The 144,179-nt window shown below is 37.1% G+C and overlaps 1 protein-coding gene across 1 annotated transcript; it reads right to left on the bottom strand.

The window, feature by feature from the left end:
* Window positions 1-28,267: 28,267 nt before the first annotated feature.
* On the bottom strand, window positions 28,268-136,777 carry DKK2 (dickkopf WNT signaling pathway inhibitor 2). The gene is made up of 4 exons (XM_084872947.1): window positions 135,759-136,777; window positions 34,671-34,821; window positions 33,019-33,174; window positions 28,268-30,181 (listed from the first exon to the last, which is right to left on the bottom strand). Exons 1-4 carry the CDS (start codon window positions 135,978-135,980, stop codon window positions 29,931-29,933), a joined length of 780 nt encoding a protein of 259 aa, XP_084729073.1. The 5' UTR covers window positions 135,981-136,777; the 3' UTR covers window positions 28,268-29,930.
* Between the last annotated feature and the right edge of the window lie 7,402 nt (window positions 136,778-144,179).

The following is a 144,179-nucleotide window of genomic DNA, read 5'->3' as shown; positions in this document are numbered from 1 at the left end:
CCACGGTGTGGGAGAACATATGTGCAAATAACACCACCGATAAAGGTTTAATCTCCAACATCTACAGACAGCTGATACAACTAAATAAAAGGAAGATGAATGATCCAATTAAGAAATGGGCAATGGACCTAAATAGAATATTTTCAAAAGAAGACAGAAGGAAGGCCAAAAGGCACATGAAAACATGCTCAAAGTCACTAATTGTCCGAGAGATGCAAATCAAAACAACAATGCGGTACCATCTCACACCTGTCAGAATGGCCAACATCAACAAATCGACAAACGACAAGTGTTGGCGAGGTTGCGGAGAAAAAGGAACCCTAGTGCACTGCTGGTGGGAATGCAGACTGGTGCACCACCGTGGAGAACAGTGTGGAGTTTCCTCAAAAAACTGAAAATGGAACTCCCATTTGAACCAGTAATCCCACTTCTAGGAATATACCCCAAGAAACTAGAAACACCAATCAGAAAGGATATATGCACCCCTATGTTCATAGCAGCACAATCTACAAAAGCCAGAATTTGGAAACAGCCTAGGTGCCCGTCAGCAGATGATTGGATCCAAAAACAATGGTACATCTACACAATGGATTATTATGCTGCCATAAAAAAGAAGGAATTCTCATCATTTGCAGCAACCTGGATAGAATTGGAGAACATCATGCTGAGTGAAATAAGCCAATCAATGAAAGAGAAACACCACATGACCCCACTCATTTGTGGATAATAAAGATCATTATAAACTGATGAACCAAAAGATAGATATAGAGACAGTAAAGCAACAAGCAGATTGTCAAATTACAGCAGGGAGGGGAGGAGGATCTGGGGGAGATAATAGATCAACCGAAGGACTTGTATACATGCATATAAGTACAACCAATGGACATAAAACTCTGGGGAGGGAGGGGGGCAAAAAAAATCAATAAAATATGTAAAAATAAATAAATAAAGGACTAATTATGTTAAAAAATTAAAATTTTCTGTTTTTCTAAAGACATTGTTAAAATAAATGTCAAGATACAAATTGACATTTGCAAATACATGTAAAAAACACTGTATGCAGACTATATAAGGAATACTCAAGACTTGTAATTAAAAGAACAATCTAATAAAAAGCCAGAGGCAGTTTTAAGACACTTCACACAAAAAAAGATATAAGGAGAGCAAGACATGTGAGAAAATGCATAAGATATTAGTAATAATGGAAAAGTAAATTAAAATCACAATCAGAACTAGTACACACCTACTGAAATGACAAAGAAAAGAAAAAGTAAAGAAAAGAAAAGAAAAAGCCTGGCTGGTGTTGCTGAGTTGGTTGAGCAACATCCTATGCAGCAAGAGGTCACCAGTTCAATTCCTAGTTAAGGCACATGCCCAGGTTGCAAACTTGATCCCTAGTCGAGGCGTGCAGGAGGCAACCGATCAATGATTCTCTCTTATCGTCAATGTTTCTACCTCTCCCTCTCCCTCTCCCTTCCTCTCTCTAAAATCAACAAAAACATATTTTAAACAAGGAATAAAAAGGAAATATGAGAGGGATAGTACAGATAAAGGGAGAGGAAGAGAAGAAAAGAATAGTATCAGTTGTTGGAGATGGTACAGAGCTCTCTATAGATAGATAGATAGATAGATAGATAGATAGATAGATAGATAGATAGATAGATGTGTGTATAGATAGATAGATAGATAGATAGATAGATAGATAGATAGATAGATGATAGATAGATAGATAGATTTCAGAGAGTTTCAGAGAGGAAGGGAGAGGTAGAGATAGAAACATCAATGATGAGAATCATTGATTGGATGCCTCCTCCACACCACCTACTGGAGATCGAGACCTACAACCTGGGCATATGCCTTTGACCAGGATGGAATCGACCTTTCAATAAGCAAGCCAAGGATCTGTCCACTGAACCAAACCAATTAGGGCAGTTTGTCACTTTCTTAAACTTTTAGGCACATAACCCGACATTTTTTTTTCATGTCAGTATTTATAATAGTTTTATTCATAATCATCAAAATGTAATATAGTGCAATTTTTTTAACCAGTGAACATATAAACAAGTCATGGTATATGCAAAGGATGGCTTACTACTCAGCTATAAAAAGGAATAAACTACTGATATATAAAACATGGATTGTCTCAAGTAAATTATGCTAAGTGAAAGAAACCATTCTCAGAACGCTAAAGGCTATATGCTTACATTTGTATGACATTCTGGGAAAGAAAAATCTGGAGGAACAAGAAAACAAGCCAGTGGTTGCTAGAAGCTGGGTTTGAGCTATGTATTGACTAAAAAGGAGTATAGGTGTATTTTGCAGGGGAGGCATGGAATTCTTTTTTGTATCTTGGTTATGATGGTAGTTACATTAATTTTATGTCAAAATCATAGAACTTTACCGAAAAAAAGAATTTCAATTTTGTAAATGCTACCCGAATACACCTGACAGAATTCCAATAAAGCCATAGTAATAAAGATATTATGAAACTATCATCTATAATAATAAAAGGCCAGGCATCACGACCAGAATGACCAATCGACCAATTGATATGAGATGCATTGACCACCTCTTGGTCTCTCCCCACAACTCGCAGGCTCCCATCACTGGGTGGCCAATGGGAAACCATAGGAACTGGGCTGGTGGCAGTGGAGCAGGACGAGGGACTGGACTCGTGGGGCAGCGTCAGCGTCGTGGAAGGTGGCGGAGTAGCAGCAGAGTCTTGGAGCATCCCAGGGTGGCGAACATGGCTCTGATCACAAGCTAGGCCTAGGGACCCTGCACACACACAATTTTGTGTGCTGGGCCTCTAGTAAAAATATAAAATTAGACCAGTATAATTTAGAAAGATATGTATGTGAAAGAACTTATTTGATAAATTGTCACTACAAAACAATTGGAAAATTGTCCATCTTATGGAGAAAAATACATCTCAATTCTTATTATACTACACCAAAGTGGATTTCATGTGTTTTAAGACCTAAATATGAAAGGTATCAATAGAATACCATTGGCTAATAGAAGACAATATTAAATTATATCTTTGAGATCCAAGGTTAGATTCCAAAAAGAAAACAAAGCAAAAACTGAATTTAATGACATAAAATTATTTTGGAGTGATACATGGAGCATCCAAATGGTCAACAATTTTATTTAGAAAAATGAAATATTTAAAGGGTAGATATTTATTAATGCAAATGCGGGAAGCCAATAATTCTCTCTGTAACCAGTTGCAGTTATTAGTGAAAATAAGTATTGATATACTTTAGACCAAATAGTTAGACATTTTCATAGTGTGGACAGGAGGGATGTTTGAGTGGATTACTGCAGTAGAATTTGCCATAATGAGTAGTTGGAGACAATCTATGCCTCTACAGTACAATAAAATATAAGTAGACTGTGATGTAGGAAACACTCTAAAATACATTTCACTAGTGGGGAGTAACAAGCTAACTAAAAAACTTTACTAAAGATTTCTCACCTTTAAAAAGGAAATAATAACAATGCATATACAGTCTGGTTGGTGTGGCTCAGTTGGTTAGAGTTTAATTCTGAGTTCTGAAGTGTCTTGGGTCTGATTCCTGATCAGGACAATTACCAGGTTATGGATTTCATCCCCAGTCAGGCACATAGGGGAGGCAATAGATCAATGTTTTCTCTCACATCAATGTTTCCCTTTTCTCTCTCTCCTTCCCCTTCCTCTTTCTTTAAAAATCAATAAACACATATTCTCAGGTGAGGATTAAAAAAATAAGAATCTATATCTATAAAAGCCTAGTGACCATTGCAACCAAAACAACCAAATGGTTGACCAAACAGGCTGCATGGGGCAACCAGGCCTTCAGGGGGGTTAGTGAAGGCTGACCAAATGACTGAGCAGCAGGCTGCATGGGGTGACCAGACCAGCAGGGGGACACAGTGAGGGGCGACCAAACTGGCAGGGAGGGGCAGTGAGGGGTGACCAGGTCATCAGGGGGAGGTAGTTAGGGGAGACCAGGCAGGCAGGCAGGCAGGTGAGTAGTTAGAAACCAGTGGTCCCGGATTGTGAGAGGGATTTCCAATTGCTGGTTTAGGCCTGATACTACAGGGATTAAGATTAAACTGGCAGTCGGACATCCCCCAAGGGGTCCTGGATTGGAGAGGGTGCAGGCTTTTTTGAGGGGACCACCCACCCCATGCATTAATTTTGTGCACTGGACTTTGAGTCCTATATAATAAAAGGTTAATATGCAAATTAATCTAACAATGGAAAAATTGGTTGTTATAATCAGCACTGACCACCAGGGGGCAGATGCTCAACATAGGAGCTGCCCCCTGGTGGTCAGTGTGCTCCCACAGAGGAAGCTCTACTCAGTCAGAAGCTCTGAGCTGGCTCATTCCTGGCAAGTGCCATCGATGGTGGCTGGAGCCTCTTCTGCCTCTGCGGCAGTGTTAAGGAGTCTGACTGCTGGCTTATCAGTCGGACATCCTTAACACTGCCACAGAGAGAGAGATAGATTTTATAAATATAGATTCTTATTTTTTTAATCCCAAGCAGACCTAAGCCATCAGTCGGACATCCACTAATGGCTCCTGGACTGTGAGAGGACACAGAGCGAGCTGAGGGACCCTCCTGAGTGCACAGATTTGTGTACCAGGCCTCTAGTATATATACAATAAAATTACTGAGTAGTTAAATTAATTACTATAGCATCTTAGTCCTTTCAGGCTATTGCAGCAAAATACCACATACTAGGTTGCTTATAAATGACATTTATTTCTCACAGTTTTGGAGGGTCCAAGTCCAAGATCAGGTTGCTACTAGCATGGTCAGGTTCTGTTGAGGGCCTTCTTTTGGGTTTCAGACTGCCACTTCTTGTATCCTCATGTGAGATTATAGAGAGGAAGCACACTCTTTCATGACTCTTGTGAGAGCCCTAATTCCACTGATGGCATCTCTCCCCTCATAGTCTCATCTACTCCTAATCTCCTCCCAAAGGCCACCTCCTATACCCTCCCTTTGGGGATAGATAGGACTTTAACCTATGAATTTTGGAAGTACATAAACATTCAGTCATAACATACTGAATATGTGTATAGTCTTTAATACAGTACCTGACAAAATGATAAATACCCAATAAATATTAGTTACCACTCTTTTTTATTGTCGTAAACAAGGTAATTAAAAAGATATATATTAAGTTAGAGGGAGATGCATAATTCCCACCCTTAAATTGGCTGATTTGAGATAGAGTACTTCAGAAGCTGATTTTCCTCTTTTCTTGGCTTTTTCTACCAACCTTTCAATAAACCTTAAAGATCTGAAATGCCTTATCTCCTTTTAGTTTGCAGCCCTGAAACTGTTTGTAATAAGTTCTTGCTATCCTGTGCTTTGCCTGTGTACTGCCCAAGGGTTCCTCTGCAGGGCTTCTTCCCTTTCCCATTCAGAGATGAACTATAAACATTCACCACCGCCCTCTGCTGGACGAGCGTTCAGTGTCCTTCAAGGTGGAGCCTCCTTTTCCTCAGCTTTCAAGTTATACTTCGTGTGTTATATATAGGTCAGAAAATACTGCTGGGGTTACTTTATAAAGAATTTGGGCGCTGGGTTACACATTGATATCCTTTTCTTTCTTTATTTTAATTCAAACTATGGACTATAATCACTTTCTGTCTGTTTCAGTTGTCCATGCATATACTTAGGGAATCTCACTTTGTTCGATGACCCTTTGGAATGCTGATTTTTTTCCTCTTTGATTTAGTAGAAAGGTTGGAAATTGCCCTTTCAAAATAACAAGGCTGCATTGATTGATTCCAACTTTGAAACCTGAATCGTATGCTTCTCATCTCATATGGTTCATTTGTGAGAGTACTATGCTCTGGATTTATCCTCTTCTTAAGTCAGTTTCTGACATGGAAACTTGTCCAAGGATGGCAATTGGTCTCTGAAAACAAGTGAATTACAGGGAATGATGTCTTCATTACTCTCTATAACTATTTCGATCTTAAATTTTTTTTTTGGTTTGTGTCAGCTACTTAGTTACGACAGTCAAATTCTCTTAATATAATCACATTGATATCAAGCAACAGTTCACAAACCATTAAAATAAAAAGTACTGCAAGTTTTAAAAGAGGAAGATATGTCTCATAAATTTAGATGTTCCTTTTGATAACAGTGAAAATTCTTAATCTTTTTCCTTGAATAATTTCTGAATTTAATTCCCTAGAAATAGTTAAGTATATAATTTTTCTTGAAGCTATTTGTTAGCTTGTGAACTTATTTTATTGTAGCTTTAAGAACTTCATGTCATGAGCTTTTCTAGTGTCTGCATTGTTTTAGAGGCAAGCACTCCTCCCCTACACAACTGAAATCCATGTGCCAATGACATTTTCCAACATACTTGTTTGAGTTCTATTAAAAATTAATTGTAATTAAAATAAACAGTTCTAAATTTCCAGTCTTGTTGATGAGTCAGAAGATGAGTCATGATCTGCAGTTGGGAAGTTCCTTCTCCGCAGAATCTTCTGCTCTGACTCTACAATATGAAGTGCCCCGGAAGAAAAATCTTAACATAGTTAAGTAGGCAGATGTAGAAATGTCAAGAAGGGCCCTGAAAGGGAATGAAATAACAGTAGTGGAACATTTATTTACAAGAATGAACTATGTGTGAAATAAGCACCTCTCTTGGGGGTGAGATGTGAAGGAAATGCTCATGGTAATGAACTGGATGAAACATGAAATGTCAGGCACTGGCTTTGAAAACAAGTAACAAAGGCGGACTTCAAATCTTTTTGGCAGATATATCTCTACGGTAGTTTATATGACATTTTATTTATCAAAACAGGGGAAATCCATATTGAATTCCACTATGGGAATAACATTTGAAGTTTACCATTTACCTGTATGAGTGTACTGAGACTTCACCTCAATGTATCTGAATTTCGTTGACAGACTGCCAGGACACAGTGACTGTGCTAGACTGGCCAGAAATGGACTTTATATAGCGTTAAAGAGGGACAGGAGGAGTTATATTTTATATGATCTTTTTGCTATTGATTTGGTGAGCCTCTTTGCCAACTTGCTCGACATTGTTTGTGTTTTGGGAACAGCATGCAAATGCAAATGCTTCAGGCTGGCATGTTAGATAGTCTACTTGATAACTGAAAAGGCTGTATCATTGATGAAAGTAACCACCTTTGCAGAGAAAGTATTTTGACATCAATTTTTTTTTTCACAGTATCCTTTGGCAAGAAGCTCTAAGGACAGGGAATGGACTTTTTGGTAGGAGAAACTAAGATCTTATTAGAAATTAGTCAAACAGCCGGGACCGGTTTGGCTCAATGGATAGAGCGTCAGCTTGGGGACTGAAGGGTCCCGGGTTCAATTCCGGTCAAGGGCATGTACCTTGGTTGCGGGCATATCCCCAGTAGGGGGTGTGCAAGAGGCAACTGATCGATGACTCTCTCTCATCGATGTTTCTAACTCTCTATCTCTCCCCTTCCTCTCTGTATAAAATCAATAAAATATATTTTTAAAAAAAGAAATTGGGCAAACAGCTTAAGGAGAAAGGTGGCCACAGAAAATTCCAGAGTCTATCCTCAGATATGCAGAGTATATGAGCAATAGAGACACCTAGTACTAAATTTTACCGACTCACATGATACCTTCTATTGGACATTTAATTATTTTTGCTTCCCAAGTCCACAAGATAAATACAATGTATTTACATTTTCTAAATGTAATTGAAACCCAGTCAAAACAATTTTGTACTTTATTTCTTGGCAGTATGTTTTCAAAACCATATAATTAAGACTAGATCTCCTTCTTTCTCTCATATGCCATTAATTTATTTGATCTTCAAGATTATTTGCTATACATCCTTAGGCTTCTTGACATTTCCAACCATTTTACACTATAGCTGCTCAATGCAGAGTTAAGAGTCTGGGCCAACCTGCTCTACAGGACAACTCAACATCTAAATCTCTACTTTTTCCAGAATCAAATTAGGTAAGAATGTAAAGCCACAAGTGTTTCTAACATTTGAAGAAAGCCTCTAGCATTCAGTGGTGTATGCTGGTCAAATTTGTTAAGCTGGAAAAAATGTTTTCCAGAATCTCCTTCCCTGTTTGGGTCCAGGTTAGAAATTTGAATAAAATCTAGGAAGCAGAGATGAAACAGTTCTCTTTGCAGACACATGTCTCCAAAGACAGAATTAGAGATGCCCATCAGATCTGGTTTATCCTCTTTGTCCTCTGTTCTAGAGATAGGTCTTCCTTACTTCAGGTCTTGCTGACCAACAGTGCTGCAGGACCACCACCAGACACTTGACCATGACCCCAGGGAGGTGGTAGCTACCCTGAGAGAAGTGCTTCCCAGAGAACTCACCACAAGATCCCAGTGCATAGACTAGTTTAGCAGCTGGATGTACTTGGCTTCTGCAGTAACTGGCCTGCAACTCCCTCTTTTATCCTCTAAGTCTAGTTCTAAACCTTCATTTCCCAACTTCTCCCACAGTTGAAAAACATATAATCACTATAATAAATTTTCCATAACACTTATTATGTGTCTGCTACCACCACTGATCCCTAACCCATAAAATGGGAACTTCACTACCTTAATTTTTTGAAAAATTGCCTCATGCTGTAATAACTCTTTCCTTATTCCCTCTTCTCTTGCTTCAGTATTTCATGTTAGTCTTTGTTATGGTTCTTACATAATAAACTTTTCCAATACTTAACTCTGTAATACTAAAACAACAACAGAATATTATTTTAGAAATATATGCTTATAAATTTATGTGGTGATTAAAATTTTATTTACAAAAATGTTTAAAGTCACAGTTCTTCCATTCATTGATTCTTATGATACTTTGGCTGACTAGTATGAACCAATCATTAAGAGAGAAAATAGTGACCAAGACAAAATCAAGTGATGATTAATTACTGCAAATAGTCAATAAAATGCAATGTAAAAAGTGGCATGATAAGGAAGATATAGAGGAAGAGTAGCATCCAAGACCAGTGAAAGGAAGGGTTAAAAATATTTCTTATCCCTGGCTGGCATGGCTCCGTTGAGCATCATCTCTTGTGCACCAAAAGGTCACCTGTTTCATTCCCAATCAGGGTGTATGCACAGGTTTCTGGTTGGGTCCCAGTCAGGGTGTGTGCAGGAGGCAACCAATGGAAGTTTCCAGCTCTTTCTTCCTCTCTCTATAAAATAAATAAAAACATATTTTAAAACATATAGATTTTCTAAAGGAAATTATAGATACCACCCCCCAGGGAAATGAACAGAATAATCAGTAGCCCAAGATGAGAGAAAAATGGTGAGTTCCTTAGAGGAAATAATGTGCTTACTGTGCTGAGAATACAATCTGAATGGCAAAAAGTAACAGAACAGAAAACTTTAGAGGTAAAAGGGTCCTTTAGGCTGTATTAGTCTAAGAGTAATTTGGACTTATTATTAGTCAAGGAAATAATATAATTGCACTTTGTTATAGCAATATCACTATCTGCAAAATAAAAAAAAAATGAACTAGTAGAAAGGATGGATTAACTAGGGATGAGAACACAGACAAAGCGATCAATCAGAGAGCTGCCTGGATAATCCTGTGGATGGTGGCCCCGGCTGCTAGATATTTAGAATAAAGAATTTACAGGGCCTCATGATTCACTGAATGGAGGGGAAAGTAGAAATGAATGATGGCTTCCAGGTTCCTTGCTTGGGCAAATAGAGGATGGTCGTAGGCTACCTTTAATTCTTTAGTAAATCATCTTGGCTTTACTTTTAAAAAATAGAGAGTTCAATTGCCTATTTAAATATATATATATATGTGTGTGTGTGTGTGTGTGTGTGTGTGTGTGTGTGTATGTGTGTATATATATATATATATATATATATATATATATATGTGTGTGTGTGTGTGTGTGTGTGTGTATATGTGTATATATATATATATATATATATATATATATATATATATATATATATATATTTTCTGTGGTGGATCATTGGCCTCCCAGCATACCTTTTGCAACATGATTGTGCTGCTTTTCTCATAACCTGATAGAATTACTTCCCTGCCCCTTGGATCTTGACTGACCTTTTAACTTGCTTTGGCCAACAAAATGTGGCAAGGTAGCCATGCCAGTTCTGTGGTCAGGTTACAAAGGCTTTGCGTGCTCCTGCTCTGTATCTTGAAGCCCTGCCACCACCACATGAACAAACCCATGCCAGCCTGCTGGAGGATGAGACAACATGAAGAGGAGATGCCAGACATCCCAGCTGAGAATATCTGAGGCCAGCCTGCATTCATCAAGTCTTTCAAAATGTGGGAGGGCAGAGAGCCACAGAGCTACCCTACAGCCAACCACAGATCCATGGACCCAATGGAGGCCAAGGAAAACATCCACACTACCTAAAGACACATGAGTGAGACGTAATGAGTACAGTTTTTAACCCATGAATTTCAGGTAATATATCAATGGTTTTTCCTGACTCCAACTTAACTTGCCTTATTCTTGCCGCTAGAATAATCTCATCAACACATAAATTAGATCATAACATTCTCCTCAATATACAGCAGTGGTTCAGATTCCAATCACAGTTCAGAGCTAGGGTCCTTAAAAAAAGCTTGTCATTTGGGTCTCAAAAGAACTGTTGGCCCAAAAAGAAACTCACTACACTCATTCATTTGCCTCTCAGCATAACCATTATTGCTTGTCTCATTTTCTGTTCTTGTAAGTGTATTTCTAGTAGCATATGATCTCACTCATCTAGGGGAAATGATGAACAACATAGACTGATGAACAAGAACAGACCCAGAGACAAGGAGACATGGATCAGACTGTCGGACCTCGGAGGGAGGGCAGGGGAGGGCGAGGATAAAGGGGAGACATCAACCAAAGGACTTGTGTGCATACGTATGAGCTTAACCAGTGGTCACAGACAACAGGGAGGTGGGGGAATTCGTGGGGAGGGGTTTGGGATGGGAATAGAGGGATGAGGACAAATATGTGATACTTTAACCAATAAAGAAATTTAAAAAAAACAAACAAAAAAGGCTTGCTGTGACCTGCCCACTGTCTACCTCTCTGCTTCCCTCTATAACTATCTCCTCACTCACTTTTCTGGATTTTCCCTGTACTCCTCAGAGTTTGCACACTCCCTCAGCAAGGTGCACTTGCTGTTTCTTCTGCCCAGCATGCTCTTTCTCTAGCTATCCTCCTCGCTTACTCCTCCAGCTCCTTTAGATCTTAACTCAAATGTTACCTTCTCACTGAGGTTTTCCCTGACTAACTGAAATAGCAGCTCCACTCTACCCAGGCTCCCTATTGCATGTCTCATCTTTACTCCCTATTTCTGACCAGCATCTAACATACAATGTGTTTAATGTGTGTGCTTTTCTTAAAATATATATTTTACTGATTTTTTACAGAGAGGAAGAGAGAGGGATAGGGAGCTAGAAACATCGATGAGAGAAACATCAACCAGCTGCCTCCTGCACACCACCTACTGGGGATGTGCCCACAGCTAATGTACATGCCCTTGACCAGAATCGAACCTGAGACCTTTCAGTTCACAGGCTGATGCTCTATCCACTGAGCCAAACCGGTTTTGGCATAATGTGTGTGCTTTTAAAATTCTTTCTTTCTTTCTTATTTAAACTTCATGGCTTTAGAGATTGTTGTCTATTTAATTCACCCTTCTATCCCTAATCCTTAAATTAAGCTTGGGTTATAGTAAATTTCAATTAAAAATGTTAAATGAATGAATACATTGAGCACCTTTATAGTAACTTTGCCTCAATGTTTCAGATTTGTAAGTTAATAAAAACCCTATTTTAAAATTTATTTGATTTCATTTTAATTTCTCTTCCTGACTTCTGAATGAGCCCTGACCAAATGAGGAGTGTGCAAGGACAAAATCTAATGCTACAAAATAAGACAGGATATTTCTGGGGAGTCTATTGAATATGAAGGAAAGAGGATCTAGGTCCCTAAAAAAATGTCACATTTTCCAGGCAGAAAGATACAACAGTAGAAGTTTGAATAGACTTGTATTATGAGAGTCCAGAGAACAAAATGTTTCAAGATAAAGGGCATAAAAAACAGTGTTATATTTTATAAAGGAGCCAAATAAAACTTGAAAGACATGACTAAATTTTTTATCTTGCATCATCTTGCTTCAATTGTGATTTTTTTTTGTGTGTGTGTGTGAATGTTGTTTAGGAATTCTCTGTATTACATAATGAATTTTGTAATTTGTTTTATGATTGACTGCATTTTTTTACACTAGAATTGAACTCCAAGAACTTCTAAATTTTGCACCATTTTCTTGTAGATAACCCATTGGATAGAATAGTACAATTATAGACACTAGAAATACTTCATCATAAGCTAGTCTGCATATTTTTTCATATACCTTTGGAGCTTTTTCCATAAACGAGAATCATTCACCTCAGCCACTTAACTTTGGGAAGAGTATCTTCCCTTAGTAATTGTAGAAGCCGTAGGGACCATGGAAGGGCTCTATTAGGTGAATACCATGAATTAAAAATAGACGGACACCATGAATTAAAAGAAAGATAAAACCAGCACAAAATAAACACTTTATAATGGGGAGTGTTAGTGTTTAAAGATTAGCAGCTGGGATTTCTATATCAGGCAATCAGAGTTAACCCCTGTGTATTAATGCACTAATGCATTCTAAAGATTTTTAAAAAGTGTTTTCAGTCAGGTTATGCATGTTCTTTCACTCTGTCTGGAAGCCCTCAGGTGCAAAATTTCTAATAAAGATGACCTCTGCTCACTCTCCCCCACCCCCCAGGGAATGGTTCTGCTGAATAACATTTCCCAGATTATTCATCACTCTCCTTGAGGACTCGGATAAGAAGGCTGCACATGAAATCATTACCGGTATATCTTTTCAAGTGATACATTTTACGTTCCCTTTTGTTCCCCAAAGATAGCATTAGGCTCTGAGAAGGACTCCTTCAAACCCTGAGTCCACTGCAGTCACAGGTCAGACTAAAAAGAGGGTGTTGGCCATTACTTTACCAGAGGTGACCACCAGTGTTCCTTCCACTCATCCAGAGATGAAGCCTGTCAGTAAAAAGGAGAAAAAGTGTCCCCATGGTCCATTTCCACCCCGAGTCTTTTTTTTTGACAGAACAAAGACTGCCAGTTGGACCAAAGTTGAGGTCCTTTAGTTATTTGCTGGGAACTTGAGTTCTCTGGGAATAGAGCCAAGACCACCAGACTCATTGAACTCACAACTTTTACCATCACATCATCAGAATGAATTCCAGTCCCTCTGGTCACTATTGGATTCCAACCAATGTGAGGCAGGTGAAAGGTTACTAACTTAAAAATCACTTTGATTTTCCCCCCTCCCTCCCTCTGACCGCTTTCCACTGTCCTGGTAATTAACCTGTGTTTATCACTTCTTTAGACGAGTTTTTATGTCACCATTCTCTGGACTCCAGACTGCCGGCTAATAAATGTTCCTTTATCTCTATATGGTTATAATTAATTAATTAAAAAAATTTAAACCTTATTTAAGTGGAGTTGGTTTATATAAAAAGTTTACAAATAAGAATAAGAAGTAATTTAAAATCTGACTCTTCCGTTACATGAATATAAAGAAATATTTCTGACTCTTAGGTATTGCCTTTCTAAAAAATAAATAAATAAAACTTAAATGGACATAATAACCTACTTCCCTTGTCTAATTAAAGTAATGACAATGAAAAATAATTATGCAGGACCAGAAAGTAAGATCAAGTTTAATTCAATGTATGGCATTTTTGTCTACATGAGCTTTTGCAGTCAAATAAGTTTTAGTATTCATAACCACGCCCTTCTCTTTCTAAATGAACTCCCTCCCCTAAAATGGGCATAAGAAATGGCCATTATCCACAGGCACAGGTTTTTATAATATTTTCATTATTATAGAGAATAAATACTTATTGAGAACCTGTTTTGAGCCTCAAATACAGATAAAAACAAATTATGTTTTTCTTTTAACAGGATATTTATCCCCTAGTGATGCTGAGCTAGACCCTGCTGGTGGATTGAAGACATAGGGGTAGTATGTGTATGGGCGGGGAGGGGAGAGGTAAGGGGGATTGCTGCTCTGAAGCTTTCAGATCCTAAATTCTGAATTTGTTCAAAATTTTCCATTTTTAACAGTACCAAAGTAATTGCCTAAAATAACTACTTCAACTCAGAGCAACATGAATTTGTTAATTTCCAAAAAGAAGTGAATATATATTTTGGTGCTTATAGAGGTTCAGAATGATTTTTTGTTGTTGTTCACTTGCTTACTTTGAATTATTTTTTAAGTCAAGGAATTTGTTAGAGTTTCTCCAGACAGAGTGGCACTTCTCTTTTAGCCTTTGCTATCAAACATGGAGCTGAATCATCTTTGTGATATTAGAAATAGTTACTCAGCAAAGTCACCCCCTGTAAGAACCACTGTGAAAATATCTAGAAGGGTTCAAGTTCAGGGCTGAGGCAGCCCTGACCCATCCTTCTCTTAGCGAGGCCTTCATCCTGCTAAGAGTGTACTTCATTCCCCAAAGAGACAGGATGAGTGCTTTCTAGATGCAACACTTCACAGGGAGCCAGGACTTCTGGCTTCTATTCCCAGCGGCACCATCAGCTCATGGAGTGACCTTCTCCAATCATATGGAGATGGTTACCCATGTGCAGGGAAGAGGTAGGGTGCATGTTTAATGTTAGCTCTGAGCATCTTGCCTGAAAGGTGTTGCATGCTCTCTGAGAGGAAGGTTAGTGCATGATGTCATTGCTTCCAACATATGCTCATATGGAGAGAGAGAGAGAGAGAGAGAGAGAGAGAGAGAGAGAGAGAGAGAGAGAGAGAGAGAGAGAGAGAGAGAAACTAAAGCAATATTATTTTCTTGGAGGATATTGTCAGAGATTGAAGGAGGGGTGCACAGTTAAGTAGGTGGCAGGTTGTTTTCCTACCATAAAACACAACTTTTGTATCATGTCACTCTGACAAGTGGAATTTAAGAGATATTTCCAGCAAGGTGTAATGTACACTGGAAACGTTTGATGAAAGAACACAGGGAAGCGACCGGGGACGTGGAAATATGGACTTGATTTGAACCCTTGGATGAAAATCCCCATTTCTGGGTTGTTTCCATGACTTATAATGTTACAGTGATGACATTTGCATTTTCCAGCCCAGGATTAGTTATAGAGGAAGTAAGGGCTCTCAGTTCAGTTTCTTCAGTGAGCACATAAACCATGACATCTCCTGGAAGATAATTCTAATTAAAGGATAGTAAACTCTCTCAACGTGGGTAACAGAATTACCCACAATTGTGACATTTGCCTGAATCAAAAGGTGAAGATTTCCTGTATCGTTATCTGCATCCTGGTTTGGGGTTGACAAAAATCATAATTTTCATATGGTGATGTCAGATCCATTTCCACAACAGAGATGAGACAATACCACAAACACAGATTTATGGTTTCATGGGAGAAATCTTCTGTTTTCAAACATTTATCTTCAGCAATGGGCTACTGGCAGGCAGGGGAAGTCACCAGCCGCTCAGAGAAGACGTGGTATTTTACTGTCAATGAGGAACACTACGCAGACCCAGACACCGGCTGCTTCTGTTGCACCGGCTCCCACTCAGAACCTTCGCTTTTCAGCCACGTTTAACATTAGCTATACACACTGAGTGCACATAAACAGCTCGTTTGTGTAAGAAAAGTATGAAATGTTCATGGAGGTAATAAAAATATGATAAAACACCTTGTATTTCTATCAAGGTAATTTCTATATTCAATCTATTTTTTTTTAATCTACATTTACTAAGTTGAGAAAACTGAAGCAAAAAACAAACATGACTTCACTGTTCTTCTCTGAAGAAGAATGAAATTTGAGGACCACACCAACACTTCTTCTAACTTTAAAACTACCCTATTAAACAATGTTAACTTGCTGAAAGTTGCAGATTTTCTTATGGTATCATGACAATGCACTTAGTAATTTCAGAATCAAGTACTTAAAAAAAACAACATTGTCCTCATTTCATCATTTCATGATTTAGTGTTTTTGTGGTTATGTTTGTTTCTTTAAATAAATATTGCCCGAAAAAGACATATTTGTGAATATGTACACAGTGTAGTAAGGTGCAATAAATTATGATAAAAGTAAGGCAGAGAGAAAATAAGGGAATTAGAATGGGGGTAGCATTAATACTTACTAGTACATGACTTTCCCTCTGTTTCTGAGAAATGAGGCCCACAGTTGGATCTCCTGTTTACAAAAGCCAAAATGAAAGGGGAAAACAGAACCAATGACAAGATTTTAGATTCTGTAAAACAGTAGTTCTCAAAATGTCGTCTTGAGTATTCCCGAGCTTTCAAGGGATCGCAAAATGGAAATTAATTTCATAGTGAAACAAATATATTGTTTGCCTTTTCAATCTCTCATGATCTCATGGGGGAATTTCCCAGAGGCTGCGAGACCATCACTGAGACGGTGCTGTCCCTCTGAAGGCTGCCCAATGGGTGCCTGCATACAGGGTGGACAAAAGCAGGCTTACAGGGGTTGATTGGAAAATAATGCAGTAATTAATAAATAATAATTCAAGAATGAATTGTGTTTCCTATACTAACAACCCTAAACCTGCTTTTGTCCCACTCTGAATGCTAGAATTTTAAAACTTTTTGTTTCAATGTCTAATACTGTAACTATCAAGAGATATAGCCCCCATAAACAACAGTACTTTGAGGGGTCCTTAACCATTTTTAAGGTTAAAGTTCCCTGGTAACAGTTGTTCTAAAATAATAAAGGGACAACTTTGTTCACTTTCTCTTTCTTTGTATTAAAACCTGAAAATTTTCTTTCATGGAAGTTTCATATTTATCATTCTATTTGACTGTGGGCAAATGAACAACTTTTAGGTTACTAATAATGTATTATAATCATCAGGAAAGCAGTTGATATTTTTATTATTTTTAATTAAATTCTTTATTGTTTAAAATATTATATAAGTCTCCCTTTTTCTCCATTGACTTCTCTCCAGCCACTCCCACCCTCAGGAGAGCAGCAGATAGTATTGTTCTTTTATTTTGAGGTTTTTGGTCAAGGCTCCTCTGAGGAACTGATAAAAGCTGTGCACCATCTTAACTAAACATAACAGCAGATGCATAGAACTTTTCAAAGTATTTCGTATTCTCTTGAACATCCTGAAGTTTGTTTGTTGATACCATGGGGCAATAAGAACTCCTGCACAAGGACCCAAAAAGTGACCCGTATGTCCTAGTCCCTTATAATTGATGAAGTGGCTTTAAAATGCAGTTTTAAAGTAAATTTAAGAAATAAAATAAAGAGACATTTAATAAATAGTAGTTCTTTCTTCTCTCTTTCTCATCTGTTTCTTCCCCTAGCATAAATTAAGGAGAAGTATAGTTATACTGTAATTCATTTTACACGAGGAAGAAATATCATTTCTGGTCACGTTGGTGTAGGGGAGGTTTTTCAGTTTCAGCTCTTCTCCCTTAGATCATAAAAATAATAACCTCAGTTACATAGCATAAGCCCACTTCCTTAGAATTTTCTGATGATCTCAAAAATAGAAAGTCTGAAGTCTCATCGATTATAAAAACTTGACTACATGCAGCTGGGTGAGCTGATGTAGAACTGTAGAGACTGTTCAGTTCAAACTAAAGCTTCTGAATTCACTACAATGTGTGAATTCCTCCCATAATGCAGACCTCAGCATGATAGGGACTGTTTCATTCAGTACAGTATGACATTCAGCTGAGACTCAACTAACTTATGGTATGGGGCATAATTCATAAATAAATAGACATTACATACATGGGAGAGAGTCTAACATGTTCAAGCAGAATGATTAAAAAGAATGTTTCATTTACTGGCTGTTTGGCTTGGGCAAATATTTTAATGCAGTCTATTGAATTGGAATAAGGACAGTACCTGATGCATAGGGTTATTGTGAGTATTACATTTAATAATGCATATAAAATACAGAGAAGAGTGTGTGCTATATAACAAGTGCTCACTAAGTATTACTACAGCCAAGAGCCGTGGGATGTGATGCAATGAAAAATACAATATAAATTTGGAGAGGAAAAAAAAAGGGATCACCAGGGCTCAGAAGGGTCTAGGGGAGAGTTCACGAAGAAGGTAAGACTTCAGCTGTGGGCTAGTCAGTGGAGTGGGGAGTTATAAAGTTCTTGGTGTGCTGTAAATTTAAAATCTAATGGAGGAGAGAGGATCAGCCCCCGTCCATATAAGCACAAGTGTCAGAAACATGGAAAGAATGCTCAGGCCTCTGGAGATCCACAGAGAAGTGCTAAAACACAAGCAAGTGAAAAGGATAAAGAGTGGGTGTGAGTTATTAAAATGATTGGAATGGAGCTAAGTATATTGTACTACTTATGGGACCAGACTTTTCCATTCATCCCTCCCAAATTAAATTTCACTTTTCTCATAGAAATCTTCTGGGTTAATGGTCCCACAGGGAGGATTTGTCTTTCATTTTATTTATTTCTGAGGAAAACACACCTTATGAATGCAAGAAGTGCACACACATACGAACTCACATCCCCAAACCGTAGCACTAAAACTCTATGTTTACATGCCTTTCATGACACTTATGATTTTGCCTCTTCATTGTAAGAATTAAATTTTTAAAAAAAAGGATTAGGAAGGAATTTGGGGAAATGCTTACAAGTACATGTTAATGGAAACATATTTCTACAGAAAAATTTCAAGGATATTCTAAAGTATAATGGCTTTACAATTCTTCGCTGATTTTTTTTAATGGACATGATGATATATCCTGGCATTGTTAGTGCACTTTCTCTGATTAAGAACCCCCATTACTCTAATTAAAATAACACCATCTGGTTTTAATACTGCACAATAACTCTTTTACCCCTTAATCCCAGGGCTGAAGCCACATTCACAGTCTGGATCGTGCAGAGATCATGTGGTATTAGTTCACTTGCTGCTACAATTTATGGATTTACAATTTACAGAGGAGGAGGCTGAGAGGTAATGGTGCTGGAGATAAAAAGAAATAGAGGCTCCAGAAGAAAAAACAAGACACTAGAGTTGTCTGCATACATGCTAGATCTCAAAATAGAGTCCTGCTGATTTTAGAGAGAAGGTTTTTTCGAAGTGACAGTCTTGGAGGACCTCTATGAATTAAGGAAGCAAGCCCTGTGAACTTCAGGCAAGGATATGCCTATGGGAACTGGACTAGGCATAAGGACTGAAGAAAAGCTGAATTTGATGGGAACAACTTTGGTGAGTTTGAAGAACAGAGAGAAAACAAATTTGGCTGAATTGGAGTGAGAGGGGGGAAGGGAAATAGGAGATGAGGTCAAGAAGGTAAGCAGAGGCCAAGGCCAGGTTGTTGCATTTATAGGTTATTCTGAAGATAATGGGATACTGGTGTATTTGTGTGACATTTTATTTCTTCATAAATGTGCAATAAGAAAACAACACAATACCCAATCTCAATTTAAGTGGGCGGAGGGGGAGGGTGGGGCAGCTGACTCTCAGAGACCTCAAGGCATGGTGGGAACCTAAAAGAGTGGAAAACCCCAACCCTCTTGGCTCTAGCCAATTGATAGTCTGAAAGGAAGACCCAGGAACTTTCAATAGTTCAGGATGTTTTGTTTGTTTGTTTGTTTGTTTGTTTGTTGTTGTTGCTTTCTTCAGGAGAATCTAGAAACCCAGATTTTTATATAAGAATTTTCAATTTTCTAAATATTATCAAATAATACAAATTTTTCCTAAAATCAGTATACAAGCTAGCGTTCTGTCAACAACACTAAACGTGCTTGGAACCCAGATCAAGCCCTGATTTTGATAATTTACCATCTTTATTAAGTCACATTTGATTGTGAGGAAGAAGAGTGACAAGGAAAAGCACACTAACATTTATACCTAGGTAAGGTGTTAGTCAGGGTCCTGTCAGGAAACAGATGGTAGACAGAAACAGGACATTGAGGAAAGATTGATATTTATAAGGGTGTAGGCAATATTAGGAAAAATCAGCATGGGATATTGATGAACTCTGCGATGGGGCCTTTGTTGAACAGTATAGCCCCTAATAGACTATGCCATATCAGAACAAGAGCTGAGAGGACATACCCCCTAAGCACTTTAATCTCCTTGTATGATCTTCCTTGGGTATCTTTCTTTGGCCAAACCCAGCAAGGAGCTACGGACTTTGAAAGCCTATTAAAGCAATTGACATCAATCTCCTGGGTACAGGAGGGCAAAGGAAGATCATTCAGGCAAGTCAAATACATTTTTCAAAAGTTCAAGGATATTCTAAAGTAAAGATTTCAAATATATTACAAATTAATAGTTACTATATTAATTCAATAAATAAAGATCTTTCCAAGTTAGGGCATTTTAGTGGAAACCAATTATACACTAAATGTTGTGGCTTTTTTTTTTTTAAAGATCAACAATTTATGTACATTATACAAAATATTTCTCCCTTCTTCCATTTCCATATATTTGACTCCCTTTACCATATTTATCCTTCTCCCTATGTTCATTGCAGCATTAGTCACAGGAGCCAAGACATGGAAACAACCTAAGTCCTTTAATGATGATTAGATAAAGATGTGACACATATATACAATGGAATACTACTCAGCCATAAAAAAGTGAAATATTGTCATCTGCAACAACATGGATGGATCTTGAGAGCATCATGAGAAATTAAATAAGACTGGAAACAACAAAACCATATGATTTCACAAAGTCTTTTCTTACCTGGCTCTGATTCTTTAAGTTGTGGTTTTTCTTCAAGGATAGAAAGTCTTTTCAAGAGTGCCTTTCATAATCTGATGGAAATTACTCACCAAACCCAGAGTTTGTAAGAAAACAAAGTTTGAACTCACAATCAACCTTTTTTTTTCTATAAGGAGCCATATAATAGATGGATAGATGGATGGATGGATGAGTGGATGGATGAATTGATGGATAGACAGATGCCATCAGAGGAGCACTGTTTATAATACAATAAGTTACTATTCTTTTAGAAACTGATAAATTCTTTAGACTACAGAAGACAAATAAACAAAAATATAGTAATACCTTGAATAACTTTCACAAGTAAAGCACTGGTATATTCCTCAAAGTTTTAGAGGAATTACCTCTACTTCTTCTAGCCCCCAACCCAGTGACATTGGCAAGTCATTTTGTTCAGTCTGTATTTCCATTTTCTTGACAGAATGATTGGACATGTTTTTAAATGTTTGTAGTCAAAGAAAGATTTACACATTTCCATCATGTTTAATAACTCTTTGTATCATCTAAATGGATGTTAATATTTTGGTAAGGGACACTGAACAGAGTACAAGTTCAATGGAATCTTAAACTGACTCTAAAAAATAACAATAATTTTCAAAGAAATGATGATTAATTTTCTGCTCTGAGCTATGTCATCACAGCAGAATGTGAGATGGGGTGGGATGGAAATTCAATTGCTATTTTAGTATGTTAGTCATAGCAAAACTAATTCCAGCCATATACTCCCCAAATCCTGCTTTTTGCCTGCTTTTCATTCTTGTAAAATGTTGGACTTTTACATTACATTTCAATTGTCCCCATAACAGATGATATAGTGCTCATTTGTAAGCTTTATAATCTGTAAAATGTAAAATACCCCAAAGCTTCTCTTGTTAACATTGTCTACTCATTGGGCAAGATTGTCCCCTGAAAAGAAAGCAGCAGGACGAGATGACATATTGTTAGCCCTAATTCCAGCACTAACTATTGTGATTTCAGGGGAAGTTAGGAAACTGCTTTAGGAAAGACTCAGCAAATCTTGGAGTTATGAAAGATAGCCTTTAGCCTCAGCTCTGATACTAATGAGCTCTGCCATTGCAGACTCTCCCACAATCCTAAAAGGGGTGGTTCTTTCCAATGGAGACCACATGCCTTAAAGGGGAAGAGGGCAAACTCTGGCCACAGAGAGTCAGTCTTCAGTCATGGCTCCACCCTTTTTGGCTGTAGAAGGGTTATGTGACCAATGACTTGAGAGACATAGAGACACCACTTAGCCAGCCCCTGGACCATTCAAAGAGACAAGAGTTTTGAGCATATTGTAAAGAATAAAGTGCAGTAACACACCTGATGGCATTCTGAGCCAAGTAAATGTGCTGTAGAAATAGTAATGACTATTTTTTTTGTCTTTATTGATTAAGGTATTACATATGTATCCTTATTCCCCATTGCCTCCTCCCCCCATCCCACTCTCATTCATGCCCTCACCCCCCTTTGTGTCTGTGTCCATTAGTTATGCTTATATGCATGCATACAAGTCCTTTGGTTGATTACTCTAATGTCACATCCTGTGAGAGAGTCCTTATGAACCATCTTTGCCAGTTAATCATGAGATAAGATCTGGAATCTCAGTAAGATAACTTGAAGTTTCAGAAAATGTTGGACTAGCACAATATTCTATTTGGTCAGTTCCTAAATCATTGGTTTTTCTGTGAAGCCCCACTCCTAACAGCTAGTTTACACCCAATCAATCCTTTCTTTTAAGTACTCCCTTTGAATTATTTCAAGATTACCCAAACAAACGTGTTTTTCCAAGGAAAGTTCACATATTCCCTTCTCCCTGAGCATTTTCTTGAATTGCCTCTGTCTGTCCCTTTCTTCCAGATGGTCAATCTTTTAAGCCTACTCCACTCTTGACACTGAGTAGGTTTTCCTAAAGTGTTTTTCTCTGTTCAATAACAGATAGTTATTCTCTTTAGTAAGCTTAAGACTTTGTTTTGAGCAATATTATACTCATTAAAGAAAAGCAAAATCCTAACTGTTTTAAAGTTGTCTTTACCTCTTTTGTTGTAAGGAAAGTTTTGCATAGCATCTTGCATTTTCCCACAGCTGACATCGATTTTTAACAGCCCCAAAACAAAGCCCAAAGTGTACTGGGAGGGTGTACTCCCCATAGAGAATCCAAGATCCCTTGAAACATGTGAAATAGTTTTGCTGTGTATTCCTCTCAGGCATTGTAAAAGGTAGCATCGCTATATTTGGATCTTGGAAATTTATAAGACGTGGACATGTGTTAAATAGCTTAAATGTTACATTAACATTTCTACAGACAACACTCGGTCTTAGTGTTATCTAAATAAGCTTTAAGTCATACAATGGGGCACAGAATAAATGGTTATTGGAACAGACAAGATGACAGCTGTAAAGAGCAATAAGCCAGGTAGGAAAAGAAATGGAAAATTAAATTATCTCAATTTCAAAGTCTCCTTGAAAAGCTTAAGTGGGACTTAGAATATTTTACATGCACTAGCTATCTGATGTTCTCCATCTGTTAGTAGGCCCTGGAGGCTGACTGGCCATTAAAAACAGAATAATGACTGAGGTAGCAGGTGCTGTGAAGGGGGAAGGTGTGGAGCAAATAAAACAAGTCCATGGCATCTATAAGAAATGTGGACCCCTAGGAAACTTTAAAAGGTTGTGCACTGTGGTATTCATGACGTATGTGTTAGAGGTATGACGGCAAGTGTATTTCTCATGAAATGACTTCAATTACTTGCATATTGTTATTTCTTTAGAATTCCACATACTGTGCTATACAATCACTTCAGACTGAAATACTTGCCTTGACAAATTGCCCTTTAATGCAATTCATTGGCCCATTGTCAATGGGAGTGTTGCCTGAGCTACATCCTTTGGTAAAATTATTTTCTAAACCTACTGCTGTGAGTCAACTATTCTCCTCCCATGAGTTTTTCTTGACATCTGTATTAAATTGAAGCATCTTATTAACACCTTTTAGGATTTCTAGCATTCCACTTGATGCATCTCTTTCTTATACCCTCACTTGAATCTCTGCTCTATCTCTGTGTCCTAAACCCTGTTTATTTCCTTTTCTATATATTCCTGCCACCGCCATATTCATCTACTTGTCTGCAACTGCTTTTCTTAGTACATTAAACAAGTTCTCTCTTTTGGTCGATGCAAACCCTTTTCATAGATTTTTTTTCTTAAGTCCTCAAGTTGGATGATGAGAAACTTACAAAGGGCAAATTTTTAAAGAATTGTCAAGATTCTACTGAAGACAATTCTTTCTTTATATATTTAACACAAAGCCACTGAATAGTAAATATTTGTTAACTTTTTTAAAAAAATCAACCACTTCTCTTTGTTCCTGATCCTCATGCTAAGCTAGAGAGATTCTACTTTTCCTCCAAACCTCATCCAGTCCAGCAGCAAATCCAGTTGTCTTTATCTCTAATAGATTTCAAATTCAGTTATTTCTCATGACTTGCATTTTACCTTGCTAATCTAAGCCACCAGTAGTTCTTGCCTTGAATACACTAAAGTCTCTTCTTCACACAGCAACCTGAATGATCCTTTGAAAACATATTAGCTCATGTTCCTCCCATGCTCACAAGCTCTTGCCAGCTCCAAATCCTTTTCATAATAGAAGTACTCATGATGGTCAATAACGTTCTATACAATTGGACCCACCATCTTCTATGATCTCATCTCATACCTCTCCCTCTTTCGCATCCCACTTCACTCCCCCCTTCTACTTCAGATTGTCAAATACTTGTCTTGCTCTTCGTCTTCCTGTGCTACTGTTTCCCCAGACCTTATATTGCCAAACCCTCATTCACTCAATTTCCTGCTCATGTTTTTCTCCTCTAAGAGATATTCCCTGACCATTGAATTAAAAATAGCACTACTCATCTTTCTCTGTTTCTAAAGTGCTCCTCTATGACTCTTATAGTATTTATCAGTTATCTAGTTATTTTATGCCTCCTCGCTATTGCTCTAAAAAAGTAACTAGAATGTAAAAACAGTGAGGAAGTGAACTTTATTGCTATGGTACTCTGCTTTTACTGTGCCTACAAAGCTGTCTAGCACATAGAAGGTGCTCTCAGTGAGTCTGTGTTGAGTGAAGAAAAGTTGGAAGTGTCTTCTGTGCCCCTTTCTTAAAATAGTTTTTGTAAGTATCAATAGAAATTTTATTTCAGAAATCTGCTGATGTGCTTCTAGAACAAAAGCAGGAAACAATTCTATAGCATGAAGCAGTAGAAGTAGCCACTGTGGCACACCCCTAAAAAAAATTAGCTTGCAAGATATTGTGGAGGTCATATCACCAAACCATACCTGTTCTCAGTTAAGCACTGGTGTTGCTTTGACTATATTAGATACATAAGAAAGAAGCCCCAATAAGTCTAATACCATGGTGAATTTCTAAACTTGACCAGTTTTGCAAGAAGGCATCAATGCCTCAAATACTACACACTCTCTAAAACTAGGTAGAACACACAAGTGGAGTCTCCTCCCACCCCACTATTTGGTAAAATTTAGTGCCATAGCTGACTTCTTGGTGTAACATTTTTCTCAAGTAAGTTTAAGTGCATAGGTCATGGTTTTCAGCCAGCTTATTGGGATGGTTTGAAATTTTTAGCATTGCCAAAACAAAGATTTTTCTCCATCTAGCTTCCTTCACTCAGTTGTCAAACATCTCAGCTATGGTTTTTGACAACACCATGTCCTAGCACATTTTCTAAGATACCTACTCTAAGAGCTAGAGATTGGCATGTTTTCTAAATGTGGTGAAATCTTTGGCTTATTATTGTCTATGCTAAAAATTCATTGGACATTTTTAAAAAACAAAGTCTGTCATTCCAGTGAGACACTGTCCAGGCCAGAGCTCCCAGATAGCAAGAATCCCTCTGGTGAAAACAGAGCAGAGTATGGAATAAAAGCAGAAAACTCTAGCCATTAACTTGAGGATTTTGAATTTCATTTTTTTGGAAACATTCTAAAGAGAAAGATAACAATATAGACTTTAATTTTTTTTATTTCAACTCACTTATTTTTAACATGCAAGTTAAAATTTAAATTTTGCACCTTAATTTCTTCTAGGAATTTTAAAGAGAATTGATATCCAAAATTGGGGCATATCTGTATTGTTGCAATTTTATGATTAAAGCATGTTTATACATTTTATTATTAGATACCCAATGTGTAATTTAATCTCACTGTAGAACCTCTGATAGACTGTTAGAGAATATGGTGAACACAATTTTGGATGATAAAAAGAAAGAGGAGTTATTTTCCAGTTTTGCATATAGCGTGATCTTTGAGTCAATGGAATTAATGAAGTATTTGCATCCAGTTTGCAATTTTGGAGAGATAAAATAATTCCCTACCATTGATCCTAAGAGGAGCCATATAGAAAGTGATTGGCATTGGTACCACCTTAGGAGATAATTGATCAGATTGGGTTAAAATTTTCACCGTAGATAAATGGTTATGTATAATGGGTTAAAATATAGAGAGCTGGGAATGATATCGGGGGTCATTTTCAATTCTTAATGTTAGCTTAATGTAGAGTGTATCTCCATCTCTCACTCCTTATTATCATGAGGTATAAATTATCAATTTTGTAGAATTTTAAATGAAATTCTTGAATGAGAAATACAGAGTTCCATGCCTTCCCCACCCTTCTTCCTTTGGCACTAACTGCCAGAAGAAAGTGTGTCATTCTGCTCTGCCTATCCATGTTGTAAATTTTATAGGGGCCCCTCCCACAGGTAGAACTTATGTTGTCCGGTCTTGCTTGAGGATGGGCACAGAACCAGTCTCTTTTTGGTGTCCTTCTGCCCACAGTTACAGCCCACATTCTCCAATATTAATTTTATCAGGATAATCTGTCATCATCTGCTTTTCTGTCTTAACCTTTTTCTCAAACGGCCTTAGTTTGGGAACAGAGAAAGGTGTGATTGATTATTTCCTCAAATCCGAAGGCTACAATAGACATTTCATTTCTTGGTTAAAAAAGAAGTTAGAACAATTTGCCACTTCTCAGAGCATCTCACTGAGCTCAGTGGAAAAGAAAAAAAATACACATATATGATTGTTATAGTATAAAATACACTGCATCTGGGAAATATAAATATTCTGAATTTGAGGAAACAGATTAACTATTTATAAATATACTTAAGTGACTAATTAGTAATGTGGGAATTACTTCAGCAGTGCTTGAGGGATCTTCAACTCTGACCCGTAGCTCTGGGACTGTTTCAGCTTCCTCAAGCTGCCATGGCTATACTTAATCTGTCCCACTATGTCACAGAATGTTTATTTTCCCACATTTTCAGCCCATTACCATCTCCGGTATAACATGGGCTCTTACAACTACTCCTGGTCTCATAATTGGTGAGTACTGTTTGTCACACACTCCTGACATCTCTGTGCTCAGGAAGCAGAGGAAAGACCTTTCCAGGAGGTAGGTTGGAGCTCACTCAGGGCCAGGTAACTCAGTGTAGCCATAGAGGGACAAATATATTTTGTATTTTTTTTGGTGCCACAGGAGAATGAATCAATATTCTAAACATGTTGGCATTTCTACTTTGAAAAAAATTTAATCTGGAGAGATGATTATAAGAAACATGCTAGGGGGCTTCAAGAGTTTTGAAGAAGTGTGTAGGGAGTCCAGGTTTTAAGATGTTCCAAAAAGTAAAATAAGAATAAATGGGTGGAAAACATAAGCTGGAATACATTTATGAAAAAATAACTAACAATTACAGCTGTAATGCCATGAAATAAGCTACCTTCAATAAGAGCAAACGGCCTCAACCATCTTATGGTGATGCTGCCCAAAAGATTTCTACTCAGACTGAAAAATCAGACCCAGTCCAGTTGAACTTTGAAAATCTATGATTGTATGAAAACTTTTCCCATAAGAAAAACAAAAAAGAAATTTAAATTCGATTTTTGAAGGAGAAAAATTTAATATATTTTATCTTATTTATACATTCCCCCTAAATTACAAAGTCAATTGCTGCAAATATATTCTGCTACAAAGCTTTCTGTAAGAAAAATCTCTATAAGAACATACATCTCATTAACATTTCCTGTAAATAAATTACTTCAAATAATAATTTTTGAAGGGATGTACAGGAGGGAAATAATGCAGAAACCATATTATAAATGTAATTGTTGCATAGGAAACGTTTGACAGAAATGCTCAATTTTTATGTTGCCAAGCATGTAGAATCCTGTTTGTACAGACTTTGGTTATTGAATAGGTTAGTTGAAAATTTTTGTTCTCACAGACATATGGAGGAAACGTAAATCTTAATTATCCTAGTAAATGTGTGTGAGAAGCTGAAGGTTTTAATAGACATGGAGGCTCAGGTTCAATTACTCTTGGGAGAACTTGAATTTGAGACTAAAGATGAAGGTTAAGTAAAAAAAAAAAAATTAAGGAGTGACTTTAAGTTTATAAAAGAAAAGGTCAAAAGTAACTACTATACATTTTTACCTTCTGCTTTAGACATAATGTTTGAAAGTGAGTAAAGAAAAAAAAAAGATAAAATGGTTTCAAAGAATGAAGAACCTGTGGTTTTTATAGGTTAGCAATATGTAGATCCTACAAGTTTTTCCATCATATATATTTTTTATCTCAATGGATGCAGAAAACAGAAACTGTATCTTTGTAGGAGGAAAGAAGTTGTAGGGAAGGTTGATGCAGAAAAATCAGATGTTGCTACCAGCCATTTAGGAGCTTATCGAGGGCAATGGAATCTTACTATGCACTCCCTGTCTTGAGAGTTCATGTTGTGAGAACTCCTCATATTATTTTAGGACCTCAAATGTATAAAATATATACTCTGAGGTCAAGTAGTGACCTCACACTGTTCTAATCTGTGTGGTGAGTATTTTGAGATCTCAGATCCCATATAAAACTCCATTTAAGTTGTGCAGCCTTGGGTTCAAAGATGAAAAGTCATGTTATGCTTCAGGCATGTCTATGCATTGCCCAAACCTGGATACTGGACAGTTTTCCCCATTTTTTTGCTGACTCCAGTGCAGGAGAGACACAGCTCCAGTCCGCACTCTCAGCTGTACCCCACCATACCGCAGAGTAGGTAAGGAATAAGTGTGCTTACCAGTCTAATGCTATCAACAATAGGGAATGCCAACGCCTTAAAAAGTACTGATCTCTCTAGTAGCCTGGTTTCCCATATATTCTGGATATCTTAAAAAAATTTGTAATCTGTGAAAATTCTTCTCTGTGCTTTACACAACTACTGGGGTTAGGTTGGAAAATATCATGTATTCATGGTAGGAATCACATACAATCTAGAAAGATGAAACAATATCCTTTGAGAATCTGAATGGACTACTTTTGTCTTGTTAGGCTGGTTCTTATTAAGTATAGATGAAAGTAAATATTGAAAACAGAAATAAGCAGTTTGAGGAAAAACAAGTTGTGTGTGTTTTTTTTCTGGTTTTTTTTTTCTTTTATAAAAGCCTTGATGGAAGACCTGCAATAATTTTGAAGTTATTTGGAAAATATCAACTGCTTTTTTTGGGGGTGTGTGTCTACCAAGGCCTTTGATGGAACAGTAAAAGCATGTTCCAAATTAAAAGGTGATCCGTGCTACAAATGAACTGCTTCATTTCCTATTTAACAATTATTTTTCATGTTTTACATTCTATGTATACCAAGATACACTGGGAGTGTATTAAACTATAACTTGGAGTAGAAAAATGGCTTTTAGGTTGTTTTATAGACAATCTCCTATCTGGAGGAAACTGATCCTCCAGCCCAGCCTAAACTCCTCAAAAGTCACATGGTCAGTAATTTTCACTGTACTTTCTTTTTTCCAGTAATTGCATTTTCATACGTGTGTACATTATTTACATAAACAAGCTGAATAATGGAAACACACTCGTTGTACTACATTTGTCACCCTTTGCGATAGACTTAGTTCTCTTTTTCTTTCTCTCGCTCTGTGATTCATATTCTTATCACACGCCTTGCATTAACCATTCTTCTGAGATCCAAATCCTCTGTGCTACGATGCACATAAATGCACAGATTCAGTCTGCTTGTGCTGCATGTTCTCCGAAGTGATCATATTTTTTGACACACGTGGAGTCTGGCTTTGGAGGAGTAGGTAGCATCTTTCCATACTTTACAAGACAGGCCCTTGGCGCAGTCACACCGCTGGAAAATTTCCAGCCCATGAGAGCCCTTCTTGCGCTGTTTGGTACAGACTTCCCCCTGATGGAGCACGGGCTTGCAGATTTTGGTCCAGAAGTGACGAGCACAGCAAAACCCTTCCATGCAGTCTGATGATCGCAGGCAGGGGTCTCCTTCGTGCCCTGCAGGATGATGACCAACATATGTCACCTCAACACTTCAGAACAGTTCTACTTTGCAATCAGAGCACATAAAGTAGTTTACTTATGCTATCTTCATAATGCCTTGGGTTCACAGCAATGGGCTCTTCCTCTAATCTGACCAATCCATTAGTGTTTATATTCATGTTTCCGGTCTGAATATCAAATTTAACAAACAGCTAGACTGTACTTTATCTTCTCTTTATTTTTTCATCTGCCACTTCTAGATAGTTCCCTGACCATTATTCTTTCTCTTTTTACTTGTTGAGTGAAAATAAGAAAATAAAAAGAATTGCTTTCAAATTAATTAATTTTATACCTTTCTTGAGAAATGTAAATAAATTAAAGGAGGCAGCTAAAATTCTCAGGAATGCCTAAGATCATACATCAGTGTCTAGCCAGGAAAATGGGAACTGATTCTTCAAACTATAAGGAATTTAATGCAGAGAGCTGGTCACATGGGTAGTGGTAGGGCTAAAAAGTACCAAGGGGTGCTAAAGCAGAAAACCCTACCACATTCAGGCTGAAGAATCCAGAGGAACAAAGGATAGCAGAATAGAGGGCTGGGCTCACTAGCTGGCATGAGAACTCATCAGTCCCAAGTGAAGGGACTGAAACTCCAAGAATATACAGCTCTGCCAGAAGCACTACTGGAGGCAGGGAGAACATGTTGACTTTTTCTTTATTCTTCCTCTCAGTGTCCAACCACAGCAAAACCCATGTGGCCAGAGCCACTGACAGGGAGCCTAGGAAATGCAGTCTAGAAAAGGTTGTGATACAGAGAAAGGGTGGAAAGCCCCAGGGCCAACCAAGAAGCCATCATAAAAACCATGTGGAGCTCTCGCTGTTATAGCTCAGTTAGCTGGGAATCATACTATGCATCAAGAGATTGCCTGTTTGATTCCTGGTCAACGGACATGCCTGGGTTGCAGGCTCAATCCCTGATAGGGGGCGTGGAGGAAGCAGTTGATCTGTTTGACTCTCACACATCAATGTTTCTCTCTCTCTCCCTCCTCCTCTCTCTCTAAAAAAACAAACAAACAAACAAACACACACACACACACGCGCACACACACACACACACACACAAACACAAAACATGTGGAAGCACAAATCTGTGTATTTAATTCATAAAAAAATGATTAAGTCAGCAAAGAGCCTCCAAACATCACTGTTGGGTTGATGTGTAACCTGTCTAAAGAAGGGGTCAGCAAACTTCACTGTTACATACAAATTGGAAATAATGTTTATTTTTTAGATCATATGTATCACAACTCTTCAATTCTGCTGCTGTCTTACAAAAACAGCCGTTGATGATGCCTAAATGAGTAAGTCTGTGATACAATAAGAGATTATTGAGAGAAACAGGGAGCAGGACAGATTCAGTTCCTAGGCCATAGTGTGAAAATCCTGGTCAAAAGCGTTTTCTGTCATCCCAAATGTAACCAATCCAACTATATAATATGGACACAACTCACTAGCCATCAGCATAAGATTTCTTCCTTTTACCCATTATAAAATTACATATATAAATACTTAGCAAATTTGAAAGTACACAATGACATAGACATCTTTGAATAAAGAGAAATACTCATGTATTAACAATTGCATGTGAATTTGGTGGAATAGTAATAGGAGACATGGGTAAAGGATTTAGGCCTTTAGGAGTGTCCACAAAGGATAATTGAAAAAGAATTGTCAATCTCTAGTCCTATCCACATGACCATTTGTATTCCAGGTCAGACTAATAGGTCAGTATCCTGTAAAATACTCTCCCTGAAGAACATGAGAATATGGGGAAATAGTTTTAGTGCTCAAGCAAGTTGGGGAAATATAGTATTTTAAGAAGTTAATCAGTTTTCCTCATTGCTGGACTTCTCAGAGCCATCAATAGAGCAATGTTTATTATAAAGTTCCAAAAATGGTGAGATATATTATTACAAAACTCTTGAACACAGAATACTGATTCACAGAATATTTTGAAAGAGTCATTCTCCACATGACTTGCAAAAAGGTTCCTTTAAAAATGGATATGTTTCATACTTTCAAAATTTTACTACTGGTAATACGGTTCATATTTTCCAATTTAATGATCAGGGATTAGACTTATGAAAAAATTTTAATATATTTTTTATTGATTTTTTTACCAAAAAAAGGGAGAGGGATAGAGAGTTAAAAACATCTATGAGAGAGAAACTTCAATCAGCTGCCTCCTGCATACCCCTTACTGGGGATGTGCCCACAACTAAGGTACATGCCCCTGACCAGAATTGAACCTGGGACCCTTCAGTCCAAAGGCTGACACTCTATCCACTGAGGATTTATGGCTATACATAATTGCACTAGAAACCAATTATTCTTGGTAAATTATTTTATGAATAGTATGGTAGCTGGTTGTCTACTGAAATAAAATTTCTAAATCTACAAAGGTGAGAAAAACTCAAAAACATAGGGATTTAATCATATGGAAGCAAACACTTTCCTATTTATTTTTCAGAATGCTTTATCCTTTGACATGTGACAAATGCTTGCATAGAAAATATCTTCTAAATCCCATGTAAAAAGACAGGGTTGTTAAGAAAATGACATAGTTGACCAGGCTATTGCAATTCTTGTAACACATATTTTCTAATAATTTAAGATCTCTAAGAAAGCTCTAACCATCCTCAAAATTAAGAATTAATAAATCCAGTTAAAATCTTGCCTTTAAACTATCTTCTTTGTATATTTCTAAAACCAATGTTATTGATTAACTATATTTTCTGTACTTTTTATAAAACAATAAATAAAAGCAAACATAGAACTACAGTTATCCCTACCTTTTATGTGTGACATCTTAGTGTGTGGTCTTCCTAGATTCTGCCACCCCAAGTCGTGATTTGAGTAATGGCCATGGTTTCGATCTCTGTGTCGAGTGCCATCCAGAGCTGGGATGTGAGGGGTCAAGATGCTCTCAGTGACTGGGATGCAGATACCTGGAGATGGTCAGGTAAGCAGTTAGTCATTCAATTCTTCACAACGTGGTTGTTATCCATGTATTCTCCTGATTTAAGCCATGAAGCCATCTATCTATCTTCTATCTATCTTCTATCTATCTTCTATCTATCTATCTATCTATCTATCTATCTATCTATCTATCTACCATCTATAATCTATCTATCTATCTATCTCTCTAACTATCTATCTATTATCATCATCTATCTATCCATCTATCCACCTAACTATCATCTATCTCTTCATTTATCCATTTGTTCATTTACCATCTTACTAGAACTGAGTATTCAATAGTTTGGCTCCGAGTCCAAACTTGATTGGCATCCTGTCTCTTTTTGACCTTGGGCAAAAATAGGAATAAAAACAGAAATTCATTTTACAAAGTTATTGTGAATACATGTGCAGGCTCATAATAGTGATATAGTGAAGTATTAAATTAAAATTACTTATTCATACTTTAAAAATGTCTGTCCAGACATGCATATTTGGGACTCATATCCCTTTGTTCAATCATCAGTACAATCCTAATCTACACTGTAAACCTCTCTAGAGTATGAGGTCCTCTTGCCTTTACCTCATTTGTAAGGAATTTCCAGTAGGACCATGTCTAGAGGTGAGGAGCAAGTATAGTAACGTGAGCCTGCTTATGTTGTTTGTATGACTAAGTGTATATTTCTGATCACCTTCTGCAATTATTTAGTGTTTTCAATACATGTTTGTCTATGGTTTTTCATTTTATTATTGCTGAATTTGTGCCTATAAATTAATTGAGATTGAGTGAAGTCACACATATGGAATGGCTGGGTAATAGACTCCTGTATCTCCTTTCATAGAAACCAATCACTTCATCACCATCTGAGTGTGCCAATCATCAAAAGAAGACAATGAGTATATGAATCAAGGTATGAAATGTATGAAATTGAGAGACAGACTCACAATTGCATTGCTAAATCACAGCAGGCTATTTTCTTTAGTTCTGTTGGAAGTCTTTGCTCATGCACTTAGTGGAATAGAGCATCTACCCTGTTTCCCCGAAAATAAGACAGTGTCTTATATTAATTTTTTTTCCCAAAGTTGCGCTAAGTCTTATTTTCAGGGGATGTCTTATTTTTCCATGCACTAGGCCTTATTTTTGGAGGATGTCTTATTTTCAGGAAAACACGGTAGCTATTTACAAACAACTCTTCAACAGGGTAAATCCAACTCAGCATAGATTATTAAACACAGAAGGTGATTAAAACCTAAGAACACTAAGATTTAGAGGTAATACAGCTAATCTTATAATCAATTTAATCTTATTAAATACAGAAGGTGATTAAAGCTTAAGAACACTAACATTTTAGAGGTAATTCAGCCAATCTTAATTTAATGTTCCAATTTTTGCCTATTTGGAAAGACTCTTTACATGTCAGTTATCTAAAGAGAAGTAGCCTAACATGAAAGCCAAAAAACCATCAACACTAAGCGCTATCTTTACCATTATTGCAGCGGTTACCAGGACAACACATGCCATCTCTATGGCAACGCTTCTTTTTCCTTCGGCACACCATGCAGGCTGAAGATCCTTGGTGGGGACTGTGGCAGTATCTCCCAACTTCACATTCCTTATCACTGGTGCAAGGGTAGGCCTGTCAGGAAGTGGAAAACACCAAAAGCAAAGTAGATTAGATCTTTTAACACTTATGAAAAGTTGTTGTCACAAATTATGATGGAAAATAATTCACAATATTAACATTGTATTTTGTTCTGAGCACAGATCCTACACTTACTTAATTGAGAACCTTAGAAATATTGATTATTGATGGTGAAAAACATAAAGTTGATGATTTATTTTATTGACACAATTTTGGATTAAAAATTAGACTTTGGCCGAGACCCGTTTGACTCAATGGATAGAACGTCGGCTTGGGGACTGAAGGGTCCCAGGTTCGATTCCGGTCAAGGGCATGTACTACCTTGGTTGCGGGCATATCCCCAGTAGGGGGTGTGCAAGAGGCAGCTGATTGATGACTCTCTCTCATCGATGTTTCTAACTCTCTATCTCTCTCCCTTCCTCTCTGTACAAAATCAATAAAAAAAATATTTAAAAAAAATTAGACTTTGTACCCTGGCCAATGTGGTTCAATTGCTTGGGTATCATCTGGTACACCCAAGGGTTGACAGGTTCAATTCCCCATCAGGGCAAGTGCCTGGTTTGCAGGCTTGATAACCAGTGTGGAACATGCAGGGGCAGCCAGTCAATGTCCCTCTCACATTGATGTTTCTCTTTCTCCCTCTTCTTCTTCTTCTTCTTCTTCTCTCTCTCTCTCTCTCTCTCTCTCTCTCTCTCTCTCTCTCTCTCTCTTAAAAAAAATTCTTAAAAAAAATAACACCACTAACAATGTTTTTGCATTAATTCATAGCATAGAGCCATTAACAGTGACGTTGGGGGCTTGAAAACAGTTATAATTCTTATATCACCACTGATTTTAAGATTGACAGTAACAGTCAGGGTAGCCATTCCACTTTCATCTGCTAGGCTAGGATGAGTGGAGGGTTAAATAAAATAACAAAGGGCTGTGTTAGAACCTAAAACACATCTGCCTAATTATGGAACACATATTTTAAGAGTGATAGCGCCGAGGCCAGTTTGGCTCAGTGGATAAAGCGTCAGCCTGGGGACTGAAAGGTCCCGGGTTCGATTTCGGTTAAGGGCATATACCTTGGTTGCAGGCACATTCCCAGTAGGGGGCGTGCAAGAGGCTGCTGATCAATTGCTCTCTCTCATTGAGGTTTCTCTCTACTCTGTATCTCTCTCCCTTCCTCTCTGCAAAAAATCAATAAAATATACTAAAAAAAAAAAAAAAAAAAAAAAAAAAAAGAGTGATAGCTCATGCCCTACCTGTTTTGGCTCAGTGGATAGAGCGTCAAACTGAGAACTGAAGAGTCCCAGGTTTGATTCTGGTCAAGGGCACATGCCCAGGTTGTGGGCTCAGTCCCCAGTAGGGGATGTGCAAGAGGGAGCCAATCAATGATTCTTTCTCACCATTGATGTTTCTATCTCTTTCTCCCTCTCCCTTCCTCTCTGAAATCAATAAAATATATTTTTTAAAAAGCAGAGTGACAGCTCACACTATCTGCCTGTGAGGAGCACGGAGCTGGAGCACTTCCAGAGAGGAGGTGAGCAGCAGCAGTGTCCTGAGTGCTCAGAGAGACGTTAGGCTGCAATCACATCGTCATGTTCTCAGGAAACAAACAAGCAGGCTCCTTACACTCAAGAGCCCTATAAGCTACTGCACCTTTATTTACACAGAAAGGACTTCTGTTTCTACTTCCCTAACAGGTTATGTGTATAGAAGACTACTTAAGCAGTGTCATTTTATAAAACAAACAAAGAAACCAACCAACAAACAAACAAACAAGCATATCCTTGTCTCTTGAAAATTATTGGAAGACTTAAAATGCCTGTTTTCAGAGAGTGGGAGTTGATATGTCACACCACACATCAAATTACTCATATTTTAAGATATATTGATAATTAACAGGGGAGACTTATTTTCTGTCTTTTTTTTTTTTTTGGTAGTTCATTCCCCCCATCCTGTATTTCACATTAATGTATTTATTTTTTAAGCAAGCATAAACGATATTAATATAAAACAGATACCATTATAATAATATTATTATTATTTAACAGGAAAAGGGAAAACTAGATAATATAGGCATGCCATTTATACAGCTTTGCCAAGGAAGTTGCAGTTAACATTCTCCAAGTCTGTCCCACAGATTGCTGGGGGAAAGAATGAAAAATAGATGCATGCCCATTAAGGTCCGGGGGAGGTGGGGAGATGCCCACTTGTCAGTCACACCTGGGAACAAGTCAGTGGCCAGAATTGGCCTGGCCATTGCAAAATCTCAATACTTAACTCCTGAACAAAGGAGCCCGATCTCTCTCTCTCTTGCTGCTCCCTCCTGACCCCTGGCTTGCAGGGCTCTCATGGACTAAAGGACTTTAATTAGCCCGACGCTACATTGGACCCGGGTCCAACATGGAATGGAAACCTTGGATACTGTGGTCCTATTTTTGGCTTTGCTGGAGCCCTAGCTACATATTTTCCAGGACTGGTTTAAGGACAATGGATCTTTGCAACTCAAGAAATAGAATTCTGCCCTAGCCAGTTTGGCTCAGTGGATAGAGTGTGGGCCTGAAAACAGAAAGGTCCCAGGTTTGATTCCGGTCAAGGGCATATGTGAATCCATCCCCAGTATGGAGTGTGCAGAAGACAGCTGATTAATGATTCTCTCTCATCACTGATGTTTCTATCTCTACCTCTTCCTTCCTCTTTGAAATCAATAAAAATATATTTAAAAATCACACACACAAATGTGTTACAGAAAGAAATATAATTCCATGCCAATGAAAACCATTTAGTCTCCCATGAGAGTCTTAGAAAGTTAATTTTCTAAAAATATGATAAGAGCCACCCCACTCCCATTAGCAGTAGGGGAATTCCACCCACCGATTCCTCCAACAACAAAACTATGGGATACATGTTTTGTTTTTGTTTTGTTTGTTTGTTTGTTTGTTTTGAATTACCCCTTTATTAGACAGGAGTCTGGAGAGATTACAGGCCAAACCAACATTCTCAGCTCCTAAGATATCTGATCATATTTCCCATGCAGAATCTCGGAAGCTAAGAAGGGTCGGGCCTGGTTAGTACTTGGGATACATTTTTTGTGATTCAAATAATGAATGTGATCTGAGTGCTTTATGAAATGAGGTTTAATGGCCTAACTCTGAATATTTGTTTATTCCTTTCCCCTTCTCTGTCCTTCTCAATCTCTTTCATTCTCCCTGTTTCTACCATCGCCCTTTCTGCTCTATCCTACTCCTACTCATATGTGTATACACTGGGAGTATACATGAAACCCCCACATGTTTTTCATTTAGATTGGATAGTCTTCAGTTAGAGGAAAGAAATACTAAGTTGCTGTATGAGCCTGAAAACGTTACATGTGGTTCTATGAAAAAAAAACAAAGTACTTTTAGCTTCATTACAATGTACGGTTCACTCTCAAAAGAAAATAAAACATAGAAAAACCACTAACTTTAAATTGAGAATGCTTTTGAAGAACTGCACAGTAGCAATATCTGATGCCTGTATTAGTATAATTGAGCCAGATCAAGCTATAAAATGCATTTGCATATTATTATCCCATTCTGGAACTGCATTAGGCTTAAGGGAAATTTTGAATGAAGTTGAATTTGGAGCACTAGGCCATTTTTTTCAAGACTCCAAAACTGATGAAAACAAAACAAATGTCACTTCCTGACTTGCTACACTCTTTCCCCCAAGCATTTTACTCCCTTCATATTTAGACCCATTCATTTTAATTGAAATACAATTCACATGGATCTGATTCATTTACGTCTATTTCATCAAATTGTTTTGCAAGAAACATTTGATGTCTTACAAGTTTTTTCCCTTCCTCAAAAATAGGACATGTTCTTTCAACAGAAATAAGCACGTGCTACCTAAAACATCATGTGCAATTTACAACTCAAACAACAAATCTTGAAGAGAATCAGAATATAAAATAATACTTAGTTCCAGTCCTAAAAAAAAATAATCTACATGGTTACAAAAACAAGTTGTTTGCTGAAATTAGTTATTTATTCAAAAATTGTGAAAAACACATTATCATCTTCTTATGCTTAGTTGATAAGAAATGAAAAACATTTGCTACAGATGATACTACACAAAGTAATATGCAAAGTATTCTTCATTTGAATTGGAGCACAGTAAAATTCTTCAGAAAAAAAGCTCATTTTGTCTGAGACAGTCTTTTAGAGGGTAGGTAGTTTCATTATGTTTCAATATATCTTTTAAACAACTTGAACCAGAAATGACACAGGCAGAAAAGGTATGCAGGATTTTTTAATGAAAGACTATTGGTAATGTGAACTTATAATTGTAATGAAATCCAGATTATAATATTGAGAGGAATTCTTTGACAATTAAAAAATAAAATTGAATAATTAAAATGCAAGTCTATGCAACACAACTTCTATTTTACTTATGAAAATCTTGGTTCCAATAAATAATTTTAATTTATGAATTAAATCAAGAAAGGATGAGACAAATTAATTGAAGCAGGTTTTTGAAAAAGCAGGTGATATTTGGGGGCCTGCTTGGCCTTCTGAAATCAGTGTCCTGCAGCCCAAATTCACTCAGCTATAGTTTCCCTTTCCCTTGCCATAGTCATTAGCAAGACAATGCAGAACATGAAAACATACTATGAATCTGACACATTAATAGCAAAGCTTGTGTTTTCAATCCAATGAACTATCTGTTAATAAAGAGTTTTAAACAAATAATTTTCAACTCAAGTAATGAGGACTATGCAGCCTGCTATTGAGTCCCCCCTACCAGATTAACCCATTTAGAATGTCTGAAGATGGTATCATAGTAGGCAAGAGAGGGGGAAGGGAAGGAAAAAGGGAGGGATGGTGAAAGAAGAACTTGGTAAAATATTTGTGAAGGATCCTGAAGAAGTGGTGACTGTGGTGATTAACAGAGCACTGAAGGGAATTATATACATTAATAAATGTGGCATTCAGAAATTTTCTCATGAAAAATAATATTTATTTTCCATTTACTTTGGCTCCAAAAATCTGTTCCTGATCTGATTTGATGATGGGTTTATGACTAACAAAAAGTAAATTTGAGTGTCTTATTTTAAGTTTCCATTTAACAAACATAATAATATGCTTCCCTAGTATGTGTGTTATAAATGAATAGGAAGGCTGATTTATTTTACCTGCTGTGAAATGTTCATAGTGAAGTTTTATGATTCTTTGATATAGGCTAGTAAGCTAAGACAAGCAGAAAAGGAAACAGGCTGATAAAAAGCAGTTTGCAGCTATCTATTAAATCCCATCTTCCCTAATAGAAGGATAATTAAGATTAAATGATTCGCACTGCTCCTTAACCAGAGGGTAAATAACTTAAGTCACCCTACTCAGAGAGGTAGATAGCAGAAATCTAATTAGTGCCACTTGCCAACTGCCAAGAACAGATGAAGTTAAGAAAATAAATCTCATTTTGATACATCAGCATAAAGCTGATGAATATTTTATTGATCCCCCCTAAACCGTCCCCTAGATGCCGAGTCTTTAAAACCCCTGAAAACCAAACCTAAGGTCCCAGGACACACTCTCCCTTCCAGGGACACAGGAACTCACCAGCTCTTCTCCCCTCTTCCCTACTTCTTCACCTCACAGGTAAATGTCTCCTTAACAAACGGGACCCCAAGAAGCTTGCCTCCAGGGCAGCAATGGGCAGCAGCAGTTCATCCCAGACAATCTGTCCCCAAGACCCCCTTTTTTATGACTTCTTAGTGAGCCAAGGAAGACCAGCCCAGACTCATGTCCCCAGCCCTTCCTTTTTTTCACTGTCCCCAGCTTTAAGAACTGTACTCTAAAATTCACCTGCACAAAGTCAAGAACCCACACTACCGGCGGTCCCTGGGCAGACTCACCGAGGGGCAGGGCCCTTTCTTGGTAACATTTTCATTTACTTGACTTTAGATGAACAGTCTGAGAAACAGCGATAGTCTGTGTCACTGTAAATCAAGTGATAGACTAAGGGAGAGACTTTAGTACACTTGTTTTATACTAAAATACTCCAAAACTGAATCAGAAATTGGGCTGTGTGAGCATCCAAGAATCATCACCTTCATGCAGAATCATTCTTGATTTAGGCTTGGTCACAATTAGGAGATGAATTAATTTTAGACACCTAATAATAGCAAGACGATGACGGATCATAAATTAAGAATGTCTGAGAGTTGTCCATGATCAGGCCAAAACCAAAGAAAATTTGCCCAATCCTCTTTCTAGGGGGGAAAAAAAAAACACAACAACACAAAAACAAAACAAAACAAAAAAAAACCACAACAACAATGACAAAAAAACAGTGTCTTTCATAAATAGCAGTGCTAGTTATCATTAAACCAAGACATGGACTAAAAAAAGAGAAAACACATTGGACACAACTGGAAAAAAAAATCCATTAGAAATGAGCATTTCTTTTTAGTACCAGGGTTTGTTTTCAGTCATTTACTCTGTGCTAATTTGGAATCATTATTTAACATTTTAGCAATGAAGTGAAGAGACTTCTGCAAGAAAGTCATCTGTGTGTGCTCAGCAGCAGGAACCTGGGGACTACAAGCCTCTCTGCGAGGTGTCATGGCTAAGCCTTCAGCAGTGATGGTTTAATGCACATGTAGAGAAGGTGTTGGAGTGGTGACCTGGGAGCTGAATGTAGAGATTAGAAAAGTAAACTTGGCCCCTTCTCTTTCTAGAAGCTTCCAAATACCAACAGTATGTCCTGCTGCAGCTGTTGGAAAGACAGAATACTGGCAGGAAACACTGAGGAGACTGTAAACAACATTTTCTAACTTCCTTTCTTTTTATTTTTTTTAAATCCTCACCTTAGGATACGTTTTAATTGATTTTTTAGATAGCAAGGCAGTGAGAAACATAAATGTCATAGAGAAAGAGCTATCATTACCTCCCTATACAGTCAGACTGGGGATTGAACCTGCAACCTAAGTATGTACCCTGATGAGGAATTTTGGTGTATGGGATGATGCTCCAACCATAAGGTCTCATTCCCATTTCTTGACTTGACAACAGTTTTTGTCCAGATAAGCTCAATGTAATCAAAATTATAAGCAAAAGCCCTTCATGCAAATAATAACCCTATATAATAAAGAGGTGATATGAAAATTAACCATCACATCCTCACAAGATGGCTGCCTGTGACCAGTCTGGCAGGACGGTTAGTGAAGGACAACCAAATGACTAAACAAGCAGGCTGCATGGGGCGACCAGGCCAGCGAGGGGACAGTTGGGAACAACCAGGCCAGCACAAGGAGCAGTTGGGGTGACCAGGACAGCAGAGGGGGATAGTTGGGGGCTACCTGGCCAGTAGGGGGGGCAGTTAGGGGCAACCAGGAAGGCAGGCAGGTGAGTGATTAGGAGCCACCAGTGCAGGATTGTGAAAGGGATGTCCTACTGCTGGTTTAGGCCCAATCTCTGGGATCCAGTCTAAACCAGCAGTCGGACATCCCCTGAGGGGTCCCGGATTGGAGAGAGTGCAGGCTGGGCTGAGGAGACCCTCTCCCATGCATGAATTTCATGCATCAGGCCTCTAATAATTACATTATATTCTAATAAACAAAATAAAATGAAATGTTACTACATCTTATTTGAACTAATTGAGCCTTTTATTTTCAATTAATCTCAAAACTGCAGAGAGAAAAGCCCTATTAACTCCAGACTTAGATTTAGGGTTGAATTTATTCTTATTTTTCTATTGCTGCCATTCCTTGGAATATTCAAATACAACGATGAAGTAATCAGTCCGCTAAAAACAATAAAATAAGAAAAAGTGTCTCAGCTATCTCAGCATCACTGGCTGTGGAATAAACATTTGGCCATAACTAAACCTTAGTTTAACTCCCAAGTTTTCAAAATAATGACATTGTTCCTGTTTAATCGTGAGGGCTAGGGTGGGGAAAGGAAGGGAGAAACATCACAAGTTGTTCATGTGGGATGACCACCCATCCGGATTTTTGCAAGACTGTCCTAGTTTTGTTGTTGCTTTAATCGGGACAATCCTTTGTCCCCACAAGCACTCTTTGTAACTACCTCGGAAGTTCTCTGAAGCCAGAAAAACATCATCAGCTGGGCAGGCAGAAAAAAGCCTGCAAGGGGTGGGGGTGGGGGAGTGGGAGTGTGGGCCGTGGGGGTGGAGGATTGTGGAGGGTAGAGACCCAGCTGTGGCAATGAGAAACATTCAGGGTGAGTGTGAAGGTAGCAGCAAAGGGCTGGGGTCCCAAAGAAACAACAGAATGTTGACAATTAATGTTTGGGAAACTAGATCAGACTGCTTCCCCTCGGTCCTTAGAGTAAAGATTCATTTCCCTTCACAGACATTTCTTAGGAGAGATCTATATTTCAATGAACAAGCAAGGCATGCTTCTCCTTTGGTCATTTCCAAATCAAACCCAGCAATCCTTATTGCAACTGAGGAGATCCAGTGGCATAGAGATCACCTGGCTCCTGTGCAGTTGAATCCTGCAAACCACAGGCTGCACAATTGGATCTTTTCCATCATCCACAATAGGATAAGGGTGCACTTGATGCATCTTTGAGGATTTCTGAACAGAAAGCCAGAGGATCGAGCTATATTAAATTTTAGGGGAGAAGCTCAGATATTTCATGACGTTCTGGAGTTATGCCATAGGTTCATTAAGGCAGCTGCTTGGTATTCATTCAATATTCAGTAATTACTTATTCAGTATTTATTTATTGAACACCAATTATGATCCAGACACAACTGGCTCAGGGATGTACAAATATTTTGCCTGTGTTACCCATAAAATAACTTTGAAAAACAAATATCTCAGCATAAGTTTATGTTTATTATTAAACATTTTATAAAAAGAAGTTTGCAGTAATTTGACATGATTCAATTGATCAATGCATATCGATCCTAAAATACATCACAAGATATTTACCAATAGATTTTAAAAATTAAATTGTCTTAAAAACATTCAGTTAAGTTTTAAGATATACAAGCAATCACAACTAATTTGAATGTTCTGTATCCAGAATTTTCCAACTGGTGGGGCCAGGTCTTACTTTTTTTAAAAGAATATTTGTTGGTTGTTTGTTGTAATATGCACATTAAGGGAGAGGGAGAGAGAGAAACCCCCATGTGAGAGCAAAACATCCATTGGTTGCCTCCTGCACATCCCAGACTGGGGATTGAGCCCAGCACCCAGGCATCTGATGGAACTAGCAACCTTTCAGTATGTGGGACAATGCCCAACCAACTGAGCCACCCCAGCCAGGGCCATGCTTCACTTTTTAAAAAAATAATGGTAAAACACAGAAAGTGCCTTTGTGCAATTAGGATGCCCCAATCAACCATTAAAAGTATATTTGTTAAACTGATATTCCAAATTCTACTTTAGTTTGTCATCCAAAAGAGGTTTTCATACCTCTGGCTAATGCAGTATATTATAATAAGATTTGGAATGTGTGATTGTTTAAGGTTTTTTTCCCTTCCCCTAAAATGGCAAAACTTACTTTAAACACAGGTGTACTCCTAGACAAATTTAAGCAAAAGAACAATGGAAGTTGAAGATCTGGAAATTAATTCCCTTAAGGTTGTTAGACCTTTGCTTTTGATATAAAAGTTCAGAACTGATAGAATTTCTAATAATGCTACATGGATTATAAGTTAAGAATGATGGATTGCTGCCTGTGGTCCATTAACTTCCCCAATATATTCAGAAAACCTCACTTAAACAATAATTCCATGGAATAAAGGCAAGGTCTTTTCTAATTTCAGTTGTTCCACCCTGTGTGTCATTAAGCAGAAAGAGATTCCAGAGAATTCTCTACTTTGAACACAGACCACCTTCTCAACTGTAACATGCACATTATGTCTATGGATCGCGAGGTAAATGGGAGGGTTAATCCATCCCATATGGTCTCAGTGCCTAGAGAAATCTAAACCAGGCAGTTTATATGGCTAACATTTTTGCCTGTTTTTGACCCATTGCCCCGTCATTTGGCATGGATAGGGCAACCAACAATTATATCCCATACTCAAAAAGCAGCTTCTCAGGAGTGCTTTTACACTCCTTATACTCCATATCCTATATAATCAGAGAGGAATATGCTAATTATCCATTATGCCATAATGTCACAACCAATCTACAAGTGGTAGAGAGCTACAGGAGGGCAGCGCAGTGAGTTACTAGCAGTGAAGTGCTACCAGTGGCAGTGGGTGGGTGGCCAGCTGAGGCAAGCCACAGCGAGCTACTCGCACACAGATTCGAGTTCAGGGCTACTAGTACAATTATAAAACTCTTCAGCATCCTGTCATTGGTTGAGTGTAATTGTTCTAACCAAAACAAAGGAAGAAACTGCGCAGCTTCAAGTTTCCTTCCAAATCCAGGATTGCATGTCTGTAATATAATCCTTCCATTGTAGCCTTGCAAATTTCCCTGACCTCCTGGCCTTCAGAAAAGTTTTATGGAAGGAAGAATTTTGGAGTTTTACTGCAATTTGAATTATGCCTCCACAATGAATTCATTGTTACAAGTGACTGAACTGAGTCTCAGTTTCCTCCTTGATAAGATGGATATAATTCATACCCTCAGCAATGTTTCCCTACTTATGTAATCATAAAAATCTTATGGGTTTCTGTAAAAATTATTTGTTCACAGACCCCATAGAGACTCTAGTTTTGTAGAAGTGGATATGGTCTGAGTATCCGTATTTTTTTTTAAAAAAATACTGTTCTGGTGACCATATGATCAGGAAATATAAGAAAACACTGCTTTATAGAATTGTTGCAAAGATTAAAGATGTCATATATATGACATATTTAATATATATAGATTAATCTAATATATATATTTCTGATAATATCTGGTCTACATGGATTCAGTTCTATCTCTCACACAGACATAGGTCTAAGGGAGGGATTGGTTCCGACATCAATGTGAGTTTAAGAGACTCACTGACAACAACTATTCCCAGGCATGTTCATCTTCACTGTTAATATTTACCCATGGTTCTTAGGGGTGGGCTTGAAACTTTCTAAAACTATATGAAAAATAAAATAAAAGAACACATGACAAACATGTCAGTTCACTTTTTAGCAGAATCTATCAGTGAAACACTCAAATTATAATATATATAACAATGCATTTGTCCAACAATTATTTGTTTGAGCTAGTGTTTGTTGTTTTGGCTAAATTCATTTAGTATAGAAAATGCAAGCTTTACACTTCTCTAATCTTGCTTAATTCTCTTTCATTTCCTCTAGGAATTAGGCTAGACATATTAAAAGGCCACTCACTATATTCTATACTGTTATTCTGATTTTGAGGAAACAGTTGATGGAAGCTAATAAAATTGAAAGATTGCTTTCTTTTATGGTTGGGAAGATGAAAAATCAGCACAGCAAAATATAATCCTCAATATCCCTTTTCAATGGAAATATTCTTAATTTCTATTTAAGAGCTACTCTAAGCCCTAAACTACTTTTAAACCAGTGTTTAAAAATATAAAATTGTTACTGCTCAAATTTAAAGTCATAAGCATGAAGGCAGGCATCATTTTATTTCCCCCAAGAGTGCTGGGAAGATAGGCAATTATTTGAGAAGAAGTACATCAAACATGATTATCTAGATCAGTGTTTCCCAAAATGTGGTACGCGTACCCGCAGGGATACGGGAAAAGTTTGGTGGGGGTACGCGTTGCACCGGAGTTTGGTGGGGATATGCACTGCACCGTGCTTAGCTGCACCTGATTCTATGTTCTCATGAGTACGAGGGGTACTCAGCCTTACAAAAATTATAGAAGGGGTACACATATGTCAAAAGTTTGGGAAACACTTATCTAGATGGTCAGAGCAAGAGGATTACCTAACACGGATAGCACAAGAATCAAATCAGCTAAGAAATCCTTTGATTAAAAAAGTAAGATGAAGCCCTGGCCTTTGTGGCTCAGTGGTCGAGAGTATTCTCATGCACCAAGAGATCAGGGTTCGATTCCCAGTCAGTGCACATGCCTGGGTTTCAGGCTAGATCCCTAGTGGGTGTGTGGGAGCAGTTGATAGATATCTATTTCTCATTGATGTTTCTATCTTTCTCTCCCTCTCCCTCTTCTTTCTCTAAAATCAACAAAAACATATTTTAAGAAAATAAAATAGGATGAAGAGGTGGTTCATAGTTCTAACACAGAACTCTGCCTAAGCAAATCATCTATTTTTGCCTCTGCCATTTAGAAGAGAATACTACTAAATAGCATGTCTGAGAAGAGTCTTGGACTGGGATCATAATCCTATAAAATAAAAGCCTAATATGCAGGTTGTTCCCTAGGATCATCGCTCAACTGGGAGTTTGATCAGGAAACTGGGAGTTTGACCTCTCACTATGACCTGTGCTGACCACCAAGGGGCGTGGCGCAGAACATGGTGAGCATCAGCTAAGCGCTGTGACCTCTTACCAGCTACCTGGAGCCAGGGTGACGGGAACAGAGGTGCAGTGAGAATGTGGAGTGTCCAGTGAGCTCACTCTCACTGCCCCTGCTACCCTCCTTCAGGACACCAGGGCTAGGCACTGGGGAAACCCCGCACTTATTTGTCCAGCACAATGAGGAGTCCGCCCCACATCTGTCTGGTCTCTTCCAGGTGAGCCAGGCGGCAGCCACCCAAACTGCAGGGGCTGGTTGGGCTTCCCATTGTTCTTGCAGGAGCTGGTCTGTGTGGCTGGCTGGGAGAGCGCTCTGCCCGCCTGGCTTCCAAGAGGCCCATGCTATGCCCTGGCCCACAGCTTCCAGCTGCACTCACTGCATCTCTGTGTGGGAACTCAGGCGCTGTGACTCAGGCAGAGGTGGGGCACGGGGTCCTGGAGGCCACGTACTACCCAGGGCCCAGAGGTCAGCTGGGACTTGCCCTTCTATCCCAGGCTTCTATCCCAGGCCAGGCCAAGGTACTGCACCTGTGTGCAAATTTTGTGTGCCAGGCCTCTAGTGATATTAAATACTTCTAGGAAATGGAGGGACAAAGATGCAAGTTATAAGTGCATCTCAGGACTTAATCTCCCGAGCTTTGAATAAGCCAGTTTGTTATCAAGAGAAAGGAGTGGATGTTATCTCATGGAAATGGTTATTTTGTCATCTTTTTTTCTCCATTTCCCAACTTGATTTCTTCTCTGGGTATTTCAAGCCAATATTGTTATAGCCTGTAACAGTTAAGGATCTGTACTTTGTGCTATGTTTCATTTTTATGTATTTGGAATGTTCAGTTGGTAAGGCAGATAGATCCCACATAAAAATGCATGCAAGGAGCACTCTAAATATATTTATATAATCGTGTATGGGTTGCAAAGATCAGGACCAGCTATGTTTGAGAGAGTTTGAACCAGTCTCAGAGTTTCTAACATAATGACAGAGCTAAAGCATCCAGGTGAAACAGTTGTATGACTTCCTGACAGAGGAAATTACAATACCCAAGGCCACTCATTTATTTCAGACACTCACAACATGATTGTGTTGAAAAGCCCCAGCTTGGAGAGTACTTTTATTTTTAGTGTCTAATAATAGCAATTATATGACCACATGTTATTTATTAAAATAAAATACTTTTTTTCTAAAAATAATCAATATCTCAATGCACACATGGTCTTACTTCTCAGCCTCCTACCCCCAGGAACCAACTTAAATTCTTATTGGTGGAAGAAGGGATGGAAGGAAGGGCAGCAAACACAAGGACAAAGAAAATATATGTCTAGTGAAAACATTGCATAGAGAAGGATGTCATTCATTGGCTTATTATCTACTTCTATAAAAAATATTTAAATATTTTGCTAGAGGGTTGGAAAGGGGGGAAATTCTGAGACAAATGACAGACCCTTTGGTTTATGTGACCCTAGAGTTCAAATCTCAGCCTCAGAAAGATACTCAATGTGTTAATAATCACAAAGCAAACTCATTGAAGATATTGGTACCCACAGCACCCTTATCCCAGTACATCTGTTTGAGTGGTAACCAGCACATTCTTAATAGTGCAAGAGTAGCTAGGTGACTTGTTCTTAGATGGGGGGGGAAATTAAATAATGTATCTGGACTTAATCACTTCCCCTCCCCACCTCAATGGCCCTTCCAGCCTGTTCAAAGAGTATGCTCCTCATTATGCCTACTGCTTCTTTTGTTGGCTCTTGTTCATTAATAAAAATCTCCAGATGTATTGGCATTGGAGTCTTCTTAACACCTCTGTGTCTTCCCTGATATTCCAGCAGACTTTGAAGCAAATATGGACTTTAGAATCTGAGATTGGGGAGGGAGAGTAGGAAAGAGAAACAGAGTGCAGCTCAGGTAGCAAGGATCCCCCAGGGAGTGGGTAGATATGTCCTGACTCACACAACTATTTTGGTTAACAAGGAGTCTAGGCAAAAAAATTGAACAAAGTTATTCAGCCAAAGAGTTAATAGACTTTTTATACAACTTTGCTAGGGCCCATTTGTAATTCTATACATTTTTCATTTCCCCCTCACATCTAGTAGTAAAGTGTTTCTAGTACTCTGTTTGCAATCCTATCTAAAGTCTGTCCTGTTTGTTTGTTTGTTTGTTTGTTTGTTTCAATCAGGGAGGCAGCTATGTTACAATAAAGATGACCAGAAAACTGTTTTGATCTCAGCACTGCATATGATTCCTATGTAACACCAGCATTTGAATTATACACTCCATAAGACTGTATAATTTCACATGATGAAGTCAGCCACACTCTCTCATGACTGCATTTGCAAACATTTTCCTCTGCCGAGAACACCTTTTCTCCACGTAATTCGTCATCATAATAATTCCAATTTTTCATTCAGAGATTGTATCAAGTAACTTCACTTTTGGGAAGCCTTCCAGGCTGGCTCCTCACGTCCAGCCTGATGTGAGGACTCCTTTTAACCTGTACCCTGCTTACACTGCATGCTCATCTGTACCATGATATAGATCACATTCTGTTGAGTTATTCTTCTGCCTTCTTATACTCTTTGATTACAGAAATCACATTTCATCTCTGTATCCCAAGTGGTCAGATAAGTTAGAATAAGTTAGGGTAGGATGAAGCTGGACTGTTAGCATTCCATGTTTTGTCTAGTAATGCATTAGCAAATGAGATTTTGTTGAAAGAATGGTTAGGAATTTATACCATTGAATTGACAAGAATGTTCACATTTGTACCCATTGGGAGATGCTAAAAAAGAAAGAATTTGGTGACTTTATAGATATTTTGAAATAGTTTTTTTAAAAATCACCTAAGAACTACATAAACCATTCATATAGCTAAGGGAGTCATATCTGTTTTTTAAAATTAATTTTTTTATTGATTAAGGTATCACATATTTGTCCTCAACCCCCCATTTCAATCCCCCACCCCACCCCAACTCATGCCCCCATCCCCCTATTGTCCTTAACCACTGGTTAGGCTCATATATATGCATATAAGTCCTTTGGTTGATCTCTCCCTTTTATCTTCACCCTCCCTTTGAGGTCCAACAGTCTGACCCATGGCTCCTAATCTCTGGGTCTGTTCTTGTTCATCAGTCTATGTTGTTCACCATTTCCCTTAGAAGAGTGAGATCATATCCTACTGGAATTATACTTATATGAATCAAAAATGAGACAAGCAATAATTGTTATGCTGAAAAGCATATGAATCAGTTTTTAGAAAGGAGATCGGATGATGAGTACTTTTCTAGCCAGCAACTTGATTACAACTGTTTCATGTTGACCTCAAATGCAGTTTCAAGTGCTATCATCAGTTATTTTACATTGCATTCTTATAGCTTGTGGCATTTTTCACATATAAATTATCTAAAGTAAAAAAGCAAACTCTTGGCCTTGACTGATATGGCTCAATTGGTTGAGAGTCATCTCCTATACCAAAAGATTGCTGGTTCAATTCAATTTCCAATCAGGGCACTTGCCCAGGTTGTGAGCTTGATCTTTGATCCCCAATAAGGGCCTACAGGAAGCCACCAACGAATGTCTCACATTGATATATATATATATTTAAAAGTAAGCTCTTTTATTTCTAAGTTATATATCTATCAGTGATCTCTACCACAGCAATAATACTATGCTACACACCATTTACAGCAGTGACTCTGTATTGCACCTCTTTCCTAATTGTCCCCATAAAATTGTTTAAGAATCTTGGTGGGTGGCTATAACACTGTATTTCTGAGAGTCGGATGAAGCTGATGACACTCCATACAAAATGCTTCTTTATAACTTTTATTTACCTTTTTCTATACTAATATATATTTTTCTCATTCATGGATCATATCTGATAGTGTTCATAGTTAACCTCCACCACCATGAGGTACCTTGGCAAAGAAACAAGAAGGTGAGCAACTCATGGTGGCTTCCTTCAACATCTTGGATATATGTAGATGGAATACTAAAGTGATTCAATTTCTTGATGCACCTTAGCCACAGCAAAATAAAACCAGAGCATAAAAACTACTTTTTTCAAATGCTTGCCCCACATTCATTTGATGTCTAACTTGTTTATGATCCTAAACAAATTGAGTTAAACAAGGTTCTCCCCAACCAGGTTAAATTAATGGTAAATACCATTGGCATATCAATATTTACCATGAAAATGTGGTCAATGCTTCTAGGTTTTGAGCCACATATTTTTAAAATCATGTCTATGATTATTATATATGCCTAAACAATTCTTTTCATTATGCTCCCATGTTAAAAATTTAAAACACCTATACATTTTTCAGAGCTTACTCCTAAATTGAAGAATTTGCAAAAGACTTTTTTAAGCCCAATTTAAGTTTGTATATGATATTCTCTTCCTTCTAGGCCAAGTTTTCTAAGTTACATGTTTAGTACTTTTGAGTCTAGGCAGGAATGTCACTTTGTGTTTGAAAGGTTAAGTCTCTGTGGGACTCCTGTACAGTCTAGCTGCACAGTTTATAGACGGGAGCGATTGCATTTCCTGATTGGAGGAGGAAAGACAAAGACAGCCCCACCTGAGCACAGCAGGCACAGGCAGGATGAATTATCTTCTGACTGTAAAATTTCCTGGGTTTGAATGCGATCACCAGAGCTTTATGCACATAAGCAAGTTAAGTTGTTTCCATGTTAATGTTAGATGAAGTGATTTTTATTACAAAACACAGCCCTCGCCAGGCTCTTTTCAGAAGGCAGATCAAAAGCACAAGGATCTGTTCATGTGCTGCTTTTAATCTCCCATGCTTGAGCACACTCCTAATACATGCTGATCAAATTCTGCCTGGGATTTTAAGCAGGGGAGATTGGAAAAGCTAAGACTGATCTCTTGAAATAAGTCTGCTCATTCCATAGAAACAAGAATTGGAGCCGAACTTTTATAAATAGTATATCACAAGTTTTTTACAACATACAAATGACGTTTCCAAGGCAGATTGCAATGCTTTTGTTGTATGTAAAATATTGATAAGTAATAGCAAATTTACTAAAGAGTCTAATCTTGTTTTCTGAGAGCCTTCCAAAAACAAATCAGAGATCTTTAAAATTCAGTTTCACAGAAAGGATCAGACAGTTACTGTTATATAATATTACATAGAGCTATTTGTCTTCAAAGTAGTGAATGTCTTAAGTATTAGCAAATTAACTCTCTGTTACAACTGCCAACATGTGTTTGGAGCGCTCTGGAGAGAACTTTAATATCCAGTGGTCTGGTCATGGTTGCAGGGAAATCTTTCCATTGTTTATTCAATATTTGGATGTACAGAGATGAGCTTATAATACACCCCCATGTTCCACTGTCTGACTGGTTCACTGCTGAGTCTTCAACTAATACTTAACCAAAGGGAAAATGTGTTTCCAGTGATAGAGCAGTATGGTTTTCATTGAGGACAGACTGCCGGAAATAATACAAAAATTGTCTGGGAATTTGGGTGCATAACCTGGGTGTGGTGAAGATGAGCTTTTCACATTTATCACTACAGTTCAGCAATTCTTCACATAACCTCAGTCCTGCTGTGGATCTTTAGATTCACCCTCACCAGCCAACAAAACTCCTCCTGCTAATAGATGCCATAGTTACTAGTGCTTCTCTACAAACTACATATTTTCATGAGACCCTAAAAATAGCAAGATTCTGGAAACTACAGATATTTTGCAGATGTGTTCCTTACAAAATGATTTCACAATTTTCCTAGGTATTTAATCAATGTGTCACCTTACAGAGTAATAGAGACTAACCATTGGTGTTTATTACTAATCCCAATTTTTAATTTTAATCAATTTTCTTTAATAATTTCCAAAATTGTAAGCATTCAAGAATTTTACTGAATGGAAATTTAATGATATTAAGGTATGATTGTTAACTCTAACTTTTGTGATTCTATTTTTAAAGTTCATGTCTCTAAAGACACAACTGAAATATTTGTAAATGAAATATAGATGTGTAGAACTTATTTTTAAATGCTCTGGTAAATCAGGTTAGCAATGAATTAAAAATTGTTGAACTTACAAGACGTGCACATGGGGGTTAATCCATACTCTTCTCTCTTCCTTTGTGCATATTTGAAATTTTAGAAAAAGACGAAAGAACCCCTGCAGCATAGATAGAAATCTAAAACTCTAATCTTCAAGGTGCAGCCCACTCCAGACATAATCTGACATAACTTGGTTTCACACATAGAGTACAGGCAGCATCATGACAACGTGGAATCACAATTGCCTGCTGATTCCATCCTCACCTTGAGAGGATGAAAAGCAACCTTTGATAAGGTTGCATCACGTTGACAAGACCTCTGATCATCTGAGTAACCTTCTGAGCTTCTACAAACTGGAGTATTTAACAACCCCCACATGGAGGTAGCCATGAGTTCAATGGTTTATAAATTAGTCCTCCAGACTCTTATCCTCAAGTTTCTAAAGTGAAAATGATGCCAAGAGCCCACAACAAAGAACCCATTCAGAACCATTGCCATCCATTGACTATTTATGCAAGGGCTAGTAATATAGGCTTATTAAGGATAGTAAAGGTGAATATGATGAGATCTTGCCCTCAAGAGACTTATGTCATATAAGGCAGAAACAAGCCCTTGCTTTTGTGAGCAGTCACAACATAGGTGGTAATGACACTGTCAACTGTCCTTTCAGGGAACACACAGGAACTCCTCCATCTTGGATTGAGCCAACCAGGGAAAGAGAATTGAAATCAGAATTAAGTGAAAGATTTCTAAGGACATGGAGTCTCTTTGTTTTTGTTTTTTTCTGGGTGGGGGCGAAATAACTGGGATGTAAGATTATACCTCTTGATATTAACCACATTAGCTGCAGCTGGTGTTCACCTCATCCTACCCCAAATTCATCCATGAAGCTGCTAGAAAGATACTGCAAAAATAATTTTTTTCTTTAGGATGCCACATTTTTTTTTCACAACATTTGCTAACTGTCTAATGGAAATGACAGAACTCTTTGTTTTTCAAGAAAAATAGAAGCAATTAAGGATACTTACTCTCTGAAGAGCCTTCTCATAAACTCACCTATCTTTATAGCACCTCTGGCTAGCAAAGAGACACACACATTTTCTCATTCTTCAACAAATTGGGCAGGCATCTTTTAAAGTGAATATTTTAGAGAGACAGAGGAAGGGAGAAAGAAAGAGAAGAAGGGAGGGAGGAAGGGAGAGAGGGAAAGAGGAAAAGAGGGAGAAAGGGAGATACATATGACCTGTTGTTTCACATGTTTATGTATTCATTGGTTGATTTTTGTATGTGCCCTGAGGATGTATGAGATGACACTAACCAACTGAACTATTCAGCCAAGGCTGGGCAGGCATTTAAAAAATTTATTGATGTGAAATTCAAGTAACATAAAACAAACCATTTTAAAGTGAATAATTCAGTGACATTTAGTACCTTCACAATGTTGTGCAACTACAACTTCTATTTTTTCAAAATATTTCCAATATTGCAAAATGGGTAGGCATTGCTGGCTTCAGTTTTATAGGTTAGGATGCCTACTCAGTGACTCTTAGGTGACCTGTGGTCAGTAAGTGCTGGAGCCAGAAACAGAACCCAGGTTTTCTATCCCTGGATTCTTTACCAGATCAGTGTTGTCAAACATTAGCCTGATTCAGAATCCCCAGGAGGACGTGTTAAAGCAGAGACTGCAGGGCTCTAGCCATAAAGTTTCAGGTCCAGTGAAGTCTCCAGTGGGGCCGGAAGGTCTGCATGTCTAATAAGTTCCAAGGTGATGCTGATGTTGCTGGTCTGGAGACCAGGCTTTGAGAACCATCTTGCAATAATGAGTTTATTACTTCCCCATCTATAATTACAGGTTTTGCCAATTCAATCAGAATGTTATATATTTGCACAGAGTAGGCTGTCGGAGGTGTCTACCTCACAGGTTTATTGGTTCCATCAACATCAAGATAAAAACATGGAGGTGAAAGCCCTTTGTCAGCTTAACTATCACCATGTACATTAGAATCTTATTAATCGCTGAAGGTCAGTCCTTTCACTTCACTATCTAAATACATTATGTCTTCCAGCATACCTGAGGAAATTGCCAAACTATAAATTCGTGCTTCCAAAGCAACAGAAATCTCATGGGTCTGACACAGTGCCTGGTATAGTCATTAAATGTTGAATTAACAGGTTTACTTAACAATCAATGGTCAGAGGGTTTCTTTTAGAATTAATTAAGGCACTTCTAAATATATGGCTATGAAGCAACTTATATCATGCACATTATGGATGGAGTTTTATTACATAGGTTAATCCTTAACCAAGGTAGATGTCATGCCAGTTTCCTAGTCCAACTGCACGAAAAGATCTTAAAAGCACTGATTAGCAATCCCCTCCTCCCCTGGATCCCTGCATGAGTTGATACCAGTGTTTTAGCATCAAGCCCAAACCACTGTGTTTGCCCCTGCCCATGTGTGTACATGTGTATAGATGCATCTTGTAATACAGCCAACATATAGTCCAACATCTGCCTGCCAGATCCCTGTGCACTGCCCTGGTTACTTAACTTGAGGTTGGGTAAGGAGGAGCATTGCAAGAGAGAAACCGGTGCGGCTGACAATGTCATGTTTCTAAAGTGCTGGGGTCCTTTAATCTTTCTTCCTTTGATGTCTGAGATTTCCTTTTTTATGCAGTGACACTGGGACTAAATGAAACACCAGAAAACCATTTACCACTAAAGGGAGTGTGTTATCAACACCTGCAGAGCCCATGGTACCAGGTGACTTGAATTACTCACACATTTCTAGATCTCTGCTCTGTGGGTGGGAGGCTATTTTGACTCATTTTATTTTATCTTTTACTTTGGTTAAAAGATGATGGCTCAGCTTACACTAATATGACTTCTATCCCCAGGCATCAAATGAAGGCACAATTGGGGAGATTAAACACACACACACACACACACACACACACACACACAACACAATTTTAAAGCTCTGATAAATATAAAATCAGTTTCTTAAAAACACCTAGAATCACCATACAAATGGTTTGTGCATTCAAACAAAAGGGAAATATCGTGGTCCACATAGCTGAACACTGGGAGACTGGATTCTGGGTATCAGTTCTGACTCTTCCATCAATTAGCATGTATTATATTCATCTGTGGGTTGAAAACCTGAAAAGTTTCATTTTGGTTTTTAATGAGCTATCTGTGGCAATTAGAAAAAATAATTATTAGCAATTTCCCAGTGGTTAATCTGCTTCCTTTTGCATTACAGAAATAATATATTTAATTGTTTCCATCTAGTAGAAAAAAACAAATATCTAGGGAAAATATTAATTAATATTTGATAAATAACATCAACATTGTTAACACAGGCTGGTATTACCAAAAAAGTTCTAATCATAGCTAATATTTATTGACTGTTTACTAGTACCCTGCTCTGTGATAAGCATTTTATAAGCAATAACTTATGTGTAAGTCTCCTCCTGCACAGTATAAAACATGTCTTGAACTGCAAAACTGTAACAATTCAGTTCGAAACTGGAATCTTGAAAAAGGTCCCAGATACAGTTCTCTATGTTGAAGATACAGTCAAAAACAAAATAAATTTTAAAAATCCATATAGGTTGAAATGATCCTTCAACAAATATTACAAATGTTATTGTGTTTCTTTTTCACAGCAGTCTTCCCCATCTCAGTAAATTGTAAGTCTATAATGGCAATTGTCAGGCCAAAAATTCTTGCAGCCATCCTGAATTCCTCTCTTTCCTTACTAATTTCAAACCCATCACCAAATCCAGTCAGCTCTACCTTCAAAGTGTTTTCAGAATCCAACCTCCTCTCGCCATCTGCTTGCTCTGCTCTGCTGCACGCCTCCCATCCTTGCCCCTGCATCCCAGCAATCTCCTAACCCATTTTATTATCAACACAGCAGCCCTTGTGAGCCTGTCAGTTGCAAAAAAACTGTCTACTTGCTTTGCATCTCACTCAGCATGAAAGCCTGAGCCCCCTCTGCTTGATCTGAGCTGATACCACTCTTCTTTCCTACTCCTGTCCACTTGCCTCGCCCCACTCAGCTCTAGCTCTGCTGATCTTGCTGTTATTCCTACACACCAGGCATCCTCGAACTGAGAGCCCAGCACAGGTTGCTCTGTGCCTGGAAGGCTCTTTCCCAAGAGGCACATGGTCCCCTTCCCTCTTCTTCTTCAATTCTTTGCTGAAATGCTACCTTACCCCTGATGCCTCCCTGATACTGCCTCTACTGCCCCCTAGTTTCCACTACTTATTGCTCTCTATTTATAACAATTCTCACCATTGGACATGCTATCTATTTTAACTGTTTATGTGTTAATTGTCTATCCCCTCACTGAAGTATAAGCACCATGAGGGCAGGTATTTTTATTTTATTTTGTTTTGTTTCTGACTGTATCTTCAACATTGAGGACTGTATCTGGCTAAATGAACAAATGGTTATATTTTATAAACATAGTTTTACCAAGCTATCCTTAAAGAGGTCCTTTTTCTCCTTCTTTTCCTCCTTTTTTGTTTGTTTGTTTGTTTGTTTGTTTGTTTTGCTTGTTTTTAGTAAATGCTTGTCCCACTACCTAAAGAAATGGTTTTTGTGTATTTAACTAATGAGGGTTTAGTTAGAATGAAATAGTGCATTTATTTTCCCCACCTAATAGCAATTTGTGAAAATATTTTGTATTGATTTCAGAGAGGAAAGGTGAAGGAGAGAAATAGAAACATCAATGATGAGAGAGTCATTGATTGGCTGCCTTCAGTATGCCTCACACTGGGAATAGAGCCTGCAACCTGGACAAGTGCTGACAGGGAATTGAACTGCGATCTCCCAGCTCATAAAAATATCATAATATGACATCTAACTATGCTGATTCTCACTTTAATTGGTAAATTTCTTTAAAGAGTAGTTTACGCCTGTAGTCTCCTCTTTTTTTTCTGGCCACTCATTTATTCCTTAATTCAACATTTAATCTCAGATCTGATGCTACCATTGTGCAGAAATTCATTATCACTCCTGGCCATCCTTAACCACCTAGGAGCTCAGTTCAAAGGGTTATCCTTGCTCATCTCATTCTCTACTTTTTTCTGATGACATTGGTTTTCCAGAAAGGACAGTCGCTTTCTCCTTAGCTTCTAGCACACATCACCCTTGTTCTTCACCTTGTCTTAAATGAGTTCTCTTCATCCTCTCACCTTTCTATCCAAACACCTTTGGCCTAAATTTATTTTTATTTTTGTAGAATTTTGCACTCCAGAATTCTATCCACCTCTATGGTTTTGATTATCTTGTGAAGATAGTCATTCTAAACAGTTATGACTAAAACTTGTCACTGGAAACTCCAGACATTTCCCACTCCATGCCTTACACCCCTGGATTTCTCCAGCTTCTTACATGTTGCATATTTATATCTGCACTCACTAAGAGTCAATCAAAACCATATCTTTCTCACGACTTTGCTATTTATCCTTGAACATCATCCAAAAATGTGAAAATTTGAGGGATTCAAAAGATTTAAAAATAGACCAACAAAACCTTGTGACTAAAGAGGAGGGGAAGAAATTGTTGAGGGAGGAAAGAGAAGGAGTAATCAGAGCATTCTTAATAATAAAGTTAAACATGTTAAACTCTAACATTTATTTTTTAATCAACTATGAAAAACATTAAAAGCTTTTGATTCTGGTTGGTGGAAGTAAGGAACTTTATTCTTTTACATTTTTTTATTGTTTAAACATTTTCTCTAAAATATGTTTTTTAAGAAAATAATAATAATATGTCTTACCATTTGGGAAAACATTTGCATTAAGTGGAAAATAATGCACTCAATTATTTGCTTATCTTTTTCTAAATGCTATCAAACAAAAATGCTGTTTGAAAGTAACTGCATGTTTGGTGTGGCATTGACTAAATCAGAAAACTAAATCTTAAATTTGGATATGAGCTTATCAGCTATTTAACTCAACATCATTTTTTTTATTTAGAGTTTTTGACAATCCAGCCTTGACTGCAATGAGGAAATTATGACCTCAAGGGGCTGTTCATTCCAGTTGGAAACAAATTTTTAAGCTGCTCTTTCCCTATGTTAAATAAAAGTCTAATATCCTGTTCATTCATATCTAGTTTTTCTGATTCTGCATGTTAAATCTACTCAAAACAAGTTTTATACTCTTTTATTTAGTAGAAAGTTTCTGTTAAAGTAACCTCTGCTTAACTTTGATCAATTTCCTTATAAAAATAGGACTTATTTCTATTTAGATATTCTGATATTACCTAGTATAAAAAAGGTATAACATGAACATTTTTTATCTATAGGAATTGGGAATTTAATAAACTTTCTAACTTAAGAGATGAAGGTGAAGAATTATTACTATGACTCTCTGTTAATACCTTTTTGGAAATAATCAGACCCTGTGATGCTAAAATTCTTTATTTGTATTAAGGTTATGATTTAAATTGAACACTACTTTAATTTCTATATATATTCAGTGACTCCATAAAGTAAAAGCAAAAACTCAAAAATGAAAAATACCCCTGACTGGGCTGCTCAGCATCAGCCCTCACACCTAAGGGTCTAGGCTTCAATTTCCAATTAATAGTGAATCCCTGGCTCCTATTAGGATGCAATTGGGAAGCAACCAATTGTTGTGTGTCTCTCACTTCCATATTCCTCTCTCTCTGTCTCTGTTCTTTCTCCCACACCTTCCTCCCTTCCACTCTCTCTCTAAAAAAAAAAAAAAAAAAAAAAAAAAAAAATCAATGGAAAAAACACCCTCTGTTGAGAATTATTCAAGTAGAATAACAATATGTTTAATTCAATGAAGTTAAAAATTATTGGTTAACTACTCCTAGCTAGGCAAAGGTTTGAGCACTTTCTAATCTTCAAACACCTTACCATGAATTTTCAAAAAAAAAAAAGGCTTAAATAAAATGATAATTGTGGTTTCCACTTCTGTTAGGATCTGTATGGACTCCAAAATTTAATTTTTAATATATTTTTATTAATTTTATAGAGAGAGAGAAAGGAAGATGGAGAGAGAAAATCCTTAATAAGAGAGAAACATAAACTGGCTGACTCCTGCATGGATGCTCAACCAACTGAATGAGCCACACCGGCCAGGGCTCCAAACATTAATTTTGGTCTTACTTCTTCCCAACATTTTGGTAAATTTGCTGATAAAAGTATTGAAAAATGTAAACTCACAATCTTCAGTTTAGTTTTTAGGGACAGCATTATCTTTTACCATTTTTAAAATCCCTGATATATTTCTTTCTGTCTTTGTGAACTACATCTAATTTCCTACTTTTGCTTGTTTATTTCTTGGTATTCCTCCTAAGAAGCCATTTTTATTGTGTGGTATTCCCATTTGTACATCAACTCCTTGTTCATTTTTCTCTAGATGACCATCTGTTAAGCTTAAAATATATTAGTGTAATATTTGAGATGATGTTACCATGGCAGCCAGCACTGAATGCCCCATTACTGTGTTTACTACTCCAAAGGGCATTGAGCTTCATCTATCTCTATGGAACTAAGACAGACAAAACCCATTTGTAGCATAAACTTAAAGAGGTGGCTAATAGTGGCTAATACAACCTTTTGGGTGTAAACTCTGTTCATGCCTTCCCAGTGGTTCTGGTCTTGAGTAAAACAAATAACAAATGTTTACTAAAGAAAAATGTGCAACAAAGAAGACTTTCTCCATCACCACTTGGAGGTGATTTTACACTTTGATGATTTTCAAGGTTACAGATGAGTTGTCTCATTCGGTGGATAAAAAGAAAAAAACTTCAAGACTCTCCATCCTTCTTTCTCTTCCTTCAAAAGCTCGGGGGTTACTTAGATCTGCTCCCCACCCCAACCCAAATCCATATGAGGCAATTTTTCACACGAAAAGATAAATCCTACATTTAAATGATAACATAGCCCAGTGAGAAAGTAAGCGAGAGATTCCTGATGTTTATTGGAGGGAAATACTTTAGCCTTCTTCTGACATTCCAGAATCACAGCATCATAGGAAATAGAATTTGTAATAATGTAGCAAAACCCTATCACTTTCAGATTTTAAAAAATCAAATATTTTAGACATGAAATCTCTACTCATTTACTTTATGATTCTGGTCAATTTATCTTAAGCTTCTGACATCTAGTTTTCTTACAAAGCCAAAATCCCACTGTGTAGCGTGGTGAGTAAATTGCAAGTCATGGGCAGAGTATGAATGCCCTTGCAGATTGTCAGCTAAGCCTCAGCTTTCACAAGTACAGTGAGTAGAAGAATGACTCCTATTCTACTTATCACACCATTCATTGCGTGGCCAAATGACATAACATGCTATTTTACATTGTAAGGATAGTAAAAGTGCTATTGTCATTGATTTACCTAAAAATCTTAAAATAGGAAATAACTTGTGTGATGGAAAGTTGTCCTCTCTCCCACATGTAGTTAAAGTCACCACTGTGCCAGCTATAGTCTCACAGACAAAAGATTTATTAACAGAAGGTAAACTCTTAATCTAAAAGTCCTAGGATGTGCATATACATTTTGAAGTTTTGAGTTATTGTTTTGTTTGCTTATTCATTTTGCCTGATGTAATGTTATCATCAATTTCTTATACTAGTACTTTCCACTTGGACTACCTAAAAGTTTTTTTTTTTTTATCATAACATAATAAGAAAGGAAGAATAAATGGCTGTTGCGATTGCATTTAAATTAAGATGCGTAACATTATTTAATATATCATTCCACTATTTCAAACTGCAGCCTAAATCAGACTTAGAAATGCTAATTTCCCCAGTTCTATTCAGAAATAATAGGTGTATGTCACTGTATAAATTCAAGGTATATGGCATGATGGTTTGATCTACATATATTGTGAAATGATTACCACAACATATTCAACTAACACCCAATTTCTCATAAAGATACAAAAAAAGAAATGAAAACAGTAAAAAATTCTTCTTGTTATTAGAACTATTTGTATTTTTTATCTTATAACTGAAAGAGTGCAACTTTTGATCACCTCCCTTCAATTTTCCTTCCCTCTACCTTCCACCTCTTGTCTGATCTCATTCTCTCCATGAGTTTAGACTTTTTGTTTTAGTTTTTGTTTTGTTATTGTTTTAGATACCAATTTAAATGAGATCATATAACATTTGTCTGTATGATTTATAACACTTACTAGTAGCATAAGCTTTCAAGGTCAAGCCATGTTGTTACAAACAGTAGATTTGTATGTCTTTCCTATTGTAAATAGTGCTGCTATGAACATGGGGTGCAGAGATCTTTTGAGTTAGCATTTTTATTTCCTTTGGACATATACCCAAAAGTGAAATTACTGGGTCATATGGAAGTGCTATTTTTAATTTTTTGAGGAACTTCCCCAATGTTTTCCATAGTGGCAGCACCAATTCACAATCCCACCAGCAGTGCCCAAGGATTCCTTTACTCCATGTCCACATCAGCATTTGTTCTCTATGTCTTTCTGATGATGGCCTTTCTAACAGGTGTAAGGTGATATCTCAATGTTGTTTTGATTTTAATTTATTTAATGACTAGTGATTTTGAGCATCTTTTTGTGTACTTGTTGGCCTTTCATAAATCTTCTTTGGAGAAAGGTCTACTTAGGTCATTTATCCTCTTTTCACTGCATTTGTCTGTCTTTTGTTGTGTTTGCTATTGAGTTTTATGGTGAACCACGTCTAGCACTGCCAGGAGTGAACCTGAGGAGAGGTGGTGAAGGATTAAAGAAGGCAGACAAGAAAATACAGTTGGGGCTAGGTAGGTTCACTTGTGCCTGGATGAGGACACAGTGACACAGCCTGTAAGCTGAATCTTTTTATAGTCAGAGCACACAAAGCAAAACAAAGGGAGTGGTCAACATGTTTACAATGTTCTTACAAGTTTTAAATCTATCTCCTTACTCAAGCCTTGTTTTGGCAACACTTGCTGCACCTCCCACAGCCCATTAGCTACCTTGGAAGGAACAAGGGAGGGCTATAAGGTCAAACTTAGTTATGCTAGGAGGGCTCTGCCCTCCAGCTAGGACTTCTTTGTGGTCCTGCCACAGGTCAGTCCAAGGCTTAACACCATAGCCACTCCCTACATTATGGTTTATATAGTTTTTGGTTATTAACCCTTTATGAGATAATGGTTTGTAAATATTTTCTCCATTTCATCACTTTTCACTTTGCTGATGGTTTCTTTTGCTGTACAGAGCTTTTTAGTTTAATGCAGTTTACTTTGTATTTTGTTGCTTGTGCTTTAGATGTCATATCCAAAAAATTAGTGTCAATACCCATGTCAAAGAGCTTTGTTTCTATGCTTTCTTCTAAGAGTTTCATGTCTTACATTTAAATATTTAATTTATTTCATGTTGAGTATCGATGGTGTAAGATATGAATCCAGTTTCATTTCATTCTTTTTTTATGTGGATGTCCTATTATCCCAGCACCATTTATTAAAGAGACTTATCTTTTCTCCATTGAGTATTTTTGACTCCCCTGTGAAATATTAGTTCACAATATAGATGTGAGTTGATTTCCGAGCTCTTAATTCTGTCACATTCATCTATCTGTCTGTATTGATGCTATCATCACACTATTTTGATGATTATAGCTTTATAATACAGCAGGAAGTGTTAAGCCTCCTGCTTTGTTCTTCTTTTTTAGTATTTCTTTGGCTATTTTGGGGTCTTTGTTTTTCCATCTAATTTTAGAATTGTTTGTTTCTAATTCTGTAAAAAAATACTATTGAAATCTTAATGGGGTTTGCATTAAATCTATAGATGGCTTTTGGTAATATTTATACTTTAACAATATGAAGTATTCCAATCCATGAACATAGGCTGTTTTTCCATTTATTTGAATCTGAGAAAGGCCCATTGTCGTGTGACAGAGAAAAACAGATCTTTGGGAGTTAGTTCGTGGTACACAGACACCATCATCTGTATCAAACAGAAGGCCATGCCATAGAGACTGGAGTGGAAATATTTCTGAATGTTGTGGAGGAGTATTTCTATTGTGGAATATAACCTCATATGTTTATAATTAATAACACTGCTGTTTTCCAGTTGTAAACCTTGAGAAATTGCACAGTGAGGCAACTTTACATGTCTTCTCAATGGAAATTTATCATTCATAAATCAGATAATAATTTGATTTATGAATGATAAAAATCTAGCAACAAGACAGTGTACTAGATTTTAATGTTAATTGTTTTTAAAGCAGCAACTTAACTGAAGATGTAATAGGTCCTCTTATTTTCTCTTTTAATGTGATATTTAACCCTTCCAAATACAAAAGGTGCAGTGACTTTTTTATTCCTCTTCCTTACTCATAGGGGTGGACAAAAGTAGGTTTCAGTTGTAATACAAATAAATAATGCAACAATTGATAAATAATAATATAAGAAAAAAGTCTGTGTTTCATGTACTCACAACTGTACTTCCCTACCTATCCTTCTAAAGTCAGAAAGGTAAAGTATCTCTAGGACTAAAACTCTCTGAAAGTAAATGTTAGATGAACACATTTGAAAAATAAACTTGTGTGTTTTCACTTTTTATAATAGAGTATGACATTTGGGAAGTGTTAAGTCCCCTGCTGAGCTGGGAAAGCAAGCACTGCATAACAGTGTGTTTGTTTGACAATTGTTTTCTCTCTTATGGAATCCCATCCAACACAAATCAACACATCACCCGTGAATTTGCAACAAATCATCTTGTCTCACTTTACAATATAAAGGGAGAAGCAAACTATTACTTTTTTTTCCAATAAAGGTAAACAAATATCTGACATACTATGGAAATCTTTGGTGAAATTGCAGCTAACCCAAGGTATGTCAAATGGCTTTATTTGCCATAATCAGATTAATGAAGAGAACAAATGAAAAACACTACTCGGTAGTAAAATATTGCTATTAACTACAAAAAACTGATAGAGAAATCCTACATTTAAGTTAGGACATAGCTCAGCAAAGAGTGAGGTAAACATTACTCCTCTGTGGAGTCCTCTCTTCCTGCACCCCAGTCCCAGAAACAAAACTCCAACCCCTGCTCCCAATTGAACTCATTTATCTCTGTTGCAGCATGGATCAAAATGTACTACGTTTTTCTTAAATTTCCCTAAGGGCAAGTAAGGTGTTTAGTGCCTCTCTGTATGCAAGTTAATGATTCAGTTTCTGGCTTACAAAAGAGAATCAATGAAATCTCATAAAATACAGGAATGCTGAACTCTGAAGACAATTTTATTAACAAGTAAGAGAATATAGTCCACATTTGTTAAGATGATTGTCCACCAACATTTTTTAAAGATAGCAAGAACTCTTCAAATTTTTAGCTGACCACTACTATTGAAATAAAAATATTAAAAATTTATTCAGAACCATGTACATTGTAAAACTTCTCTCTTTTTTGCATTTTTATGGCCTAGGATAGAAATGTATGATAATGTGATTATATATATCAAAAGCTATATTCGAACCCTGGCTGGTTGCTCAGTGGTTATGGTGTTGGCTAGTAAACGGAGGGTCATGGGTTAGATCCCTGATCAAGGGCACATACCTCAGTTGCAAGTTTGATCCCTGGCCCTAGTTGGGGCACCTGCAGGGGGACAACCAAGCGATATGTCTCTCTCACATTAATGTTTCTTTTCCTTGGTCTCTCTCTTGGTCTCACACTTGTGCTCGTGCTCGCTCTCTCTCACTCCTCTCCCTCTCTTCCACTATCTCTAAAAAATCGATGGAAAAGATATCCTCGCATGAGGATTAACAACAAAAAGTTATATTAGATATATACATTATATGTAGATTATACATGTTCTTTGCAATGGAAGTATTACCTCTTAATTTTGCTAGAGAATCTCAATTAAAAAAATTAGTGGAAAAACAGATGTGAATTGGCACTTAAGAAAATACATATGAATTAAAAAATACCTATAATTTACAAGATTTGCACCTGTATTCAAGAACAAGGGTCATGTTGTCACTCTTAATCTTTCCTTTATGTTATACCTTCCCCAAAATCATACACATAAACTAAAAAAAAGTCCTACTATATTGAATATATGTCAGGCACTGTGAAGGAAGTATAAATTCATGTATGCATACCTACCATCATTTACTTTGGTAAAATTTTTCATTAACCATGGAGGGCAAAATATTATGCACTTGAGCACAGCTGCTTCTAATTTTTGATATTCAATTCAACCAATTGCCTTTTTGCCTCATAGAGTCCATTTTCCTCATGTTCTCTCCACTTCTTAAATTAAAAAAAAAAAAAATTGACCAGAAAGGTTGTGACTAAGAAGTTAAGAGATGAAAAAATTACATTAAAACGAAGACATCTGTGTATATTTCCTTTCTTAATAGTTGATATCAAGCAGACAATATTTTGGGAGGCCAAAAATATATGTTCCATTGCTGTATTTGACTTTCTAAATTTACAAGATGTTTAAAATAAGATTTTATTTGCCTGTGGGAAAATATTTCAAACATATTAAAGGGTTTTTCTGGTGAATTAGAAATGAAATATTCTAAGTCTCCACATTAAAAAAAATCATTACCTTAAGCTGTTTTTATGAGTGCCTGACATACGTTTATGTTCTTGATTGATCTCATTCTTCTTTTTCAGGGGCTCTAGAAAATTGGTTTTCCATGCCATTAAGAAATGGTTGGCTTTAAGTACTCAATGCTAGGAAATCAGCCCTTTCCCTTTCATGTATATCTCTTCATTTATCTGGGAAGCCTTCCTGATTCTTTATGCCTACTTTTTTCAACTGTTCGTTAAGAGGAGACAAAATTTGTAAAATTCCCATTAGAACAGAATCATCAGATTTAACGGGAGTTTTAAAAATTAATATGACTATGCTTGTACAAAAGTATACAATAAATTCAAAATATGGGCAAATCCTTGACAATAGTAGTTTATAACACTGAAAGATTTTGAAACAGTTATGGTTGGCAGAAGTTCACTCCTCTTTCTCGTTCTGATTTTTCATTCACTCATTCAACAAAAATTTGCCACTTGTGAAACCAATTTGCCCTTCCTACCATAGACTGCATAAATATTTATTAAGCTCAGACAATTTTTAAAAAATGATTTCTGAGTTTGCTCAACATATCATTAATTTATGAAACAACTTGCTCATTGGCATGAAAACTGAGCTGAGGGGGTAAAAATTTAGACAAAAATGAAAAAAAAAGTTTATATGTAGAAAAAAGAACGTGGGTATTTAGATATCTATTGTAAATTTATTTTATAAGCAGAGGTTTGTGTCTTATTAAATAAATGGTCAACTACCCCTAAGAAACACTGCCAAATATAGTAGAACACAAAATTAACACCCAGAAATATATGTCCTTTTTAATAATGAACTCACAGAAAGAGAAATAATAAAAAAAAAAATCCCATTTACCATTGCACCCAAAAAAACTATGATACCTAATAATAAACTTAACTAAGGAAATAAAAGACCTGTACTCAGAAGAAGAAAAAAAGGACATTGAAAAAAGAGATAGACAAATGGAAGAACACACCATGTTCATTGATTGGTAGAATCAATAGCATTAAAATGTCCATACTACCCAAAGCAATATATAGATTCAATGCAATCCCCATTAAAATACAACAGTGTATTTAAAAGATCTAGAAGAAACTCTCCAAAAATTCACCTGGAATAAAAAAAGACCCCAAATAGCCACATCAATCCTGAGAAAAAAGAACAAAGTTGGAGGGATCACAATACCAGATATCAAGCTATATTACCAAGCCATTGTCCTCAAAACTGCCTGGTACTGGCACAAGAACAGACATATAAACCGATGGAAGAGAAAAGAGAACCCAGAAATTGATCCAAGCCATTATGATCAATTAATATTTGACAAAGGAGGCAAGAGCATACAATGGTATCAAAACAATCTCTTTAATATATGGTGCTGGGAAATTTGGACAAATACATGTAAAAAAATGAAACTAGATCACCAACTTTCACCATACACAAAAACAAACTCAAAATGGCTAAAGGACTTGAATATAAAGTGGGAAATCATAAAAATCCTATAAGACTCCAAAGGCAGCAAAATAGCAGATATATGTTATAGTAATGAAACTAGATCACCAACTTTCACCATACACAAAAACAAACTCAAAATGGCTAAAGGACTTGAATATAAAGTGAGAAATCATAAAAATCCTATAAGACTCCAAAGGCAGCAAAATAGCAGATATATGTTATAGTAATATCTTTACTGACACAGCTCCTAGGGCAATGAAGACTAAAGAGAAAATAAACAAATGGGATTACATCAAAATAAAAAGCTTCTGCACAGCAAAAGAAACCATCAACAAAACAACAAGAAAGCCAACTGCATAGGAGAACATATTTGCCAATGATATTTCTGGTAACAGTTTAATCTCCAAATTTTACAGAGAACTCATACAATTTAACAAAAGGAAGATAAACAATCCAATAAAAAATGGGCAAAGGATCTAAGTAGACACTTTTTAAAAGAGGATATACAGAAGGCCCAGAGACATCTGAAAACATGCTAAAAGTCACCAATCATCTGAGATATGCAAATCAAAACGAGATATCATATCATACCCGTCAGAATAGCTATCATCAAAAAAAATCAACAAATAATAAGTGCTGGTGAGGATGCTGAGATAAAGGAACTCTTATGCATTGCTGGTGGGGATGCAGAATGGTGCAGCCACTGTGGAGAATAGTATGGACTTTCCTCAAAAAAAACAAAACAAAACAAACAAAAAAATAAAACTAAAAAATGGAACTCCCATTTGACCCAATAATTCCACGTCTAGGAATATATCCCAAGAAACCAGAAACCCCAATCAGAAAGGATATATGAACCCTTATGCTCATAACAGCATAATTTACAATAGCTAAGATTTGAAAACAGCCTACATGTCTATCAGCAGATGTGTGGATTAAAAAACAGTGGTACATCTACACAATGAAATACATCCATGTAACAGCGTGGATGGAACTGGAGAGCATTATGCTAAGCAAAATAAGCCAGTGGAGAAAGATAAATTTCACTCATATGTGGGATATGATGATTAACATAATTTGATGAACAAGAGTAGATCTAGAGACCAATGGTAAGGGAGAGGATGGGTTGGAGAGCAAACAAAGGACTTGTATGTATGTATATTAGCATAACCAATGGACACAGACACTGGGGTGGTGGGGGCTTGCCCAGGGTGGGAATGGCTGGGGTGGAGGGTCAATTGGGGAAAGAGAAGACATATGTAAAACTTTAGGGGAAAAAAAAAAAAAACACTGCGTAAAAATTCAGGGTTTTATATTGACATTCATATTGTTAAAAAATGTGTAAAATTTCCTCATGCCATCTCACCTTCTCCTTCTCTGGAAAATCAAGGGTTGGGTAGATATGAATATATTCTAAAACAGTTATTCTAAAACTTATTAAAACTTTCAGGGGGGAAATGGTGATTTAACTCTCTTGAAAAGTTAATACATGTTGTGGATTGTCTCTTTTGCATTTTTAGAAGTGAAAGTATTTAATATTTAAACATAGTAGCAATATTTTAACAAGATGTTAATTTTCCTAAATTTCAATCTTCACAAATTCTAAGACCTTGACATTTTTACAACTGTTCTAGATTTCCAACAGAGTCAAATAGCCATATAACAATAAATTTTAATTTTTTTAATCTTATAAAGAAATTTAAAACTTTTATATTTGCAACCATCAACAGCTTGTACTAAATGAAAAATTTTTAAATCTGGTAATAGTTAACAGTCACAGACTTTCTTTGTAAGCATGCGTTTTTCTCTTTTTTATGCTTTTGACATTAAAAATTTAGTTGCAATTTGTAAATTACATAGATAATAATAAATGCTTTATACAAATTTATGGATATTCAAGTTCTATTTCATAATGTTTGACTGAAAAAGATTTCTCACATAATCTTGCCTTTCCATCATTTACTACAAAACTCAGGTGAATAGAAAGAAACCAGTTGTTAATTATATAGCACAGTAGATTAAAAGACCATAATGAACCTAGTTTCATCACTTATAAAAAAACAGTATGACTCTAAAAAGTTACTCCAACTCTCTGTGCATCTGTCAAATCCTACCTCATGGAGGTTTTCTATGAATTATGTGATGTGACATGTATAAAACACTTAGAATAATGTCTGATGTCTGCCACTTACTAGCTGCTCTGTTAGCTATTTCTATCATTATTCTTGTCATCAAGCAATGTTTGAGAAATTAAATCAACAGATAGTCTCCAAGTTTCAGTTAAACCATCATTCTTTTTTTATTTTTTTATTTTTTATCCTCACCAAATGATACTTTTTCCATTGATTTTTTTAGGTAGAGTGTCTGGAGTAGAGGAAGGAGAGAGAGAAAGAGAGAGACATCTATGTGAGAGAGACACATAGATTGGTTGCCTCTCACACTTGGCCCTGCAGGGGCCTGGGATGAATCTACAACCTAGGCATATGCCTTTGGCCAAAATCGAACTGGAAACTCTTTGGTCTATGGGCCAACGTTATAACTGTTGAACAAAACTAGCCAGAGCCAAACCATCATTCTATTTTTTTCATCAGTGAACTGGTTCTTAACCATAGGTCTCTGAAGTTGATTGGGAAAACATATCTTCTTTTCACTGACCTCTAACTACATATCCTTCTATATACAAATCACAGTGGTATTGGCAGTGCAGAAATGCAGAAATAGACTTACTTCTGAAGCTCAAAATACTGTTTCCACTCATCACCAATTTGAAATTATGGTAGTTATTAAATCTAGAGCTACATCTTGTTAATTAATATATAAAATACATATATGTTGCCATATCGCACACTTGTTTAGTCATATTTCAATATAAATAATGTTTCTTTCAATATATTATTTCATTTAAATGTTACTTTGAAAAGGGGTTCTAAGTTTTACTGTACTTGACCTGCTGATCAAGTACATGGATGGAGTGAGCTTTATACATTCTTTTTTATGATTCTCAGATGAATGTACCAATATACAACAAAACACTAAAAGTGAGCAACTAAAGAAAGAAAAGACAATTATTAAAAATACCAGAGTTTTCAAAATGCTATATTTTGAAATTTAAATTAACAATATGAATTGAATTGCCAGCAAGAGAAAGTTGGAGACTAATAAGTACTTTGGTGCTTGTGATGGTTTGTTTTGTGTCAACTTTGGTAGATTAATATACCCAAACATTTAATCAAACACAGATCTAGTCAGTGGTTCTCAACCTTTCTAATGCCACGATCCTTTAATACAGGTCCTCATGTTGTGGTGACCCCCAACCATAAAATTATTTTCGTTGCTACTTCATAACTGTAATTTTGCTACTGCTAATGAACTGTAATGTAAATATCTGTATTTTCCAATGGTCTTAGGCTCTACCGCTAGCAGGGAAGTCAAACATCCCTCTCACAAACCAGGACTGCTGGCTCCCAACTGATCACTTGCCTTCTTGCCTTCCTGATTGCCCCTAACCACTTCTGCCTGCCAGCCTGATCACCACCTAACCACTTTCCTGCCAGCCTGATTGATGATTAACTGCTCCCCTGCCAGTCTATTTGCCCCAAACTGCCCTCCCCTACAGGCCTAGTCACCCCTAATTGCCCTCTACTACAGGCCTAGTCCCACTCAACTGCTTTCCCCTGCAGGCCTGGGTTCCCCCCAACTGCCCTTTCCTACAGGTCTAGTCATCCCCAACTTCCCTCTTTTGCAGGCCTGGTCCCTCCCAACTGCCCTCCCTTATTGGCCTGATAGCCCACAACTGCCCTCCCTTGAAGGCCTGATCTCTTCCAACTGCTCTCCCCTGCTGGCCATCTTGTGGTGACCATCTTGTTTCCACATGGGGGCAACCATCTTGTGTGCTGGAATGATGGGTCAATCTACATATTACTCTTTTAGTAGGTAAGATAGAGGCCTGGTGCTTGGATGTGGGCCATGTGGTTTGCCCTGAATGGTGTCCCAGATCAGAGTGGGGGTTCCCTTGAGATGTGGAGCAGCCTGGGCAAGGGGCCTGTGGTGGTTTGCAGACCAGCCATGCCCCCCAGAAACCCAAGTGAAGGCCCTGGTATCTGGGATTTATTTATCTTCCACAATTGAAACTTTCTAGCCTGGAGTGGAGGCCTGGACCAGCAAGAGCGGGCAGAAAGCTTGTCTTCCTCCATCACCAGGGAAACACAAACCTCCCTTCTGCTCTCCATGACCTCAGCCATCTTGGTTGAGTTTATTTGCATATTTGATCCGAATTGGCTTGCAGGCATGGCTTGTGGTTATAGCAGAGATATGGTCAATTTGCACACTACTCTTTTATTAGATAGGATTATATAGGATAATAATAGAGGGCCCAATCCAATCAGTTGAAAGGCCTTAAAAGCAAAACCTGAGATTCCCAGAAGAAATTCTGTCTGAGATAATAGTGTCAACTATTTTTGAGATTCTAGCTTATTGATTTCAGACTTGCCAGTCCCACAATCATTTGAGCCAATTTATTTTAAAATATAGACAGGTAGAGAGATAGATGAAAATATAGACTATAGACATATGTATTTATACAGTCCTCTGCCCTCCCACAAACACACCTCTCCCTCACACACACATTGATTCTGTTTCTTTGGAAAAGATAGACTGATACAGTATTCATTAACACTCAACCTACTTGATTTCACATAAAGGTAAAAGAAGAGACATTCATTTTCCAAGTTTTTTATACAACCACTTCATTTTTACATTATATACATCTTATAAATTTTATTTCTTGACATTTAAATATCACCTAAGAATCAGTTTTGAAGAAAAATAAATAAAAGTATACCTTTATCTTATTTTGTTAATGTCCAGATAATTAATATTTCTTATTTCTTGGACTAGTTAATATCAACTAGTATGTTAAACTTATGGCAACACATATTTTTGTGAAACTAATGAGTTATTTCTAAAACTGTGAAATGAATATGTTTCCCAAGAATGTCAAAGCTAAGAGGTCTACAGGTCTTCCAAATAAGTATTTGGACCATCCTACCAAAAATAATATTTAATAGGTGTAACCTACTTCACTTGCTTTTAATATTTTACATAACTCTTTCCATTTTCTTCCAAATTATATGAACACTACTGAGAAATTCTCAGTTGTACTAAAATTCCAGTGGAAAATCCAATAATAGATATAGTAATTTAAGATTTAAAAACAATTTGGGAAAATTTAAAGGGTTATAAGCACAATGAACTTAGGTTTGGATGCTTGTAGTAAGTCATGGATAACTTATAAGCACAATGAACTTAGGTTTGGATGCTTGCAGTAAGTCATGAATAACCAAAATTTACTCATAAAATGACTGAAATTCTGAGATGATGACCAAGTGGTAATTTCAAAATAATTTGCCCCCAAACAGTAGCTGATATATTAGCTCTAGTAAAACAATGGCTTTCATGCCCTGGTCAGTGTGCCTTAGTTGGTTGAACATCATCCTGTACACTGAAAGATTGCTTGTTCTATTCCCAATGGCAAGCCAATTGATGCTGTACTCTCACACTTATGTTTCTCTCCCTTCCTTTCTCTCAACCAATCAATAAAATAAAGCTGGCTTTTGTAACATACTATTCTATTCCTTCACTGAAGAATAAAAATTTCCAAAATTTAGAATCAGACTCTTGAGTTTAAAGAAAAGCATGCAATTCATTCACTATTTTCATGCAACTTCTACACAGTGGAATTTTTGTAGCAATCTTCATTATAAGCCAAAAATTATGTTGCATTATTTTCAACTGGACTCACAAAAGCTGCGACTGAATACCAACCTAATCAATTTCCTGGGGGTTTTCTCATTAGTGGCCAACTCTTCAGCCCTTCTAAATTTTCAACCACTCTAATTTTCCCAAGAATGCATGCATGTTTTTTTATTTTATTTAAATCTTATGTTAGAAAGTGAAGTAAATGTCTTGTCTATTGTTCTCAAATAGTCATATTTGAAAGAGCATATTGTCAGCCTCTGTTTTTATTTATTTTTTCTTTCTTTAGACAGTATGCATCTTAATGAAGAGCCTGGCACTCATAATTCTCTGGAGGCTGTCTCAGAACTACCAGGCTTTTCAGCCATAGATTTCTTGTTTAATAATAGACTACAAGTATGAGAAAGCTCCCAATAAGAAACTGTCTTCAAAGGATTATCTTCATTATTATAGTTCATTTTTGTATTACCAAAGGGCACAAATTTTTATTTCTTAGTTTTAAAGGAGAGAAAGCATTTTAAAAGCTTTATAATTACAGATATGGATAAGAATTGATGACAATTTCACCAAGTTCCCTGGTGAATCTACTCATTCATTCATTCATTCATACATTCATTCCTTTACTCATTCATTCAACTAATAAGTAGAGATCGCTTTTCAAAGGCCAGGCACTATGAGAGGCACTGGCTTCACAATGGTGGAAGAAGAGAAACACAATTTGTGCTCATATGGAGTTTGTTGTTTGGTGGAATAGAGATTAATAAATAAATGTAATAAGCTTAGATAATACTCTGAATAAATGTGCACTGTGCTGTGGAAGCAAATAGCAAAAGAAAAGGGTCAGAGAAAGTTTTCCAATGAAGTGATATTTGAGCTGAGATCTGAAGGATGCCTAGGAGTTAACTAGTTGAAGGGAAAGCTGGCTGAAGAAGTTTCATAAAGTGGAAATGGTTTGTGTTATGTTCCTGCAGCAGAAAACAACATAGTGAAAAAGAAATACAGGAGGGTGAGAGCAAAGTGGCAGTGAAATGAAAGGAGGCTGGCTCAGCCATGACATAGATATTGGCTATTGTAAAAGAAATAGCAAAGCATAAAAGGATTTAAGGAAGGTGATGATGTTACTCTAGGGAACAGAGCTTTCTTTCCCACTGGGGATTTTGTTAAACACCTAGAATACAATGCCTGTCATTTAATAGAGTTGATAAGTACTTGTTAAAATAGAAAAAGAAAGAAGGAAATAAAGGAGGGAAGAAAATATCAGAGTGAGACATAGTAGAGATACAAAATTTGCAGACATTGAAGATGGTGGAATAGGTAAAAATAAAACTAAATTATAGAACAACTGTCACTGAGAACCACCTGAAGACCATTGAAAACTAAGGATATGAAGAAGAAACCACGACAAGACTTGTAGGAGGGGAGGTTATGCAGACCAGGCGGGTCCCACACAAAAGTGTGGTGGTTAAAAATGGGAGGGATATCTCTGCTGTGAAAGTAGCCCCTAAGAAGCATTGAGTCCCAGCTCCCCACCAGGATCCCCAGCTCAGGCACCACTTCCTGGAAGAGGAGGCCTTATAACACCCGGCAATAAAAACCAGCAGGTATTGTGTTTTAAATATTTTTAAATTGATTTCAGAGAGGAAGGGATAGGGAGAGAGGGAGAGGAACATCAATGATGAGAATCATTGATTGGCTGTCTCCTTCACACACACACACACAGACACCCGCCACTAGGGATCAAAACTGCAACCCAGGCATGTGCCTTGATTGGACTCAAACTGTGACCTCCTGGTTCATAGATCAACACTCAATCACTGAGCCACACCCGGCTGGGCAGAGATTACATTTTAATGATAAAAATAAAGGTTTTCTAGAGACCAAGATGCCACTGCTCTTAAAGGGCTTAAACACACTCACTTGCTCACAAACTCACTTGCTTTGGGCTCCAGTGCAAGGGACCGAAGTGCAAAATGTGCCAGAGCAAAATGACAAATGTCAGGATGAGGGCGGGATAAGAGCAACTCTCTCCAGGGACAGAAGCACTGGCAAGTGCTCTTGTTCCTTTGTAGAGATTTCCTCCCACCCACCTGGTCATGTGCAGGCAAGCACCAAATCTGTGCTTTCTGTTAAGCCTGTCTGATACTGTCCCACCCTGATGATTCCCTGAGATGCCACTGTACCTAAATCCTGATCCTTTTATAGTGTTTCCTCCACAGGAGTGCCCTGCCTCAGCTCATGCTTCAGACTCACTCAAAGGACCTCCAATCCCACGGGAGTGTTAGCTATCCCAAGCTTTCACTACTGACTTTTTCAAAGTCCACAAATCTCATGCTAGTGGTAGCTACCCTCAGGTTATGCTGAAGACCCTCTCAGAGGTTCACAAACACTACAAAAACAGCAGCCAGTCTTGGTTTGTATTATAGCTCGTTCCAAGTGGACCTAAGCCCAGCAGAAGCAACTGATCTCAAATTGCATTGCAACACCCATCAGGTGGCCCCAAGCCCAGTATAAACTACAGCCAGTTCTGGCCTCTGACATAGCTCCCACAAGCATCCACAAGCCCTGAACATACAGTGCTTCCCTCAGCTCATATAAAAGTGCCCACCAAAGGAACCCAAGCCCATCACACGTGGAAGCTGGTTTCAGTTTGCAGTATAGCCTCTTCCCTCCCTCTCTATCTGCCTCCCTCTCCCTTCCCCCTTTTCTCACTCTCTCTAAAATCAATTGATCATTAATTTTTATTTTAAAAGAATCAGTCTTAATAAGAGGGCAACACAAACTACACAGGGGAGACCTACCTGGATCAGGTGTCCACAGAGATTATACCACTGAGACCCACTGGACACTGTCTATACAAGGCTACTCTATCAAGGATTAGAGACATAGCAAATTCACCCAATACATGGTACAAACAAATGGAGGCAGCCAAATAAGGAGACAAACATGTTGCAAGTGAAATAACAGGATAACAATTCAAAAAATAAATGGAGACAAGCAATCTCTAGAAGATGCAGAGCTCAAAACACTGGCTATAAGGATGCTCAACAAACTTGGGAGAAAAATAAATGAAGCCAATGAGAGCTTCAATAAATATAAAACATGAAAAAGGAGATATATAAAAAATCAGAACTGAAGAATACAATAATTGAAATGACGATTAGATGAAGCAGAGGATGGTATCTGATCTGGGAGACAAGGTTGCAGAAAACACCCAATTGCAAAAGCTAAATGAAAAATGAATTTTAAAAATAGGGAAGTTTAAGGGACTTCTGGGACAACTTCAAGTATACCAACATTTGCATAGTGATTAAAGAAGGAGAAAAGAGAAAGAAAAGATTGAAAACTATTTGAAAAAAAATAATGACTGAAAGCTTTCCTAACCTGAGGAAGAAAATAAATATACTTTCCAGGAAGTGGGAAGAGTTCCTAACCAGATGAATCTAAAGAGGCCCACACCAAGACACATCATAAAATAATGTCAAAATTTGAAGATAAAAGACAGTTGTATATGTAACAAGAGAACACAGTTCCATACAAGGGAGCTTTCATAAGACTATGAGCTGATTTTCAAAACATTTCAGGTTGTAAGGGAACTGCATGAAATATTAAAAAAGATGAAGGGCATAAACTGACAATTAAAATTATTCTACCCATCAAGACTATCATTTAGAATTGAATGAGAGATAAATAGTTTCCTAAACAAGAATAAAATCCATATGAATAAATTTAACCAAGAACATAAATGATTTGTACTTAAAAATTGTAAGACATTAAAGAAAGAAACTGATAAAAACATAAGTGGGAAAGATACACTGTGCTCATGGATAGAGAGAATTAATGTCATTAAAATGTCTATGGCAATATATAGATTCAATGCAATCAAAATATCTAGTAAGACATTTTTCACAGAACTGGAATAGATAATCTTAAAATTTATATGACACCACAAAGAAGCCCAAATAACCAAAAGCAATAGGAGAAAAAAAAAGAACAAAGTTGGAGGTATCATGCTACCTAATATCAAACAATACTACAAGGTTATAATAATCAGAACAGCACAGTATTGACATAAAACAAACACAGGGGCTAACAGAACAGAATAGAGAGCCCAGAAAAGAAACTATGTCAGTTAATATATGACAAAAAAGGCAAGGTAAAAAATAAATGGCATTGGGAAAACTAGACAGATACATGCAAAAAGTGAAAGTAATTCACCTTTTTAAACCATATACAATAATATAGTCAAAATGGATTAAGACTTAAATGTAAGACCTGAAACCATAAAATTCCTAGAGGAAACTTAGTCAATAAACTCTTTGACATTGATCTTAGTAATATTTTTTGAATATGTCTCCTAGAGCAAATACAACAAAAACAAAAATAAGCAAATGCTACTACACCAAACAAAAAAGCTTTTGTACTATAAAGGAAGCAAGTAACAAGACAAAAGGCAACCTAATGAATGGGAGAAGATATTTGCAAATAACATATCTCATAAGGGATTGATATAAAAATATGTAAAGGCTGGCCAGTGTTGCTTAGTGGTTGAACATAGAACCAAGAGGTCACTGGTTTGGTTCCCAGATAGATAGGGTGCATGCCCGAGTTGTGGACTTGATTCCTATAGGGGGCATGCAGGAGGCAGCTGATCAATGTTTCTCATTGATATTTCTATTTCTCTATCCCTTGCCCTTCCTTTCACTCTAAAAATTCAATAATAAAAACACATTTAAAATACAGAGAACTCATACAGCTCAACATAAAAAAAAATCCACTTAAAAATGTAGAGGTCCTGGCTGGTATTCCTCAGTGGTTAGAATGTTGACCCAAGCACCAAAAGATTGCAGATTTGATCCCTAGCCCTGGTTGGGGAACATGCAGGAGGCAATCAATCTCTGTCTCTCACTCTTTCTCTCTCTTTCTCCCCCCCCCCCCATTTCGCCTTCCCTTCCACTCTCTTTAAAATAATAATAATAATAATAATAATAATAATAATAATAATAGGAAAATATATACAGGGGTAAGGATTAATGAGACAAATGTGCAGAATGAACATTTCTAAAGAGAGGACATGCAGATGGCCAACAGTCATATGAAATGATGCTCAATATCTCTGGTTATCAGGGAATGAAAATAAAAACCACAACGAGCTATGATCTCACACCTATCAGAATGGCTTTTGTCAATAAATCAACAATAACTTTTAGTATGCATGTGGAGAAAGGGAAACCTCATGGTCTGTTGGTGAAACTGAAAATTGGTGCAGCCACTCTGGAAAACAGTATCAAGATTTCTCAAAAAGTTAAAAATGGAATTACCATTTTTTTTTAATCCAAAGTAATATAAATCACTAATTCAAAAAGATATATGCATTCCTGTGTTTGCTGCAGCATTATTTACAATTGCCAAGATATGGGAGCAATCTAATGTCCATCAATAGAAGAATGGATAAAAAAGACATGCATATCTACAATGGAATATGACTCAGGCATGAAAAGGAATGCAATTTTGCCATTTGCAACAACATGAATAGAGCTAGAGGGTATTGTGCTGAGTAAAATGAATCAGAGAAAGACAAATGCCATAATATTTCACTTATATGTGGAATCTAAAAACCAAAATAAATGAACAAACAAAACAGAAACAAACTCATAGACACAGCAAAGATTGTGATGGTTGCCAGATTGGGAAAGACTGGGGGGCTGGGTGAAAAGGGAGAAAGAAGAACAAATTGGTAGTTACAAAATAGTTCCAGGATTTAAAGTACAGTGCAGCAGATATAGTCAATAATATTGTCATAACTATATGGTGTCAGCCATATTGTAATAACTATATGGTAATAACCATATAATTAATATGGTATCAGATGGTTATTAGATTTATCAATGATCAGTTAGTAAGCTATATCAATGTCTAATCACTGTGTTGTACAGCTGAAACTAATATAATGTTGCATGTCAACCATAATAAATATTTTTAAAAATTGCAGAAACTCAAGTCAGAGTCCCTATGCACTGCTGTGTTTTCCCAACTTTTTTCCAAAGTTGCTTCATTTCGGTGGTTGTTGTAATTTTTATAAATGAGAATAATAAAGCTAGAATATTTGAGCAACTTGCTTAAAGTGATACAAGAAATTATTTAATCATTCCTTTCTCCAGCATTTTAGTATTTTATTTGTGTACACACACACACATATACACACATATCTTTTTTCTCTCTTTCTCTTGTGGAGGTCTTGATTATGATTAATATTTAAAGAAAAAAGTCTAAATAATGGGGCCATGCTTCATATTCTTAAAATGTAACTCTTCTCCTCTTAACATGAGATTAACTTAAATGTATTAACCAAATAATACATTTACTTTTAGTTAAAGTTGCTATAAAGTACAGTGTGCCCAAGAGATAGCAGAAATACATAATGCATACATTGGATTGCATAATGAGGTCACTAAGTCTTCATTTTCCAAATGGCTTTCTGGGCACTTGGCTTTGAATGTGCTGGAAAGATCCCTGACCTGTTGTCACACATGGAGTATACCGAGAATTCAAGAGCTGGCTCTGATTCCAGTTTCTCATGTTAAGAGGAGAAGAGTTACTAGTATTGACTTTCTCACTGAAGAGAATATAGCAAGACACTTCCTCAAGATTTACATACATATTCTTCTTTCCTTTCCCATGTGTCCAGTTTGGATTTCACAGAAGCATTGCTGGTCAACTTAGAGATATTCCCAGAGTGAAACAAAAGTACTCAAGCATAAATTTCAGCATTTGACCCAAAGCAAATCCCAGTTGAGTGGTAGGTTCCTGGAGGATTAGGCTGATTTATGCTTTTTTAAATTGTTTAATGTAGGAGTCAATTACCCCAAGAAACAGTTTCATGATCTTTGCTTAGAATTGAAACCTGGCTTTCCTTACTCTGCCTTTGCTCAATCTAATAGGCTCAATGTTGGGACCTCTCTCTCCCCTTTCTTCTCTCGCCTGGCCCAAGGTCATCACAGGTGCTCCACTTCTCTCTCTCCAGGGCTTTTTTCCTGGGCTCCCTCCCTCTCAGGACCTACCTTCTCCATAGTACTAATGCCCTTTTCCTCACTCCCAGCATCCCCTCAGAACCTCAGGCCCATGCTAAGTCCAAAATGACACAACAATATATTACACTGAAAATCAGTTGCATAACTTACACCCTTGCACTGTGTGTACAGTTAAAATGTGGGTGGGGGTAGGTGGCAGTGGGGGGAGAAGGGTAGGTTTTTGTGTGTGTGTTGTTTTTTTTAAACAAAATTAAAGGAATATGTTTTCCCTTCTGATATACTTTCACCCTCTCTTTCTTTCTGGACCCTGGCAGCTTTTGACATTTAATTTGAGTGCTTGCTTCAGTGTGAAAAATATGAAGGCAGTCAAATATATGAGGTTGAAGGAAGATCTGACTTTGGGTCATGGCACACAATGCAATATACAGATGACGTACACTTGAAACATATGTAATTGTATGTAAACGTATTTCAATTGTACAATTGAAACCTAGGTAATTTTATTAACCAATGTCACCTCAATGAATTTAATTTAAAAAAAGGAATGCAGGTAGAAAAACAACTTGAAATTGACTTGTGGTAGCAAAGAAAAAGAGGTAACAAAGGGAGACATGAAATTCCCCAGAACTCAGAAATATCCCATCTTTATCTAAATGAACAAACCAGTTCACAGAAGCAAAATGTATTAAGGTTTTTTACAAATCCAGAAAACTCTTGAGTTTTCACTTACAATATAGTCAGATCTTCACTACTAGAGCTTCTTGATTAAACCTTGGATCAGAGAATCAGAATCTCTATAATGTCATCTTTCTGGGTTTACAATAAAATGCTTCAAGAAAAAAAAATCAACTAATACTCCTTGACTATTTTTTAAAATATATTTTATTGATTTTTTTTACAGAGAGGAAGGGATAGAACCGGAATAGAACCTGGGACCCTTCAGTCCACAGGCTGATGCTCTATCAACTGAGCCAAACCGGTTTTGGCTACTCCTTGACTATTAACTGCAAAATGGTCATTGGTGATCATTGGAGAAACCTTTAAGCTAGAGAATGTGGTTCCAAAATTATAGGTCAATTTCTAATATCCATATGGCTACCTTGTACCTAAAGAGGGGGAAACTGGTAGCCACAATTTACAATGTTTCTTAGGTAATTTTGCTATTAAATGCAATTGATCAACTCTTGCCATTTGCAATAATATGGATAGATCTGGAGAGCATTATGCTAAGCAAAATAAGCCAGTCAGAGAAAGATAAATATCACATGATCTCACTCATTTGTGGAATATAATGAGCAACATAAACTGATGAGCAAAAATAGAGCCAGAGTCATAAAAGCATTAAACAGACCATCCAATCTAAGAGGGAAGATAGGAGCGGAGGGGGTTAAGAGATCAACCAAAGGACTTGTAGGACTTGTATGCAAGTATAAGAGCATAACCAATGGACACAGACAGTAGGAGGGTGAGGGCATGTTCTGGGAGGTGGGAAAGGCTGGGGAGAGGTCAAAGGGGAGAAAAGGAGACTTGTGTAATACTATAAACAATAAATAATTTAAATAAATAAAAAATAAATGCAATTGACCATTTCTTTGTGAAAGACCAGAAAGGTAAAGTTTACAAATTGTTAACACAACTATTTGGAAACAGAAAAAAGGAATGAAACAACTGTTGTTGTTAGGTTTCAAACTTTCAAAATATCAAATTGGGTTTTGTTTTGCTTTGCTTTGCTTAAAAAGTAAACATTTGTTTGGGTGGCCATCTTAGAATCTGTTCTAGCACTGACTTTTGTCACAAACATTTTCTTGCACAAACATTTTGTACAAACATTATCTTGCCTTGTGTTTTCTCTGAGTAAATATATAGAGGATGTGATTTTTCATATGTGTCCTTTCATTTGCATTGTTTTGGAGGATTTGATTAGTGAGATATAAAGACCCCTGAGTCAGGATAAACCCAACCACTAACTTCCTAAATGATACTGAGCTAATTATTAAACAACTTGTATATATGCTTTGCTCAATTCTGCAGGAAGAAAGAACTAGAAGATTCATGGCACACTGATAAGATAGAAGAAATTCCTGCCCTCACAGTCATCAAACCAAAGACACATAAACAACTACCTATAATATAGGCCAGACCACATATATGCTAAACAATGCTTTAAAATGTTCTGGAAAATAATGCCGTAACAAAATCACCCTAAATCCAGAGTACAGATGATGCTGTTATTACTTATTCCTACTGTCTTCCATCTATTTCTTAGTGTCCTTTGATCCATTCTTTGCATTCTTCTTGTCTGTAATATTCTTGATATGTTTAATAAGGAGACCCCTTCTTTGTTCCTGGATGTTTGGCTGCTGATCAACAAAAGCCATTGAAAGACTTAATCCTCTAAGCTTGGCACCACATCAGTCTGGAAGTAGTTTACATGCAGAGTCTTTTGGAGTAAATACTCATTAGAGGTTCTGTTGGCTCATTTGGTCACCCACATTTTGCAGTGGGTGGCCCAGTTGGTATCCTCATTATTTTCTTTTCCATCCCTGAAAATATTCCAGATGTAGCAACCTGACACTACTTTCTTTGCCACCCTAAATCCATTAAATGGAGCATCCATTTATTTGTGATGCTAGTTAATAGGTCCAGAGAAGTAAGGGCCTCAAGCTGGTAATACTGTAATATATATTTTCCCCCGAACACAGCATGCCTTTTTTGTTGCAACCTATCGAAATGCAATCTGAGCACTTCAAGGATAATTCACTAGCAATTTCTCACACCTGAGCATTTAGAAAAAATGTGGCATCTCCCTTCCTCTTTCCCTCCTTCCACCTCTCTTCTTCATTCCCCCTCTCCCTCCACCCCATCTTTATCTAAATGAACAAACCAGTTCACAGAAGCAAAATGTATTAAGGTTTTTTTACAAATCCAGAAAACTCTTGAGTTTTCACTTACAATATAGACAGATCTTCACTACTAGAGCTTCTTGATTAAAACTTGGATCAGAGAATCTGAATCTCTATAATGTCGTCTTTCTAGGTTTACAATAAATGCTTCAAGAAAAAAAAATGAACTAATACTCCTTGACTATTTTTTAAAATATATTTTATTGATTTTTTTTACAGAGAGGAAGAGAGAGAGGTAGAAACATCGATGAGAGAGAAACATCGATCAGCTGCCTCCTGCACACCCCCCACTAGGGATGTTCCCCCCAACAAGAGTATGTGCCCTTGACTGGAATAGAACCTGGGACCCTTCAGTCCATAGGCGACGCTGCTGAGCCAAACCGGTTTTGACTACTCCTTGGCTATTAACTGCAAAGCAAAGTACTGTTAAAATATAGGGGAGGTAAACATTTCTTCTTCTTGTGGTGCTTGTTATTCTTGTTCTAAAGCTAATATAAGTAGGTTGGCACTTTTTCCTCATGATTATTGTGGTAAGCATTTGCAAAATTGTTATAATAATATCTAACAGATTCCCATCTGTTATGATTGCTGTGTAGATTCAAATCATAATATAAAGTTCTTAGGACAGTTGCTAACATTTTCTTATAAACACCAATATATGGAAAGCTATTACATTCTTCTTATATGAATTAGCATGAAATTTCTTTAGGAAAACATTAAATGTTTTTAATATTAAAATTTGTAAAACTTTAAGATTATTTTCCCTATGGATGATAGAAAATGGAGAGCAGATGCAATGTGAGAGGATAAGATAGTATCTAATAGATATTGGCCATTATATTGTATATTTGATTCCGTTATCCAAATATAATCATGCAGGTACACATGTTTTTTTTTCAATTGTGCAAAAAAAGTGAAATGTGGGCCAAAAAAATTTCAATAAAAAACTAAGATTTGAAGGCAAGTTCATATGGCTCGAACATTCACATTTCCCCCATTCCTTGAGTTCAGATCAGACTACCTAATTTCATTTTCTTAAAGATAGGAAGCATGTAGGAAGCATCCTGTCATCTTGTGCAAAGTCATATAATATCTTGGATTTTAACTGCTGCTAAGATTTAATAGCTGTGGGAAAAACAACCAGCAAAGTATCCTCCTGTGTATCATAAACAGGCCACTCTTTGGTAAATCATGTACTCCTGACTTATCCTAGGAGGAAGCCACATTACTGTTGGACAGTGTTGCTGACCAAAACCATGAGGGTTTGCAAGTGTTCAAGATCTGCTCTGTTGAGTTATGCACCACACTCAGCAGATGCTGAGCTACTCCCAGCATTACTACCAACTTACTCGTTATACTCATGCACAGATGGAGTTTCTATCTTTCCTCCCACATCACAGTATCCAGGTATTTGTTTGTTTGTAACACTTTGATATTTAACCACATAAGACTTTTATAAATGGTTAACTAGATTCATAGAGGACAATTCATAAAAATGGTCACTTCAATTTACTATTGTAAATTTTAAAGTATTCATCCAAAAACCTAAACATTAAATTTTTATTTGATGTATGTATTATAGTTTCTGTTATACCAATCTATATTACAGAAAGTTTCTCCCATAAAAGAGCTCTGAAATAATAAAAAAAAAAAATTTAATAAGACAACATAATATAGCTATTGCTGTATAGCTATACATGTTTATTTTGATTCACTATCAATGTGATTTGAAACTCAAAACATTCTGAGGCACTAGTATTATTAATTTCAACTTAGATTAAGTCTATAATATCTATATATATTTACATACATAGATAGCTATACCGCTACACTCGCCAGTCATGAGAGCCATGAGCCCAGCTTCTAGCTGAGCCTTGCTCCCCCTGTGGGAGTACACTGACTATGAGGATACAGCTCCTGCATTGAGCATCTGCCCCCTGTTGGTCAGTGTGTTTCATACTGACATGTCATTCCACAGTTCGGTCGATTTGCATATTAGGTTGTTGTTTTTTTATATAGGATTTTATATAGGATTATATAGGATTTGTCTGCTTAAATATGAAGGGACACTAATAAAAGACATATAATTTTACTTTTATTCAGCATTACACTAGATATATTAACCCAGAGCTATAAAAAATAAAAATTCTGTGAGTTTTGGTTTTAGGGTTTGTTTGTTTTTCTTGGACACAAGTAATATGACTTTTCTATTCTGGCTGATTTACTATGATCCCATGCTAATTTTTTTGTAAATAAATTCCTAAAACATCCATTTACTCATCAATAAACATATTAAATAGTTTTCATGCGTAAAGTCAAACAAATTACTATGGTGGTGGTGTGATTTTCAACAGTGCTACCAATAATAACTAGGTGCTATGTTACAGGTACTGCAGGAGGCCCTTGGTGAATGCAGGTATCTGAGGGTAGATCAAGTCAAAACGAAGTATATTTAACCAAAAATATTAGATTAGCACTCTACCAACACTTTAATAACTCATGAACATGGCCTCATGTTATTCTTGAGACAATAATATGAAATAAACATTATTATTATCCCCCCCACTCAAAGAGGGCAAGTGACATGAACAAGGATTCAATATAAGTCAGGACTCTAACTCTTAAAAAAAAATACCCTATATAAAAAAAAAAAGAGGTAGATGAAAGGGATCTGCTCATAATTTTGTTTCTTTGTTTTGTTAATCCTGACCCTAGGCTATTTTTCTACTGCATTTTAGAGAGAAGGAAAGACAGGGAGGGAGGGAGGGAGGGAGGGAGGAGGGAGGGAGGGAGGGAGGGAGGGAGGGAGGAAGGGAGGAGGGAGGGAGGAAGAGAGAGAGAGAGAGAGAGAGAGAGAGAGAGAGAGAGAGAGGCAGAGAGAGAGAGGCCATTGATTGGGTTGCCTCCTGTACTCAGACCGATCAGGGCCGGGAATTAAACCTGCAACCCAGGTATATGCCCTTGATCAGAAATCTACCCATGACCTTCAGTGGGTGTGCCGACACTCTCACCACTGAACTACACCTGCCAGGGAGATCTGATCAATATTTTGTCTATGCACCATGTATTTTTTAAAGTATTCACTGACAGCTATTATCAAAAGGGTAAAAAATGGATTGAATCAGAGTAGAACAAAATTGTACCCTGTGAATACAAGAAAGAGAGGTCTGACTTTTTAAAACAATGAAATGAATTAACAATCACTATTGTGATTTTATGTTGACACACTATGCAAAAAAAAAAATATATATATATATATATAATATATATATATATATATATATATATATATATATATATATATATATATATATATATAAAAACCTTACTTGGGAATCATGCTTTCTCTCCATGCTAAGCCTTTCTTGGGGCTATTGTCTTCACTGTCCTTTGCTTCCACTATGGCTTTTGACTGAAATCTAATTTTGTTTTTTACAAAGCCCATTATTATGATCTTACTCAGTGAAGCTTTCCCGTGATCATCCCCAAGGGCAGAGACTTTTTCTCTTTATCCATTTTCTTTTAAATCTTTATCATTCCTTCCCTTTGAATGACACATTTAATATATTTGTGTGTTTATGTATATTCCTATTTCTTCAGCTAAATTATAAATTCTTAGAGATCAAAACTTATACAATATTTTATCTTTGGGGTTATAGAAGCAACTAAGAAAATATTGGCATACTTAATAAATATTACAGAAATCAATAAAATATTATAAAAGAATTCAACCTCTATATCACTCTAATGATATATTTATATTCCTATCTCTTCAGCTAAATTGTAAATTCTTAGAGATCAAAACTTATGCAATATTTTACCTTTGGGGTTATAGAAGCAACTAAGAAATGTTGGCATACTCAATAAATATTACATAAATATTAAAATACTAGAAATGAATTCAACCTCTATATCACTCTAATGACATATTTTATAATCCCAATAGTACAATCAAAATAACTAATATGCAAAGATTTGGAGTATTTCAAAGTATAATGATGATAAACCTTATGAAATGACATTTATTCCAATCTGAGATTATTCCATTGTTTATTTACTCATTTCTTTCTTCACTAAGATAAAACCTACTTGAAAGCAAAGTCCTATCTACCTTGTACAACATTTAATTCTCAAATATTTAATAAATATTTATAAAAGGAAGAAGTGAAGGAGGTAGAAAAGAAGGAAAGTACAGGATCTGTTTGCATAAGTTACTGCTCTCATCACCATTTTTGCTAACTAGAAAGTCACCTATGCCTCATTCCCTAGTCCTGTAGTGCTCTAATATTTCAGGACTAAAACATACCCAGATGGATTTGGGCTGCTGAAACTGAGTATCCTATATAATAAAAGAGTAATATGCAAATTGACCATACCTCTGCTACATCCACAAGCCACTCAGGAACAAGTATGCAAATTAACCCAACCAACATGGCATGGCCACGGAGCAAACAGGAGGCTTGGGTTTCCCCAGCAATGGAAGAAGCCAAGATTTCCACACAGCCTAGACAGCCATGGACTCCACTCAAGGCTACAAAGTTTCAATTATAGAAGATAAATAAATCCCAGTAAAAATGGCGGCAGCCATGGAGCTGGAGAGAGCAGGAGACTTGAGTTGCCACCAGCAATGGAGAAAGCCAGGCTTCTGCAACCCTGTCCTGCCTTGGTCTCTGCTCATGGCTACAAAGTTTCAATTATAGAAGATAAATAAATCCCATATACCACGGGCTCTGCTTAGGCCGTCGAGGGGGGTGGCCAGCCTGCAAACCACCACAGGCTTCTCTCCCAGGCCACTCCACACCTCAAGGAAACCCCCACCATGATACAGGACACCCTTCAATGCAAACCAGCTGGCCCCCACCCGAGCACCAGGCCTCTATCCTCCTATCTAAGAAAAGAGTAATATGCAAATTGACCATCACTCCAACACACAAGATGGCTGCCCCCATGTGGTCAAATATGGTTGTCCTCATGGGGACACAAGATGGCCACCACAAGATGGCCAGCAAGGGAAGAAAGTTGGGAGGGACCAGACCTGCAAGGGAGGGCAGTTGTGGTGACCAGACCTGCAAGGGAGGGCAGTTGTGGGCAATCAAGCCTGCAGTGGAGGGCAATTAGGGGTGACCAGGCCAGCAGAGGAAGGAAGTTGGGGCCAACTGGGCCTACAATGAAGAGAAGTTGTGGAGGGGGGGGGGGGGGAGGCCCAGGACTGTAGGGGAGAGCAGTTGTGGGGACCAGGCCTGCAGGGGAGGGCAGTTAGGGACAAACGGGCTGGCAGGGGAGTGGTTAGGTGGTGATCAGGTGGCAGGCAGAAATGGTTAGGGGCAATCAGGAAGGCAGGCAGGCGAGCAGTTGGGAGCTAGCAGTCCTGGATTGTGAGAGGGCTGTCCGACTGCCCATTTTGGCCCAATCCCAGTATTGATTCTTCTTTTTTTAGAGAGAGAGAGAGGAAGAGAGGTATTAATTTGTTGTTCTAGTTACTTATGCTTTCATTTGTTTACTCTTATATGTGTTCTGACCATGGATCGAACTTGTAACCTTGGTGTTTCAGGACGATGCTCTACCAGCTGAGCTGTGTTGCCAGGGCCAGAAGAACTTTTAAAAATTGTGACAATACCAAATGTTGATAAAGATACAGAAAAACTGGATCATCATACATTACTGATAAAAAGGAAATGGCTCATTACTCTGCCAAGTAGTTTGGCATATATATATATATATATATATATATATATATATATATATATATATATATAAAATTAAAGCACAACTATTGAAGGACCCAGCAATTCCACTGCTGGGCTTTTATCCCAGACAAATGAAGACTTCTATTCATACAAAAATTATATACTAATGTTTATATATATTTATTGTAGTAAAATATACATAATAAATTTTACCATTTTAAGTGTACATCACCAACACTATCCATTTCCAGAACTTTCTCATAATCCCAAAAAGAAACTCCATTCCCATTAATTAACTCCCCATTTCCCTTTCCTTTCAGCCCCTGCTAACTTCTATTCTACTTTTATCTTTATGAATTTTCCTGTTTTTGGTACTTCATATAAGTGAAATCATACAATATGTGTCTTTTGGTATCTGGCTCATTTCTGTTAGCATAGTAGTTTCAATTTTATCCATGTTGTAGCATAAGTTAAAATTTCATTCCTTTTGGAGCTAAAAAATATCCTATGGTATGTATATATGACATTTTGTTTATCCATTAATCTGTTGATATATATTTTGGTTGTTTCTACCTTCTGCCTATTGTGAATAATGCTGCCATGAACATTGATATGCAAATATCAGATGTCTTTCAATAGGGGAATGAAACAAACTGGTATATTCATACTATGAACTACTACTCAGCAATAAAAAAGAATAAACTATTGATATATGCACCAGACTGTATAAAGTTCCAGAGAATTATGCTGAATGAGAAAAGTCAATCCAAAAAGATTATATTCTGTGTAATCCCATGTATGGAACATTCTTGAAATTAGGGTGGGAGACAAGGGAATGTGAATATAAAAGATAATAGATCTTTGTCAAACAGAAATGTTCTATATTTTGACATATCAATACTGATATCCTGGCAGTGATCTTGAACTATAATTTTGCAAAATGTTTCAACTGAGGGGAACTGGGAAAAGGTTAAATCAGATTTCCCTATGTTATTACAATTGCATGCAAATCTACAATGATCTCAAAACAAAGAAAGAAAAGAAGAGAGGGAGGGAGGGAAGCAAGGAGGAAAGGTAAGTTCCTCAAGAGGGCATTTAGATCCCAGCCAGACAATTTTCTTTCACATTGCCCCCAATGGTGGCCCAAAGGTACTGTGGGGATATTAAGATATTTCCAGAATAGAAAAGGAGGTAACTGAGACTCATTTGAATATAGAAATGTATTTACACACAGTACAATTATAAAATGGCACACTCTTAAATTTATTTCAACTCTAATTTATTAAAAATATTTTCTGAAAAATTTTGGCAAGCACTATATCTTGACACTCAATAATGACAATCAGTGCAGTAGGAACTGCTCTTACTGGAGATGTGTTATGGAAGCATAGGGCATACTATGGTTTCTCTTCATTTTGTAAAAATATCGTCTTTTCCTAAAGATTTCCAGAGTGGAAAATGACTTTGAATCTTATGTTAATTGTACGAGGCCTTGCTTTGATCATACAAATTATTTAATTTTTAATTGAAGACGTTGTGAAGTGAAAGCAGTAGTTAAAAACAAAACAAAACAGAGTTAGTTCCTTTTAGGTTCCTGGTGCTGTCATGTAGTCCATAAGAAATGTCAGTACAGAGTCTTTCTGTTTCTAAAAAGTTACACCTTTTAATGTAGATTGGCAATTTTAGTGTGAAATATCAGTTTAGCACAGAATATATTTCTTTAAAAACTAGGAACTGTTCTATATTTTCTATTTGCACAAAACTAAAAAGACATTCACACACTCAAACCATCAATGAACCCACGTCAGAAGAGTCTATAGTCTCTCTAATTTGAAACAGCTGGTGCTTTCTAAATATGGAGAGCCCAGGCTCCTAGTACCATCAGTGCCATCATTAAGAATCAGAATCCTTGATTTTAATGTTCCTCATTATTCTCTCTGTAGGGGGATTTATGCCATATAACTGTTAGGTCTTCCCCTATTGTTCCCAGACTGTCATGCACAAATGTCAACAAGAACATATTTCATTCATACTCTAAAATTAAATCCTTTATCCCACAATTAGCCATAATCATGACCACATACAACTATGATTTACCATAACTAAAATAGATGACATGGGATTTATTGATGGCTTATGTTTGAAATAGCAAAGGCAGATTTTTGAATTAAATAATTGCATACTAACTATTTGGGACATAATTACTATTTTTTTCCATATATCTCCATTTAGTTAGATAGCAAATTGTTACAATATCCCATTAGTACAAGCTAAGGAACTGATGTGTGTGTGTGTGTGTGTGTGTGTGTGTGTGTAAAACATATTATTTGAGAATATGACCATTCTCAGTATAGAATAATAAATTGGATTATGAACTCTTTCCCAATGATAAAATTTTTAAAAGCTGTCTTCATTCACAATTTTTATTCACTGTCACTGTCAATGATCTAATTTGAAGGGCATAGGACTCTATAAGTCAAGAGAGTCTGTAAAACACTTTTTTTTTCAGCACCTAAGTCTTTTTCTTGGTAACCAACTATTTACTTACACTCTTCCTAGGAATTTGCATCTTGAGTAGAGAGGCCAAAAGATGAAATTTGATTTAGTGTTCTTTTGTTCTGGTCAGGGTGTACTATTATAATAACGCCCTTAAGGTCTTCTTTTTTATAACCTAAAGCTCAGTGGGTTCATACTTTCCTGAGGCCCAGTTTATTCTTTCATTTGATTTTTTTAAACTACCTCATGTTTTTACAATAAATTTCTTTAAAATATATATTTTGTATAAGTCACTTAAGAGTTGATTTCCATTGCTTAAACCTGAAAGGAACTCTGATGTTACCCTCTTCCTGCAGATGAGGAAATTCAGGCACAGAGAGGTGAAGGAACTAGTCTACAATCAGACAGCATTTAGCTAACACAGCTGAACTTGGATCTGCCTGATTCCAAGCTCTGCTTTAATCCCTCCTAACATTGCCTCTGTTCTCAGTTTCAGACAAGTTTGCATGAGAGGATATCTCTATGGTCACACAGCCATATTAAATCAGACCAAATGTATAAAATGCACATAGGAGAAAGCATCACTTGCTTTCTTACAGTTAATCAGATAGTATTTATTATGTACCCAAAGGATTCCTTACACTAAAAAAGGAATACAAAACCATGACCAATTATGCAGTGATCCTGGAGTTTCCTGTCACACTCTTTTTTAGTGTTTAATGTTACACAGCTGTGCACAATTCCAGAGTTAAGATGGGTTCGAGTACAGTCCCTACCTGCATTTAAAAAGTATTTTTATTTCACACCCATTTGGGAGGATACATGAAGTCCAATGCAATGAGTGCTAACAAGTGCGTAAACATCACTTGAAAACTCCTATGAAGAATTACACTGGAGTGAAATGCAGAAGTATCAAACTATACATAGATTGAAAATAAGAATGCAATGCAGCACCATGATGTTTTCAACTCTAAGGTCAAGGGTGTCATCCATATTGTGACTTGAGTACAGATCACATATCTGAGCCTCTTTTTTCACCCTTTCCTAGTATTATTAAAGGAAAGCAAGACTATTTACTGATCTTTGTAGAACTCCAATTAAGGGTCAAGTGCAGGATGTTTTGAAACTATGGCTGGGGTAGAGGCTGAACTCAGCAGAATACAGTCTGTCCAAACTGGCCTGATTTATTACACCAAACCTCTGGCTCCTCCTTCCTTACAAGCCACCCCCAGAAACAAATTTTTATAAAAATATTGTGAGTTATAGTCTTTTCTAGGTCAGTTAGAAAGTGGTTACCCTTGGGACCTAGGCAGAAATGTAAGGTGGTCTAAGAGATTGGGTAAGAGGGAAAAGGAATGCTGAAGGCCACCAACATTGCAAGGAACGTTTTGAAATTAATATCTAGTAAAGTCAACAACTTTCTCCCCTTAGTTTTGTTTAAAATACCTTAGGGTAAGAAATATTTAGTATTCAGCCGAAACCGGTTAGGCTCAGTGGACAGAGCGTCGTTCTGTGGACTGAAAGGTCCCAGGTTCGATTCCAGTCAAGGGCATGTACATTGGTTGCGGGCACATCCCCAGTAGGGGGTATGCAGGAGGCAGCTGGTCTATGTTTCTCTCTCCTCAGTGTTTCTAGCTCTCTCTCCCTCTCCCTTCCTCTCTGTAAAAAATCAATAAAATATATTTTTTTTTTAAAAAAGAAATATTTAGTATTCAGTGTGCTACAATGATCCTAGGTTATAAAGACAAGCACATTTGGGCTTGATATCTGGAATTCATGCTTACTTGCTATGTGATCTTGAGCAAGCAGTTTCTCTGTGCCTCAGTTTCCCAGATTGTAAAATGAGGCTACCTCAAAACATTCCTGTCTTTCAGAATCATTGGGGGAGTTGTATTTGATAATCTATCAGAACTTATCTGTCATATGATAGCTCCTTAAAAATATTAATACTTTCATTCTGGAAACAGTTTTGAGGGTTATTCCTCTCTAGAGCACTGTAAAAATTGTTTAGGAAACATCATTAGAAGCCAAGTGCCACCTACTTAATAGTGCCCATTGAATATATACGACAAAAAAAGCTTATTTCTTTTCTCTTTAAGAACAGTGTGGTAGCCCTAGCTGGGTATCACAATGGTTAGAACATTGGCTCACGTACTAAAGGGTCTTGGGTCTGATTCCAGTCAAGGGCAGATACCTTGGTTGCAGGCTCAATCTCTGGCCCTGGTAGGGATGCGTGCAGGAAGCAACCAATCAATGTGTCTTTCTCACATCAATATTTCTCTCTGTCTCTACATCTTTCCATTCTCTCTAAAAATCAATGGGGGAAAAAAATCCTCAGATGAGGCATAATAAAAAAAATAGGGTGGTAATTTAGTTCATAAGGAATAAAGATAATTAGTTACTGATTTTATTATTAGTGGTGGTCGTATCAGTTAGGGTCTCACCAGTCAGAATCCCATGCCATACTTAGCTGTGTTTTTCTAAAGAGTTTAAAGAGGTTATTTATAGTAGTGTGGGCAAGCTTTAGAATAGGAATAACTAATAGTGGCAGTCATACAGTGATTTAGAATTTTTTAATAACCACATTTAAAAAGTTAAAAAAGGTAAAAATTAATATTAATATATTCAGTTTAACTTAACATAGACAAAATATTATTTCAATATATAATAAGCTTAAAGATGTTATTAGTAAGATTTTTCTTGTTTTGATATTAAGTCTGAAATGTCATGTGTATTTTATATTTATAGACCTTCCCAGTACAAATAATAAATTCTCAAGTAAAATATGTCCTACAATAAAATTCTATTTAATGGAAATATGTTTTATACTATTTCTGTTTTAAAAATTTAATTAACTTGAACCAAATAAAATAAAACATTTAACTCATCTGTTACAATATTATGATAGTCACACCATCATGTGGTCGATAGCCACATGTGGCTAGTGGCTACCATATTGTATGGTGTAGGTTTAGAAAAATAGAAGAAATGGTGAAGTAAGCTGAGGTGAGCAGGGCAGGAAATTATTTTCTCTTTTAAGTCTGAAGCAGAAACAGTGGTTATAGAAACCTGAATGCTGATACTGTATGGAGAGAGTCCCCTTTTTGCACCTTTGGTTGAGATACATAGCCAACCTTGATGGCCAAGTACAGAGGACAGCAAGTACACATACCTGGAACCATACTTCTCTAGTGGCATGCTGGCAACTGGACTTTCCAAAAAATGAAAACCCTGATTTGCAATATTTATTCATTTTCGTGGGGTAAGTTTACTCATCATGGCTACGTGCAAACTAAAAACATGATGTCACTGGAAGCTGAGTTGGGGGAAAATGTGCAGAATTGGATCTCTCCAACACACCACAGCATCTCTTCCTACCATTTCAATCTCCTGTCTTCTCTGATGTCAAAACTCAACTGGCAAATAGCAGTAAGGTTTCTTCTGGTGCATTTATTGTAGGTTAGCCTCATAGGGCACTGAACAGGTTGGAGAAGAATCATAAAGGGCAAGTGGAAAATATAATTAATATTCAAAATAAAGAAGGCCAGTCTACCTTTTTCTCTTTTTCCTTCTGCACATATAGAAGAAACAGATGACCAGAAGGAGGCTGAAATCTGTAACATGGACTTTGAATGTGGGTGGGTATTGAAAAGGTGTCAGATTATTTTAGATTAAAAATTGTCTTCTATGTGAGTCTAAAACTTATGCAAAGGAAAAATGCCTTTCCAATATAAGTCAGTGGCAGACATACTTGGGAAAAAGTTCACATAGCTTCACAAGTTATGAGAGAGCATATTTTTTTTTGTTTGTTTTCTGTTTGCAACAGATTAGGAAAATTTCTCTGCAAAAAAAAAAGTTGCAAACAATTATTGAAATGACACTTTTTTGGTATTAAATAATGACTTACAGTAACATAATTATTCAGTTTATTGGCAAAATTTTCTTTCTTACCACTTCATGATTCCTCCTAACATATGTCATCCCCAGTACTCAAGAACCTTCAGGTTTCTCTTTTACTACCAACACAGACCCAAATTCTTTGCCTGGCCCTTCAAAGAACTCCCTAATTTAAATGTAACCTATATTTCTAAAAATCTCATATGAGGACATCAATGCAGCCAGACCATTATTGAGGTTCATCATTGAAGCTCAAACTTTTTGAAGCTTTATAATCATTTGGCATACACTATCAGCTCAAAACACATAACTCCTTTGAAAGTTAATTCCCCCACTTATTTTGTCACTTGTATGCTCTCTCCAGTTGTTTTGATGGCCAATCTCATGTCACTACTTTTTATTTCCATTTTAACACTAAACTATAGAATGAGCTACACATGGCCCAGGCTGATGTGGCTCATTGTTTGAGCAATGATCTATGGATCATGGTTTGATTCCTGATCAGCACACAAACCTGGGTTGGGAACTAAGTCCCCAGGGTGGGTGTGCAGGAGGCAGCCAATCAATGATTCTCATCACTGATGTTTCTCTCCCTCTCTCTTCCTCTCTTAAATCAATAAAAATATATTAAAGTGATCTCACGAATCCAGAAAGGTGACCAGATTTTGAATCTAAGTCACTTGCTCAGTATTTCCTCAAGGCTGAGGTAAGCAGCAGACTATGAAAGACCAACAGTTCCCCAAGTACATGTAACAAAATTGTCTATGCTTGAACAGAATTATCCTATCAGCTGCAATTGCATATATGGTGGTAGTCTTTCCTAAGTCCTGGAATAACTTTATCATTAGTTGAAAGATTTGCATTAGGAAATAGCAGAAATGCTAAAGGTTTGGGTTGGTTAACTGCCAACCTGTGGTTAAGTGCCAAACATTTTGTATATTTATTTCTGTGCTGGCAGACATCTCTCCAACACGTGGAATGCAGCTTTGCCTTCCTTACCTCAGTGTGTATACTGCGGTCTCCAGAATTACTGGAGTAACATCCCTTCCCAAATCCTGCCCCTCCACACCCTCTATTCACTTCCTGGCCATTGAAGTTTTGCCCATGGGTTGGCTTCTGGACTCAGTCTATTACAGATGATCTGGAAGAGCAATCATTAGTCTGCACTCTGTGAGATGTTAATGGGTGATGGATATGGGAGTATATATTAAAACTAGAGGCCCAGTGCATGAAATGCATGCACTGATAGGGTCCCTAATGGCTGCCATCTGCCAACCAGAGCCTCCCTCCCTTGGTTGAACTCCTGGTTGAGGGAACAATTTGCACACTACACTTTTATTATATAGGATAAATCTGAAATATGCTGGCTAAAAAAAGATGTTTCTTACTGTAAAACTTTTCAGAGCCTTTACCAGGCTAATGTGAAATGTGAATTATTAAAAATAAAATAAAGTATGTAACATTTTACACATATATTTGAATTTTAACACCCCCCCCCACCATAATATACCCTGCCCAGAACATGAAAAAGTACCGCATAGGTTTGTTGTGAATATTAAATGGAAAGTACCTGGAACAGTGCCTAGGAAAAAGTGAAACCCCTTTGTGCTTTCTTGTCATTGTTTTCACATAGATGTCTGAGAAAGAAACTGAGCTACATATGGATGGAATAGGGATTTTTTTTTAGAGCCTAGAAAATCAGAATGGATACTGCAGAGAATCACTATGGACCTCTCTTCTGGTTCCTTTGAATGAGAAACCAGTTTAAGTGTAGAGAAGTTTATCCTTTTCCATTCTTCCAAAAGCTTCTCTAACCAGGACTCAGTTAAATAGCATGGAGTAATTCATGGTTCAGCTTTGGAGTCCTGCTTAAGTCTTGGTTCTTCAGTTGGTGACCATATGTCCTTGGGAAAATTGTTTAAAGAATTTATAACTATAAATCTAAAAAATATTGGAAAATAATATTTATCTTTCTGCATGTTGTCAGTAATTCAAGAGATTACATATATGAAGTACTTAACCCATGCCTAATACATGGTAAAATGCTCAATAAGTGGAGGTTCTGAATTATCCCAGCATTAGACTCATTTAATGTGACCCAGGCAGTCATTGCTACAGTATCCACAAAGACTAATTTGCTTTACAATTTGCTTTAGTAAATATGTTGGACACTTAGATTGCTGACTGATTGGATTGCTGGGGTAGGCCTACAATCAGTAGGATGTTAGGAAATGTAAAGGGAAGTTATACAAGCTCTCACTGACCACTGCTCTTAGCAGCCCAACTGGCAAACTAGATTACAAAGTCAGAAAGTAATTCTGAAGCAACTCTGTTATTCCTTTATTTTTTAAAAAACATATAGACAATTTATAACCTAATGCATGATTATTTAGTTCCTACTTAAGATGATAAGCCTTCCCAAGTTCACTGCTCTATTTAGGAAGGTTGTGAGTAATACCAAAGTTATTCACAATCCAGTGGTCGGAAGCTGTGGGAAAAATAATTTTAATTTTAGATGTTTCACGCACCACTGCTAATGTTATCTATCCTGTTTGGGCAGGGAGAAAACTGGCAAGAGTTGTGAGATGGGGAATTTATGTGAGTTAATGGAAATGTTGTGGCTGACCAACAAAGGAAATTACCCAGCCAAAATCAAAACAAAAAATATTAACTTGGAAGGGGGAAAATGCCTACAGCTTAATAATATCATGCATTGAAACCTTATCTAGTGGTTGAAGTAATTTGGTTTGAAGAACTTAAAGAGCATTTTGTGGTTTATGGAAACTACCAGCAGGCACTGTATTTAGCAGCCTCTCCACTACTTAGTTCACATAACATCCTCTCCTCTCACCAAAGGGGTCATTTAGCTTTCCTTATCGCTGGGCTGTTACCAACTTGTCTAAGACCTCTTAAGGACAAAAGCCATGCATGGCTGCTTATTTCCAAAAACCCAAATGACCACAACACATGTGAAGGCTTACTTACATTCACTTAAGATAATTTTTCAGAGTCTGCTTATCCAGGACTTAGACACATATGCCCCTTTTTCTTCCAGAAAGAAGTCTTCTAAAACAATAACACACACACACACACACACACACACACACACACACGACCCTCATTACAAGTAAAGTTTAGAATAATTCTGGATTCAACAATTCAAAGGGTGGGTTATACTGAGCTATTATAGAAAAAAAAAATCCAGGGTTTGACACCAATTCTCTTTTTCTTTTTTTATAATTCAGCACTATGACATTCTTTGTGTAAATAATCCTATATAATAAAAGGCTAATATGTAAATCAACTGAACAGCGAGACTACAGGTCACTATGATGTGCACTGACCACCAGGGGGCAGATGCTCAATGAAGGTGCTTCCCCATGGTGGTCAGTGTACTCCCACAGGGGGAACACCAGAAACCAGGCTTACAGCCAGGCTTACCATGGCAGTGCTAAGGACCCCAAAAAGAAGTTCGCCAAGGGGTCCCAGACTGGAAGAAGGTGCAGGTTGGGCTGAGGGATCCCCTTCAGTGCACGAATGTCATGCACCAGGCCTCTAGTAGGAGAATAATCAGGGAAGAAGAAGACCTTGATAAGGAACTACCAAATTAATCCTTTCAGAGTGACAACTGGCCCATCTGGCCCCCAGCTGCTCTTCTTTAACGCCCTGGTGCTCTTCTGAGGACTGTCCTGCTCACCTGACAGTAGAACAAGGACTTCAAGAGCTCTTGTTTGACCAACACATGAGCACATGAAGTAAACTGCTCAAATAGCCTTAGGAGACAACAGGACTTATTTACTCATTCATTTGTCTAATAAAATATGCTGTTATTCTACCACTGAAAATTTCTCAGGACGGGCATACAAGTGGTGCCTCGCATAAAGAACTCCTCGCACAGCGAACGCTGCACACAACGAACTTCGTTTCACACAACGAAGTCGCCCGAGCTTCCACGACTGCTTCGCCCGAGCTTCCACGATCACTGCTGATGTATTGCATCCTTCCGCGCAGGCACTGCAGGCAGTCGTTAGTCACTGCGCTTAACTTAAGCAATCGTTCTTCATTACGAATTAAATCACACACGTATCACGGCAGTCGTCCTTTTAAGTTAAACTCAATACACTGTATCCGGATTCAGCTGAAGCAAACAGGATCAACGATCTTTACTCCGATACTCTTGTCCATTATTTCCGGCAGATGTTGGAGAAAAGAGAAAAACAAACGACTTTGGACAGGTTTTTCATGAAACCATCGGCCAAAAAGCAGAAAATGGATGAAGATGTGCAAGATTCGGTAGACTCTACTTAGTCTGTCTTAAAATTAAAAAAAGTGTGTTTTTTTTTTAAAAAAATTATGTTTTTAGATGTATCTAAATAAAAATAATAACAAAAATTTATCTTTTTTTATGTCATCTTAGCATATTTTATGCTACAGAACGAATTATTTTTTTTAACATGTATTGTTATGGGAAAACGCGTTTCACATAACGAACTTTTCGCATAACAAACTTGCTCCTGGGACGAATTAAGTTCGTTGTGTGAGGCACCACTGTATTATTTTGTAATAATTACTGTGCATTGGTTTTAGATAATATTAGTAATACTGCTAATAGTATTAATTATATTTAACATTAGAACTATTACCTAAAATATTAACATATTATAATTCAACTTTTTCCTTTTCTCCTATCTCTAAAATTTAATAACATTTAATGTTTTATAAGATTAATGATAGTCCTCATATCATTTTCTAAGATGAATTAAAATGTATAGTACTATTGTTAATAATTTCACTTCATTTTTAGTGATAGACATTGTTGGGAATATGTTGATTGGGATTCTGAAAATCTTTTTCCTACTTAAAATACTTTATATAAGAACTTTTAGGTTAAAATTAATCTTTATCTCAGAAATTTTACCAGTTTCATTTATTGTCATTATTTTTTTTCCATATTAAAGTTTCAGTTGCTGGTCTCTTGACTTTTATGAAGTAATATACATAGAAAGACTTCATTGTGTTATAGCTTAGTCACTGTTTACTGAAGCAATATTTAAGAAATAAAATCCCCAATATAAATTTTTATAATCCTACATAACATAGAAGGAAAAGCAAATCACTCTCATGCGCAGAATGAATTCACTGAAGAAGGGGACTCTATTTACCTTTGAATACTCTTTCTTCAGAAGAAATCCAAAAGAAATTTTACTTTCTTATTTTTACTTAATCAGCCATATGAAAATCTGTCCCAAACACTTAATTTTGAGACATTTAGAAAGACCTTAAAGGGGGGGAAATAGTTCTAAAGAATTAAAAAACAAAAATGTCTACTTTGGAAATCTTTCATTTGTAACAAAAATCAAGTAGAATATATAGAAAGAAACTTAGTATGTCACTGTGGAAATTCAGAATCACAGAATCTCTTAATGAGGTGTTCAGCTACTAAGCTGGTTTCACTTACAGTGATTTGTAGCTCAGAGTTTTAAAATAATATATGATTCGGTTTATGGAACACATAAGACTATGCCTCAGGAATAAAGTATAAACAGAGATTTCTTGTTTCAAGTGTTCTGATCAGGATTCCATTCTGTTTCTAGGAAAGGTAACTGAACACCTCTCATGGACAACAGATTGTAAGTTTAGTATGCTACCAAAAAAGGTTTCTGAATAAAGTCTTTGAAAGAACTCTTTTGAGCCCAGAGTTCTAAGGTAAACTATGAAATCACATGGATATTGAAGTTGGCAGTTCTTAGAGCCACAACTACCCTCACACTCTGAGACATCAAAGGAAAGGCAATGCTGGTGATTAACCTCACACACAAAATTATTGTGTCATAGGATGGTGACAGATTTTCATAGTTCCCTTGGTGACCTGTTTGCTAGTCTAATAACTAGCAGGACAAGGAAAAACAGCTGCACAAGATTAGTTCTCTCCTTTATAGGGCAGTTGTGACAGGAATATAGCCAGTAGATTTTTTGTGTGTTTTTTTCCTACTTCTCTGAAAAGGGTCTGTCTGACACCTATTTTAGCCTTTTTCTATAGGCTGATAAACTCTGCAAACTTACTTTTAATTTGAATAATAATATGATACATAATTTTAAAAACAAAGTTGAGAACTATCATATAATATTAAATATTCCCTACGAATTGGCACACAATGACATGTACAACACTCCTAAAGTTCTATAACACTACACAGCTATTTATTTTTATAAAATCTCTGATTTTTAGAAAATTTTACCTTATATAAAACTCAGTTTTGAATTTCTGTAATGTCTACATACTAGTCCCAATTCTTTCTCCTATTTACAAATAACTGTTCTCATCCTACTAGCTATATAATGTAAGAGCTTTAGCATTTAGCAAATTCCTGACACATACTAGGCTTTTAATAAATGTTTTTTTAAATAAATGGTTGAATGAATAAGTGAACAATTACTTCATATCAACACAAAATACTGCTAAACATTCTTTCCAAGTTAAAAAGTTTCAGTATTTTATTTGTTTTTCCTTGAAGTAGTTTGCAGTTTTCATTTACCAACTAAGTACTGCATGTGTCGGTGGGAATACATGCACCACACTTTTGTATTTAATATCAGCATGTAAATAGATTCAATTCCTCCCAAAATTTTAGAACTTACCAAGAGTACCAAAAAATTATTTGAGGCCAGTCAGCTATCTAGGCACCCAAGTTTTTTAAACTCCTGAGAGTTCAATTCTTTATTTACTATGCCAACTAAAAAACTTCCTTTTAATTTAATTCAAAAACAAGCTATTGGAGCATAGAAAAATATTAAGTCTACAAATCAAAACATCCAAGTTAAAAGTTTTGGTAGCTTAAATACTGAATTTTCTTCTCCAAGACCTCTAAGAGTCAGGTGTATTGAAATAAATATTCAGGTCTGCAATTATGCATGTATGCATAATCAGTTAGACACTTTTTTTAATAGGCATTGCACACTTTCCATTCTCATTGTAGTAAGTTGTGTGTGTTCTCTTTTATGGTCTACCAAATTACATCCGACTAAATGTAACTATTTAGTGAAAATGAATTCCATTAGAGTATAATATTACCCAATTATTGCTTTCTTCTGAGGAAATAATAGAGAACATGTGTAGATACTTAATATCAGGCTCCTGTTTCTAGAGTTACAGTCTTAAAGCTGTCGGGCCTACTCAGGAACAAGGATGATCCAGAGCTTGCCCAGCATATAAAATACCATCTTTGAACATTTTAGTAGGTGTGGCAGGAGAATGCTAAACAACTGGAGTAGAGGAGTTGAAATATCCAAGCAAAGGGACATTTTTTTTTCTCTCAGTTGTCAAACATCCTGTTTTCCTAAAAATAGGTAAATCATATTGTCTAACCTATTTTGAATGTCCTGGTGTTTTTGTTTTGTTTTGTTTTGTTTTTTGCTTTTGGATGTGTTTTTTTGTTTGTTTGTTTGTTTTTGTTTATTAGTCCTTTCTATTTCAAACTCACAATGTGGTAGCCTTTCAACTAGCCACAAAACAAGTTATTTTGATTATTTTTCTTCTGGAAGAAGTACATAAAGTGCATCCCCATTTTTTTTTTTTCTGTCAAATTGTTGTGATGACTTCAGTTATGCAAGAGTATAGAGGCCTATTTGCATTTCTTCTTTTACTCCAGGAAGAACAATCATCAATGTTCCTTTCAAAAGCCATCTCAGAAATGGATGCCAAAAAGCAGTTTACAATAAATCTCATTTAACTCAGTAGTTCCAGGGGGGAAAAAGTCATTTTAAAATATAGTAATAAATTAAATGAAAAAAATGTAATAATTCTTATATACATGAAATAGTTCTATAAAGTATTTAAATAAAGAAAAGCATAATATGCTAATAAGACTGGACACCCAAATGACCTTCCAGACATCCTTCCAGATGAAGCCACAGCAGCAGAGGCAGAGGTGGTTAGAAGCGATTAGGCAGGCAGGTGAGTGATTAAGGGTGATCAGACAGGCAGGCAGAGGGGTTAGGGGTGATCAGACAAGCAGGTAAATGGTTAAAGGCAATGAGGCAGGCAGGCAGGCGAGTGGTTAGAAAACAGTGGTCCCAGATTGAGAGAGGGTGAAGTCCAGGCTGAGGAATAACTCTGCCCCCCTCCCCCACCCATGCACAAATTCATGCACCAGGCCTTTAGTCAAAAGTACTTCCCAAAATTGTATGGTTAATAAATTTGTTGTCAAATTTCTTAGGATAAGCCATATCCAAATACCTATAGCTAATCAGAAAAATTCCCCTATGTCTTGTATAGAATGAGAAATCAGTTTATTTGTGCTAATTACTGGGAGCACTAAATAGTACTTAGCATTGAGGACTGTATTACAAAGCTTACATTTGAAACAAGCAATTTCCTCATATAAATGGATCATATTATAAGTGTGTGATTTTGCAACTAATAGAAATAGCTTCCTGAATACTATGTGAAAAACTTTGAGAGGAACAACTGAAGCATTAAAAACTAGGGTCACTTACATAATCAATATTTATATAAAGTAACTCCTTAGAGTTATCCACATTTCTTTAGAGAAAATAAGGCAGGAATTGACTTTAGAGAAAGCATACAAACTTTGGGATCAGAAAGACCTGGATTAATATCCTGACCTCAGAACTTAGTTTATGTTGTTAGGCAAATTACTTTATTTTCCCAATGATTTTCCTAGGCCTACCTTCTAGAGTTACTATGAGAATGACAACTGAAATGTATCACTTAGCACAGGCCTGGTGATTGTTGATTATAGGGTTTTAAGAATGAATTATATGTTACCCTACTTTATAAAGAAAAAAACTTTAAATGTGTGTGTGTGTGTGTGTGTGTGTGTGTGTGTGTGTGTATAAATGGACTAGTATGTGTGCATGCATGTGAAGGTACATGTGATAAGGTGATAAGAGCATATATACTTATTGAGTGAAGGCATGATAAAATAGAAATATAAACATTAACAGATCAAAATTTAAAAATAATGCATAGCTTTATAAATAACAAGAGATTAAAACTGATTAAATGTATTTATTACAGTTAAGATTTACTACATATCTAATATGTTACTTTTATGAAGATTAGTCTTGCTTCAAGGCAAACTTGTTTTTAGTATGCATTTTTCTTTGTTAGTGCTGTAGACTGAAAAGCCACACACAGTTCATAGTTTTGAAATAATGTTAATGGTAGAGAAAATGATAGTGTTTCTGTTTAATTCATTAATAATACAGCACTTATTACAGTTGGAATAAAGAACGTTGTTTACAACATTTGGACAAAATGTTTATGGGTTTTTCTTAATCCAAGTATAACTTCCATCATCAGTTTTATAACACAGGACACGAAACTACTTTCAGCACCAGAAATATTACTCAGAGTGGAGCCTTCTACTCAAGGAGCAAAAAGGTGATTCAAACCTACAAGACTCAATTTGGCCGAAACCGATTTGGCTCAGTGGATAGGGCATCAGCCTGTGGACTGAAAGGTCCCAGGTTCGATTCCAGTCAAGGACATGTACATGGGTTGCAAGCACATCCCCAGTGGGGAGTGTGCATGAGGCAGCTGATCAATGATTCTCTCATCATTGATGTTTCTATCTCTCTCTTCCTTTCCCTTACTCTCTGTAATCAATAAAAATAAAAATATTTTTTAAAAAGACTCAATTTGTTATTTGGTAACTATTCAGTATGTTTGTGTTTTGGTATATGCTAATTTTTTCATTATCCTATTCTTAGTGCTAATAATACAGGGAGACTATACCAGATTTTCTAAACTGTGACTGACCACTTTGAGATAATACTGTATACTCATGTAAGCTATGGGACAAAGGAAGGGGAAAGACATCTATGTTCATTATGTGCCTCACATAAAGCCAGGCTCAAAATGCCTTGTCTCATAAAGTTTTCATGAAATGTGTATTATGTCCATCTTACAGAGGAAGGGGGGCATTGAAATTTGAATTAAGTCTCTTATTCATGGCCATACAGCTAGGAAGTTTAGATCTTACTACTGTCAAAATCCATGAAGTTGTGAGAAGTAATTATTCTCATTTCTACTACCTGAGCTACACTCACTTCAATTGGCTCTAAGGTCAGAGGTGTGAAGCTACCTGGGAAGGAAAAGCCAGGTATGAATGTTCTGAGGACTGACTTCTTTTGACTGTTCTCCATATCCTATGAACAGGGCTCTTCTCTCTCCTAAAACAAAACAAAACTTACTGTAATCTTAGGAATAAAGCCCAATGAGATGAGGTGGTATAACGGTCCAGCATCACAAACTGTGCAACACTCCAAGCTCAGGAATGCCAAGGATCGCCAACAACCATCAGAAGCTAGGAATTGGCAAGAAAGAGCCCTTCCCTATAGCCATCAGAGGGACCATGTTCTGCCAGACCGTGATTCAAACTTCTCCCTTCCAGACCTATGAGAGAATAAATGCCTGTTGTTTTAAGCCACCCAGTTTGGGGTACTTTGTTCATCTAGGATAGTAGTCAGCAAACTCATTAGTCAACAGAGCCAAATATCAACAGTACAATGACTGAAATTTCTTTTGAAAGCCAAATTTTTTAAACTTAAACTTCTTCTAATGCCACTTCTTCAAAACAGACTTGCCCAGGCCGTGATATTTTGTAAAAGTGCCACACTCAAGGGGCAAAAGAGCCGCACGTGGCTCACGAGCCGCAGTTTGCCAACCACGGGTCTAGGAAATGAATAGAGATCTTGGTAATCCTAAAGACTTCCCTCTTCTAAGGATTTTCTAAAAAAAACAATTTAACTTTTATCTGTATGATGATGTTCAGACTTTCTGGACTAATTTTAAAAAATAGCTTTTCAAGGCCTCAGGATTGGTGTTTAAATCAATTAATACTAATTGTTGTAAGGATCAAATAATATATTTAAATATCTTAGCTAAAAACTTGGGAGGTATCTCATGCTCAGTAAAGAACAGTACATTCTTTTTCTTTCCTCTTGTCCTAGATGATTTGCAAGTTTTAAGAAAATGGTTTCCTACTACTAGGTACATTATCTTGCTCCTAGTAGATAATATCTTATGTGCACAAAAGTACAAATTATCGGTTCTTTAACCTAAAGAAATTAAAGGCTATTTGTTCTCCATAGGAAAGACCTATAATAATGCATTGAAAACAATTTCTGGAATAAAGAAAAATAAACAGTTTAAATTCAACACACACACACATGCACACACACACACACACACACACACACACACACATCATTGTCCTTTGCAATGTGAAGGCTTTATCATTACATCATTACCTTCACCAGACTACTGCAGACCTCAACCCTATGGTCTTTTCTGACTAGAAATACTCCCACCCAATCAAAGGTGAGCAGGAAGTGCAATGTTACCTGCCCTGAAGATCTTAGCCCACACTTAATGTTTTTGCATTTGGTACATAATGACTTTTTCATCTTCCTTCGAAGAACAGAAATCTTCAATTTCAAAACCATGTGTTGAAGAAGGAAAAGAAAATCTGTTCTGAATTATATCATTGAACCAGCTACAACACTCTGTTTCTTCACAATGCCTGATTTCACAGTGCATAGACATGCAAACAAATTGTTCAGATCTTTTAAGTCTATATTTTTGTATTCTGGAACTCTAAGTATTACTGTGTGACTATATAGTTAGCAGACCTACTGGTTCTCTCTGTCTTTTACTTGCTTTTTCCATAGTAGAAGCTGGATCTAATTTCCAAATGAAAGACCTCTTCACCAAAAATACATTTTTATGAAAGAATGACTTTACAGTGTTTGCCATTTGGGTTCTTTTACTTGGCTGTTTCATCCTATTCAAAATGTGAATGGAAAATGTCTATCTGCTTCAGGGCTTCACATGCTTCTGCTTTGCTGGCTCAATGATTTCTATTGCCAAGAAGAAAGAAAAAAAACTAAGAAAGAAAGAGAAAACCACTAGTCATTGAACAAATGTTGAGTCAAAAGCAACTTTGGTATGCCCTAAAAATGGCATAAAATTGAAAATTAACCTCATTGTAATATTGTAACTTCTGGACCTGCTGTACTCAGCCTAGCCTCTGTTTAAATAATTATTGAAGTACAATGATCTAAATTCCAGGCCCTTAATAACCTAGATGTATTTGACTTCAGCTGTACTACTTACAAATTGTGTGTTCTTGGACAAATCATTTGACTTTGCTCGCTTTTCTTTCCTTTTTGGTAAAACAGGATAATACCCATTCTTTGGCACTATTGTCTGGAATAAAATAGATGATATATTCAATACATAAAATGCTTACTAGAATGTCAGATAAGCTATTATATTCCATAAATGATTAGTAGTACATAATTTATACCACCTACTATATCATTATGGATAGATTAAAAATTAGATTCTTCATAGTTCAAGTTCCCTAAAACGTTATTACTAAAAAGGCAGAATTGTTTCCATAGCATCTGATGGCTTGCAGATCTCTGCCTTTCTCTTCATATGGGGTTCTCCATATGTGCCTGTTATCCTGAGGGAAATGTTGAACAGAACTAGCTATTAGATGGCTTAGTCTTTCGTCCCGGTACTCAGGTCAGACAAAGTTTGCACAGGACTGCTACAAACCTTCATCAGTTTCTTCTGACTTTGCTATATGCCCAGGCATATAGTTTATGATCATTCTAATCCAAACAGAATCGCTCATGCTCTACACACACACACACACACACACACACACACACACACACACACACACAGCTCCTTGACTGACTAGAGAGGCCTTGGATTCCACCACAGTGAATGATCCCACCAGCTTTCACCACCTTTGAGCCAATGGCTCAGTGACACTGCCCTAAAGTCCTGCCTTTGTGGGAATCTGACTTTGATGTGTTCAGTAATTTCACAGATAGTAGCTTCACCCCTTTGGCTCCTCTATAATTCAGCAAAATGATAGATGTCATATATAAAATAACTGCCTAAAGGACATACATGATGCAGTAAACATAATTGTCTCTCCCAATGATGTCCATACTCTAATCTCTAGAATTTGTGACAAAAGAGACTTGGCAGATATTAAAAACCTCGGGATAGTAAGATTATTTGGGAATATCTGGGAAACCCAATCCAATCACGTAGGTCTTTAAAACTGGAAAAACTTTCCAGGCTAAAATCAAGGACTATAACACCTAGAAATGTTACTAAGGAAGAAGGGTCAGAGACATGTAGTGTGAAAGACTGGACTTTCCATTGCTGGCTTGAAGATGAAGGAATGTGGGTGGTCTCTAGAAGCTGAATAAGTCCAGGAAATGGATTCTTCCCTCCACCTCCAGAAAGAAAATAAAAACTAAAGAACTAAGAGAGTAATCAAAGAGCTAGAATATAGTTAATGAGCTAGAAGGTAAATGTCGGAAATAAAAATTAAAGGGCTGAAAGGTAATGGTTTAAAGGCTCACGTTAAAGCGACTTAAAAAAAAAAAGACAAGCAGCTTTTTTCTGTTATTAATGATAATCGTTTGACTATGTAGTAATTTTGGTAATGTGGTACTAAAGCAGGATTCAGATGGAGAGATTTCAACATCTCAACGATGACTTCCAAACAGTGCATTTTTCTACATACCCCAACTAAACCCCAGGGACAGAGTCCTCCCTGGACTCAGATCCTTTTTCCATACTTAGCAGCACCTGGTTGTGGGAAAAAGAACACCTTCAGCAATCTTTTAGTAACCGAGAAAGTTTGTTTGTCTGGGTCGAATTCCTAGGATCTGGTTGAAATCTTCAGTGACTTCAAGATCAAGTTAAGTGCACAGTATTTGCCAAGTGTTAAATTCTATGATTCATTTGATGGCTGAATTGAGTGCAGGTGGTTTCCCCATTTTTTTTTTTTTACTCCCTGCTCGCCACCTTCAGCACACCCATACTACATACCTCCCAATTTCACTTAAGTAAAAGAAGTGTAAGTGCAGGTGACAATCTCTGGCTTGTATCCTATGTTTGTATAAAACAAATCAAATGAAAATTAAGGAAAAATATAATTTTTAAATAAGAACCTTTTGGCAAACACCATTTTCAGAGCTAATTGAAATGAAATCTTAACCTTGTTTGGTTGTAAAATGTATCTATTTTGAAGGCAGACATTCTGTTTTTCTCTGCCTTATTATCTAATGTATCTCATCTAATCTGTATGGATTTATGGATTCCTATTTTATTCATTGGATTACATTAATATAGTAAGGATTTAGTTTTTTTATTGTTGACACTATTACAGGGAAGACATTCTTTAAAATAGAACTTCATATTTTCAGAGCTAATGGATAAAATATATATTGAAAGACCAATTATCATAGTAACTTTGCATTTTTAGATTAATTTTCCCAATAGAATAACACTGAATTTATTTTTTTTATGGTTGAGAGACTGAGCAAAAGAGAGAGAGGGAGAAGGAAGAGGAAGAGAGAGAAAAAAGAGAGAGAGAATTCATGGACAGAGACAACAGTGTGGTGGTTGCAGGGAAGGGGGTAGGTGGAAGTGTAGGAGGATATAGGGAGAATAAGAAAAAATCTTAAAAGTGATGAGGAAAAACCTATTAAAAATAATAAAATTGCCCTAGCTGGTTTGGCTCAATTGATAGACCTTTGGATTGCAGACTGAAGGGTCCCAATTTTTATTCCTGTCTAGGGCACACCAGTGGGGAGTGTGCAGGAGCAGCTAATCAATGATTCTTTCTCATTATTAATGTTTCTATCTCTCTCTCCCTCTCTCTTTTCCTCTTTGAAAGCAATAAAAAATATATTTAAAATAATAACAATATACCTAACCAGTTTGGCTCAGTGGATAGAGCGTTGGCCTGCGGACTGAAGGGTCTCAGGTTTGATTCCAGTCAAGGGCATATACCTTGGTTGCGGGCACATCCCCAGAAGGGAGTATGCAGGAGGCAGTTTCTATCTCATTGACGTTTCTAACTCTCTATCCCTCTCCCTTCCTCTCTGCAAAAAAACCAATAAAATATATTTAAATAATAATAATAATAATAATAATAATAATAATGAAATATTTTTAAGTTTGTGCTTAAATTGAAGTGCCTGTTTGAAACTTTAATATCCCTTCTGTGTCAATGGACTCAAGTATAACAAAGGTTCTTCTTCTTCTTTATATGGTCATGAAAAGTATAAGTTCTTTTCAGGAAAGACTTTGGGAAGATGGCAGTTAGGAAACAGATCATCTTTTCCAAATGTACTGTCTCCTCCTGCCAATGTAGCCATTTATACCAGCAATCCTGAAAACAGAGTGATTCCATTTGACATTTCATTACTATTTTTAAATAAATGTAATTTTAAATGATGCCACTACAAAATTAAAAAAAAAATGTTTGATAAAAAAATCAAATACCTTACGTATATTGGTGCTGAAGTTCACAACTGAAGGTGATTTTCTAACCCAAAGATGTATTTTCTTGACCCTACTCATGGAGCTTCATGCGATCCCAAATCGACAGTCCTATTGTCACCTTCAAGTGCAGTGGATCTCAAGTTGGCTGTGCACTAAAATCACCTGAAGACCTTTGAATATAAATGATGCCTGGATTTTCTACCAGGAGATTTGATTTAATCGGTCTGAGGTACAGACTGAGCCTCTGGTGATTCTAATGTATAACTAAGCTTATGAGCTGATATCCTAATGGGTGGATCCATGGTCAATGACAAAAATAGACATGTAATGACATACTTCATATTGTTAGGAGACTTGAAGTGATGAGCAGAAGGCAAGTGTATGTCATCATACAGGTTTATTGACTCTTTTGGACACATCAATTCTCACAATGAGAAATTTCCCAGCCTTCACTTCCATATCATCTCCTGACCCTTACCTTTCCTGGATGCATGTTGTTAGATTAAACTTCATTGCTCCCTAGTTATGTTTTAGCTTCTGATAAAATAGGGTCACAAGAAAGTAGTTATTCTCTAATCATCACTATTAAAGCCTAAGCAGGCTACATGAAAAGCAATACAGAAACATACTTCAAGGTTCAGAGGAACTTTAAAGGATTTGTAATTCAACATGAATTCATGCATTCAAGTACTATTTATTATGCATCTACTCTATGCCTGTTACTAGACACTATGTATACAATAGTGAAAAAAAAAAAACAACGATCTTTCATTTTGGGTGGGATTGAGAAGTGAGGGGTAATACAGATAAAAAAAATATTCAGAATAGCACCAGTTATAAGAGTAAAAACAGGTATATTGGAACACCTAGGTCACTTAGGAATCTTGCTTTGTCTTGAGAAGTTCAATAAGGCCTGCAGGATGAGTAAGAGTATCCAAGTAAAGTGGTAAAATTTGTAATTGGAAAAGGCAGCTCCATATATTAGGCAAAGATAAGTGCCCTTGTAATTCAGGGACTTCTAAGTCTCTTTCTGGAAGAAGAGAAACACCATCAGATTTGCAATTTTGAAAGCTTACTCCAGCCACAATGCAAAAGAACAAAGGAAAAGGGCAAAGTTTCTTTAGTGCTTCACTCACAAAACACCTTACAATACACACACACACACACACACACAGACACACACACACATATGCAACCTGAACCTTCTCTGGACCTTAACATATTTATTCAATGTCTAATTAGTCTAATATTTGTTTCCAAGTAAACAAATATCCAAGTAAAATAATAGTACTAATAACCAGAAGGGTTTCCTAGTCTTGATATTTTACTATGCAGAAATTTTCAAAAGCATGTAGAAATATGAAAACTAAGTATAATCAAAAGTGGATTATATAAAAGAAATATAAGGTCGTTATTCTATGATCAGAAAATTCTATTATTTGTAATGCCTTTTCATCATCTGCCAAATAAGAGGTTTATATACTTGAAAACCCGAGAAATAAATGAAAACAAATGTAGACATCAAAGGTTATCAAAGTAGAACTAGGTGTCTCTTCTCAACAACTGAAATGCTTTCATATGCTTACATTTTTAATATGAAGAAATTATAGATAATCTGCTAATGAATCAGTTGAAGAATCTGGATGTCTCTTGTCCTCAAGCATTAAAAAAATTCCCCTTAATTTCAGAACTAGGAAATTATAGCATGCCCTTTCTTTGCTAATGTTAATTTAGTATTGCTTTGAGGACAGAAGAATTCAAAAATGAAATAAAAAATAGTGGAATTTAAAAGTAATATTGCAACTGAGGAAGGACCTGGGCTAACCTTTATTGGCAACAATCAGAATGACTGAGAGTCAGAAGACAGTGTGGGCTTGGAAAGAAGTACAGGAGAATCTAAGCTTTTTCTGTATTTGTAAAATATTACCACAAACAAAAAGTTGAAAAGCCATGGAAGGGCTAGAAGTCTGCATGTGAAACAGAGAAAGAGTTAGAGGCGTATTTATTTTAAACATATTGCACAAAGCTGGTAGGAGTTTGCTGCTGGGAGGGGTAGAGCAAAGAAAAAATAAAATTTTATTTCAATAAAATTATGAAATCATGCTTCAACAAGGGAACTTGCAGCTGGGGGAGAGCAAAGGGACAGCAATATTTTTCAAGTAAGTCACTTTAATAAAATAAGCAAACCTTCACTTTGACACAGCTATAGCAGGGACTTTCTTGAATCAATATAAAAGTTGAGTAAGGCATTTTGTTATGCAAAAAGCAATTTTTGGCTCTTTGGCTAACAGAGACTTCTTAAATTTGCTAACCAGTTTCTAAATCTCTGTAATTCTGTGACAATTCTTCAGGAATTATAGGGAATAAGAATTTGGCCCCAGGTGATGGTTCCTCAATTCTTCAAATTTGTATTACAAAAGGTTTTATTTTCTGTAGAGGGCAGCTATAGCAGTGTTTTTCAACCTTTTTTGGGCAAAGGCACACTTGTTTCATGAAAAAAATCATGAGGCACACCACCATTAGAAAATGTTAAAAAATTTAACTCTGTGCCTATATTGACTATATATAAAGTAATTCTCTTGAATAGGAATCAAATAAACACAAAGAAAGTATTTTATAATTACTTTATTATGAAATATTAAGTAAACAAAATAGTGAAAAATTATAAAATTCTTGTCTTATCTGCACCTACGGCACACCAGGCAACATCTCGCGGCACACTAGTGTGCCGCGGAACAGCGGTTGAAAAACGCTGAGCTATAGGGTTATAGGGTTAAGCCTTGGACTGACCTACTGGTAAAGTCTCAAACAAGTCCCAGTTTAGAGGGCACAGCCCTCTTAGCATAATTAAACTTGACCTGTTTTTACTCCCTAGATCTTTCCTGGTTAGCTAATGGGCTGTGGGAGGTGCAGTAAATGCTGCCAAAACAAGTGAAACTTACAAGAACATTGTAAATTACCTTGTTTACCTATGACTATAAAATAAAGGCTCAACTAGCACTCTGGATCTGTTCTGTGGCCTCAGCCAGGCACAGAAGATCCACCTAGACACAGCTTATTCTTTTTGTCTGTCTTTTCTTCATCCTTTGCCAGCCCTCCCTCAGGCTCACAGAACCCTTGGCTGTGCTGGTGTGGCACAATTTTCCTCTAAGAATTCTAATGCATTTTGCCATCTGTGAAGTTTACCATCACTTTACAGATTGAGCTGCTTTCTACACTAAAAACAGAAAAATGATAACCCCCATCCCCCAAAATAAAACACAAACAAACCTGTTTTCCTTTATTTAAATGATTGTATTTACCTATAATTAGGCTGCCTTTCCACAAAGTTAGGAAAGGAGTAACAATTTGCTGTCCATATTCACAGTGTGTGCTTTGAGTTAGACTACAACCATGATTCTTGGTTAAAGACCCATCAACTTGTCTAGTCTTCATTGCTCAGTAGTTGAGCATCAACCTATGAGCCATGAAGTCATGGTTCGATTCCAGTCAGGGCACATGCCCAGGTTATGGGCTTGATCCCCAGTGTAGGGCATGCAGGAGGCAGCCAATCAATGATTCTCTACATCATTGATGTTTCTCTCTCTCTTCTTCCTTGTTCTCTCTGAAATCAATAAAAATATATATATTTTTAAAAAGACCCATCAATTTGAATCTATAAAGCATCCAATGTTTCCTTTGAAATGATAGGTTAACGCTTTATTAAGACAGCTAAACAGGGGAGTGTGTAGGCAATAAAGTTAATACTTTCATTTCTAATTTCCACATTGAAATAATCTAAGTATAGTTTAGTGCTTTCACACAATCTTTCACTGTTATAAATAAATTTAAATCCAATAGGACGTTTGTCTTTTTTCTCTATTCCCAGTTCTAGAAAGACACTTATCCCATAGAAGGTTCCCAGTATATATTGGTTAAGAGAAAAATATGGGATTCAACTATAGTAGGAGGGTTTATGTCTGAGAAACTAGACTATTAAACTAAAATGAATGGAACAAGTTGACTCCCTCTTCTCCTAGTAAGTTCTGAAATTCTTAAAACATTTTTATTTACTTTGCTCCTAAGCACTGGAAGAAAATGGCATATGAAAGTTGTTCTCAGTCCTGCCCAGTGTGGCTCGGTTGGTTAGGTGTCTCCCATAGCACCAAGAGGTTGCTGGTTTATTTTTTTAAATATATTTTATTGATTTTTTACAGAGAGGAAGGAAGAGAGAGAGAGAGTTAAAAACATCAATGAGAGAAACATCAGTCAGCTGCCTCTTGTACACCCCATACTGGGGATGTGCCCACAACCAAGGTACAGGCCCTTGACTGGAATCTAACCTGGGACCCTTGAGTCCACAGGCTGACGCTCTATCCACCAAGCGAAACCAGTCAGGGTGATGTTGCAGGTTTAATTCCAGGTTAGGGCATGTGTCCAGGTTGTAGGCTGGCCCAGGTTGTAGGAACTATTCCAGGGGGGGGGGGGGGGGGTGCAGGAGGCAGGGATGTTATGATCTCACATGGATGTTACTTGTTTCTTTTTCCCTAAAATTCAATAAACTATTCTTTAACATATAAAGTTGTTCTCAGAGTTGAGTCTAAGGAGCCTGTTAGAATCTTAAAAATGATTGAGCTCACCAAAAAGCTTTTATTTGTTTGTTGTATGTATCCTTAGTACCTTATTAGAATTTAAAACAAAAATAGTAATATTTATGAATTTAAAAATAGCAATAACTCCATTATATATTTATGAAAAATAACTAAAAAGAAGAAAAAAATGTAATGAGAAGTACGGCATTATTTTTTTTTAAATCTCTTTAATGTCTGACTTAGTAGAAAACAACTGGTTTCTCTTAACTGTTTCTGCATTTGATTTCTTGCAGTATGTTATTTTGGTTGAAACAGATAAAATCTGGTTTCACACAGACATGCAGTTTCAAAGGGGAGGAGTATTTTAATAGCTTTTTCATATAAATTGTGAATATTCTTCTTTGATTTCTATACCAAAACTTGACAAATGGTAGTTTCTTAAAGATTAGTTGCCATATGAAATTTGAAACCATATCAATGAATCTTTCATACTCTATTACATTAAAATCCTTTGGTCTACTTTGCACTATAAATTTGCAACATCATCCATTGACTATTTAAAAAACATTGTTCATAGAATTATATAGACCTTGAGAGCTCAAATCCTATCATGGCAATAAATATGAAATCTTTTCCTTGAAGTAACAGGTTCACTTTGTTCATTTGTGAGAAAATATTTGCTAAATACTATTGTGAATAACAGCAACTTGTTTTTCAGCCATTCTTTCAGGTAAATAAAATAAATAAATAAAATAAAAGATGTTATGGGGGGAAAAGTGTTCTAACTACTTTCCCTAATCCAATTCTCACTTTTACACAACTCTCCCTATTACTGTTGTCAACATATGACCACTAAAAATTACTTTTAAAGTGATAACACTTTCCTGAAGATATGTTTACATATTTAAGTCTCTTTTGATTCTCATCTCCAGTTATCCCACATGAATGAAAGATCCCTAACTTATACAAACATTCTCAAATATTTCCTTTACTTTTTTATTTCTAAAAATCTTAAAGTATATTTGATACATGTACAATATTTTTAAATATTTGTAAGTTATCGAGCACAACTGTGAACCCACCATCCAATCCAAAAACTACAACAATGTTAATAACTTGTTTCTATTTAGTATACCTCCCATATGGCAATTCTCTAACTCCCTCCAAAATTATATCCTCAATATAATTTATATGTTTTTTCCTTTCTTCCACTAACCATTTCATTTCAAAGCTCGTTCACACTCACTTCTAGCTATAATTCATATATTTATTTCCATTGCTCCATAATTCTCCATTGTATTAGTCTACTATAATTTATATATGGATTCTCTTGTCAATAATGTTTTTTTTTTACATTACCAATAGTGCTATTATAGTACTTTTTATACATATCTTCTAGCACACATAAACAAACATTTCTCTGAGCTATATTAATAGGAGCAGAATTTCTAAGTCATAAAATATGTGAACGTTCAGAATTGCAAGATATTTTTTCAGTGGTATTAGGGATTATACTCCAATGAACAACATATTAAAGTTTTACATGTCCTCCTATACACTTGGTGTTATCAATTTCTTAAATTTTTAGTCATCCAATGTGTATAAAATGAAAGGTCAGTATCTTAATTTGCATTCTCTTTTACTATGAATAAGGCTCTATTCAAATATTCACTGGCCATTTTGTTATCTTCTGTCTAATGCATTTTCATGTGTTTTTCCCATTTTTACTAGGTTACCTCTCTTTTAATTTCCAGGAATTTGTTAAATATTTTGGACAATATTCTGTAGTCAACCAGATTGGAATGTCTACATGTACTCATGCATCTCCCAGTTAGTGGACTGTTTTCTACTTTCTTTATGGTGCCATTGGGTAGACCAATATTCTTATCTTTATCAAATTTGTCATTTTTTCTTTTGATTGGTGCCTTGCTTAAGAAGTCCTTCTTTCCCTAGCTGGTGAGGCTTAGTAGATAGAGCATCCCACTGACTGTAGGGTCCCAGGTTTAACTCAGATGATAGGCATGTGCCTCAGTTGCAGACTCCATCCCAGGCCCTTTTTGGGTCGTGCAGGAGGCAACCAATCAATGTGTGTCTCTCTCACACTAATGTTTCTCTCTCTTGTCTCTCCCCCACCCCTCCACTCTCTTTAAAAATTAGTGGAAAAATATCCTCAAGGGACGATTAACACAACAACAACAACAAAATGCTTCTTATCAGGTGCTTTAAAGATATTTATTATACATTTTATCTTTTTCTTTTTATTTATAAGCACTGATCCATTTGGAATTGATTTATATATTTTTATTGATTTCAAGAGGAAGGGAGAGGGAGAGGGAGATAGAAACATCAATGATGAGAGAGAATCATTGATCGGCTGCCTCCTGCATACCCCACACTGGGGGTAGAGCCCACAAACTGGGCATTCTTACTGGGGATAGAAACAGTGACCTCCAAGTTCATAGGTAAACACTTAATTACTGAGCCTGAGTTCTTTTTGTATAGATAGATATAGATATAGATATAGATAGTAAGGTAGTATTATCAATACAATATCAATTTTTTCTATGCAAATACTCAATTTTCCCAGCATAAGTTTTTAAATAGTTCCCTTTTCTTTTCATGACCTATCTCTCAATCTAAATATATCTAAGCTTTCTAGTCTGCTTCATTGGTTAACTTGTCAGTACCACAGTATCAACTAATATAGGTTTGCATTTTTTGTCTCTCTTGAGACACAAATACTAAGTCCTGTAAATGAGATTAGGGAATAACCTGAAATTTTGGCCAATGGAGATACTTTAAATTGCTAAACTGAAATAGAATTTTCCTCAAATGTGTCTGTACCAGTGTGACAGATAGATCATATTAGTTATATGAGTAATATTAAACATAAAAAGTTAATACTCATGGTAAAAATTAGGACTTTAATTAATGGTGCAATAGCAATATCATGATACCTCTTATGTAATAGCATTTCTACTAACCTTAAACATTATATAAATCTTGGCCTTCTAAAGAGTCAAATTAGAGGAAAGTTTCTTGAAAGTCTGCATTTGAGGAGCTGTCACATCTCAGTATTAAGACATAAGTATCTATTAGGGAATGTCAAAGTCCGTCTAGAAATCATTCTCCTTATCTGCTTAGCATTCACTGCTAGCTATATGTATACCATAACAGAGAAAAACTAAAAACAAAATTAAAGTAAACTAAAAAATAAAATAAAATAAAAACCCAGTTGGAAAGTATCAAGAAAATACAACTAATAAGCTAATATATGGGTTTTGATGTTATTTAGTCACTAAAGAAAATGACTGAAGAATCCAGCTTACTAACAAAGAACAGGACTTACAGTGTTTTTGTTTTTATAGAGTATGACACTTGAGTAATTTTTCCTGCCTTGGCAATAGCAAACTTGATGATTGAATTGGTTCCCAGAATACTAATTTTTAATGTTCTAAATGTATAGAGATAAACACCTTTTAGATTATAAAATACATATGCTTCTCATATTTGTTTGAAGTTATTTTCTTAGGAAGGGCTTCTCTGCCCTGTTCATATCTTGTTCAGTCTTATTAAATTCCTAAGACATTTTCCTGTGAGCTACTATTACCTCAGACCTTTGTAGAGGTGCCTGTTTTGGTCTGTATGTTTTAAAGCTGTGGCTAAAGGGCTTTACTAAAGGGCCGAATTGTGAATGTGACAGAAGAAAAATTTATAAGTGAATCCAAGTCTGTTGGTTGAGCAATTGGAAAACTTGATTAATCATCAAATGAGATAAAGAAATCCTTGTGGCTGCATGTTTAGAAAAGGGGAAAGATGGGATTTTGATATGCTCAGTAAGAAATATCTATTAGTGGAAATGTTAGGTTGGCACTTGAATATATCATTTTGAAGTTCAAGGAAGAGGTTTTGCCTTAGGTGTAAATAAATAGGAGAACCATTCGCATATAGTGGCATTTAAAGCTACAAGGTCATTAAATTACAAAGGGAGTAGCTACACATGTCAAGGATTAGCATCATATTGATACCAGACCAGTTTCTTTGCTCAATAAATAATACTATTAGTATGTCATGATTTATTCTAAGAAAACCTGTGTTATTTCCTGGTTATATGTACTTCCTTCAGTACTTAATTTTATAATCTGTTTTGTAATGTAGTCCAGAATCAATATCAAACTCATCATTCTAGGGAATAAATTCTTAACACAGTGGGATAAAATCTCTTCTGAGTAAAAACTTTTAGTTTCCCCTTGAGCTGAGTAATTTAGGTCTCTTTGCCTAAAGGCAAAACCAATCAATTTTGTAGGGAACAATTAAGTGAAGATGACTAGCTTGTGATAAATGAGACTCAAGTCTCAAAATCATGATGTGAGAGAGAGAAAATCAGAGATGGGACAAGAACACACTCTAAAACTCTAAATTGTAAAGCCATCTACTTCTCTCATTCTTTCCACTAATGTTTTCCCTACCTAGCCATATTTCATTATAAGCAGTTGTTAGAGGCAGCTATTACTAAGATGGGAAAGAATGGGAAAATTTAAAATATTGTTTTGTTAAAAAAAAACAAAAAAACAAAACAACTTCAAAACATCTGGGCTCTGCACTGAGAAATATTTTTGGTGAGACTGAAATGATTATGTAAAAGATTATGCAGAAGCAGCAGCAACTGAATTTCCTCTTTGCTGCCTACATGTGAAATCTCCTTCTACTTTTACAATAGTTTTTGTCAAATGCTAACAAAGTTGATTGGATTGGTCTAGTTTTCCCAGTTGTTAAATCCTCGAAGGTTAAGGCTTTAACTGTGGTTGTCCTATATATTTGCCAATGATTAGAAAGGCTACCCACTTTATGTTTAGTTTTGATCTTTGTTTTCTGTTGCAGCATATTCTCCATCAGAGGACCCTTCTCACTCTACTGAAAAATATCCAAAATTCAGCCAGGTGAAGGGAGGAGAACATGAATGACAAAAGATTGTATAAAAGAGGAAATCAAAACCAAAAAGGTGGCCCAGACTCTTAGGACAAACCCTATGCTTTGGGTCTGAGGTGAATGTGAGGTAGAGGGTTATGTTACCACCTTAGCCCGAGCTGTTGTTAGGCCAGTATATTTGTTGTCACTGGAAAAAAAGAGCATAGCCAAGTCACACTTCCCAGTGGAGGAAAGAGTGGTGTCAGAATTTCAAGAAGGTCCAAATCAGGACACCTGTGTGCCAGATAGGCCCAGCTGCACATGTGGGCTGGCCAGTTCTGCAGGACACCATCTGCTCAGCACATGAAGTGCCAGTTTCTTTGCTGAAGATGGGTTTGAAGAATGGGATTCTTTAAAGAGAAAGTTCACAGCTCAGCTGCGACATCCTTAGCTTTTCTCATATTTGAAAATAAACAATTTTCGGAAGAGGGGATTAAAAGCTTACGTTTGAGAGATGACAAGTGGGGTATATTGCTAGCTCCAGGAGAATTGCTCAGAAGTCCTCCTTCAGATCAGCATTTGGCTTTTCATTCTGGTGACTGATGAAGTATGACTATAACTCAGAAAATTCCAGGTGTTAAGCATGCGCACATTCCAAAAATGCTCTATGTTCCTGCCGCTGGGTTTGCAATTATCAGACCAACAAGGGAATATTTCTCTTGCTTAGTCTTCCTAAAGCACCATGAGACATTTGGCCCACACCATGACTCCCTAATAATTTATGGAATTCTGGTCAGAGTAAACATGGTGAACAATCCAGAAGCTATTGAACAATTAGTATTAGCTGCCCTTTTCTCCCTGCACTAAAACTGACATCTAGAAGAGAATAAACGAGTAATTGCTTCTTTGATTTTGGGGCTAAATTTCCCACAAACTACCTTTAAGTGCTTATTTAGCAATGCTACCTTTTAGTAATGACCAGATACTTATAATGTTTACTTTTTTCTTTAATGAGTAATTGTAGTTAATCTCCTTGAATATTATGGCAATTTTGGTTTCTTCATCAGACCTGAGAAGACAAGGACTTCAATAATGTTTCTAGTATACAAGCACAATTTTATGAAGTCCTCAAGCTCCTATAAAAAAAATAAAACCCCAATATGGGAAAATAATTTTATTCAGATTATTTTTTTTAGATTAATAAGAAAATGGAAACACAACTTAGATTTTTATAATATACAAATTGTATTATCATCTTGAAAATGCACTAACTATAATATAACATGATTTGACAAATTACATACAATAGATCCCAATGGTCCAAGATTAGAATATTCATCTTAATTCACTTGAACCAAGACTCATAATCTTAATTAATTCAAGTATGTAAACATACTTGAGAAGTTATTCACAATTAAGATTAAATGCCATTGATCTTTTTCCCCTCAATTCATACAAGTAAAACAAGCTTGTCTGTCTCTGTGTGATTAAAACTATTCTTAAACAAGGAATGAAGTATATAAAAGAATATTCAGACATGTTTGCTAAACAAGTCACTCTTCAGTTTTGGTGATATCTCTCCATTTTTGTTATTTTAATTTAAAACAAATTATTTTTATTCTTCCCCTCCACCCTCTGTCTTGGGCAACCACCATTTTTTTTCTCTGTATCTATAAGCTTTCAATTTGTCTGTTTATTTGTATTTTTTAAAGATTCTACATATAAGAGAGATCATATGGTATTTGTTTTTCAATCTGACTTTTTTCCACTTAGCATAATGCCATTGATGTATACCTATGTTGTTGCAAATGGCAAAATATCATTCTTGTTTATGACTGAATAATATATATCTCACAACTTCTTTATCCATTCATTCATTGATGAACTCTCAGGTTATTTTCATATCTTGGATATTGTAAATAATGCTGCAATGAGGGTGCAATATATCAATATATTTTCAAGTAGTGTTTTTATCTTCTTTGAGTACATATCCAGAAGTGGAATTGTTGGATCATATGGTAGTTCTATTCTCCATTTTTTTAGGAACTTTGATACTGTTTTCTATAGTGGCCGTCAAATTTACATTCCCACCAATAATACACAAAGGTTCCATTTTGTCCACAGTCTCATTAACACCTGTTATTTCTTGTATTTTTATATAGATGTGAGGTGATGTCTCACTGTAGGTTTGATTTGCACATCCCTGATGATTAATGGTGTAATATATTTTCATGTATCTATTGGCGATTTGTATGATGTCCCAATGACCAGATGGCCATATGAATCTCATTCAATTTTATGAATTTAAAAAAAAATCAAGTGGTTTCACATTTAACTCAGAAAGGCAAAACCATTCAATATTAAACTGTAATCAAAAAACTCTGAGTTTGAAGCTGAGCCATCATGGGAGCACAGATACCAAATGCTGAGCTAATTCATAATGGATATCGTCTTTCTTGCCTGACTACTTCCCTCAAACATTCACTGTGCTCTGTACGTGATAGAAGCTCACAGGGTATTGAGAAGATTAAGTGAGATAACACAAAGTTCTTGACCTAAAGTAGGCTCTGAAAGACTATCAGTTGCCCAATCTTTTAGAAGCAAGATACGATGATCATTAAATATATCACACTAGTACTGGCTATAAGTTATTGCTTGGAATGTACTGAAAATGTGTAGTGATCCAAGATCAGACTGCAGTATCCATGAATGGGCAATGTCTATGATATGGAGATTGGCCTATTTATTCTGCTTGATTTTATGTTTAAGTCACAAGTAGTAATCAGTTGTGCTCTTCCTTTCCATTCCCTACATACCCTGTTTTCCCGAAAATAAGACAGTGTCTTATATTAATTTTTTCTCCCAAAATTGCTCTAGGTCTTATTTTCAGGGGATGTCTTATTTTCGGGGAAACACATTATTAGCTGCAGAATATCACTTCTTTAAATCCTTATATTAAATCTCATTATGATTGCTATGAGATCTTCATTGAGTTTATAATTCTTAAATACGATAACATGGATTCAAAATTATTAATTTGTCTGTTGCTTTGCCCAGTCTGCCCTGATACCCTAAGGTATTTTAAATCTTGAAATTTCAGAACATTCTATGTCAACCATCAGAGCATTGTTTCCAGTGAGTCTTTGACTCTGCCAGAAGTGGACTTCTTAAAAAAAAAACACGAAACACTGATGAGAATGGGCTAGAGTCTTCTTTAGTGATGTTTACTAAGGACAGAATTACATTTTTGGCACTTAATTTTTAAGTACCAGGCCATCAAATATAAATTGTTCTTTTGTGTTGAAAGCTTGTATTTTCTTACAAGATGTCACAGCACACACACTAATCCAATTTGCAATCAATCTCAGGGAGGGCTATGGCATGAGACCTGTGTGTTGGTCACTTGCACTGAACAATGAGAACCAACAGAAACTAAAATTCAGTTACAATGTGTTGCAGCTGGTGTGGCCAAGACCCCTTGGAAATGTAATTTCAAGATTTTTCTTGTTAAAAAGCTATTTCCTTCTGAAGCATGTTGGAAGATAGCAGCAGGGCAAATGCTAGTAGGCAAGCAGGGAAATTTACAAGAATTTCCAGAAAGCATTTTGGAAGTATTATATTAATTTCACCAATTGCAAAAACATTTTTACTGAGTTAAGCAGTTTGGCTTTTCCTCTGAACTTTTAATTGGATATGTTTGCATTAAAAAAATAATAATAACCTTTTTTTTTTTTTTTTTTTTTTTTTTTTTTTTTGCCTCAACTCTTGCATTTATCTAATAAGTGGCACTTGAAAAAAAAAAAAGTGTCGCCAAACTGGTATCTATGGAATTATACCGGGTATAATTTGTTCCTGACTATTCTTTCAGGAAAAGAGTGGGTTTGGGGTGGGGAACTTACTGCTTGCTTGCACTCATTAATTGCTTCATGAACACCATGATTCTCTAAGAAATAGTAGCCATATTACTTAAATTTTGACCTAATTACAAAACAATATTACATACATTTTTAAAAAATTTGCCGAAACCGGTTTGGCTCAGTGGATAGAGCGTGGGCCTGCAGACTGAAAGGTTCCGGGTTCGATTCTGGTCAAGGGCATATACCTTGGTTGCAGGCACATCCCCAGTAGGGGGTGTGCAAGAGGCAGCTGATCAATGACTCTCATCGATGTTTCTAACTCTCTACTCTGTATATCTCTCTCCCTTCCTCTCTGTAAAAAATCAATAATATATATATATTTTTTTAATTTAAGACTATAAATTCAACAGAGGTTTTTCCATCTTAAAGTGCTCATTTCCATTAAAGGGTTTTACAATTGTAACCTCAGTACAGATTTCATAACTGAGAAAGTGTTTGGGCTTTTTTGGAAGTGTTTCCAAAAAGACACCACTTTGTTTTATTTATTTATTTTTTTTTACAAGCTCACCTTGTGTTGGATATTTCGTTTATGGGAACAACACAAAATCACTCAGAGCTAATTTTAGATTGTGGTATGTTAATCAATATGTATAATATTGTTTATGGTCATAAGTTTATGGCCCAAAATAAATAAACATATAGATACCTTTTAAAAGTAGTTTTTACAAAAAGGTCTAAATGACAATATCAAAGGAATGAGTTGTCTACAATAACTAATTTTGAAAAATAATGTTAGAGTGTGTTTATTTTAAAAAATCTATGGCATCATTTTGATCTTGCATTTTTATCACATTTCTTTCTTTGATATATGCCAGCATACATTCTACCCGTACACTCTATCTGTATTAAGAGTTTTATCACATCCCCTTCACCAATCCATCCAGAGGTCACCAGAATCCTACCTTCCTCTTAGTGCAATTTTGTAATCTCTTACCTCACTTCTAATTCCTTGTAAGCCTGTCTCCTCCCACTAATTTAGTGTGCTGCAAATTATGAAATTAAGAGCAGGCTTCCTCAGGGATCATTGGGGCTTTTACAAAGGAAAACATTAATTTCTTCTTAATTATTTGGAAAAGAAAAGGCAGGTAGTGCCTCTTTACACTATGAGCATACTGCCTGGCATGAATAGACCTTTTTATTGACTGTTTATGGAGATGGTCTTATTCTTTCAGGTCAGCTGACTTTCCACAAAGGGAACCAGAGTCTCATCCATGAAGAATAAAAAACAATAACTAGATCACATAGTCTGTTAATAATCATGTTTTTCAATACAGAATTTATATCCTGCTCTGTCGTGCTTCACTTACAGCAGAAAGCAGAATGTCCCCATTCTCATCATAATTAAAGTTAAGATGACTAGCTAACTAAGAGATGCAATACCAGCATCCATCCTTAGAAATTCTTATAGAAAAGAAAACATCAAATTGTTAGCTCTAATGTGGATTAGGAATAGAGGCATGAACTGGACAATTTCTAGGTGTGTCTTTCAACCTTAAAATTCTAATTGAATTCCACAAGAAGATTACGGTTGCTTTTATAGCTGCACAGACCAAGGACCCAGCATATGTCTAATAAATGTTGTTTGTTTTTACTGTGATCAAAGCATCTAATACACCTAAGAAGTAAGGAAGCAATGGGCAGGTTGACTGACTTCCCTGAACCATGTAATCACATGTGAATTCAGAAACATGCCGATAACTAGACTCCAGCTGGCTCTCTGGCACGCTGTTTCTCTGTGGTGATGGAGGACACAGACGCAAGTAGGACTGCTGGCCTTTACATCGCAACTCGGCACTCCCTGGTGGTGCAGCCCCAGGGGTAGAGTAGAAAGAAACAAGATAACTGTGAGGCATGTTGAGACATTTTTATTTCATGCTCTAGGAACGTATATAAATGAAGTTTTTTACTTTAGAAAGCTCACATTTGATGTTGTGTGAAATATAGTTTGAAAAACTACTAAACTGTTACAAACAGTGTGATAGTCTATCGTAAATGATAATGATTTGGCATTTGGGATGGCAATAAGTCAGCAAAAGAGATAAAAATTAATGAAGGAATCATGTGAATTAGAGAAATACTAAAGACTTGGTTGCCTGATTAATGACAGTTTGAAGTTAGAGATAAAGGGTTTCATTTATAATATGAAAAAAAAAAGTATGATTGTTTCTGGAAAAACTTCCAAAAGAATTGAACAGGCAAAAAGGCAGCAGGAGTTTTACTCAAGCTAATGGTATATATCTGCATATATGAAATGACTTCAAAAGAAGGAAATACTATTAACAAAGGAAGAAAATGGAACAGAAAGGAAAAGGACTGAGGGAGAATGTGGGAAATGCCCACTGTCATGAGCAGCAGGCTGTGGAGCAATCCGTGAAAAGAAATAAAGAGGAATGAGCCAGAGAGGAAAAGAGAAATATGTAATATTACAAAAGCAAAGGGATATGTAAGGAATAAATGATAGACGACAGTTTACAAAGTACAAAGAGTGTTTACTGAAGAAAAACAAAGACTTCGCATTTTCAGAGACAAATTAGCAAAATGCCTTTTGAGCTAAATTTCAAACGGATAAGATGAAGTAAAGCTAAAATGAGCAAATGAAGACTGTTATCTTTTAGCTGTCATTTTGATTGTTTTATTTTTTTTAAATATATTTTATTGATTTTTTGATCGTTTTAAATGACAGCTTTCCCCCTTCCCCACATTTGGATGACTCTTTTTAGTTCATTATTAGGTACTTATTGGCAAAAGGTTTGTTTCCAACAGACTAAATCTATCGTACACTTCAAGGAGATGACTTTCGCTCTCAATGTAACATTGTTAAACTATTTCCAAGTTACCTGAATCATAAAACATTCAAATAAAGCAAAGCAAAAGAAAAGAAAGTGAAAAGTATGATGCGGCAATAATGAGTCTGAATTTCTGGGTCCTGCTGGCAGGAGAGCTACATTCAAAGAGGGTCATAAACCTTCCCCCCTCTCAGCAAGTTTGCTGGGCTCCGGGCTTTTTGCACAGAGCGTGGCGGAGCTCGCCTTCGCAGAGGCTATCTGAGTTTGGAGAATATCGAATTAATGTGGTTGGCAGTGGACTCTAGCATGTTCTTCCATTGTTATGGTTCCCGTGCTTAAATGACTGACATTGCGCCTGGCCAGCACGGCTTAGTGGTTGAGCATCAACCTATGAACCAGGAGGTCACTGTTGGATCCCCTGTTAGGGCACATGCCTGGGTTGCAGGCTCATCCCCAGTGTGGGGTGTGCAGGAGGCAGCCGATTAATGATTTTCTCTCATCATTGATGTTTCTTTCTCTCTCTCTCTCCCCCCCCCCTTCTTCTTTGAAATATGTTTTAATGGAAATGGCTAATGTTGCAGTGATTATATTTTCCATATCTGGTGTACCCTTGCTTCTGTGTAGTTTCACCAATTAATTACTTTTTTTACAACATGTCTTAATATCCCTCTTAGTGTTAACATGCAATACAAGAAATGTTATAGCATGTGCACGTGTGTGTGTGTGTGTGTGTGTGTGTGTGTGTGTGGTCTTGCTTTACAATTCCTAGCATTCGTGTGTAATTGAGTTCATTCCTTTCCTTCACGTACGTGACATGCATTTATTCAGTCGCCCCTCCCAGCTTGCTGGGGAAGCTTAAGCAGCCACTTTCTATTTTGTGCACGAGCACTTGACCTTACGTATCTCTGTGCTGGCGGCAGTAATAAAGATTCTCAGTACAATAACTACGTGTGCACTGTCCTCTTTCTCCCTTTAGCCAGGGAAATGTGTTATTATTACTATGGCTGCTGATGTTGTTGTTATCCTATTTTGAAGATTTAAAAATAAAAAGAACCAGAACTAAGTGACTTTTCAAAGACGTTAGCAAGTGAGTGATGAGCAGGAATGTAGAGCCTGTTAGAAAACTGCAGTGCCATAGGGCTACTACAGACCGTCAGAAAGGCAGCTAGGAGGGGTTACGGTAGGGAGAAAGAAGGAGCAGACTCTCACCGGGGACAGCTTCCCCTGCCTGGTTAGGGGGATGTCAGCTGAACCAACTTCAAGCCTCTGCAGGGAGGCCGCAGAGAAGTCCTCAGCTTGCCGCTGTCCATGGGCACATGGTGGCATTCAGATGCAGGGACATAGGCACAGGGAGTGTGTGGCAGTTGCCATGAAAAGAGAAATGTAATGTATCCAATAAAACTATCTTCTAGTTGGGCAACACTATAATTTATCGGACAGAATACAGAAAGGCACAGGGAGGGGGTGTACTTGCCTTGATGACAGTGAAGAATTCTTGGCAGGGAGGCAAGGAAAGGCAGAGATGAAAATGATGAAGGGGCCTGGTGCCTGCCTTTATAACCATGAAGTGCTAACATCCTTTGGCTGCTCAGTAGCAGCAGCTGGCAGCAACAGAGGGCTTGGGTTTTGCTGTGGTTTTTAATGAACCTACAGTTTATACCCATGTCACTAGAAGATATAGAGGGGAGAACAAAATAAAGGCCCATGTTCCTCTTAAATCCAGAATAGCCTTGGCAAATTGTAGCAGAAATACCTAGTAGTTGAGTAGGCAGGCTCTGACATTATTTTGGCTTTCTCCACGTAATGCTGTGTGATTTGCACAAATTGCATAACCTCTCTGTGCCTCAGTAGAATTCTTGTTTTAGTATTTATAAAATATTCTATCACTTATAAAATAAGGATGATACTAGGACTTGCTTCAAAACTGCTGATAGAAGAAAGAGTTAATTTAAATAACGTCGTTAGTGGCTGGTACTGAATAATCAATAAACAAAATCACTATAATCTAAGGTGTGCTATGACTACTTGCAAGCCAGTTTAAGGAAATAATATTCTGAGAACTACTCTTTTCTCCCAGTCTCCAGGAGAAAAGAATATATAATTCTACATGATAAATCATAGTATAGAAAACTAACATTTTTTAGAAAATATTTGGTTAGGTTTACCACTTGAAGAAGTCACTTCCCTTAATTGTGATGTTTTGATTTATTTTACCACTTAGTGTACTTATTCATTAATTGAATTTGTTTGTTTTAGACAGGGTGGGGAAGTTAAAATTTTGTATTATTATGAAAATATATAAATTTAAGCTATTCAATATACCAAATATAATGCATACATAGAATCAATCAATTATACACTAACATATTTTAACAAATATCTGATGCACATTTCTTTATTTTGTTTGATTATGGAAGAGAGATAAATAGCCTTTTTTTTTAAAAGTGACTACTAGTGTGTTTTGCTGGTGTTATTTTTACATTTATTATTTGGAGCACATAGATAATTCTAAACAAGTATTAAGATCCCCTCAGATATAATCTGTTTATAGGTTCCATTGTTGTGGAACAAGTGTTAGAATAATTATCCTGTTTTTAGAGGTACATAAATGAATTATTTGAGTTAAAATAAGAAGAAATTTAAATCAGATATTGAAGTCTCTCTGCTTTATAGGTTTCTCTGATTCAATTTGCCATTACAAAACCCAGGACTGATGGGATGAACTCTTCTTAAGGACTTCTGAAAGATGTTGGTGATATTCCTTTCCTTCCTGCCTTAATTTGAACCCAAAGAACTAGGCAGTGACCCAAAGTTGTTGGCATGCAAGACCCATTGGAAAGTCACTATTTCAAATATTTAGATGGTGACTTTTCTTCCTGTGGACACATGTTTCTCTAAAAAAAATACACCAAAAAAAAAACACACATATTTTACATCATTTGACCTCTTTGAGAGACTGGTTTTTACATCAGTTGACCTCTTTGAGAGACTGGTTTATATGTGACCTAAAAAATTCCAACAATTAGACAAAAATATGTTGTTTTTCTTTAGTTCCTGGCAAGAGTGGAAGGAAGAGGAAGAGAAAATTAACTTCTGTTTGCCTTACATAGTAATACTAAATTTTTGTTTTTCATTCCATATTTAACTTTTCTATGCAACCTTAAAGCAATTCCATGCAATACAGAAGTCCACCTATTAATTATTATGAATTTTTTTTCTTTTGTGTTTCAAAAAAAATTTTTTTAATGACTCATTAAGAGACAGGGGCAGACACCAAATTGCCTAAATTTCTAAATCTATTCAGTCATCAGATAAAATCTAGGAGTAGCTTTACTTGCTATTTTTTTTTTTTTTTTTGTAGATAAAAACAAGTGACTGGAGGTATAATAAAGTAAAATGACTTTAAAGAGCCATCAGGGAGTTACAGAAATAAAATTGTGATTTATTTTGATGTTACATCAGTACCAAGACATTAACTCAGAAGTGACTGAGTTGAAAATGATAAATATATTGAGTATTATAAAAGGCCTCTATAATTTAACGTATTATTTTAATGCACATTTTAAATGATTGTGTGAGGAAAATAAAAGGAAGTGGTAATATTCTCCTAGAACACGTATCAGTTACCTTTCTATTATATTGCTTTCTCTACTTTTAAAAAAATACAATATTCAAAACATCCTGGGAAGGAGTTTATATCAGAGGGAAGCACTAAGGCAGATTATGGTAGGGTCCAAGTCACAGCTGGAGTGAGTTTAAGTAACCGTGCCCTTGCTCTCTGATCTAGCACAAAAACAAAATGATGGATGCTCATACTTAGATTATCGTTAAAATACGTCCCTTGCTTTTCATAAGGTGACTTTCCACTTGTATCCACTACCATCAATTCTCAATCATTCGCAGTGAAAGGAAAGAAACCTTAGTGTGCATTGGTTCAAAATCTTTTAATTTTGGAAAATTTCAAAATGATTTGCTTTCCTGATTTCGTTTAGTGTCAATTGATGTCCACAAAAATAGCAGGTATTTACTCTCCAGCAAGGGAAAGTTGGGCTGGAGTTAAAATAAAATCATGGATAATTTCAGAAAATGAGGAGATGACCTATAGAAGATAGAGCGTGTAGTTTATTTCAGCGAGTAATTTCATGCGTGTTTGTGCATGCAAATAGATACAGCATTTTTATTAAAGAAAATGCAGTATACAAAGATTAATGCTTTCTAACCAACTTCCTCCAGCTTCTGTTTTTCAAGCATTCCTTTTTCACAACATAACTTCATCCAAACCACTGTCCTCCAAAGGTCCAAATTATATTAGAAAATCATGGAATCTGAATTTATAGTAAACCAGTTTCAGCTTCTTTTTAGAGACTCAGTTAGGAGCTGATCTACCTTTAAAATGTAATTATTTTCCATAGTTTATTCATAACTTTTTTAAAATTCTGGCATTTGAATCAATTAATCGTTTTGTCTAAAAAACTAAAAACAAAACAAAAACAAAGTGAGGAGTAAAGACTAAAAGAAGCAATTATAAACACAAACCCAAAAGGGTCTTTTCATTCCCTCCAAGAAAGCATTGTGTATCACAAAGGTAAAATGATTTTATAAATTGCCGGGTTTTTTTTTTTTAATTTGTTTTTAAGATATCCTGTAAAGATGAAATCTCAAATTCCAAAAGTGATGTCAAGCAACAGTGTACTTAATCAGAATATATTTATCCATATGATATTATATATTTTATTTAAAATGACCTTTGATTTAAAAAGTTTGCAATTGTCTCTTCAGAAATTGAAGTATATAAATATTGACACACATGTATGTTAGTAACAGTCCTAACAAAACAATCCCGCTTAAAACTCATTAGCAATAGGTGTAGATAGAAAATCAAATTAAAACATGAATGTGAATAATTCAGTAAAAACATTTTTACTACTTCTGTAGCGATCTCCTGACTATTTCTACATTCAATTTTCTATTGTCAGTTTCCACCATAACTCATAGCTGTTTCTTTGAAAGCAAACCTGAGAATGAGAATTATAACACCTCTGGAGAACTGCATTTTCCCTGAGAGCCCTCTAACTCGTTTCTGAAATTTAAAGCCACATTTTTAAGGAGTGACTTACAAATAATCCACCTTGCCTATAACAAGTAGAATTCCTATAAATAAGAATGTTTCTTTCATATGAAAATGAGCAACAGCGAATCAAGAAAACCTTAGGGCCCATTTGGTCTCATTTTCACTTTTGTAGATTAATAAATTATTAAATGTGTTTGATAATTTTCTCTGCAATGGCGATATATTTTTTTATATTGAGTCTCTATACGGAAAGTATATCTGGGGAAAAAAAAAAAAAAAAAAAAACACCTCACCTAAGTAGACAATTTTCACTACAGAATAGAAAGCCGAAGAGTAATTGTCTAATAAGCCTAGGAAATTGCATCCTACAGCTCCTTGTTCTTGTATCTCTGAAAACCATGTATTTCATCATCCATCAGTCAAGAATAGGGGGAAAGGGAGAGAATTGAACTTACCAGGCCTCAGGATGACCCTACATAATTTAGGCCAGTTGACACTTTACTTCCAGACTTCTTAATCATTCCTATTTTTCTATTATGGTGAATAAAAATTCAGCTTAGCTACATTTCAATTCTAGAGTTTTTCTTTGTTAAAGGAAGTGACATCTTGCCTTTTGAATAGTCTTTTCTAATTGTTGTTCCATTACTGAAAATAAGAGTATTGAGAAATTTGGTGACCACATAACTAATGGAATTTAGAAAATAAAGAAACTCATAAATATTCAAAGGATCCTCTTGCTACTTTAAAGAAGAGGGATTTTTCTATTTGTTTCTTTACAACAGTACACATTTGGGATCACCCGCTAAACAAGTGAGAATCCAGAATATACAAAAGACAACCCTCCCATTTCCCAGCTGTCTTCTAGCAACTCAATTCAGGGTTTTATTTTATGTTACCATTATTTCTGACATGTTTTAATCTCTTACAAACCTAATGACAAATTTTAAGGATCTAATATTGCAGTTAAATAAATATAATAAAATATATTCTGTGGTACCACTAAGTTATGGCGAGCATTTGAATAATTCAACTGAAATGATTCAACTCATTTTTAAAATAAATAGATCTTCAGTTTAATGAAGGCATTCAAATAGAGTTGCAGTCTGTTTATGGAACAGATACTTGGAGAGATAGCAAAATAAACAGACATTTTTATGCACATTTATAGATAAACATACTATCAAAACATAAAGAAAAAGCTAGGTTCTGAGGTGCATCCCTCAGTCTACTCCATGTAACCCCATGTCTAGCAATGACGTAACTGATAATTTGGCTGAGGAACATCGGGAGTTGGGGTTCAATGGTGATGCAAACAGAAAGTCCTCTGTAGAAACCTACTGAATGAGCATGGATTGGAATCAAAAGGAATCTAGAAAATATTGGGTTCATTTCTCTGTCCTTGGCTGGACTAAACATTAATCTCTTTTCAACAGCTGATAAGGTAGAATTTGAAGCCAGTTGCCTTAGAGATGCCTGATGATTTGAACTGAGAGCATCTTTTCTTTACAACCTTCGCCCCATCTCATGCTGGACTTCTAAGAAAATGCTGTTTGGTCTGATTGAAAATTTCAGGGTGTTTCTGAGGAAAGAGAAAAAGGATAGCAGTCATGTATGTGTAGACCTCTGTGCCGCGTAATAATGTGTAAAGGGTATGTATGCGTGTAGTGTATGTGCATATGTATATGCATAGTTTATTTCCCTTGGGACCTTAGGAAACATCCTGTGGTTGCAGACCTTGAATTTTGAGAGGATAGCTGAAATGTTTGACATTTCAAAGCCCAGGAAGCCTTCTGGAACTGCAAAACTAGCAAAACTGTCCCGTGAGAGGGCAGGAGGGGGCCAAGCCTGGGCCAAGTCTTCCCTGGCTGTCATCCAATACTGACCCCAGTGGTTACCCTTCACCCTGCCCTCTGCGCTGGGGTGAAGGGGCAGGGGAGAACACCCAGAGCGCACAGAGAGGCTGAAACAAGGAAACCCGGGTATGTGGGGCTCTGAGCTGCCTTCATGGGTTGACAGCTGTGCTGTGCGAAGTGCGTGTGCTGTTTGGCAAACTGGCTTTGGTTTTGGCTTCCTACAAAAGGAGCAGAAGGAGGAGCAGGCTTGGCTCCCAGTGCCCACAGGGCCCCCTCTCCTGGCCGCTCAGCGCCAACCACTGCTGGTGCAGAGTGCAGTGCGTGCGCTCCTGTCTGTGTGTGCGTCTGTTTGTGTAACTGTTTACATGTGACTGTCAATCTATCTGTCCCTGTGACAGAGACATAGAGACGCCCACCGGAAAGTTCCCTCTAGCAAAAAAAAAAAAAAAAAAAAAAAAAAAAAAAAAAATGCCCCCGGGGTTTTCCTTGGTATAACGCTGGCACCCTGTCCCCTGTGCCTAGGAGGCTGTCACTGTCACTTCCTTCTTTTGTCTCCTCCCGCGTGATTTATTTACAATTCCACGGAAGTAAGACATGTGCGCCTATTGAAGCCTTCTGTCTGTGACCTTACTTCTTTGAAGAGACAAAGTGTTTGAGAGGAAAGAAGAACCTGAAAGGAGGTACGCACTCCGCCCCCCTCCAGACTGGAAAAGGTAGCGGTTAAGAGTGCAGGACCTAGGCACAGACTCTTGGCGTTGGAATCCCGCTTCTCAGCCACTTAAGCTAGCAGTATGCCTCCAGCAAAGAGCTGCTACTCAGTGCCTCCACTTCTCCGCTTGTTGAATGGAGACAGCAAAGGCGCGTTGCTCAGAGGGATGTGAAGACTAAATATACATAAGACGCTTAGAACACTGCCAGTTGCTATGCGCTAGATACTGACACAATCCTCAGCATCCCTGTGTTCCATTTGGAGAAGGGCTGTTCTGGCCGCTCTCCCCGCCTGTTCGCACTAGATCTCTGTCCATGCCCAGGTCCCAGTGCAAAGGCCAGACAGACCCCAACCCGCCTACCCCACGCCCTCCAGCAGCAGCAGCCACCTGCCCCCTCACCCTGCACCCTGCATCCCCTAGTACCCGCTGTCCTGCGCACCGCACCCTAGAGCGCGCTGGTGAGATCAAGGTGCGCAAAGGTAAAGGACTTTCTCAGGAGCGTGGGCCCTCCCTCTCCTGGTTAAAAGGTGTATCAGGGGTGTTTGCCTACCTGCCCCAGGTTTTTGCCCTTCTTACTGCCGCCGAAAGCCAGTCCTTGGTATGCGCCCGCAGATCGATTGGAGGCCTGCAGGGGCGTCTCCCCGCCCAGAGAGGACTTGATGGAGTTGAGTTTGGCCCGCGAACTGCCGAGCTGCGAGCTCTCCACCATCAGCACCGCGGCCAGGAGGAGCAGGCAGCGGGAGGAGTCCTTGCCCCGCATCCACGCGGCCATATCCGGGCGAGGGGTCCCGGAGAGGGAGGGAGGCGCCAAGGCCGGGGGGATTCTGATGCGGGGGGCGGGCGGGCTGGAAGACCCAACACCGGGCCACTCGCTGGGGGCGCGGAGGCTCGAAGACTCTATTCCCCAACCCTTCTTGGCTGCGGGGAGGGGGGCTCTGCACCTGGTGCTCTCAAGTCTCACACAGCACACCGGGAGCTGGTGCGACCCAGGCTGGACCCGCTTCACTACCAGCGCAGGGAGGTCTGCGGTCCCTGGAAGCAATCAGAGGTGGCCCGCCTTCTCGCCAGGGAGGCGTGACCCGAGGTGCGAGAAGGCTCAGCCCCGCGGACCAGACCGCACCGCCGCAGCTGCTCCCGGCCCCGCACCTCCTCCGAGGGCTCCGCGGTGCACGGCTCCGAGTCGTTCACAAGGTCTGCACGAATTCCTCCTGTGCTGGCCTCCCTGGCCTGTCCCTCCTCTGACTTTGAGTCCTCCTCGTCAGAGTCAGCCGGCGGGCGCTCTACGGGGAGGTCAGGAACCGCTCCCAGACCGAGCCCTCGGATTCTGAGGCCAGCCGGGTCCGGCCCCAGGCGCGGACAGTGTCCTGTTTCCCGGAGGAGCGTCTGTCCCAGGTCCACACCCCGCAGCCCAGCGCCGCCGCCGGGGGGTCAGTCCGTCCGCGATGCTCCTGCTCCGGAGCGGTCCCCGCGCTGCGCTGCGCTCCGCGGTCTCCGGCTCCGCGCGCCTGCTCTCCCGCCGCCGCCGCCGCCGCCCCCTCCGCTTTTTATAGCTTCACTTAGCGGTTTTCTCCCTCCGCCCCCAATTCAAGAGTGACAAAGAGTGAAAACGCTTTTCTGACACACACACACCCCCGCCTGTTCCCGCCCCCCTCTCCTCTTCCCCACGGCGGAGGCTTCCCCTCCGGTTTCTCCCCCCCCCCTCCCATCTGCCTCCACCCCACAATGGAGAAAACGGGTTTCACCCCCAGAGGAACGTGAGGGCTCCTAACGCCTAACAGCAGCCCCGGGGGAAGGGAGGGCCAGTGGCAGCAGGAGGCGTGCCCATGGGGACGTGGACAGCGGCCACCGCCGCCGCGCGTGGGGACCGCCGGCGCCCTCCGTCCATCTCCATCCCCATCCCCATCCCCATCCCCATCCCCATCCCCATCCCCATCCCCATCCCCATCCCCATCCCCATCCCATCCTGGTGCATCCTCAGCCTGTGGCTCCGGGAGGAGCGCTGGGAAGCCCCGCGGAAGGCGGAGGGGAAGCCAGCCTGTGGGCGCTCATACTGGGGTCTGTGTGCGCTCCAGTTGGGCTCCAGCCTGTGCCCCCAGGTGGATGGAGAGGCCGGCGCTGTGCTGGCGCTGCTGACCTCACGGGGTGCCCGGCGATCCAGAGGTGGGAGGGAAAGGTCTGTAACCTGGGAAAGGCAACCAGTGAACAGGCTGGGAGATGGTCCTCTTTCCCTCTCCGAGGAGGCATTTAGGACTTCCTAGCCTCGTGTTCTGCGCTCTCCGCCCTAACACACACGCAGCCAATATCCAAGTCTGTGAGGGGCTGGAAGGAGTGGGGTGCCCTCGAGCGTGTCCCCTAGGTTTGAACCTCACAGCTCCACCAGGCTTCCCTACCGCGCCAGGCAACTGCCCGCTTGGCAAAGAGGAAACCCCAGAGAGGAATGAACGGAGGGAGACAGGGCGCTGCCTTCCAAGGAGTCCTGACTCCTGGCCCCTGGGAATTCCATGGGAAACTTTCCTGCCAGACCCCGGGGCTCCTCAAGTCCAGTTTGATGCTGCAAAGATCCAAGGAGGCTACTAAAAAAGTTGGGGCGAGCGGCGCTGGGGGGCGCCAGTGGCAGCGGCCAGGCGGGGCGCGGGAGCACTGCGAGATAAATTGTCCCAGGCAAGCTCCTGGCTGAGAGAGGTTTAGCCCTCAGCGGGCAACCGGAGCCTCCAAAGTCAGGCAGGACTGGCTCCAAAGTTGTTTGTATTTCTCCTTCTCAGTCTTGAATCTCTGGGCACAGGGAAACCAAGGCAGAGCAGCCCAGCTTGGGGGCTAACTGCTAGAGGCAGAGGCTTCTCTCCCCAGCTGCACCGCTAAAATGTTCATGCCTGGGTTCCTTCGCATTCACACCTGATCCTGGCACACACCAGCCAGCCCCCACAGGAGTGAGAATTCAAAGGTGTCACTCAGTGAGAAAGGCAGTGACTCTTTCCTTTCCCCCAAAGAAGACAGAGTCCAAAGTGTGAATTTATAGCTGGGTTCTTTCAGACAGCGCCAGCTTTGTGAGTCTGTGGAATTCTTCATTTTCAGAAAGTTGGTTTGTGTGTGTGTGTGTGTGTGTGTGTGTGTATATATATATATATATATATATATATATATATGCGCAAAGGGGGGGGATTAAAACTTGAGGAGCCCTCTGACATAGTTCCTTATTATCTTTAAGGATTGCCTTGTGCTTCCTTAAGGTAAGACTTTCACATTTAAAAATGTCTTTTTCCTTTTTAAAAATATGTGCCCAGGAATGGATTTTTAAGGACAAGTGGAGCATTCCAGGCACCAGTGGAGGGCAAGGAAAGTGACCCTGCTCTATAAATAAGGACTTGGAGTCAGAGCTTAGACTTCACAGAAGGGCGTATCTTTTGCTTCTATTCTGATTTGTCAACCAGAAAACATTAGGAGAAATTAAGTTAGGAGTCTACTGGTTTAGATAATTCTCAAGAGTATTTTAAGCAAAAGGAAAAGACAAAGAAGTACCAGCTCACTGTGTAGCAAGAAGTCACTCTGCATCTATTATGAAGGGTGTAGGTATCCACCATCTGCTAAAGAACCGACTCAGTTGAACTAAAAGAAAATTTGAAGACACTTCCAGTGTTTATGTCAGTTCCCTCTTTCTTTTTTTTATAATTCTTTATTGTTGAAAGTATTACATATGTCCCCTTTTTGTCCCATTGACCCCTTCTAGCCTCCCCCCACCCCCAGGCCTTCAGCACCCTATTGTCTGTGTCCATGGGTTATGCATATACATATACAAGGTCCTTGGTTGATTACCTCCCAGCCACCCCCCCCCCCCCTTACCTTGCCTCTGAGATTCCACACTCTTCCATACTTCCATGTCCCTGGATCCACTCTGTTCATCAGTTAATTTTGTTAATTATATTCCACATATGAGTGTGATATTGTGATACTTGTCTTTCTCTGACTGACTTGTTTCACTTAGCATGATACTCTCCAGGTTCCTCCATGCTGTCTCAAAGGACTCAAAGGGTAAGAGATTCTTCAATTTTACTGCTGCATAGTATTCCATGATATAAATATACCACAATTTTTTTTATCCACTCATTTACTGATGGACACTTGAGCTGTTTCCATGTCTTAGCTATTGTAGATTGTGCTGCTATGAACATAGGGGTACATATATTCTTTCTGATTGGTGCTTCAGGTTTCTTAGGATATATTCCTAGAAGTGGGATCTCTGGGCTAAATGGCAGTTCCATATTTAATTTTTGGAGGAAACTCTATAATGTTTTTCATACTGGCTGCACCAGTCTGCATCCCACCAGCAGTGTACTAGGGTTCCCTTTTTTCCATATTCTCAACAGTCAGTTCCCTCTTTCTTTACCTCCAACCAAAATAAGATCCCACATAACTGTTATGATATGTAGTGCTAAAAAAGGAAAGTAATATCAACTCAGGATATTTACTCTCAAGAAACCCCTCAGCTTGGGGTATCATGATAAAGAGTTTACCTCAAATGCTTACCCAAAACCCTACGAGTTCCAAAAGTCAATTTTTACAGTTAAAAATTAAAATTCACATGAAATTCACTTGCACAAATATTCTCATATACATATATAAAACGAAATTACACTATGGAATCAAGTGCTAAAATATACACAACTGTATCTTAGGACTAAAAGAAGGTAAAAACTAATTTCATTTATGATCCAAATGCTCTCTGTGAAATTGTGTAATAGACAGAAACACACACACATAAACCGTATGTTGACAAGTAGATATGCATGCACAAAATCAACTAATTGTAAATAAACATAGTCTTTGGATTACTGTCATAACTTCACATGTGTTTTCTCCTGTGTTTAATAAGTATGAAGATAAGAGCTTCATATTTAATTAGAAAAATAGATTTTTATTTCTCTTGCAATTGCATCATTAGGAAGAAAATATATAAAGGCAACACTGTTTAGGAAAGTAAGTTTTTCCTTTGGCCATTCTTCTCTCATACTTAGCTCCTCCATTTGTGGAATCCTTTTAGTTCCTAGAAAACCACAACTGTCTCAGCACTGGATCCTGGCTTCCTTCTGAATACTTAACCCTAAGGTTAGCTAAATGTATAACTTCTCACCTTATTCTTGTTTTCCATCCCGTTCTCCCCCCCCCCTCTCTCTCTCTTTCTCTCTCTCTCTCTCTCTCTCTCTCTCTCTCTCTCTCTCTCTCTCTCTCTCTCCCTCTCTCCCTCGCTCTCACTCTCACTCTCACTCTCGCTCTCTCTTTCCATTACTAATCATTTCTTACAACAGTCTGTTTAGCAGTTCTTCAAGAACTCACTGCATATTTGTTAAGTTTAGGTCCATGAAGATACAAAGGTGAATCAGCCAGGGCCTTGGCCATGGAGAGGCTGCAGTCCACTGTCAAGGCCATACCTCACTGAAATCTGCCCTTAGCCTCTCTCTGGAGTTGCTGCTCTGAGCCTTCCTCTGTTCTCACCCACTATTGAATTCTTCCCATCCCAGCCTCTTGGGGTAGCTGAAACTTCTGATTTGGATTGCATTCGTGTGAGCTTGGAAATAAAAAAAAATTAGAAGCAATCCCCGGAGTCTTTCCTTTTTCTCATAAGTTACATGTATATTTTAATATTGTATAGGGAAACAACACTCCTACATGTGTGGTTGAACCCAAAGAAATGACACTAGTTGTGGTCATTTGAGGTTAGTAAAAACAAAAGTATAGTAGTATGGCAAACTTGGGAAGGGAGATTACTTTTCAGTAATTTACAGGACTCCAAATCATCTTGTCCACACAAGATGGACATGAAAGACTTTCATCTTGTTGAACGTTAAAGGGTTTGCAGAATATAGTTTCGTGGCTTTCCTCCTTAGTAAACCAGGCTACCTAATTCTATATTCTAGCAGTACTCACATTTGTATTTTCTCACATAAGAGTTTTATGTTTCTCATTCTGCCTGAAAAACAACAATACCATGTATCGATGTCAATTGCATTTCCTATTTGATCCCTGCTAAAAATTCAGCTGTTAACTGTCTTCTGCCTTGGTCTGAGGTACAATGGGACCAGTTAATGAGAGAAGACCTCCTTACACACATTTGAGGCACTAGCTGTGCCTAACACAAGCATGCACAAGTGAAGTGGCTCAAGGGAATGTAATTGCTTAGCCAATGCTTATTTTTACCCTTGACATATCAATCACCTCCTCAGTACTTTATCTGCCACCCAAATGAAGAGAATTATTGAGCAGATACCTTTTTTAGATCCTGAACATAACTAATAAAATATGTGCAAATGATATATTCAGAAACTCCGGTAGACACTTTTCTATTGTCACATGAGTTACCTTAGATGGAACTGAGATTAGAAACAAACTCCAAATGTGATATCCTCTGTGATGGATAATCTCTGCCACTTCTATACATTGCATAGCCTTCTTAGTGGTCCACTTACTCCTACTGCTGAGTTCTGGCAGTCTATGGCGAGATTCATTTTGAGGAACAGTACTATACTTGGCACTGAAAGAGAAATACATTTAATTTTTGAGAGAGGTTCATTGCAAGAAATTTCATCTTGGTGAGCAACAAAATAAACAACATTTGGATAACTGAGATGAGTAGCTTCCAAACTTTGTTTCTTAGCACTTCAGGGTTCTGCAGAAATCACCCAGGAAGTTAGAGCTGTGGTGTTTTTGACAGGACCTGATGGGAGAGTCCTTTTTATTGGGGGGAGGGCTGTGTTGGTTAGTTGGTTGGTTAGTTGGTTGGTTGGTTGGTTGGTTTTGATCAACTGTTACCTGCTTAAATTTGGAAGCCACAGTGAGTTGGGCAAAATATTATATACCATGACCCTCAATCTGCCAATCAACAAGATTGATTGATTTTACGCTGTTATTACTACAGATTATTTCCACAGCCAACCTTACTCAAAAGGGGAAAGTATTAAAAATTTTTTTCAATTTATTCAGTCCAAAATTATTCAATCATTGGAAGCAGAGAATATTAAAAAATGGGAGGGCAGGGTAGTTCACTCAGGCATGGTACAATGTGTATATTCCTGGTAAGTTAACTGAAACTATGATCAATGAAGATGGAAAAACGTTCACCATAAAATAAATTGTGGAATAGATTTTAAAATAATGGTAAAAAAAATTTGCATAAAAAGTAAGGAAACAGATTTCAATGTAACAATTTAAAAATCCATCTTTGAAGCACAACTTGGATTGTTAACAAGGAATGTAAATTGTGTTTAGTTTATCTTTGAATGATGATTTTGTAATACAATCTACCTTTTGATACCCTAGAAATAGGTTACAATACTCAAGAACAGTTTGAGGTGTTAAAATAAAAACAGGATATTAAACTCCAATCACCTTAAGGAGTTTTGGAATATATAGCAATAATAAAAAAATAAAAAATAATAATAACCAAAATACATTGAATGCTTATTATATACTAGGCTGGTTAAGTACTTTATATCTACTATATGTATTTCCTTTTATTTGTATCTCATAATTTATGCCTTCCATGAAACATTCAATATTACATAACACTGAGCAAAGAGTAGCTTATCACACAGCAGGCCCTCATTTGTACTATAAATGCCCAGTTATGGCAACAATGTGCAGTGCACCTAAGGAAGAACTCACTAGAGGAACCTGAAGGTGCCTTGGAGTCCCTGCAGCAGGGCCTAACACTGATTCCTCTGAAAGATCAACATAGACCACGTGGTAAAGGGCTACAAATAACACCAAGAATGGAAGTGGATGAGTGCACATTCTGCAGGTTTGCTCAGTAAAGCCTCTTGGAAACTGAATGACCATTTTGCAGAGAACCCAAAATGGCTCTCTACAATATTTCTACTTTGGCTGATGTAACAAAATACTACAGACATGGTGGCTTAAACCACATAAATAATGTCTCATGGTTCTAGAGGCAAGAAGTCCAAGATAGAGGGATCAGCAGATTGGGTTTCTTCCAGGCCTCTCTCCATGGCTTGCAGATGGCCTCCTTCTCACTGAGCAGTTCCTCTGTCTTTGTCCAAATGTCCTCTTCTTATAAGGACACTAGTCATATTGAATTAGGACCTACCATAAGGACCTCATTCTAATTTAATTACATTTTTTAAAACCTTATTTCCAAATGTGTTATATTCTGAAATGCTGTTAGTTAGGGTTTCTAAATATGAACTTTTTTTGTGTTTTTTTTTTTTTTTTTGGGGGGGGTGCACATTTCCTTTATAACATGGATTTATCGGCATCATGTATATTGAAATATTTGGGAAAAGAGTAACATTTGTGAAACTCTACTAGAGTTCCTAAACTTAATGTGAGAGATAGTTATATAGTTAAAAGCATTATTTAAATTTATCTATTACCATTTTACTTTTGGCCTGTGCTAATGATATTAACTTCCTGACCTTTCTTCTTTGTGTGAATTATGGCTGAACATGAACCCAGCTGACTGAGTCTGAATGTGATTGTCAAGATTCCACTGGGCCCTGGGAAAGAAAACAAAGACTACAAGCTATGTGCCAGGAAGATAAGGTCATTTCTACATTGAAAAACAGCACACTGTTAATGAAAGATGGAAACAATAAAATACAGGAGTAGATGATACAAAAGTGAAATCATGGTAGAACAAAGAAAAAGGAAGTGGCAATCAAAAATAGAATTGGTCTAGCAATCAGCAAGCTGTTCTATTACTAACTTAATTTGTCCATTTGTTTAATTTGATTTGTTCAATTTATTCAGTAAATTAATAGTCACTTGGAATCACAGTACCTTTAATTAACTCAAGGCAGTACTAAATATGGGGAAGCAAAGGGACTATCTAATTTCATTGAAAGTGCTCATGAAATCATTTTTTAATGTATGTGTACTTCGACCACTGGGTTTTTAAATTATCAAGAAACATGAGTTAGAATAAGTTTAAATTTAGTTTAATTTTTACTGTTTTTGTTTTACT

This window comes from Pipistrellus hanaki (genome assembly GCF_964339955.1).
Source record: "Pipistrellus hanaki genome assembly, chromosome: 1".
In the NCBI taxonomy this organism is placed as follows: domain Eukaryota; kingdom Metazoa; phylum Chordata; class Mammalia; order Chiroptera; family Vespertilionidae; genus Pipistrellus; species Pipistrellus hanaki.
The sequence above is the reverse complement of the archived record's forward strand: the minus strand, read 5'-3'. Positions and strand labels throughout refer to the sequence as shown.

Excerpts from the sequence above, each read along its gene's own strand:
- DKK2 (XM_084872947.1), bottom strand. The coding sequence starts at position 135,980 with ATGGCCGCGTGGATGCGGGGCAAGGACTCCTCCCGCTGCCTGCTCCTC. Across the intron at positions 33,175-34,670 it reads TGGTAACCGCTGCAATAATG|GTATCTGCATCCCAGTCACT; the intron begins GTAAAGATAGCG and ends GACCATCTCCAG. Across the intron at positions 30,182-33,018 it reads TAAGATGTCACACATAAAAG|GGCACGAAGGAGACCCCTGC; the intron begins GTAGGGATAACT and ends ATCATCCTGCAG.